Raw genomic sequence first — 144,179 nt, forward strand, 5'->3', positions numbered from 1 at the left:
TGTTGGAGGTAGGAGTAGTTTATGACAAATTTTAAAGCATAGTCATTTAAACTGGGAACCCTGGCATGTGTTTGTTTTATAATACTGACAGATGGGCATTTCCTCTTAAAGAAAGCAGTCACCATCTGTAATCTGAGAGGTCAAAGAGAAGCAATTAGAAATCTCACATTAGTAACAAAACTTTAAAGTGCCTGAAACATGCAAGAGTTTAACATCTTAAATCACTGATGGCCTTGAACATCTTAATTCAGAGCATTCAGCCCCTCATTCTTTGAAGATTTTAGGACCAGGCTCATTATCACTCTCTTCAAGGCTACTCACTACTCCAACACCACTGTCACGTCTGCAGATAATTCTTTGCAAGATATAGATATAGATATAGATATAGATATAGATATAGATATAGATATAGACATAGATATCTTTCAAATCCTTACTGCCTCTCAGTTCCTTGACCATCTCTCTTGGAACGATCTTTGCCCTCTGCTATCTCAGCTACCCACTCTTATGGTCATTCCCTACACCTTGACATTACTGACATTACTTCTAATTTTAATTTCAAGCCTACTACTCTCCAACCCATCTCTTCTCTTTTCAGGTCATTCTCTGTGGTACCTAAACTCCAACAATTCTTCAACCTGATCAGAATCACCATTCCATTCACTCTCCCATCTTTTCACAGTTTCCCACCCCTCTCAAAGCCTTATTTCTTACCACATCTGAAATTATAATGCTTCCTTTGCATCTACCCTCAACTACCCTTTGCCAATCTCTCCCCATCCTACTTGCCCAGCCAAATCTCAGTCCTGGGTAATCCAAAACTGCCTACTCAGTGCTTGCGCATCGCATGAGCAACTAAATCTGTCTGGAGAAAAATGCACAACCATACTGACTGGTCTCACTATAAATTCATGGCCACTCACTCAGGTGCGTCCTTATTAGTGCCTGGAAACCTTACCATGTTCCCCTCATCAATTCCCTCTCCCACACTGACAGACTAGTATTTCATCTCTCTTCCCCTCTCCCTCCCCCGCTAACTACCCCCTCATTACTTTCAGTTAATAACTTCATGAGCCACAGTAGGCTAAACTGCTATAACAAACAAAAATGTTATGGCTCCCACTCAATAGAAATTTATACCTTGCTCACAAAATAATCCAGAGTGTGTGTTCCAGGTCAATGGGCAGCTCTCCTTCATCCCTGCACGTTCTTTCTTGTGGTTCTGCCAACCTCAGGGACTAGTAGTCATCTGCATAATCCAGCTGGCAGGAAGGAAAAACGCATGAAGGAGGCACACTGGCCTGGCAGTGGCCGACATCATCTCTGCTCACATTCCAGTAGCAATAACTTCACCTTTGACCATACCCAACTGAAAGAAAGGCTGAGAAAAATAGTCTCTGTGGTCAGGAAGAAAGAAAGAATACATTGTGATGGACAATTAGCAGTCTCCCAAAATGATCTTGTTTCTTATTTCACTGAGAAAATAGAAGCAACTAGAAAGGAACTTCTATTTTGTCCCACTATCAAATCCACAAGCCTACTTTGATATGTCCCATATATGTGGGGACTGGAGGGATTATATTTCTAGGCTGTCCCCAGTCACAAAGTGGCAGTTTCCAAGCTTTCAGTTAGAACAACATGGTCATAATGACCACACCACCTAATCACAAAGTTCAAACATACCTTCTTTCCTTGCACTTTTCGACCTCTGTGGTTTTGGATATTGTGATCAACCCTCCTTCCTGCCCCTGTCTTTGTGAAACTCCAATGTATCTTGCTTTAGTGATTCTGCATTTCTCTGGTTCTCCTCCCACTTCCTCCTCTCTTTCTTTGCTGGCTTCTCTATCTAGATTAGATCCCTTCTTTATTTATTGGCTTTTCTCATCTAGGTCTGAGCTTCTTAAACTTTAATGTGATACAAATCACTTGGGGTTCTTGTTAAACTGAAGACCTGATTCAGCAGGTCTGGGGTGGGGAGGGCTGAGATTCCACCTTTCCAACAAACTGCCTGGTGATGCTGGGCCAGTGTGGCTGGGCCATTGACCATGCTTTGAGTAGCAAGGTTCTAAAGAAGATGTTCTCCAAGATTTTGCCCTTTGTTTTCTTCTTTTCTCTCACAGTGATATCACCGCTAGGCTGATAACTTCCCAATCTATCTTCTAGTTCAACCCTCTTACCCTTACTTCAAAACCTTTACATCTAACTTCTCAGTGTCAACCTCTATCTGGCTGTCTCAACAATCTTTCAAACCCTTAAAATGTCCAAGTCTAAATTGATATCTCAAGAAGCAGTTCCTATTCCTATCTCTAATTGTCTTTTTTCTATCTTCTATAATTATCTCCAAACTCAAAACCTCCATTACCTTTTATTTTTCTCTTCCTCCTTCATGTATGTTCTCAAGCAATCCCCTCTTACTGGAAAAACCAATTAATCAAATGCCAAATTCTGTAGATTCTGCTTCCACATCATCTTTTAGCCAAGCTCTTTTAAATTCCTCCTGCCTTACCTTTAGTTCAGATTTATCATTACCTTTTACCTGGCCTATCGCAAGTCTATCTGACCATTTTCCCACCTCTGATTTCTGTATCCATTCACAGAGAGATCAAAGAAAAGCAAGGTTTTTAAACCCCCAAACTTTTAAACCACAAAAACTAAGCAATGATTTGAATACAAATTCTTCCACTTGGCATCCCAGGCCCCATTCTCCTCTGTGTCTGCCACTTCTCAACATGCCCTAGAGCCTTACCATTTTCTTTTCCTGAACACAACTTCCATTGATTCACCTTCATATATGTTCTCATGCTGTCTCTTCTTGCTGTAAAGCCATCCTCGTCTCCTTCAAGGTCAATCCCAAATGCCTTCTCCTCCTTACTGCCTTTCTTTCCTGATTCCCCAGACAGGTCTGAGCAGTTCCCTGATATTCTGCAGTACTCTGTATTTTTCACATGGCATCTGTCATGGTTTGTCTTTTAACTGTTTTATCCTTGTTTTATTTCTTATTTTGAAGGCAAGGATAACAGCTTTAACTCCCCTCTGTAACCCTGCAGCATCTTACCTATGGGGGCGTCTACTATTAGCTGAAACAAAGTGATTCAGGAAGATAACGTGACGCAACGGTAAGCAGCACAGAATTTGAAGTCAGGACAGGTGTGTTCCGGCTGTGCCGTTTATTAGATGTGAGGCTTTGGGTAAGTCACTTAACTTGGCTTGTAAAATGAGAATCCTAGTACCTGATGGAGCACCAAGGGAGGTAACGTGAAAGTGCTGTAACTCTACAGAGAACTGGGCAATGTTCATTATTTTCCTTACAGAGAACTGATGCAGTGTTTCTATTCAAATCTTGTTTGCAGGACCAACCCTACTCCACTAACTGGAGGTCGAGCCCGGAGGGGCTGGGAATTCGGGCCCCCACGTTCCACTGGCCCTTTTCCACTGCAGGGCTAACTGCTCTCCGCGATGCAGGTGAAGCCGCCGAACTGCAGGGGTATAGCCTGGAGTCCTACTATTCTCTCGGGAGGCCTCCGTCCTTCCACCTACTCCGGGAAAGCCCTTCTCTTCCCGGTAACCCCGAAGACCGCGCCGCCGCCGCCTACGTGAGACGTTTGGACCCTGCCCGGCCCCCGTAGCTCCCCTTCTCCAGCAGGTGGGTCTGGTCCTTTCCCCCAACTCCGGGCGCTCACGTCACCCGCGAACCCCTACCCACGCGACAGCGCCGCAACCAACCTGGAAAATAAACAAACCCCCGCGCGCGGCGGCGGGCGCGCCAGGCCCCTCCCCCGCTCCGCCCCGCGGCTCTCACACCGCCCCCTCCGCCGGGACTTCCCTCCCGCCCTCGGCTCGCGGCCGCGTTTTCCCCGCCCCTCACCGCAGCCTGCAGCCGCGCTCCCTACAGCGGTCCGCCCGGCCCGGCGCCCCGGGGCCCGTTAGTGCTCCGTGCCCGCTTGCGGGGCCGCCGTGCGACCCCCGCCCGGCGCGAACCCGCCCCTGCCCCCCGACACTTGACCCAGCGCAGTCCCAACGCCCAGTGCGGCCGCCCCAGGAGCCGCGGAGCGGCGGCGGCGGGGGGAGGAGGGAGAGGAGGGCCGTGCCGGCGGCCGGGGAGGCCCGGTGAGTACGCGGAGGGCGGACCGCCTCGCGGGGGTCCGCTCCGGGGCCCCTGAGGCGGTGGTGGCGGCTCGGCCGCGCCGCTCCATGCGCCCCCGTCTCGGCAGTTGGGGACTCGGCCTGAGGCGATGGGCCCCGCTATCCGGAGGCTTTGGGCAGAGTGCGCGGGAGGGCCGCTCCTTGGGAAGGGCCGCGGCCCCGACGCTCGGCGCTGGTCTCGGGGGCGGCGGAGAGAGACCCGCGCCGACCTCAGGCCCAGGCGCCCGGGCGGTGCCTGCGGCTCCCGAGACCCCGCGGGGGCCGGGGCCGGGGGCCACCGCTGTCGCGGGCCCGTCGAGTGACAGGTGCCGCCGCCCCCTCCCCGCCGCGGGCATCGCGCTCCCGCCCGGGGAGCCAGGCGCTCGGAAATTTCTGGAGCTTCGAACTGACTCGCTGTTTTCTCCCTTTCAGGTTTTGAAGCCGCTTCTCTGCCCGAGTTAGGTCTCGCCCAGCTCTGTTTCCTTCTCTATGTACTTTGCGCGAATAAGTTTTGGAGCCTCGGTTAACAGCCTGTGGGTGAAATTTGGCTTTCATTCGTGAATGAGGTATAGTGAATTACTTTTTGAGTAAAGTGCTCCTCCTCCTCTCCGCTAACTATTGAAAAGTAAAAGGGAGAAGGGTTTTGAATTTTGTTTGTTTTTTTGTAGTTATTGTTTGGAACAAGCAGTCTTCCAGAATTTTTGTCATCTCTAGCACTTAGGGTGCTTGGTAGGTATTGAACAATGATAAAAAATGACTTATTAAATTGTCTTTTCTCTCCGCCTTGTTTTAGATTTTTCATTCTTACCTTAGCTAGATTCTACAATTGAGTAGGTGCTATGGCTTTCATTAGAAGCACTAAGGAAAAATCGTCTTTCCTCTACTGAAAAGCCAGTGACATTTTCTCTGCACCGTTTAGTACTATTTCTTTACGTAGTAAACGTGCTTGTGATTGTAACCTGAATCATCAGTTTAATAAATTTGACTTGCAGCCATAAGAATATTGAACTTTGTGGCAATTAAAATTTTTTTAAATCTTTAATCTGTGGAAACGTAGTTTTTTTTTTTTCTCAACAGGTTCATAACACTTAAGTTCTCACCAGTCAAATCCTAATTAATGGAAGATATTGTCATAAATGGTTACAACAAACTTATCTATAAGATAATCAGTCAGGTGGCTTCACTCTTTAAGAGTGAAGAACCCAGAAGTTGACCGAGAGATCACTGGGGCAATTGAAAATACATGTGCTTTATTCATGGGCGAATCCCTTAGGTCCTCAACCGGTACCTGCTTGTACTTTTTGCCTAGGTTTTTCAACCCACAGAAATTAGGTGATGCGGATTGGAGAGGGGAGGCAGTATTTAACTATGAAGAAAAAAAAATGGAATTTAGGATATACCCATTAAGTTTATATGGTTTGTTTGCACTAAGTTTGTTGCGAGCAAAGTTTTGGTATGCTCTTGGCACTTACTGGTTGTGAACCTTACTTTATAAGAAGCCAAAGTGAAAGATATTGTGTAGTTGTGTTATTTGAGGAACAGAACTTAAAATAATACGATAAAAAAATTTCACCAGGTATTAAGTCACTCATACTCAATACCATTTCATTTTATGGTTTTTGTTTTTTTTTAATCTAAGCTACATTTCAGTGAGACCACACTAGTTGGTATCTACATGGTATTCACTTCTTTTTTCATTCGGCTTACTGGTCGATAGTGTTAATGGAAGATGACTGTCATTCCATTTTATAAAAGGGATATATTTGGTCTTGATTGAGGAGCTTATACATATACCAGTTTTGAAGTGCCCTAATTGTGGTTCCCTGGACTGAGGTATGGCTACTCCTACCATCTTTCTTGACCTTAGAGAGATCATAGTCTAAAGGGATTACATCATAGTGGCACTGGTCCTCAGAACCTTAGTAGAGGAGCCCAAGAGGATCAGCTGTTTATAAATCCTTCTGCTTGCAGTTTAGGCTATTCATTTTAAAAAGTAGTTTACTTAAGCTCCTCATGTATCCTAGTTCTTTTTTTTTTTTTTTTTTTTTTTTTTTTTTTAAATTTTTTTTTTTTTTTTTTTTTAATGAGGATCTTGAATCAGATGCGTATGTTTGATTGATTGATTGATTGATTGATTGATTTTGGCTGTGTTGGGTCTTCGTTTCTGTGCGAGGGCTTTCTCCAGTTGTGGCAAGCGGGGGCCACTCTTCATCGCGATGCGCGGGCCTCTCTCGTTGCGGAGCACAGGCTCCAGACGCGCAGGCTCAGCAGTTGTGGCTCACGGGCCCAGCCGCTCTGCGGCATGTGGGATCTTCCCAGGCCAGGGCTCGAACCCGTGTCCCCTGCATTAGCAGGCAGATTCTCAACCACTGCGCCACCAGGGAAGCCCTATCCTAGTTCTTTTTAATCAATACTTTGAAACCAGTTGTGTTTCCTAAACAAATATGCTAATAATCACTGTTAACTCACATTTGCATTCTGGGAATTGGGGATTATCTCTAGCGCACTTTGCATTTTCTTTTGCTCCATTCTATTTTAGAGCATGTCTTTGAATGCATAGATAGCTGTGTACTTGGGGAATGTAAATATTTTTTAAAAAACCAAATTCAATAAATGTATCTTCTGTGTGCCAGGTCCTGTGGTTTTGTTAGGGGTGGAAAGAAGAAGCTCTTGCCTTTCAGGATGTTGAAATCAGGATTATAAGGGGCTAGGCACAACAGTAAACAGATAATTTTAAATAAATTTATTCAGTAATAAAAGTAAATATAAACTACAGAAATATTACAAAGGAGGGAATGATTAAACAGGCAGGTCAGAGAAAGCTTTATAGAGATCCTAGCATCTGAGCAGGATTTTAAGGAACAAATACAAGTTGTAAGTGGAAGAGATGGAGGGCATTTTAGGCAAAAGGCACAGCAAAAAGATTTGAACAAGTAAAACTAAATGTGTGGTCAGGAAATTTTAAGTAGTTTATTTTGCTGGAGTACAAAATCTGAGGAAGGACAGTTGCTATAGAAAGCCCTAACATATGCTCTAATATTTAATAAGTGGCTTTTCTAGTATTGAGTATATATAAAGTGGAGACTTCACTATAATTTGATTTTGCTGTGATTTTAAGTATAGAGGAATTAATAGTTTTTACTAATGGATTCACTAAGAAATTATAGAATGTTGCACTTATATGTGATGAGCTGCCTGCATATTTATATTTGTAAACTTACTTGTTTCTTGTGCATTTGACCTGAAACATTTGTTTTCAAATTATCTTTCAAATTTTCTTTTGTCTTCCTTCAACTACTTAAATTAGCCTTTAAATTATTTTTTAAAAGGAGACTCAGGATTTCCCTGGTGGTCCAGTGGTTAAGACTCTGCAGGTTTGATCCCTGGTCAGGGAACTAAGATCCCATATGCTGCGGGGCGTGGCAAAATAAATAAATAAATAAATAAATAAAAGGAGACTCAAAGGGAAGAGGAAGAAACATAGGAAATAATCATTAAATTTCTGGACTAAAAACCTAATTTGTGTAGTATTTTAGTAATTTTTAACTATTTAACATAGAGCACTAGCCACTGCATTCATAGACTGACCAATGTAGGTAGCTTAGTGGATGCCCACTGTATTTTTGTTTTGTGTACCTTAATTATGTCCTTGTTATTTAAGTGTATGTTTATAGATGAGCATTTATATATACTCAAGTATCTGGATTTTAAAGACCATGTGATGGAGAAAGAAAGGGAAGATAACAGGGGGAGGGAGAAGAACTCTGAATCTTGTTTATCCAGGTATCTCTTAGATATGACCATAGGTGGAGATGCAGAAGTTTAGGACACAAGATCTCTAACCCTAGCCTCACAAGAATACTAACCCTAGTCTTTCCCTGAAATAGTATCTTTAAAAGTCTAATGTTTTTGTGGTCTGCTTATTTATCTCTTTTTCTCTTCAAGGTTTTAAAGCAGTTTCAAATGAATTCCTGGATTGTACAACATGATTATCTTTTTGCAAATTCTGAAAAATTTGTTAATGAAGGCAATGTTTTCTTAAAAACATGAACCATAATCAGTCTTTGACAATTGCTTTGTGTCATTTATCTTCTCAATCACTAACATAAAAGAACCTGAGGCATGTCATTGTTAATTCTGACCTGTAGTTGCCCTTTTTAAGTTTTGACACAGGGCAGAAAAATCAATATTGCATTGATTACATTATGTTTTTCTTTTTTGAATTTGGGTATAGATGACCTTTTTTCCTTTTCACGATGAGAGTTTTTGCTTATAGAAGGAACATGGTCGTTACAGAATATTTGGGGAAATAGTGAAAACTATAGAAAGGAAAAGGAGTAGTCCCATGCATTTCCTTCTTTTGGTATGTAAATAAATAGTACACATATTTACACAAATTGGGGATTATTTTTATATTTTTATTCCCTTCTTTCATTTAAAATTTACATTTCCCCCCTCTTCCACCTCTGAAGTACTGGTTAGTGTATGGTATATAGATTTTTGACGTAGTATACAGATTTCTCTCATGGCTAATGAGGTAGTTGATGTGTTGGCTGTTTATCACTTTTTTTTTTTAAGTACAGCATGAGTACAGATGATGAGCCCTTCCAGTTGTCCCATCTCCTTACTCCCTCAGCTGCTGAGTAGAGCTATTTTTGGCCTTTAATATTTACTATTATGTAGAGTATAGTGCAGGTGGCTACCACTCTCCTATTCTCCCACCTGTACCCCTTACCAAACAAGGGATCATTGGAGGTGAGCATTGCCCCTTTCCATTTACCCTTTCATTAGTTAGAGAAAGTATTTTAACACATGGGTTGCTAAGATGTAGCATAGGTAGCTGCCTCAGGAAAATAATTATTTTGAGTGTTTATCACTGATTCTTTTGTCAGTTAACAGTATTTGTTCTAATGCTTTCTTTTCACTTTGTCTTTCTTTTATTCTTTTCATTCATTCAGGAAACATTTATTGCTTGTTGTGTGTGTCCACTGTATAAGACATAGTCTCTACTGTGATTCTTGGGTTTCAGATAGATTGGTGTTTTCCTTATGCATTATGCTAGGTATAATCTTTAGGTCTCTGACTCTTCAGTGGCCGACTGCTCAACCACAAATTCTCAATGCCTAAAAACTTTTTTCTTTTCATTTCAAAGAAAAAAAATTTCTGTGAGCTTTGGCGAGATATTTAGAACACCTGTGAACATTTCACTCATGCAGAACAATCCAAATATGAAATTCACAGTTTTGATATCAGTCCTGAAATGGAGAGGAAATGTATTTGTGTAAGCTATCAGTGATGATAAGGTTAGATTATATTGCAGTAACAACATGAAAACCTCAGCAGCTTAAAGCAGCAAAGTTGCTTTCTTGCTCAAGCTACATATCCATTACAGGTTAGTAAGGAGATTTTGTTCATTGTAGTTTTAGACTCCATCAGACTTGACTGTAGGAGGCTTCATCTCAGCATACACTTCCACAATAACAGAAGCAGAGTAAAGAGAACACGGTGAACCATGTTCTGGCTTTTAAAGCTTTTTAAAGCTTATATTTCACTGGTAGTCACATGGCCAGCCTGCATTCAACATGAGAGTGATACGTAATTCTCTTTCAGGGAGGGGCAGTGAATATTTGTGAACAGCTATCATATGCAATTTATAGTTGCGACAGTTAAAATTAAATACAGTAGTTGTAGAACAACTGTGTAGGATTAGTGTACCTAAAGTGGTCAAAGCTACTAAAACTTACAGGATTTTAACATGGCATGTTGAAGTTGAAGCAGAATTAATGTTTTCCATAATATTTTTGAGTCTGGAATTTCCTTTTCATTTTGTAATATTTTCTTCCTTATAGTAACTTACAAAGCCTTAATTCTCATGTCTGTGGGAAAGATTTAAGCCTAAAAATACGTCATAATTTTAATGGTGTGATGTCATCTCTGTATGTTGTGGTATTGTATCTTAATCCGTATGCTTCTGAGCATAGGAGCAATAGGTATTAACGTGGTATTGTAATAAAAATACTTTGATTTCATAACTATTAGATGACATCTTCAAATCTCAGTTCTTCTTTTGATTTTTTTTCATTGTTTAACAAAAAATTGAAAGATTTCCAAATAATTTTCTAGATTCTTAGGTTAAGATGGAAGATTGAACGTATGCTTCTCATTTTTGTTCCCTCCTGAAAACATGCAAACTGTAGTGTGTGGTTAGCTTTCAAAATGGACCTCAGTGATCCTCACCTCTTAGTATTCACACTTTTACACAGTCCCTTCCCACAATGAATAGGGTGGACCTGTGTAAACAGTAGGATATTGTGGAAATAACAGTAGCTAGTTCAGATATGAGCACTGTGGCTCGAGACAGACATGATAAAACTATAAAGAAAAACAAAGGAATAAGTAACACAAATCAGGATAATAATTATCTCTGGACAGAGTGGGAGTTGGGGGGTTGCTATTGGGGAGAGGCATGGGGTGGGTTAACATTTTGTCAATCTTAGTGCTAGGTACTTGGAGTGTTCCTTTTTTAAAAAAATCTTAATAGTTTATTCAGTTATGTACTCAATACATTTCAAAATAAAAATAAACAAATTTCTCAGTTTCACAATTTATTAAGAGAATCTGTTTCTTTTGAATTGAGAGAGTACTTGGTCTTCTAGTAGTTACAAGGCTTCTTACTTAGAAATGGCAGAGTAAGGTTCAGCAAATCTAGTTTCAGGTCCTGACTTTGCCAGTAACTTGCAGAATGACCTAACCAGTCTAAGTACCAGTTGCCTCATCTGTAAAAAAGGATTTGGGTTAGATATTACTAGAGGACCTTTTTTGTAAAAAAATTTTTTTAATTGGTGTATAGTTGATTTACAATGTTGTGTTAGTTTCTGGTGTACAGCAAAGTGATTCAGTTTTTTATATATATATGTTTTACTAGAGGACCTTTGCTATCCTGTCTTAAGTTTAAGAGGCTCTTAAAAAGCTGAAAGGTACCAACAAGGGATTAATTTCCAAAATATACAAACAGCTCATATAGCTTAACATCAAAAAAAAACCCAATCAAAAAATAGGCAGAAGACCTAAATAGACATTTCTTCAAAGAAGACATACAGATGGCCAACAGGCGCATGAAAGATGCTCAATATTGCTAACTATTAGTGGAATGCAAATCTAAACTACAGTGAGGTATCACCTCACACCAGTCAGAATGGCCATCATTAAAAAGTACAAATGATAAATGCTGGGGAGGCTGTGGAGAAAAGGGAACCCTCCTGCACTGTTGGTGGGAACGTAAATTGGGGCAGCCGCTATGGAGAACAGTATGGAGGCTCCTGAAAAAACTAAAAATAGAGTTGCCATATGATTCAGCAATCCCACTCCTAGGCATATATCTGGAGAAAACTCTAATTCAAAAAGATACATGCAACCCAGTGTTCATAGCAGCACTATTTGCAATAGCCAAAACATGGAAGCAACCTAAATGTCCATCGACAGATGAATGGTTAAAGAAGATGTATATACATACAATGGAATATTACTCAGCCATAAAAAGAATGAAATAATGCCATTTGCAGCAACATGGATGGACCTACATATGATCATATTAAGTGAAGTAAGTCAGAGAAACTCAAATATCATATGATATCTCTTATATGTGGAATCTAAAAAAATGATACAAATAAACTTATTTACAAAACAGAAATAGATTCACAGACGTAGAAAACAAACTTACACTTACCAAGGGGGGATAGTGGGGGGAGATAAATTAGGAGTTTGGGATTAACATATACACATTACTATATATAAAATAGGTAAACAACAAGCACCTGCTGTATAGCAGAGGGAACTATAGTCACTGTCTTGTAATAACCTATGATGGAAAAGAATCTGAAAAAGAATATATATGTATATATATGTATATAAATAACTGAATCACTTTGCTGTACACTTGAAACTAACACAACATTGTAAATTAACTACAATGAAAGAAAAAAAAGCTAAGAGAGGTAGGGGGCACTGAAACTAGTGAACTAAAAGATAATGGTGGAAGGTGATTTTGAAAAGTTTCCTTTGGTTGAGAGAATTTAAGTTCTCTATTTTGCTGTCACTTCTCTAGAATCAAACTTAAGGCAGAATTTGTATACGGTAAGAATGTTCTTTGTTTCCTACTCCTTTTTTCTTGTCTTGGAAGTTGGGGGTAAGCATGTAGTTGGACCAGTGGTCTCTGTGTGTGGTGAAAAATGATATTCTTACTCTTCCATTGTAAACCATATTGATTTAGGATGTTCTCCATAAATACGTATATATTAATCAGATTTAAGATGTTCTTCATAAATATGTATATATTAGGATATTCTCCATGAATATGTAAATATATAGCAGTGTATTTAAAAGAAAGAGGAAAAACATTAATTTTTGGAAACTGTATATGGAAAAATGAATACATTGTATTGGTATTCTTGTAATAATTGTGAAATCTCAGTATATCATTTTTCTGTTTTATACAGTCTTATGTTGTTTACTTAAGTTTAAAAAGTATGTTATTGCCAATAGAACTGTGTGTATGAATCCAACTGTTACTAAATTCAGTGTCAGGAGAAGTGTATGTGTGTGTGTGTGTGTGTGTGTGTGTGTGTATATATATATATATATATATATATATATATATATATTTGTTCTAAAATCTGAGACAAATTTTACTGTGTTTATTCATCTGCCTCCTTTCTCCCTTCCCACAGGAATTATTCTTGACAGAAGTATTTTAAAAGAAAAATCTTTACAATGGCCTCAGCAGTACTTAGTTCTGTTCCCACTACTGCTTCTCGTTTTGCCTTGTTGCAAGTGGATAGTGGCAGTGGTTCTGATTCTGAGCCTGGAAAAGGCAAAGGTCGGAATACTGGAAAGTCTCAAACAAATAAATCAACTACAAATGAGAAAAAAAGAGAGAAAAGAAGAAAAAAGAAGGAACAGCAACAGAGTGAAGCAAATGAGGTAGCAATTATAATTATTCATGTCTGCTTTCCCAGTAGGTTGTATGCGTCATGAGGGCAGATACTATCTTGTTGACCTATGTATCCACAGTCCTGGTCCATAGGTACTTGGTAAATATGACTTGAATGAATGGATATAAATTTGTGTGTATTTGAAGTCAGATGTGATGAACATATTTTAAATTGCCTTTTTTTCTTTTGTCTGTGGAAGCTTATGTGCTCATTCCAAAAAGTTTCTGAAAAACAAGAAAGTCTTAAAAGGAAACAAAGGTCATTTGTAAATATAACTAGAGATATAACAAATTAATATTTTGGTATGTGTTTTCTGTATACATATATAAGTTTACTTGAATATATAGATACATTCATATTTTACTTAAATGAAAATGAGACTATATAATAGACTTTCATAACTGGCTTTTTTAAAATTAGCATGAGCAGTTTTCCATATGAGTAAATAAAGATCTACATTATTTTAAATGACTCCACATTATTTAAAATTATGTGGCTTTGTCATAGTTTACTTAATCAGATTGTTGTGATAAACATTTAGGTTGTTTCCCCTTTTTTCTTTTTCTTTTTTTTTTTTTTTACTGTTATAGACAATAAGCCTATGACTAGACAGTAAGCCTATGACTAGCCTTGAACATACATTTTTATGCATTTGATGGTCATCTGTTTCTTAAGGGTAGCAAACAGGCCCTTCTCCCCTAGACATGCCTAGCATGAGTTACATGACCAACATTTAATGCGCCCATTTATTTTTAAAAGAAACGTTGAAAAACAACTCTAGCCTGTGTCTGTTTGTCTTTTAACAGAAGAAGCAGTCAGGTATTAAGGACTTTTCTCAATATCACTTAATGAGAGAAGTAGTAAAAGTGTTTTTTTCCCCCCTATATTCATTTTATAATATCCCAAGACTTAGAAAAAGCCTTTCCAATTTGTTTATTTCCATCACCATTGCTTTCTAAGTATCTCTTTAAAATGCTGCCACACAGTCAGTCACTTTAAAAGACATTTTTCTCACCATACAACCTTTCAGAAGTCCAGTCTTACAGAACTTTTTTTTTTTTTTTTTTTTTAGAGAGAAATTTTTTTTTTTTTTTTTTAAGAAATTCACGTTCTTTTTATTTATTTATTTATGACTGTGTTGAGTCTTCGTTTCTGTGCGAGGGCTTTCTCCAGTTGCGGCGAGTGGGGACCACTCTTCATCGCGGTGTGCGGGCCTCTCACTGTCGCGGCCTCTCTTGTTGCTGAGCACAGGCTCCAGACGCGCAGGCTCAGTAATTGTGGCTCACGGGCCCAGTTGCTCCGCGGCATGTGGGATCTTCCCAGACCGGGGCACGAACCCGTGTCTCCTGCATTGGCAGGCAGATTCTCAACCACTGCGCCACCAGGGAAGCCCCTTACAGAACTTTTGATTGCCCACCATTTTCTTTTTGGTATTAGATGTGGGGAACAGAAAATAAGGTAATAGTGGAGTTTACATTACATTGCTGAGAATGAGCCTGAGGATCCTCCCTTCCCACTTCCACAGCTATAGTTCTGTCAGTCTACTTTCTGTAATAAATCAGTAGTGTACCTGCCATGGCTTTGTCTCTAGCAGCATCCCCTCTACTCTGTCTTTTCCACAGCAGAAAGCAGCTGCTTAAAGCGATGTTTGTATCTCATCACTCCCTCTTGCAGAACAGTCTACTGATTAAAAGTTAAATTGTTGATCCTTGATTTAAAACCTCTTCATTGGTTTCCTAGGGCTGCTGTAACAAAGTACCACAAACCAGGTGGCTTGAAACAACAGAAATTTATTCTCTTAACAGTTCTAGAGGCTGGAAGTTCTAACCATGGCGTCAGCAGGGCCAGGCGCTCTCTGAGACTGAGTAGAATCCCTCCTTGCCTCTTCCTAGTTTCTTATGGTAGCTGTCAGTCCTTGACATTCCTTGGCTAGTGGCTGCATCTTTCCAGTCTGCCTCTTTTGTTACATGGTGTTCTCTTTGTGTATCTTTGTCTATACCCTTCATTGGATTAGGGCCCACCCTAATTCAGTATAACCTTAATCTTAACTTGATTATATTTGCAGAGATCCTATTTCCAAATAAGGTCACATTCACAGACAGCAAGGGTTAGGCCTACAACATATTTTTTGAGAGAATACAATTTAATCCATAGTAGCCTCTCAGTATTTTTCTCCCTGTTTCAACCTCTGTGACTAAGATTTTTCTTATTGTTGGGAGTGGCTTGGCCAGTACAGTTTTAGTTCATTATGTTACTTTGTGGACTAGGCCCTGTATTTTTAAGGACTAGCAGAGTAGTTGTTAGAGTTCCTTAAGCTATCTTCTCTCACTATTTAAACTTTTAAATTTATAAGCTATTAAATTTTAATCTTATTGAACCCTATTGTTTTGTATTTTAAAAGCATACTTGTTATCCTGTTCTCTACTCCTATAAACTTCCCTTTAGTAAAGCAGACTCATTAAAATGGTGGTGTAATAGAGTATAATCCATTCTCACTTATTAATCATTTCATCTAGAAATCCACCAAAATTATCTCAAATGCTGGTGAAATTAGCATTCTACAAAAGACTACAAAAAATTCAAATAGTGACTTTGTGAGTTAGCATAATGAGTATTTAGAAGTATAAAAATATTGATTTCTTAACTTCCAAAAAAATCATTTGTATCCCAGGATTGGTAAACTGAATTTAATTTTTTGTTTGTTTGTTTCATAGCTCAGGAATCTTGCTTTTAAGAAAATTCCCCAGAAATCCTCCCATGCCATTTGTAATGCTCAGCATGAGCTATCATTACCAAACCCGGTACAGAAGGATTCACGGGAAGAAAATTGGCAAGAGTGGAGACAAAGAGATGAGCAGGTACAGCTAAGTAAATCAAATTGTTTTGCTTTGGTTTTCAGTGAATTTTTGCATTTTTAAGATAGCAGTGCATCTGACCATGACACCACTGTTCTGAGGAGCATTTTATATTGGATTAACTCACATGTGTTTGCTACTTTTTATAAGAGGTTCTGGTTTTTATCTACTAGGAAAGCAGATTGACACATTTATTATATTTGTTAGTTTTGGCAATTTCAAGCAGTTATTTTCTGAGTTTTAAATTCATCTGCCTTTTTACAAATGAGGGAGATATAGGGAAGGGAGAAAAAGAGGATTAAATTATTTCAAGTAAAAAAATCACATTTGTAAGACCAGAGGTCTCTTATTAAAAATACTCAGTGAAATCATTAGAGAAGTGCAAATCAAAACTACAGTGAGGTATCACCTCACACCAGTCAGAATGGTCATCATCAAAAAATCTACAAACAATAAATGCTGGAGAGAGTGTGGAGAAAAGGGAACCCTCTTGCAGTGTTGGTGGGAATGTAAATTGATACAGCCACTATGGAGAACAGTATGGAGGTTCCTTAAAAACTAAAAATAGAACTGCCGTACGACCCAGTAATCCCACTACTGGGCATATACTCTGAGAAAACCATAATTCAAAAGGAGTCATGTACCACAATGTTCATTGCAGCTCTATTTCCAATAGCCAGGACGTGGAAGCAACCTAAGTGTCCATCAACTGATGAATGGACAGAGAAGATGTGGCACATATATACAATGGAATATTACTCAGCCATAAAAAAAAATTGAGTTATTTGTAGTGAGGTGAATGTACCTAGAGACTCACACAGAGTGAAGTAAGTCAGAAGGAGAAAAACAAATACCGTATGCTCACACATATATATGGAATCTAAAAAAAAAAAAAAATGGTTCTGAAGAACCTAGGGGCAGGACAGGAATAAAGACGCCAACGTAGAGAATAGACTTGAGGACACGGGAAGGGGGAGGGGTAAGCTGGGATGAAGTGAGAGAGTGGCATGGACAGATATACACTACCAAATGTAAAATAGATAGCTAGTGGGAAGCAGCTGCATAGCACAGGGAGATCAGCTTGGTGCTTTGTGTCCACCTAGAGGGGTGGGATAGGGAGGGTGGGAGGGAGGAGATATGGGGATATATGTATATGTATAGCTGATTCACTTTGTTATAAAGCAGAAACTAACACAGCATTGTAAAGCAATTATACTCCAATAAAGATGTTAAAAAAAAATACTCAGTGACAGTTTTACTTAAAGAAAAGACTTTGAGGGGAAACTTTTCCTTTTCAACCTTGTTGTAAAATAGTTTATGACATTTGTTTGTTTTTTTTAACCTATTTACACGATGTTTTGTTCTTTTATGCCTCTATTAAATAAATATCATTAATAACCAAATCAAAGAGATAATTTAATAAAACCAATCAATTTCTTTTTGTGTGTGTGGTATCCAGGAAAATAACACACTAAGCCTGGAATGTACTCTAGGAGGTGCTGTATGTATGGGAAATTAATAGTTATTTTCTTATCTGTTAAACTGCCATTTGATCTGTTGGGAATAGGTATTGTTTTAGCAGATGTTTGGCTTAATGGAGTGGCTATACCTATCATGCTTGGGTTACCAGTTTTAAAAGAATTAGACTAGGGACTTCCCTGGTGGTGCAGTGGTTAAGACTGCCTGCCAATGCAGGAGACACGGGTTCGATCCCTGGTCCAGGAAGATCCCACATGCCGTGGAGCAACTAAGCCCGTGTGCCACAACTACTGAGCCTGTGCTCTAGAGCCCACGAGCCACAACTCCTGAGTCTGCGTGCCACAACTACTGAAGCCCACGCGCCTAGAGCCCGTGCTCCACAACAAGAGGAGCCACTGCAATAAGAAGCCCGTGCACTGCAATGAAGAGTAGCCCCTGCTCGCCACAACTCGAGAAAGTCCGTTTGCAGCAACAGAGACCCAACGCAGCCAATAAATAAATAAATAAATAAATGTATGTTCCTGTAAAAAAAAAAAAAAAAAAGAATTAGACTATACTGAACCTACGCTCTTAACATAAACTATGTTAATTATAACATTTTCTATAGAATTTTGTAGTGCCTCAGGCTCATCTTTACGAGCATCAGTTATTACACTAGGGCTGTGCAAAAATGATATATCTGAGCATTGGTAAACTGGATAAATCATCTTGTATTTTTCTAGAGGGGTTATTTGATTCTTTTTCCCTTCTACAGCATTCATTATGACATTTTTTCTGGTTTACATGTATTATTAACGTAATGATCTACTTGTTTAGACAGTAATAGAATTTGCTAGTGTCTTCACCAGAGAGAATTTCTCCCAGTGGCCCAAGAGGCACTGGAAAATTAATAAAGGAAAACTACTCAATTTTGCACCACAATAAATGCCACGTAATAGGGGAACTTAAGCACATATTTGATTGCCCTTCTTCCTGCCGCCATTGATTGCTGCCAAAATGACCAGGTAATTATGAGAAGGAAATAGTCAACTTAGCCCCAACCCTATATAAAAATATCATCCAAGGCTGAGGAACTTTGAGGAATTTCTGCTGGATATACTATTGATGGGTCACTTAGGAAAACCTGGTACCTTATTTGGAAGTCTCACTTGTAGGAAAATAATCAAGGTCATGAGAAGTAAAGTAGTTCTTGGGATAATTACAGTAACAAGTGAAGAAGAGATAAGGGCAAGCTTTGGGACTGATGGACAGTATACTACCTGGAATCTATTTTACTGTGTGGAATAATAGATTTTAAAAGTAGGGACCAGACAGTGACTGTACTAGGCAGAAGGTATTCAGTTGTGGTGGGTGTTCTCCCTCACACAGGGAAACAGCGCTATGAGAAGCTCCACGTGTTGAGGGCTGAGCCAGTCAAAAAGCGGGATATAGAAATCCTGTCTGTTATGTGGCTGCTTATTTTAAACACAAAAGAGAAATGCTGAGACAAAGTTTACTACTAAATTATCAAAGCGATAATGTAAATTTACATTGGCTAAGCCTCAGCATAAAATCTGAGAGCTGGCATTAAACAGCAACAAGATAGACAGTAAAGAAACATCCACTCCACTTACTTAGAAGCAAACACTGCATCTTAGTTGATCTCATGTCAGCTGAAGAAAAGTTTCTGCCACATAAAAGGAGAAGAACATTGTACTTAATGTCCAAAGTGAAAGTGTACTTTGAAAAAGATTTGCTACAGGGAACAGAGAAATTGATTTTAGACAGCACCTATTTTTTGCTTTAATAAAAACCAAGGAGCTAGAACATTTTGTAAAAGTCAAGGTGATGGTAATGTTATATAAAAAGGTGAAATAATAGACTGAGATGAAAAATCGGGTAAGAGAAATTGAAAGGGAGATGAGCAGAATACAAAATTTCTTTGCAGAGATGTATACATCAAAGGAGGAATACGTTTCACACTTGAAGTCGGTAGATTTTATGTGATATGTGATACATAAAATATGTGAATTATATCTCAGTAAAGCTGTTTAAAAAAAAGGATAGGCCATGACTTTGATTTGATTGTATTCAGAATTTTTACCATTTCTTTTTAATATTGAATCAAGATCAAGAGCCATATTGTTCACCATCACTTGTTGCCTGGGAATAAATCTCAGTGTAGATGTTGTTCAGGTATAACCTCTTATATTTGTGGTAGTGCATTGATAATACTGATTCCAGTATTACCTTTTAAAAATTTTACATCATGGCTCAAAAATAATGAATGAATAGAAAAATCTCTTCTCATGGATATTCAGTGATAAATAGATCAAATTTTATTGTGTATTTCTTACTATTGTTGTATTGATTCAGACTCCACATATCACTGGTTTTGTCCAACTCTGAAGTTGAATATCTGCTAGCATGTGCATAGTTAATTGTTTTTTCACATTGTAGCCTCTAGTACATCTATCTGATAAAGGCATTTTGCCAATAGTTTGTTCTGTTTTTTGTTTGTTTGTGAGTGTGATATTTCTCATTAACCTTGTGGCTGGTATAATAAGTCTATTGTTGATAGTTTGACTTGCACCTGGTTTTTCTATAAGCAGTGCTCTTTGTTTTTTTGGCTTTTTCTTTAGCAACAAAATTCATCACTTTTGTTCTGGAAAGCATTACTTAGTACTTGTTCTGTTCTGGAAAGACTCATACAGGTCATTGTGCTTTGGAAGTGAAACAAAAACTATAGTGTCTTTAGGCCACTGGTCTGACCATGTTTCATAGCAGGAAGCTAGGAACAAATAGATTGATGACTCAATAAATTGAAATTTCAAATATTTACTATGTTAATTTTCTATTTATAATTTTCCTTTTCATTTGCTTATGTGACAATCACTCTTGTGCTAAAACATACAGATTTATATTCTGTATTCACTGTATTAGAGTCCTGTTCATTTTAAAATTTATGTTTTTTATAAGTTGCATTATTTACTATTTTCATTACTACTTTTAATCCTTTAGTGAATCGTTGAACCATTTTTATTACTTTGAGATATAATTAAAGCATACAACTTAATATATGTAAACAGCACTCAAAAGATATGAAGATGCATTAATTGAGATGAACCGAACCTGATCATTAGTATGAACACGTAGATACAGTTTTTGTAGAATATTTACAACCTTTAAAATCATAATGTTCAATAAGACTACTGGAAGATTTCTGGGAAATGATTCTGCTTTCCAAATTAGTGAAGGTATATGTTCCACACTTTGAAAAATCACTGAGTTAGAGGACCAGAAGGCACTACTGCTACTGTGGCTAAACACTTGGCTGCAAGTGTTAGATGTCCTCAGAATGTTGTTGTGTGTTGTGTTACAATAACCCTGTTCCCCTGAGAAATGAAGATTAATTCTTCATTTGGGATTTGTTTTGCTTGGATTCAAAGTGGGTAAAATTTTTATGGTACTTCAATTTACAAATTTTTAAAAATCTAGTTACAACATATTTACTGTCCTTCTCATTTTTCATTGGTTCTTCATACTCTTTAACTGATCATAAACCCTTGAGCTATAGGTTTATTTATTTAAATAGAAAAAAAATGTTTTACTACTAGATGGGGATAGGAGGCAATGAAGGAAGCCAGGAGGAAGGGGATCTGAAGTACTCCATCTTGGGCACATGTAAGTATCTTCTCCAATCCTGTAGGCATTTTAGTGCCTACTATTTCCTCTTTTTCTTCCTTTCCTCCTCCTCCCATAAGTACAAAGAAAATGATGAGGAATTCTAAATTTGCATACTTAACATATAAGATACTTTTTAAAAATCATGGTTTTATTTGCATTTTCATGTCCAGTGCCTGTCTTTCAGGCCCAGACTTTTTTTTTCCCTCCCAGTTCTACCTCTACATGTACTGATTAATTACATTGACATCAGTCTTATGATTAACTAATTCTCTAATTAAGGCATGTTTAGGGAATTTGGAATCATGTTTTCTTTCTCTTTCTTGGTATTGTAGTCTTGTGTTACCTTTCTCCCTGTTATCTGGAGTAAAAAATCTTATCTTTGAATCATTCTTCTTTCATTCTTCATATTTAATCAGTGTTCCAAAACTTGGTCATTCTTTGCTGAGAAATAGCCTTCTTTGTTTCCTGCATTGCTATTTTCAGGTCCAGGTTCCTGTATGCTGAGACTACAGTGGTTTAGCCAGACCCATTGATTCTAAGTTCTCATTCTTCTAATATGACAGTTTATTTCTTTAAAATTACTCTTATCAGAGTTCCTCTTTCATCTATCCTGAATCCATAATTTTTAGGGAGTGTCTGGAACCTAATTTTACCCTACCTAAGCAATCATATTTTCTACTATTCTCCAACATAGAGAAGGGGAATTCTAATTTATTGTGTGTAACTCTTGTGCCAGGTAGGCACTGTGCTAGGTACTTTACATATATTATAGCTTTAAATTTTCAAAACTACACTGCAAGGTTGATATTTCTGTTTCCTTTTTATTTATGAAGAAACTGAGATTCACAGAAGTTACATAACTTGCCCCGGATCACAGCTAGAATGCGTGGAATAGAAATATAAATTATCCACCTGTGTGATATCCCAAAGTGTGGGTTTTTCCCACATCTCTCTTGTATTGCATAGTATTTATCTTTTATCATGTATCCCATAATATATATATTCTTAATATCATACTTTTTGTTCACGTGACTCTTTCCTCCTAAAATTCTTCCATTCATTTTGCTACCTATCCAAATTATATCTCTCCTTTAAGGACCAACGTATTTTCTTTTCTGTATGCTTCTTTGAATTCTGTTTCTTGTTTACCTTTTTTCTGTCAACTTTTGTAGCACTTTTAATATCTTATTCTATTTTCTGTATGTCATGTGTGTTAGTTTTTTATTCCCAACTGGAGTAGAAATTCTTTGAGGGCAAAAGCCAAATTTTTGCTGCTACTTTAAAGGACTAGAGGCAAAGCACATAGAGGGTTCTCTGTGAATCCTTATAGGCTGAACCATACAGTGACATTTGGGAAGTTTTTCCTAGTTTTCAAAGAGTTAAACTGAAATTTAAACCATTTTTGCCTAATTGTATTTCCTTGTATACTAGTTTTTGTTAATAATTAAAAGGTAAATGTAAGCTTTAAACTGCTATATTTAGAATCAAATGCTGGGGAGAGCCGTATTTTTCACTTTTAAAAGTTCCATTTCATTCAGTTTTTATCCTTTTCTTAGAATCAGCTGTCTTAATATCTAAGTTACTTGAGATAGTTTGAAAAAAAAAATAATGACATCTTGCAAGACTCCCAAATTCGTCTCCTCTTCTCCTGCCCACTAATTTATTTTTGGAATATCAGTCAGAATATGTGACATATTGGAAATAATCTTAAATGTGTTTTCTGTAAATGTTAAATGTCATTAATATGGATTAAAAGCTTAGTGGTAAATTTAACCAACTTTTCTCAGAATAAACTTAAGTAAGTTTGTTACTTTTTCTATGTTTGGATGACTGCTATGCTCTAATTATGTTGAATTATTTTGTACTCAGTTTGCTTTGAGTTTAGGTGGAGAAATTGATGTAAACTTCCTTTTTTGTGTAACACTAACATGAATCCACTTCCTTTTTACCTTTTAACTGTATATTGTTTTTTAATATACATTTATATAATAAAGTATTTAAAAGGTTAACCTTTTAAAAAAGGTTACTTTTTCCTGATTATTATTAATTTGGATTGAATTAATTCTTCAGTTCTTTTCAGTTACTCCGTAGAAAAAGTATGTACAGTTTACTTGGGGCTTAACCAGAATTTCTAGTGCTATATGCCCTTATTTACCATTTTAATTCTAACTATTTTTCTCTGAGTTAGATTAATTTTTTTCTGTGATAAACCTATTTTTTCCCCCTCTTTTTGTTGTCTTAGTATAGGATTGGATGAAATGCTTTGATTAGAAGTAAAAGATTTATTAGTTCATGGTGTCCAGTGTTAACATTTTTCCACTTTTTAAGGTGTCCCTTTGAAACAGATGACTTCTTTTTGGAATTGGTTTCTGTTTTAGTTTAGTGTTTTTTTTAAATCATTAAACAACAGAAACAATTCTGAATAACTTTGGCAAAAAATAATTTGACAAAAGGATACTGAGTGATTCACAGATTTGAATTAAAAACTAAACAATGAGACCTTGGGAAAGATGGAAATTAAGGAATTCTGGGGTGCTCAGAGGCATGAACTAGTACACTCACTTTTAGAGGCTATCATCAGCTGATTGAACCCCACTTACTTTGTGTTTGTTCTCAAATTTTAGTTCCTAGGAGAACAAAAAAGAGTTAGGTCCTTTGCTCCCATCCTGTTGTTGGTGATACCATACACATATTTGTGTGGGTATGGTAGTGGGTGGTATATAGAATTAGGTGATTGGCTGTCTTGCTGGAATCCTAGGACACTGGATTGAATTGTAGTTATTCAAAGGAATAAAGGAAGGGATTATGGACAGACAAAAACAAGCAATGTCCACTAAATTTATGCTTTTATTATACAGTATGCATAGGTCGACACATACATGTAAACAAATCCAAGATGTTTACATGTGGCAGCTATCCTATTCAGCTGCAGATATACCTTATCCCCAAAGGCAGATAACCCAAAGTCCCGTCCAGCCACTGTACCAATTCTGTTTGGCAATTAGGAAAAATAATTCTTAGAGAGTAATTTGTTTGGAGGGTGGCAGAAGCTAGTTATAAGAAGTTAAGGTGAGATTGAGCGGTGAGAAAGAGGTACCAAAAGATACAGATCACAAAGAATCATTAAAGGTAGGGAAGTCATACAAAAGGACTAAAAAGATAGCAGTAAAAAGATGCACTACAATTTTTCTGTAACATCAGGCATATACCAGGACAATTGGTCCCTTATTTAAAGGTTCTATACCTGAATTAGTCTGTATTAAGTAGATGGTATGTTTTATAATGCTTATTGAGTTTTCAGTATTCTTATATTTTTGAGTAATAATCACTGTTATATTTTCTGTGTCCAAAACTAGATACCATCTTTAACATCTATTACAGTGTCAATTCCTTTGTGAGATTTTTTTTTATTACAGTAAAAAGATTATTATACAACAGATAATTGACAATGAGGAAATAAAAATATCAAAATAGTAAGTTTTTGCTTTGGTATCTTCTATGAAACACAGAGTTCTCTACTTTGGCATGGATAGATAACTTTGGAGAACCTAGACTGTTTATTGAAGTACTTGTTTTCTTATCCTGTATATATTGTCGTGTTGTATAATGCTATTATCTGTTTATCGTTAAACTTTCTTTTTATTTTTAGCTGACATCTGAAATGTTTGAAGCAGATCTTGAGAAGGCATTGTTGCTAAGTAAATTAGAATATGAAGAACACAAAAAGGTATTTACACATTTATGGATTTAGATATTTTAGGTTTAAGTGGTCAAAAGTTAGAACCACCCTTCCTGAATTTTGTATAAAAGTTCTTTAAAGTTTGTCCTAAAAATTTATCCTTGTAACAAAGTAATTAACATAAAGTTTTCATGAGATTTCTCCTCAAGTTCTGAGAGATAACAGAAACACGAGCACTAAGCTTTGTCTGGTGATTTGGAATGTTCAGTTAAGAAATTTCTCCAACCAAGATGAAGGGGAGAGAGGAAATGAGGCTAATAGCAGATGATTTATTTTAACTTATTTTAAATGAACATAGAAAATAGTTAAATTTTAAAAATTTAAGTAACTGTGAGTACCGGGGCATCCATTAAGAGACCCTCTGCTAGAGATACACTACTAATTAACTGAAGTAAATAGAAGGACATTTCTGATAATTTGGCCTTGTAAATTCAGCATTTATCACTAAGCTCTGATATTGGGCTGTGTGTTGAAATGCATTCTACAGCTTGTAACTGTAGGGACATTTACGCAAAAAGTAGTGTTTGTTTCCCTTTTCTATGTTTAAATTGAGCATTTATATCATCTCCATATTATTTAACATTGTAGTCCTTTACATATTTTGGGAATTTTTTTTGGTCTGTAAAGTTTATTCAACTTGTGATTACTCAGTGGTTGATCATAAATGGCCTCTGGTCATGCTTAAGGGCCTTTATACTATGTCATTGTACACTAGCTTCTTCACTCAAGAGGAAGGGAGGAGAGGAATTAACATTTACAGTAGATGATTTTGCTATTTATTTATAGCTCAAGGGAAGAGGATGAAGGTTGCCGTTAGACTGGACTTGGTACGCTATATGTGTTAGTTTCATTTTCCATGTCCCTATTCCTGTTATCCAGAATAATCAAGAATAACTATAATCCTTGTTGTTACTTGTCCGTTTAGACACAAAACTGGCAATTACAAAAGTGGATACAGCTAGCTTTACTATGATTTAATCATTTAAATGGACTTTCACATTACACTGGAAAAATCCTTCTGACTTGCCCAGTTTGAAGATAAAATTTATCAAAAAGAATATTATCATACAATGATGATTTGTTGTTGTTAGATATATGTCTACATTCTAAAGCTAAAAGGATTAGCTGTACCTATGGAGAAGGAGTAGAGTAGATGGTATTGGTAAAATATGCTCCCAGCCAGTTTTCTTGGCGCATAGGCCTGGTACCTAAAAGCATAGGTTTTATCAGGCTATAATGACTCTCAGAGAATGGAGAAACTCCTTTTGTATGTGATGGCTAGTTTGATATGATTACATTGATGTAGCCATTGAGTTTTAAGTCAATATTCCAATAAAATAACTATAATTATTTTAGCCTAAGGATTTTTATAATAGCTAAGGTGTGGGATGGCATTTTCTATCCTGTCACTCATTCACCAGTTATTTTTTTGACTAGCTAAAATTTGCTAGGCATACAGTCCAAAGATAAAGACATGGTCCAAGCTATTGAGTTCAGTGGAAGGAGACACACCCATAATTGTAGTGTATAGTATTGAGAGATTTTATGTTTTCAGTGCAGTGGGAATTCAGGAAGATAGAAGAATTTTCTGTGCTTTTGATGGGGGTGGGTTTTAGGAAAGGATTCTTTTTTTTTATTTGATAAATTTGAATGTTACAATTTGTAAATTTAAGGTGTACAGTGTGTTACTTTGATACATTTATATATTTTAATATGATTGCCAGTGAAGCAATATTTATCATATTACAGCATTGTAGTATAGTATTATTGACTATATTCATTATATTTTGCATTGGATCTCTATGGTTTATTTATTACTCATTATAAGTTTGTATACTTAAACACCATACCCCCATCCCCATCCCCTGGTAACCACCATTTTACTCATTTTATTTTAACAGGTTTGACTTTTTTTTTTTTAATAGATTCCACATATAAGTGATATCATACAGTACTTGTCTTCCTCTGTCTAACTTATCTCGCTTAGCATAATGTGCTCAAGGTCTATCCATGTTGTCACAGATGGCAGGATACCTTAGGAAAGCGTTCTTAAAGAGGAGTCTGTACTCAATGTATTAGAAGTTCAGCAGTAGGCAAGAGAAAGTAGGCATTCTCAGGGAAGGAGTGACAAGTATATAAGACATGTACACATGAAAAAGTAGCATTTTGAAAAACTATAATTTACGGGCCTAGAGTTGCTGGAGATACTGCCACCAGAATAGAATATAAATAACCTCATGTACAGGCTAAGGAGATTGAGTTTTATACATTTGTTGGCAGAGAGCTATTGAATATTTTTAACTTTCAGATTGATTACAGGTTTTCATTTTAGAAACTTATGCCGTAACAGTGTAGAAGATGAATGGAGGGGCTAAAATTAGAGAGTGTTGCAGTGTCAAGCTAGAGAAGACAGGGGAAGTGACAGAAGGTATGAATAAATGAGAATAGATTTAAGAGATCTTTAGGAGATAAACTCAACAAGACCTAGGGACTAATTTGCATATGAAGTGTATAGGAAGAATAAGCAAGGATGACTGAAGTTTCTAGCCTAGACAGTTGTGTAGATGATGGTGGCATTAAGCCAGGTACTTACTAGAAGATCAAGTAGGGAAGGCAGGGTGAACATATTTAGTTTGCAGATGTTTATTGAACATTCTATTTGAGTACATACACAAGTCATCAGGTAGAACTTTAAATTTTGAGTTTGAGGAACAACAGATATAAAGCATAAGAAGAATAGGTTAAGAATGGAATAATGGTAAACAGCGGCTGCATTTTTAAGAATATAGTTGGGGAAAGAGAAACCAGTGAAGGAGACTTAAGAATAGTGAGAAGTGTATTGAGAAAACCAAGAGATGCTTGAAAAAATAATGTCTTTGGGTTTGGCATTGAAGAGGAGGTTGACTTTAATTTTAGTGTCAGAGACTAGCAGAATCCAGATTTCAGTGTGGTTAAGAAAGGAAATTGAGGGGCTTCCCTGGTAGTGCAGTGGTTGAGAATCTGCCTGCCAATGCAGGGGACATGGGTTCGAGCCCTGGTCTGGGAAGATCCCACATGCCGCGGAGCAACTAGGCCCGTGAGCCACAACTACTGAGCCTGCGCGTCTGGAGCCTGTGCTCCGCAACAAGAGAGGCCGCGATAGTGAGAGGCCTGCGCACCGCAATGAAGAGTAGCCCCCGCTTGCCGCAACTAGAGAAAGCCCTCGCACAGAAATGAAGACCCAACACAGCCAAAAATAAATATAAAAATAAATAAATTAATTAAAAAAAAAAAAGAAAAAAAAGAAAGGAAATTGACTGTAGATTATTGTGTTAAGTTTGGTCCTGAAATGAAGAAGAAGAGGGTGGCAACTAGGAGTTACAGACCAAGGAATAGCTTTTTATTTTTATTTTAGTGTTTAAGAGGGAAGAGATTGAGTGTATAAATAAACAGGTGTCTTTTTATACGGTTTGGCTAGCCTATGTTTTGATTTTCTTATTTGCCTCTTATCTTTAAAAAATAAAACTTTAAGAAACATATTGCCCATTGGTTAGTTGATTTTACTAGTGTTAAACCGAGCTTAATTATTGTTGGTAATTTTTTTTAGGAATATGAAAATGCTGAAAATGCATCAACTCAGTCAAGGGTTATGAATAAAAAAGACAAAAGAAAGACTCATCAGGGAAAAGACAAACCTCTCACAATATCACTAAAAGAGTTTCAATCTGAAGGTAATATACGTATGAAATCTATTACACTAGAGAAGCTATTCTTAGTCCTTGTATAATTTCATTTTCAGTACCTCTCTAATTTTTAAAATAAGTAAAGATTGTTTTATTAATATGTTACTTAGAATGTAAAAAATGTAAACCTGCTTGAAAATAAACTATTTGGGGGTTAAAGTAATTTAAAATCAGTCATTAAAACCTCATAAAATTTCAATAAGAATTTATCTTTATGTATTTCTGAATTTGTTCCTTTTCTAAAACTCACTGAAAATAAAAATTGGTATTTGTAGTTTTTGAGTCATCTTGAAACATATTATTGTCCTTATACATAAATTGATTTGGCTTACACTAGACCAGGAATAGTATTTTCAGATTTCATCCATTATTGGTCAACCTCTTCAAGTTATCTGGAACTATATCTTAGAAAATTAAAACGTAAATTTTTAGAATGAGACTTATTACCAGAAATCTCTTTATAACATCATTTGTATTGGTTTTATTGAACAAAGAAGACAGAAGGAAATTATACCATCCACTGAACTTTTGAAGACAGAGCACAAAGCACATTATTTTTGAAATGGGAAATGGTGAAAACTCTTAAGTCTGTGCTGTATAATATGGTAACTACTATTCATGTGTGGCAATTTAAAGATCAGTTAATTAAAATGAACTAAAATTTAAAATTCCTTAGTTGCATTAGCCACATTTGGTGCTCAGTAGCCACATGTAACTAGTAGCTTCAATGTTAGACAGCACAGGTATAGAACATCACTGTCATCACAGAAAATTTTGATGAAGAGTGCTGTGCTATACCAATCAGAATAGTTGCTAACCGGATAAACAACAAGGTCCTACTGTATAGCGCAAGGAACTGTATTCAAAAAGAAAAAAGAATAGTTGCTGACCAAATGAACAGCTGTTTCTTCATTGACCAAGAAGTCAGTTTGACTCATATGAATTTAAGCTTAATACATTGGGCATTTGTTCCATGAGGATTAATAAGACCATAGCAATAATCTAAGAAAAACCAAAACCCCAAAGTACTTTACTGTTTTCAGAAACAAGCCTACCTGTGAAGTTAGGAATAAATTTAAAGAATCATACTGTTTTCATTTAAGGATGAGAAAACTTTTCCCTATAGTCTGCTTCTCTTAAGTTGCTTTGTTTCGGGGTTAAAAAGAACAGATACATGTTAAATTTCCAACTTTAGTAAGAAAGATTTTAATATAAGAATTATGTCATTAAAAACTAGGCAGAGACATGAAAAGAATGCTTTTTAAAACTTCTTTATTTTTCATATGTTTAAGTACTATGTAAATTTATTAGATGCATTGAGAAAGACATTAGTGTGATACTGTTAAAGGGAAGCTGTACAACTATTTCAAAACATGATTAACACAGTCATAGTTCTTCCTTGGGTTTCTGGCATCACATTGTATACTAGGTAGAACATGCTAGAAGAATGACTGGATAACCCACCAGGATTTGGTAGTTTGACCTGAGACATGTGATTTTGACATTTACTGGACTCTATTCTGATCAACAGATGCTTTAGAGAACTGGACCAGCTTTTAGATTCTCAAATAGATTTCTCATAAGAAGCTATGCTATTAAATTATTTTTAGTCCTTGAGAATGGAAAATTTCTGCTGTGCACGAGAAGCATTGTTAAATATTAGATATCCTGATCATCTCCAATTTAAGAACACTTGCTACCTATTTGTACTTTAGTTCAACCTTATATCTGTGTGGATTCCCTATGTCTTCCTTGTAATCACTTCCCAGAAATACTGTGTTGTTACTAAGTCAATGATTTGTTTAATTTGGATATAGTTATGCCATCTTTTTTGTATTCACTTATAAACATACATTAATTTTTAGGATTTTTTTCACAGTATTATCAAATCACTATGATATGTATTTTTAAAATTTAAAAAAAACTAGGTAATAGTTTTGAAGGACACAAATTACTATTCTACCTTTTATTTTATTCCACAAAGGCAGTGATCTGTACAATTTTTACAGTAACAGTACCCTGTGATTGATTTTAGACATACTTACCCCCCTGCAAGTTCTTCCTCCGCAAAATTATGTGAGACCACAAATCTAAAATATATGGGATTCAAATGTTTAAAATTTAATAATACCCCTTGGTATGGGTGGCATTTACTGGGATATAAGTCTTTTAAGCTGAGCAAATTAGTAATTATATGGTAAATTTTAACATCATATCCCTAGAAAAGTAAATTCTGATGTGAGTCCCAGACAACCCCCAAATGTCTTCTGTAACTCTTATTATAATTTTGAAATTCTTTTCAATAACTTTGTTTAAATATTTTTTACATACTGAAATATTTTATATGTTTACGTCCTTCAGTGAAGTCTCACCATTTTTTTTTTTCATTTACAGATCACATTAGTAAAAAGACTGAGGTAAGTATTATTATAACCATCTTTATTCTAGAAAACACTTGATGGTTTTTTTGGTTTGTTTTTTATTTATTTATTTATTTATTTTTGGCTGCATTGGGTCTTTGCTGCTGCGTGCGGGCTTTCTCTAGTTGCAGTGAGCGGAGGCTACTCTTCGTTGCAGTGTGCAGGCTTCTCATTGTGGTGGCTTATCTTGTTGCAGAGCACGGGCTGTAGGCACACGGGCTTCAGTAGTTGTGGCTCGCGGGCTCTAGAGCGCAGGCTCAGTAGTTGTGGCGCACGGGCTTAGTTGCTCCGTGGCATGTGGGATCTTCCCGGACCAGGGCTCGAACCCGTGTCCCCTGCGTTGGCAGGAGGATTCTTAACCACTGTGCCACCAGGGAAACCCACTTGATGGTTTTAAGAATGATACTTTAGTGTTTAGCAGTAAGTCTGTTTTGAGACATAGCTATTTAACCCATTAGCTTGTCATGAATGAATTCAATCCTGTCTCTGGCAATTAAAAGGATATAAAGTACATTACAGTAGAATAAAAATACTATTTGCATGCAGTATAATATCGTTTGACTTTAGCATCCTAATTGTTGTGTGTCTGAAGGTTACCACATGTAAGCTTAAAATTTTAGGGAAAAGTGGTGTAACGCTTCAATCTTTACTAAAAAACATCCTGAAACCATGACTCAGGATATTTTGGAATTATGGAAGTTGTGAGGTAAGCTGTGATTTTATAGTTTATATCTGTGGATAAGATAACCTGATCATATATTTCTCTTACCATTCACCATTAGAGGGTAGTGCAGCCTACACATAATTTCCTAGTGTTATTGATTACTTTTTTTCTTTTAAGACTCTAATACAGCCTCTATAAACCTTTTAGAATTGGAAGATACTACTATAAAATCTCTTCTAATATTGAGGAAGTTACTAATAAAATGTTAGAGTTCTTTTGACTTCTTTAGGTAATAATTGAAAGTTTCATTATTCTTCTGTTACATATTATTCTTGTTAGTAATTCCATTAATTGATTTTTTTAATGGTCACATGTTCCTTGATTTCACTTTAGAACGCATACATGGTTTTGAGCATTTTTTGTTGTTGTTGTTTTAGGTGTTTTCTTGAAAGGTCAGGGAAATGAAATCCATCTCTGAGAAAACCACATCTAAGTAACTCTGACTATATTAATAATATAGTCCTCAACTATGCACACAAGCACAAAATTGATTTGTTGTTAGACAGATGATAGAAATTCTTTTAAAGTTATTTACAAACCACTGTCACTGTTTTTAGATTAAAATTTAAATGACTGCAAATATAGACTGAGTATTAATTATATGTTTGAAAGTGGAAAACATGTACTTTTGGACTGATTTCAATTTTTTTTTACCCATTGATTTATTTGGAGGATAGTTTTATGCAAATGAGAAAGCAGATACAAATGGTACACCCTGTTCTTAAGATACTACCAGCAACTGGTAGTGGAGGGAAAAATAATTTTTATAAACTATTCATGCTTGCTTTTTCTTCTTCACTGATTTGAAAGAAAAAAATGCAGACTGACAGGATCTCATCTATTTAATATATTTAACCCAAGTTGTATTTAAACAAGCATAGGTATGTGACATAGCATATGTTTTGTCTCTCATTATAGTTTTAGAGCTGTCTATTGTTAAATAATTTGATGTGTAATAAAATTCACTTTGAGTAATCCTGATGATTAAGACATTTTAAACATTTGTAAATGCATTCTAATTATAATTTATTTCCTACATAACTATTTTAAGAAATTGGTCAAAAGAATATGTAATTCACATTATCCTATGACACTTGTTAAAAATATACCAAAGTTATGTTGTATTTCTGTTAGTATTATTATTCATTTTCTCGGGACTTGGATATTTAAATGTGCAGTGGTTATGCCATTGTTCTAGGAATTTAGAAAAACTTTTTTCTGGAGAGTTAAAAAAATAAGTCTGAAAAAAATTATCATTTCAACTCTAAAATGAGATATGTTTTCTACTCCTAAAAATGTACTAATTTTTGTTACCTTGTATGCTCAATAATTGACTTAATTCTTTCCATATTTAATATGTCACTTATGCCAAGAGATTTTTTCCCATGGGTACTCTAAAATTCCCAACCTCTGTCGAGAGCAAAGGCATGGTATCTTAGCCATCCCCTTTTAAGTCAGGAGTTTACTGGGTAAAATTCAAAAAAGAAGAGATGTTTACTTTATTGCTTGGTGAGGATGAGTACTTGAACTGCCTGTATATTTCTGTAGCTGCTAGCTAAATGTGTTCTCAGGTTAATTTCGTCATTCTCCCTTTTCTTTCTCCATCCATCTTGGTTAAGTGTTATTAATCTCAGTGTTTTCTTTTCAGTCCCAGTTCTTTTTAATCTCTCTCACCCTAAAACAATTGGAATAAAAATGACACTTGTAGGAGTAGAAGGTGGGAACAATTAAATTTTCTTCTTTGGATGTCCAGGAGATGTTACACTGTTATATCAGTACCCTCCCCATTATTCGCTGCAATAGTCAAGAAGATCCCAAGAGAATTCTAGACAAGCAGAGTGAATAATAGAATAGGTGCTCTTAAAAACCTCAAATAATCATGCCTTTAAGGAATATTACTTGATCCTTAAAGTTTTTTTGTTTTTAATTTTAACTTGTTGCCTTTTTAAGTGTCAGTGCTTCTGGATAGAGTATCACATAGCTACTCCTTTCTCTTTAGTCCCACTTTTATCAGGCCTTCCCAACTCCAGTCCTTCTAATGCCACTGAATAACTTTAAAAATTTTAGTGATCATCATATGTCTTGCAGTCTAAAAGGTCAAGTCTTCAATAAGCCTAAATAGACTACCTCTAGAAGAGAATGCAAGAAGTTGTAACAGTGGTTGCCAAAGGGTGGGGAAGAAGGGGTTCCTGGGACAGGGATAGGAGAAAGGCTTACTTTTCACAATATAAGCTGTTGAATTTTCTATCTAGTCTATGTACTACCTATTAAAATTTTATATTAAAAAGAAAAAGCACTGGGTGAGAGAAAGAACCGGGGAAGAACCCCAGTCCTGTGTGGCTCCACAGCCTGTTTCTTTTTTATTGGGCTGTGCTTTCAGCATGTCTGCCTTGGATATATGAGCTTGTATAAATAATTTATTCATTTTAGATCCTAATTATATTAGCTAAAAAGTAAGATGTGGGATCTGTTGATTTCTAAAATGATGATAAGTGGTCAGTGTGTGATTGAAATAAATATTATATGCTAAAAAATGAACCCTGTAGTTAATACTACCAAAACACAGGAGAATAGCAATAATAGATCATTAAATTCTAAAAACAAATTCTCCCTAGCTTTAAAAAATCTCACCTAAAATCTGACTTTACCTAAGCAATTCAGCCTATATCCTACCCCTCTCAATGTCCTGAATCCATTTTTCTTCCCATGCCTTTCCTTATTCATGTTTATTATATTTGTTAGCTCTCTTGGTTATAAGTAACAGAAGCTGAACTCAACTGAGCATAAGCAAGAAAGGAGACACTTACTTGGTTCATATAGCCAAACCATGGAAGAATAGGGAAAGAACTGGCCTCATAGTTACTGGAGCCATGGATTTTATATAGCCTTAGGATAGTTCATTTTTCTCCCAAGTCTCAGTTGCCATTTATGGCCTCACCTCATGGCAGTTCACATGGTTACTGGGGGACCTCAGGGTTATATCATTATAGGATTTCCTATAAACTATTAATTAGCTCTTGAGGCTTGATAGAGTGAAGTTCAGGTGTTTTTTGTTGTTGTTTGTTTTTTGGAGAAGAAGGGAGCAAAAGTATTTCCTGGGTGGTGTGTCACACTTCCTGTCATCTCAGCATCAGGGGGCATATAATGTCTGGTTATTGTTATGTTAAAATTGATGAGTGGTTCTATCATTCTCCAGTAAAAGGAATCACAATTTCTTGGAGAAATGGCTCTGCTTCTAGGGCTGCAACAGGGTATATAGAAGATGAGTCCGGAGCATCTTGTAGTGCCAGAAAATAAGGAAGTGCTCAAAAAAACAAAAGGATAGGCTTGGGGCATATCAGAGGGACATAGGAACCAACCTGGAATACTTTGCAATGGCCAGAGCTGGGACAATATGAGAAACAAAATAAAATCCCTGAGTTGATACTAATATAAATAAGTTATTTGAATAAATGAGAGACAAGAGACAAATCTCCCATATAGAAAATTTGCAGTAACTTATATGATTTATTCCCCCCCCAGGAGAGGGAGCTTAACTCCCTCCGCTCCCCTTGAGTGTGGCCTGTATTTAGTAACTTGCTTCTAAAGATAAAGTACAGAAAGGGAGGGAAAATAACTACACTGGAGAAACCTGGCAAACACAGCCTTGACCAGGTGATCAATGTTATATTATTAGTGATAAATCATGTTGATAGCATGTACCCTTGATACGATGTGAAGAGAATGGCCTATTCCTCTGTGGGTTTCCCCCTAAAAACACATGTCTAATCATGAGAAAAACATCAAACAAACCCATGTCAAGGGATGTTCTACAAAATACCTGACCAGTATACCAGTATGACTTGAAAATATCAAGGTCATCTAAAACAAAGTCTGAGAAAATGTCATGGGTCAGAGAAGGCTAAGGAGACAGGGTAACTAAATGTAATATATCCTGGATGGGATCTTGGAACAGAAAAAAGACATTAGGGAAGAACTGCTTCTAGGGAAATCCAGATAAAGTGTGGAGTCTAATTATAGTAATATACCAATGTTGGTTCCTTAGTTGTAACAAATGTACCATAATAATGTAAGAAGTTATCAACCGGGGAAACTGGGTGAGAGATATATGGAAACTTTGTACTATGTGAAACTTTTCTGTAAATCTAAGACTATTCTGCAATTAAAAGTTTATTTTAAAAATTGATTAGTGGGTTCAGGTTTGTGAGCCAATATAAAGTTTCCCATCTGACTTTCACATGATGCTTTTAGTAGCTATTAATGATTTTTTGCTTGATCATAATTATTTCTTTAGAGCTTGTTCTTCATTAAATTTAAATTTATTGCTTCAGGAATACATGCATACAGTAATAATTGAATGATAAAGTTTATGAAACCAGTAGTATCCCAGCTATTGTCATTCCCTTACTACATTTTAAAGTCCTTCTCATATTTCAAGATTGACTCTGTGTCAAGCCATGCAAGAGTATTTAGAGTTCTTCTGAACGTGCTGTGTTTTTTCATACTACCTTGTCTCCCATGTATTCTTCCCTTCCATCTTTCTCAGTGGTGTCTTGTCCGTGGATAGTTGTTAGTTCTTGTGAGGAGCAGTGAAATCAGGAACAACCTATGTCACCATCTTGATGATGTCACACCCTTTCCATCTTTTTTTATTTGGCTAACTGTGCATCAGAACTTGGCCGAAGAGTCACTTTTTCCTGGAAAGGTTCACTAATCATGGTCTTATTTAGATGCCCAAACATCCTGTGTATTCTTAATATCACTCAACACCCTGTTTTATCATTGTTTTGTTTCTTCACTAGAATTTGAGTTCTTGGAAGTCTACGACCATATCTTAGTGCTTTAATTTCTTTAGTAGTCCTAACTCCTTTCACATAGTAGGTAATGTAAATGAATGTTGGTTGATGAGTGAATGTTCTGCTTTCCTTCTAAAACTTTCTCTAGCCTTTTTTGGTCTGCTGCTTCTGTGTATTTTTATCACACTATAACAGAAGCATATAGGTTTTAATTCCTCTGCCAGTTCAAGCACATTGTTAGGGGCTTCATGGAGTTCTGCATTAAGAAGAATTTTAAGACTGCATCCTTGCTCAGCAAGAAAAAGTGCCACACTATCAGTTAATTATGTTTGCCATTTATAAAAGAGGAAGAAGTGGCTGCATGCTTTACAGGTATTTGCCATCCCTGATGTGTATAGAAGAGTGCTTAATTATTGTGTTTATTATTATATCATGTGTTGGTTTTTGTCTTTCACAGTAAATTGTGAGTTCCATGAGAGTAGCTGATATGTAGCATAGTACTAATTGCATAGTAAGGGTTTAACAAATAATTATTTCAAGTCAAATTCAAGACTTGAGTTCATCAGGGTCTGTTGTAGGGGAAAGAAGAAAGTAGACTTATCCTATATATACTGTCATCTTTAATACTATGCTTATATAAAGAACACCATTATTTTGATTTCCTTCTGGAATAAATTCAAAGCAGTCAAGTGTGGCAAAAGAGGAATAACATACAGATGGAACATTTTGAGGTTTACATGTTACTGTATATTAAGGTATCTTAAAACTATTTTGGGGGGTTTTTTCTTTGTTTCTTTTAACTGTAAAGATGGGAGGCTATTCTTCTAAGAGTTGGCTTGGAGCCCTTAGAAATATGAAAAGAATTGTTAATCAGTGCATTTATACTTGTCAGTTTACTCTATAAATGATGTGTTCTTCAGATAGGAAACAGGTACTCAGTGGGAAGCTAGGTTTGTTTACTAATTGAACTATAATTTGCACACAATAGAAAGTACCAGTCTTAAGTGTGCAGTTTGATGAGGTTTGACAGATACATAAAGTTATATGACGTACATTTCTATCAAGATAAAGAACATTTTCATTACATTACAAAAAATTCCCTTCGGCCCCATCGCAGTCATTCTCTCATGCCCTCCCCTGCCCCCCACAGGCAACCACTTTTGTGATTTCTACCATCATAGATTAGTCTTGCCTCTTTATTTAAAATAAAGCATACAGTATGTTATTCTTTGGTCTGGCTCTTACCCTCAGCAAAATGTTTGAAGATTCATCCCTGTTGTTGTGTAGGAGTGGCTTTTTCCTTTTCATTGTTAAATTATATTCTGTGGTGTAAATGTATCACAGTGTGTTTGTTTATTCATCTTGTTGATGAACATTTAGTTTGTTTCCATTTTTTGACAGTTACGAATAAGGCTGCTATGACATTTTCAAAAACAGCTTTATCAAGGTATAATTTATGGATACTATAAAAGCTATCCATTTTAAGTGTACTATTCAGTGGATTTTAGTATATTTACAGAGATGTATAGCCATTACCATAATCTAATTTTGGATTATTTCCATCATCCCCAAAAGAAACCTCGTGCCCGTTACCTATACCCCTTTTGCCCTATCCTCCCCTCTCACCTGGCCTAGGCAACCACTAATCTATGTTCTGTTTCTATATATTTGCCTATTCTGGACATTTTGTATGAATGGAGTCATAAAATATGTAGTCTTTTGTGACTTCTTACACTTAGCATGATGGTTTTTAAGTTCATCCATGTTGTAGCATGTATCAGGACATGCTACAGTTCCTTTATATTGTTAATAGCATTCCATTGTATTTAATTTTATTTCTGTATTCATGAGTTGGACATCTGGGTTGTTTCCACTTTTTTGGTTATTGTGAATAATGCTGCTATGAACATTTGTGTACAGGTTCTTTTATGAACATGTGTTCAATTCCTCTTAGGTAAAAACCTAAGAATGAAATTGCTGTGTCATGGGGTAGATGTAACTGTAAGAAACTACTAAAGAGTTTTCCAAAATGGCTGTGCCATTTTGCACTTGTGGACGTATAGGTGGGAGTTTGTGAAATAAAGAAAGTTATTTTTGCATTCCTTGCAGGGAGGCTGACAAAAGGTTTTTTATGATGCTAGTCTTAGTTCCTTGCACTAAACTTTAAATGAAAAACATTTTCAATAATTATTTGTATTCCTCTGTGCCAGTAACAGCAGAAAGTGTAATTTAAAAGCAAAATGCGGGACTTAACCTGGTGGTACAGTGGTTAAGCCTCTGCGCGCCCGCTGCAGGGGGCCCGGGGTCAATCCCTGGTCAGGGAACTAGATCCCGCATGCTGCAACTAAAGAGCCCGCATGCCACAACTAAGATCCTGCACGGGACAACAAAGATCCCATGTGCCACAACTGAGACCCAGTGCAGCAAAATAAATGAATAAATAAATACTTTTTTAAAAAGCAAAATGCTTTTTACAATAATAGATTATAATAATACTTAGACATAAATCTAATAAATGATCTGTGAGACCTATATTGGGAAAATTATAAAACTTTATTGAAAGATAGTAAAGACTTAAATGGAGACACATACCATGTTCATGGATTGGCAAACTTATTATAAAGGGGTCACTTTTCCTGAAGTTAATCTATAAAATCAGTGTAATCCCAATCAAAATCACAATTTAGTTTTTAAAATAAAAATGAAATCACTTCTAAAAATTAATGTGAAAGTGCAAAGGACCAAAAATAGCCAAAATGCTCTTGAGGAAGAAAAAGGTAGGAGGACTTGAGCAATCACATATCCAAGATTTTTTTTTATAAAACTAATAATTAATACTGTAAGGATTTGGCACAGTGATAGACAAATAGACCATTAGAACAAAATGGCCATAAACAGACCAACCATGTGTGTACCCTTGATTTATAACAGAATGATGTGGAGTATTACTGGGAAAAGGATGTACTTTTTAGAATAAGTGGGTTTTGGGGGGCCAGCTGAATATATTTATGGAAAAAAGGGATTGGATTATTCACATCATACACAAAAATTCATCCACAGTGGATCAAAGACCTAAAAGTCAAAGGCAGTGTTCTAATTCTTTTAGGTGCAAATATAAGAAGAATATGATTTTAGGGTAAGGAAGACACAAAACCCACTAGATTTAAATTTATACATTGAATCAAGGACTTCTTTTCATCAAAGTATATTAGAAAAGTGAAAGGATGATCTCCAGAGTAGGAAAAGATTTTTTTCCAAAGAAGAACTCAATTGAAGAATGGGTGGAAAAACAAGTACTCACAAAAGAGGATATTTACCTGTCCTTAAAAACATACAAAAAGATGTTCACCATCTTTTGTGATCAGGGAAATGCAAATTAAAACCACAGTGAGACAATTATTTATCCTCCATGTTGGCAAAAATCAGAGTCTGATGATTTGAAGTGTTGCTGAGGATACAGCATAATGAATAGTATGCTGCTTATGAAGAGGTAACCTGTTATAAACAGTTTGGTCCAACATAGTATTGGATGTCCTAGTCAGGGCAATTAGTCAAGAAGAAGAAATAAAAGGCATCCAAATTGGAAAGGAATTCATAAAACTGTCATTGTTCACAGATGACATGATATTACAGTTGACCCTTGACCAATGCAGGGGTCAGGGGTGACAATCCTCCGCTTAGTCAAAAATCCATGTATAGGGACTTCCCTGGTGGCGCAGTGGTTAAGAATCCGCCTGCCAATGCAGGGGACATGGGTTCGAGCCCTGGTTCGGGAAGATCCCACATGCCGCGAAGCAACTAAGCCCGTGCGCCACAACTACTGAGCCTGCACTCTAGAGCCCGCGAGCCACAACTACTGAAGCCTGTGTGCCACAACTACTGAAGCCCGCGCGCCTAGAGCCTGTGCTCTGCAACAAGAGAAGCCACCACAATGAGAAGCCTGCGTCCCGCAACAAAGAGTAGCCCCCACTCACTGCAACTAGAGAAAGCCCGCGTGCAGCAGCGAAGACCCAATGCAGCCACAAATTAAATAAATGAATAAATAAATTTATAAAACAAAAACAAAAAACAAACAGACAAAAATCCATGTATAATATATAGTTGGCCCTCTCTATACACAGTTCCTCCATATTAGAGGTTCCTCTGTGTTTGGAGTTCTGCATTCACAGATTCAGCCAACAGTAAATCATGTAGTACTATAGTATCTACTGTTGAAAAAAAATTCACGTATAAGTGGACCCATGTGATTCAAACTCGGATTGTTCAAGGGTCAACTGTAATATAGAAAACCATAAAGACTTCACCAAAAAACTGTTAGAACTAATAAATGAACTTTGCAGGGTACAAAACCAAGATACAGAAATGTTTTTCATTTCTATGCCCTAATAACGAGCTATCAGAAAAATTAAGAAAACAATCCCATTTGCAATTGTATCAGAAAAATAAAATACCGAGGAATAAATTTAACCAAGGAGGTGAAAGACCTGTACACTGAAAACTACAGGAGTACCCTAGGAGATACTGCTGGTTTGGTTCCAGACCACCACAATAAAGCAAATGCTGCAGTAAAATGAGTCACACGAATTTTTGGTTTCCCAGTGCATATAATTATGTTTACACTATACTGTAGTCTGTTAAGTATGCAATAGCTTTATGTCTTTTAAAATGTTCATACATTAATTAAAAAATATTTTACTGATAGAAAATGCTAACCATCATCTGACAATACAGGATTGCTATAAACTTTCAGTTTGTCAAAAACGCAGTATCTGTGAAGCGCAATAAAGCAAAGCACAATAAAATGAGGTATACCTGTATTCTATTACACGGGTCCATTTATTCCTGTGCTAATATTGCAATGTGCTCATCACATCATAATGTCTTATATATGAAAGAGCAAGGGACAGTTGTTAGTCATTAGAAAAATCAAATTGGATCTCTACCTTCCATCATACATTAAAATCTGTTCCACACAGATTAAATACTTGTATATGAAATACAAATTATACCACCCTTAGAACTATAAAATATAGGGGAATATGTTTCTGACCTGGGGGTAGGGGAAAACTTAACAAAAACACTATAAAATGAAAGATTGTTAAATTGGGTGCTGTTCAAAATAAGTAACTTATTTTCCACAAAAATACTAAAAAGAATTTAAAAGACAAGGCACAAATTGAGAGAAGCTATTTTCGAAACATGGAACTGATCTCTATCTCTATTAGTGTCCAGGTACATAACAACTGTCACATGGTTAAAAAAGAGATTGTTGTCTTGTTTTCTTACTGTCTCATAGGATAAAAATTTTTTAAAATAGGTAAGAGACATCAGGCATTTTACAAAACAGGGAAAAATTAATAGCAAAAAACATGAAAAAAATGTCCAACTTTGCTACTGTTGGAGAAATGCACATTAAGACCACACTGAGATACCATTTTTTTCCCCACTCAGCAGGTAGGCAAAAATTTTGAAGTTTGGAAATACCGAGATTCAGAGGTTATAAATCAAGGGAGTTATGGATCAGTTTACATTGGTGGAAGTGTAAATTAGTACAAATATTTTGTATAAGTTTGGTGTTCTTGGAAATTTGGATATACATTATAACCCCGGAGTCAATAAACTTCTGTAAAGGGACAGGTAGCAAATATTTTAGGCTTTGGGGCATATCAAATCTTTTTCACAACTACTGAACTCTGCTACTGTAGTGTAAAAGCAGCCATAGGCAATACATAAATGAGCATGGATGTGTTCCAATAAAATTTTATTTACAGAAAACTGCAACAGGCCCCTTTTGGGCCATAGTGTGCTGACCACTGATAAGACTTACCAGTTCTCATATAGGTATACATACCCTAGAGAAACCTTCCCATGTGTCCTGGGAACTGTACTTGAATGTTTATAAATGTGTAATAGCCCAGCCAAAAAAAAAAAAAAAAAAACATGGAAAGATCCAAATGTTAATCTTCAGTAGAATGAATAAATTTTAAATATAATCACACAATGGTTTATGCAGTAGTGAAAATTAATGTATAGCTCTAGGCAACAAAATGGATGAATCCAAAAGAGAATGTTAAGTGAAAATGTCTTAGAACTATGTCAAAGTGATACCAATTTTATAAAATGTAAAATCAAGCAAAACTAAACACTCTTGCCAAAATTGTTTAAGCTATATATAAATCAAGCCTGAAGATCTGACTTCCATTTTACAGGAAATATAGGGATTAGATGTACAGGTTAACTGATACCTAATGGAAGCAATCAGGCAAATCTAGAAGATGGACATTTTGTAGGACAACTGGCCTGGTCTCTTCAGCAAGAAAGTATTATGGAGAAGAAAAGGTGGGCTGTGGAGAGGAGAGGTTCTGGATTAAAGGAGATTTAAGAATGACCAAATGTAATGTTTAGACCCAAATTAGATTAGCAATAGAAGACATTTTTATACAATTGAATAAATTTAAATATGAAGTAGGTATTAAGGAGTATTTTTGTTAGGTGTGATGACATTATGGTTAAATTAGAAAATTTATTTTTTGTAGCTAGCTGCATGTGAATTTTAAGATGAAATGTCATGATGTCAATACTTTACTGTAAAATACCTAAGCAAAAAAGGGGGTGGGATAAATTGTTAAGGAAGATCTTAACAATTGTTAAAACTAGGTGTAGAGTATATGGGTGAAAAATTTCATAATAAAAAGTAAAACAAGCAAAATGAAAATATATTCTTTCCTGTTACATCTATAAGACAACAATAAAAGATGGAAATGATAAACACTAAATTTGTTACTCTTTTGGAGGGCACATGGTATGGGTAATAGTCTAGTTTTTAAGTAAAATAGTGGAATAATGGGTGTCCTTTTTTAAAAAAAAAGCTTTACTGAGTTATAGTTTACGTACTATAAGATTCACCCATCGTTAAGTATATAATTCAATAATTTATAATAAATTTAAAGAACTGTGCAACCATAACTATAGTCTAAATTTAGAACATTTCTATCATCCCCCCAAATTCCCTTATATCCATTTGTAGTCAATTTCTACTCCACCTTCAGCTCCTGGCAACTGCTGATCTACTTTGTGTCCCTATAGATTTGCCTATTCTGGTATCTAATGTGAATGGACTCATACAACATGTATTCTTTCATATCTGGCTTTCACTTAGCATAATGTTTTTGAGGTTTGTCTATGTTATGTGTCAGTAATTCATCTCACTTTATTGTTGAATAGCATTCCATTGTATACATGTTATTTATTCCCCAGTTGATGGACATTTGCTATCAACATTTGATACATGTCTTTGTGTGGAGGTGTTTTCATTTCTCTTAGGTGGATACTTAGGAGTAAAATTGCTGGGTTGTAGGTAATTTATGTTTAACTTTTATTTAAGTATCTTTTCAAGCTGTTTTCCAAAGTGGCTGTACTAGTTATCATTCCCAACAATATATATGAGGGTTCTTCCAGTTTCTCCACATCCTTCTCAACACTTGATACTGTCTCTTGTTTTGATTATAGCCACACTAGTGGCTATGTGAGTGGCTGTCTCATTTTAACTTGCAATTCCGTAATGACTAGAGATTTTGAACATCTTTTTATTTACTCATCAGCTATTCTTACATCTTATTTGGGGAAATGTCTATTCATACCTTCTGCCCATTTTTATGTGTGTTGTCTTATTATTATTTTGTAAAATTCTGGATACAGGACCTCTATCAAATATATGACTTGCAAATATTCTCTCCCAGACTGTGACTTGCCTTCTTACTTTCTTAATGGTGTCTTTTGAAACAGAAAATTTTTTGATGTTGATGAAGTCTAGTTTATCAATTTTTTCTTTTATGGGTCATGATTTTGGTGTTCATTTAATAACTCTTTGTCTAACCCAAGGCCACAATGATTTATTCCAGAAGTTTTATGGTTTTAATTCTTCCTTTAAAGTCTATGATCCATTTTTTTCTTTTTTTCATTGTGGTAAAATGCATGTAAAATTTACCATTTTAACCATTTTTAAGTGTACAGTTCAGCGGTAATAAGTACATTCACATTGTGCTGCCATCACCACCATTCATCCCAATAACTCTTTTCATCTTGTAAAAGTGAAAATCTGTACCTATTAAACAATAACTCATTCTCCCCTCTGCCCCAACCCCTGGAAACCACCATTCTACTTTCTATGCCTTTGAGTACTTTTAAGTACCTAATATAAGTGGAATCATACATAAATATTTGTCTTATTGCGACTGACTTATTTCACTTACCATAATGTCCTTAAGTTTCATCTGTGTTATAACATATTGCAGAATTTACTTTGTTTTTAAGGCTAATAGTCCATTTTTTGTATATACCACATTTTGCTTATTCATTCATCCGTTGTTGGTCACTTGGGTTGCTTCCATGTTTTAGCTGTTGGGAATAATGCTGTGAACGTGGGTGTACAAATACCTCTTTGATACCCTGCTTTCAGTTCCTTTGGGAATATACCCAGAAGTAGAATTGCTGGATCATATGGTAATTCTATTTAAAATTTTTGAGGTACCCCATACTATTTTATACAGCAGCTATACCATTTTACATTCCCACCAACAGTGTGCAAGGGCTCCAGTTTTTCCACATCCTTGCAAACACTTGTTTTTTTTTTTTTTTTTTTTTTTACAGTACCCATCCTAAAGGGTCTGAGGTAGCATCTCATTGTAATTTGATTTGCATTTCCCTAATGATTAGTGATGTTGATCATCTTTTCATGTGCTTATTGGCCATTCGTATATCTTCTTTGGAGAACTGTCTCTTCAAGTCCTTTGTCCATTTTTTAATTTGGTTGTTTGGTTGTTGTTGTTACTGAGTTTTAGAAGTCTCTATATATTCTGGATATTAATCCCTTATCAGATATGTGATTCAAAGATATTTTTTTCCCATTCTGTGGGTTGACTTGGTCAAGTGTGTAATTTTTTCAGTATGCTGCTGAATCCTGTTTCCTAGTATTTTGTTGAGGATTTTTGCATTGATGTTCATAAGGGATATTAGTCCGTAGTTTTCTTGTAGTGTCTTTGTCTAGCTTGGATATCAGGGTTATGCTGGCCTCATAAAGTGAGTTAGGAAGTGTTTCTCCTCTCCAGTTTTTTAGATGAGTTTGAGAAGGATTGATTTTAGTTCTTAAAATGTTTGGTAGGATTCACCAGTGACACCATCAGGTCCAGGGCTTTTCTTTGCTGTGAGATTTTTCATTACTGATTCAATCTCCGTACTAGTTTTAGGTCTATTTAGATTTTCTGTTATTTGTGATTTAGTCTTGGTAGGTTTTGTGTTTCTAGGAACTTGTCTATTTCATCTAGGTTATCCAATTTTTTTGGTGTATACCTGTTTATAATACTCTCTTATAATGCTCACTTCTGTAGAATCAGTAGTAATGTCCACATTTTCATTTCTGATTTTAGTAATTCAAGTCTTCTTTCTTTTTTTCATAGCTCATCTGGATGAAGATTTGTCAATTTTTAAAAATCTTTTTGAAGAACCAACTTTTGGTTTCATTGATTTTTCTCTATTATTTTTCTGTTCTCTGCTTTATCTCTATCATTTCCTTCCTTCTGCTAGCTTTGAATTTAGTTTGTTCTTTTTCTAGTTCCTTAGGTTGTAAAGTTAAGTTCTTGATTTGAGATCTTTCTTTTTTTTTAAGGTAAGCATTTATAGCTATAAATTTCTCCTCTAGCACCATTTTCACTGTGTCCCGTAAGTTTTGGTATGTTGTGTTTTGGTTTTCACTTGTCTCTACATGATTGTCCTTGTGGTTTCTTCCTTGATCTTTTGGTTGGATAAAATTGTGTTGTTTAATTTCCACCTTTTGTGAACTTTCCACTTTTCTCTATGTTGTTGATTTCTAACTTCATCCAACTGTGGTCAGAGAAAATACTTTGTATGATATCTGTCTTTTAAAATCTATGGAGACTTAATTTGTGACCTAATGTGGGCTATCCTGGAAAATCTGTGTGCACTTAGAATGTGTATACTGTTGTTGGTTAGAGTGTTCTGCATGTATCTGTCAGATCGAATTGGTTTATTGTGTTAACTCCTCTATTTCCTTACCTGTGTCTGGTTGTTCTGTTCATTATTGTGAGTGGTGTATTGAAATCCCAAACTGTTATTGGAGAACTGTCTATTTCTCCCTTCAAACCTGTCAGTTTTTGCTTAATATATTTTTATGGTCTGTAGTTAGGTGTGTAAATGTTTATAATTATATTTTCTTGCTGTATTAAACCTTTTATTAATATATCCAGTCCTTCTTTATCTCTTGAAACTTTTTTTGATGTAAAGTCTGTTTTGTCTGATACTAGTATAGCCGCTCTTGCTCTCTTTTGGTTATTATTTTCACATAGTGTATTTTTTCATCCCTCACTTTCAACCTGTTTGTGTCTTTGGATCTCAAGTGAGTCCCTTGGAGAGAGCATATACTTGGATCATGTATCTTTATACATTCTACCAATCTCTGTCTTTTGATTGGAGAGCTTAATCATTTTCATTCGATGTTATTACTGATAAGGAGGTACTTCTTTTTTTTTAGTTATAATTAACATAAAATATGTTAAGTTTCTCAGATTTAACATAGTGATTTGATATTTTTATGCGTTGTGAAATGATCACTGCGATAAAACCAGTTACCTCCATTATCACACAAAGTTGTTTTTACAGTATTTTTTTAAAATTTATTTATTTATTTATTTTTGGCTGTGTTGGGTCTTCGTTGCTGCGCGCGGGCTTTCTCTAATTGCAGCAAGTGGGGGCTACTCTTCGTTGTGGTGTGTGGGCTTCTTGTTGCAGTGGCTTCTCTTGTTGCGGAGCACAGGCTCTAGGCATGTGGGCTTCAGTAGTTGTGGCACGTGGGCTCAGTAGTTGTGGCTCACGGGCTCTAGAGCGCAGGCTCAGAAATTGTGGGGCATGGGCTTAGTTGCTCTGTGGCATGTGGGATCTTCCCAGACCAGGGCTCGAACCCATGTCCCCCGCATTGGGAGGTGGATTCTTAACCGCTGTGCCACCAGGGAAGTCCCCTGTTTTTACAGCATTATTGACTACATTCCCCATGTGTATGTTACATCCCTGTGACTTGTTTATCTTACAGTTAGAAGTTTGTTCATCTTAATTCATTTAGCCTATTTCATCCATCCCCCTCCCCTAATCTGGCAACTGCCACTTTGTTCTCTGTATCTATAAGTATGTTTGTTTTGTTTTTTAGATTCCACTTATAAGTGAAATCATATGGTACTTGTTTTTCTCTGTCAGACTCATTTCACTTAGCATGATACAAGGAGGGACTTCTGTCATTGTGCTATTTATTTTTTATATGCCTTATAGGTTTTTTGTCTCTCATTTCCTGCATTACTGTTTTCTTTTGTGTTTAGTTGATTTTTTGTAGTGAAATATTTTAAATTCCTTTCCTGTTTCCTTTTGTGTATATTCTCTAGCTATGTTCTTTGTGATTACCTTGGGAATTACATTTAACATTCTAAAGTTATAACACTAATTTGAATTTATAGCAGCTTAACTTCAGTAACATACAAAAATTATTCCTTTACACTGCTGTCCCCACCCCTTTCAGTTTCTTTTAATTGAAGTATAGTTGATTTACAATGTTTCAGGTGTATAGCAAACTGATTCAGTTATATGTGTATATACATACACACACATATATTTCAGATTCTTTTCCATTATAGGTTATTACAAGATACTGAATATAGTTCCCTGTGCTATACAGTAGATCCTTACTGTTTTTTCTGTTTTATGTATAGTAGTGTGTATCTGTTAATCCCAAATCCCTAATTTATCCCTTTCCCCCTTTCCCCTTTGGTAGCCTTACGTTTGTTTTCTATGTGAGTCTATGTCTATTTTGTAACTTCCTTTATATCATTTTTTTAAGATTCCACATATAAGTGATATCATTTGTCTTTCTCTGTCTGACTTACTTCACTTAGTATGATAATCTCTGGGTCCATCCATGTTGTTGCAAATGGCATTATCTCATTGTTCTTTTATGGCTGAGTAATTTTCCTGTGTATGTGTGTATGTGTGTATCTTCTTTATCCATTCATCCGAAGATGGACATTTAGGTTGCTTCCATGTCTTGGCTATTGTAAATAGTACTGCTCTGAACGTTGGGGTGCATGTATGTATTCAAACTAGAGTTTTCATCTTTTCTGGATATATGCCTAGGAATGGGCTTGCTGGATCATATGATAACTCTATTTTTTGTTTTTTAAGGAACCTTCATACTGTTCTCCATAGTGGCTGCACCAGTTTACATTCCCACCATCAGTGTAGGAGGATTCCCTTTTCTCCATACCCTCTCCAGCATTTATTTGTAGACTTTTTTTTTTTTTTTTTTTTTGTAGACTTTTTGATGATGGCCATTCTGAACAGCATGAGGTGATAACTTATTGTAGTTTTGACTTGCATTTCTCTAATAATTAGTGGTGTTCAGCATCTTTTCGTGTGCCTGTTGGCCATCTCTATGTCTTCTTTGGAGAAATGTTTATTTAGGTCTTCTGCCCATTTTTTGAATTTTTTTTTTAATTGAGCTGTTTTTATATTTTAGAAATTAATACCTTTGTTGGTTACATCATTTGCAAATATTTTTACCCAGTCCATAGGTTGTCTTTTTGTTTTGTTTATGGTTTCCTTTGCTGTGCAAAGCTTATAAGTTTAATTAGGTCCCATTTGTTTATTTTTGTTTTTATTTCCATTACTGTAAGAGACGGATCCAAAAAGATATTGCTGTGATTTATGTCAAAGAGTGTTCTGCCTATGTTTTCCTCTAGGAGTTTTATAGTATCTGGTCTTTAATCATTTTGAGTTTATTTTTGTGTATTGTGTTAGAGAATGTTCTAATTTCATTCTTTTATATGTAGGTGTCCAGCTTTTCCAGCATGACTTATTGAAGAGACTGTCTTTTCTCCATTGTATATTCTTGCCTTCTTTGTCATAGATTAATTGACCATAGCTGTGTGGGTTTATTTCTGTGCTTTCTGTCCTGTTCCACTGATCTATATTTCTGTTTCTGTGCTAGTACTATACTGTTTTGATTACAGGAGCTTTGTAATATAGTTTGAAGTCAGGGAGCCTGATTCCTCCCCATCTCCATTTTTCTTTCTCAAGATTGCTTTAATTATCCTGGGTCTTTCATGTTTCCATAAAAAGTAAAAAAATTTTTGTTCCAGTCTGTAAAAAATGCCATTGGTAATTTTTTTTTTTTTTTTTTTTAACTTCGGGTTTATTTATTTATTTATGGCTGTGTTGGGTCTTCGTTTTTGTGCGAGGGCTTTCTCTAGTTGCGGCAAGTGGGGGCCACTCTTCATCGCGGTGCGCAGGCCTCTCACTGTCGCGGCCTCTCTTGTTGTGGAGCACAGGCTCCAGACGTGCAGGCTCAGTAATTGTGGCTCACGGGCCTAGTTGCTCCGCGGCATGTGGGATCTTCCCAGACCAGGGCTCGAACCCATGTCCCCTGCATTGGCAGGCAGATTCTTAACCATCATGCCACCAGGGAAGCCCCGCCATTGGTAATTTGATAGGAATTGAATTGAATCTGTAGGTTGCCTTGGGTAGTATAATCATTTTGACAATATTGATTCTTCCAATCCAAAAACACAGTATATCTTTCCATTTGTTTGTGTCATCTTTGATTTCTTTCATCAGCGTCTTATAGTTTCTGGAGTACAGGTCTTTTGCCTCCATAAGTAGGTTTATTTCTAGGTATTTTATTCATTTTGATAGTGGTAAACGAGATTGTTTCCTTAATTTCTGTTTCTCACCTCTTGTTGTTAGTGTATAGAAATACAACAGATTTCTGTGTATTAATTTTGCATCCTGAAACTTTACTGAATTCATTGATGAGTTCTGGTCATATTTTGGTGGCATCTTTAGGATTTTCTATGTATAGTATCATGTCATCTGCAAACAATGACAGTTTAACTTCTTCTTTTCCCATTTGGATACCTTTTATTTCTTTTTTTCCTCTGATTGTTGTGGCTAGGACTTCCAAAATTATGTTGAATAAAAGTGGCGAGAGTGGACATCTTTGTCTTGTTTCTGATCTTAGAGGAAATGCTTTCAGCTTTTCACTGTTGAGTATGATGTTAGCTGTGTGTTTGTCATATATGGCCTTTATTATGTTGAAGTGTGTTCCCATTGTGCCTACTTTCTGGAGAGTTTTTAATCATAAATGGATGTTGAATTTTATCAGAAGCTTTTTCTGCATCTATTGAGATGATCATATGGTTTTTATTCTTCAAGTTGTTAATGTGGTGCATCAAACTGATTGATTTGTGGATACTGAAAAATCATTGCATCCCTGTGATAAATCCCACCTGATCATGGTGTATGACCCTTTAATGTGTTGTTGGATTCAGTTTACTAGTATTTTGTTGAGGATTTTTGTGTCTACGTTCGTCAGTGATATTGGTCTGTAATTTTCTTTTTTTGTGATATCTTTGTCTGATTTTGGTATCAGGGTGATGGTGACCTCATAGAATGAGTTTGAAAGTGTTCCTTCCTCTGCAGTTTTTTGGAATAGTTTCAGAAGAATAGGTTTTAACTCTTCTCTATATGTTTGATAGAATTCGTCTGTGAAGCCATCTGGTCCTGGACTTTTTTTGTTGAGGGTTTTAAAATCAGTTTCCATTTCAGTACTTGTGACTGGTCTGTTCATATTTTCTATTTCTTCCTGTTTCAGTCTTGAAGATTGTATAACACCTTTCTAAGAATTTGTCCATTTCTTCTAGGGTGTCCATTTTTATTGGCATGTAGTTGCTTGTAGTAGTCTGTCATGGTCCTTTCTATTTCTGTGGTGTTGGTTGTAACTTCTCCTTTTTCTTTCTGGTTTTATTGATTTGGGCCCTCTCCCTTTTTTGCTTGATGAGTCTAGCTAAAGGTTTATCAATTTCATTTATCTTTTCAAAGAACCAGTTTTAGTTTTGTTGATCTTTTTTACTGTTTTTTCAGTCTCTGTTTCATTTATTTCTGCTCTGATTTTTATGATTCCTTTCCTTCTACTTACTTTGGGCTTTGTTTGCTCTTCTTTCTGAAGTTGCTTTAGATGTAATGTTAGATTATTTATTTGAGATTTTTCTTGTTTTCTGAGATAAGCTTGTATAGCTATAAATTTCCCTCTTAGAACTGCTTTTGCTGCATCCCATAGGTTTTGGATCGTGTGTTTTTGTATGTGTGTGGTTTTTTTAAAATTTTATTTTAATTAATTAATTTAGGCTGTGTTGGGTCTTCATTGCTATGCTCAGGCTTTCTCTAGTTGCGGAGAGCAGGGGCTGCTCTTTGTTGCGGAGCATGGGCTTCTCATTGCGGTGGCTTCTCTTGTTGCGGAGCACGGGATCTAGGCGCGCGGGCTTCAGTAGTTGTGGCTCGCGGGCTCTAGAGCACAGGGTCAGTAGTGTGGCGCACAGACTTAGTTGCTCTGAGGCATGTAGGATCTTCCTGAACCAGGGCTCGAACCCGTGTCCCCTGCATTGGCAGGCGGATTCTTAACCACTGCACCACCAAGGAAGTCCCTGGATCGTGTTTTCATTGTCATTTGTCTCTAGGTATTTTTTGATTTCCTCTGTGACTTCTTCTGTGATCCATTGGTTGTTTAGTATCATATTGTTTAGCCTCCAAGTGTTTGTGTTTTTTGCAGTTTTTTCTTATAGTTGATTTCTAATCTCATAGCATTGTGGTTAGAAAACACACTTGATGGGCTTCCCTGGTGGCGCAGTGGTTGAGAGTCTGCCTGCCAATGCAGGGGACACGGGTTCGAGCCCTGGTCCAGGAAGATCCCACATGCTGCAGAGCAACTAAGCCCGTGAGCCACAATTACTGAGCCTGCGCATCTGGAGCCTGTGCTCTGCAACAAGAGAGGCTGCGATAGTGAGAGGCCCCGCGCACCGCGATGAAGAGTGGTCCCCACTTGCCGCAACTAGAGAAAGCCCTCGCACAGAAACGAAGACCTAACACAGCCATAAATAAATTAATTAATTAATTAAAAAAAAAGAAAAAAAAAAAAAAGAAAACACACTTGATGCTATTTCAGTTTTCTTAAAGGCTTGCTTTGTGGCCCAGCATGCGATCTATCCTGGAGAATGTTCTATGTGCACGTGAAAAGAATGTGTTTTCTGCTGCCTTTGGATGGAATGCTCTATAAATATCAATTAAGTCCATTTGGTCTAAGGTATCATTTAAGGCCTATGTATTGTCATTGATTTTCTCTCTGGATGATCTATTGATGTAAGTGAGGTGTTAAAGCCCCCCCACTATTATTGTGTTACTGTTAATTTCTTCTTTTATTCCTGTTAACATTTGCCTTGTATATGGAGGTGCTCCTATGTTGGATGCATATATTTACAATTGTTGTATATTCTTCTTGGATTGATCCCTCGATCATTATGTATTGTCTTTCTCTGTCTCTTGTAACAGTCTTTATTTTCTTTTATTTATTTTTTAACATGTTGATTGGAGTATAATTGCTTTACAATGTTGTGTTAGTTTCTGCTGTATAACAAAGTGAATCAGCTATCCATATACACATATCCCCATATCTCTTCTCTTTTGCGTCTCCTTCCCACCCTCCCTATGCCACCCCTCTAGGTGGTCACAAAGCACCAAGCTGGTCTCCCTGTGCTATGCAGCTGCTTCCCACTAGCTATCTGTTTTACATTTGGTAGTGTATATATGTCAGTGCTACTCTCTCACTTCGTCTCAGCTTACCTTTCCCCATCCCTGTGTCCTCAAGTCCATTCTCTACATCTGCGTCTTTATTCCTGTCCTGCCCCTAGGTTCATTAGAACCATTTTTCTTTTTAGATTCCATATATATGTGTTAGCTTATGGTATTCGTTTTTCTCTTTCTGACTTACTTCACTCTGTATGACAGACTCTAGGTCCATCCACCTCACTACAAATACCTCAATTTCGTTTCTTTTTATGGCTGAGTAATATTCCACTATATACGTGCCACATCTTCTTTATGCATTCTTCCGTCGATGGACACTTAGGTTACTTCCATGTCCTGGCTCTTGTAAATAGTGCTGCAGTGAACATTGTGGTACATGACTCTTTTGGAATTATGGTTTTCTCAGGGTGTATGCCCAGTAGTGGGATTGTTGGGTCATATGGTAGTTCTATTTTTAGTTTTTTAAGGAACCTCCATACTGTTCTCCATAGTGGCTGTATTAATTTACATTGCCACCAACAGTGCAAGAGGGTTCCCTTTTCTCCACACTCTCTCTAGCATTTATTGTTTGTAGATATTTTGATGATGGCCATTCTGACTGGTGTGAGGTGATACCTCATTGTAGTTTTGATTTGCATTTCTCTAATGATTAGTGATGTTGAGCATCCTTTCGTGCGTTTGTTGGAAATCTGTATATCTTCTTTGGAGAAATGTCTATTTAGATCTTCCACCCATTTTTGGATTGGGTTGTTTGTTTTTTTGATGTTGAACTGCATGAGCTGCTTGTATATTTTGGAGATATACAAGCAACTTTGTCAGTTGCTTTGTTTGCAAATATTTTCTGCCATCCTGAGGGTTGTCTTTTCGTCTGTTTATGGTTTCCTTTACTGTGCAAAAGCTTTTAAGTTTTATTAGGTCCCATTTGTTTATTTTTGTTTTTATTTCCATTTCTCTAGGAGGTGGGTCAAAAAGGATCTTGCTGTGATTTATGTCATAGAGTGTTCTTCCTATGTTTTCCTCTAAGAGTTTTATAGTGTCTGGACTTACATTTAGCTCTTTAATACATTTTGAGTTTATTTTTGTGTATAGTGTTAGGAAGTGTTCTAATTTCATTCTTTTACATGTAGGTGTCCAGTTCTCCCAGCACCACTTATTGAAGAGGCTGTCTTTTCTCCATTGTATATTCTTGCCACCTTTATCAAAGATAAGGTGACCATATGTGCATGAGTTTATCTCTGGGCTTTCTGTGCTGTTCCATTGATCTATATTTCTGTTTTTGTGCCAGTACCATATTGTTTTGATTACTGTAGCTTTGTAGTATAGTCTGAAGTCAGGGAGCCTAATTCCTCCAGCTCCGTTTTTCTTTCTCAAGATTGCTTTGGCTATTCGGGGTCTTTTGTGTTTCCATACAAATTGTGAAATTTTTTGTTCTAGTTCTGTGAAAAATGCCATTGGTCGTTTGATAGGGATTGCATTGAATCTGTAGATTGCTTTGGGTAGTAGAGTCATTTTCACAGTGTTGATTATTCCAATCCAAGAACATGGTCTATCTCTCCATCTGTTTGTATCATCTTTAATTTCTTTCATCAGTGTCTTATAGTTTTTCTGCATACAAGTCTTTTGTCTCCTTTGGTAGGTTTATTCCTAGGTGTTTTATTCTTCTTGTTGCAATAGTAAATGGGAATGTTTCCGTATTTTCTGTCTCAGATTTTTCATCATTAGTGTATAGGAATGCAAGAGATTTCTGTGCATTAATGTTATATCCTGCTGCTTCATTAAATTAATTGATTAGCTCTAGTAGTTTTCTGGTAGAGTCTTTAGGATTCTCTATGTATAGTATGTCATCGGCAAACAGTGACAGTTTTACTTCTTCTTTTCTGATTTAGATTCCATTTATTTTTCTTTTGTGATTGCTGTGGCTAAAACTTCCAAAACTATGTTGAATAATAGTGGTGAGAGTGGGCAGCCTTCTCTTGTTCTTGATCTTAGCAGAAAGGGTTTCAGTTTTTCACCATTGAGAACGAAGTTGGCTGTGGGTTTGTCATATATGGCCTTTATTATATTGAGGTAGGTTCCCTCTATGCCTACCTTCTGGAGAGTCTTTCTCATAAATGGGTGTTGAATTTTGTCAAAAGCTTTTTCTGCATCTGTTGAGATTTTCATATGGTTTTTATACTTCAATTTGTTAATATGGTGTATCACATTGATTGATTTGTGTATATTGAAGAATCCTTGCAGTCCTGGGATAAACCCCAGTTGATCATGGTGTATGACCCTTTTAATGTGCTGTTGGATTCTGTTTGCTAGTATCTTGTTGAGGATTTTTGCATCTGTGTTCATCAGTGATATTGGCCTGTAGTTTTCTTTTTTTGTGACATCTTTGTCTGGTTTTAGTGTCAGTGTGATGGTGGCCTCATAGAATGAGTTTGGGAGTGTTTCTCCCTCTGCTGTATTCTGGGAAGAGTATGAGAAGGATAGGTGTTAGCTGTTCTCTAAATGTTTGGTAGAATTCACCTGTGAAGCCATCTGGTCCTGGGCTTTTGTTTGTTGGGAGAGTTTTAATCACAGTTTCAGTTTCAGTGCTTGTGATTGGTCTGTTCATATTTTCTGTTTTTTCTGGTTCAGTCTTGGAAGGTTGTGCTTTTCTAAGAATTTGTCCATTTCTTCCAGGTTGTCCGTTTTATTGGCATAGAGTTGCTTGTAGTAATCTCATGATCCTTTGTATTTCTGCAGTGTCAGTTGTTACTTCTCCTTTTTCATTTCTAATTCTGTTGATTTGAGTCTTCTCCCTTTTTTTTTCTTGATGATTCTGGCTAATGGTTTATCAATTTTGTTTATCTTCTCAAAGAACCAGCTTTTATTTTTATTGATCTTTGCTGTTGTTTCCTTCATTTCCTTTTCATTTATTTCTGACCTGATGTTTATGATTTCTTTTCTTCTGCTAACTTTGGGTTTTTTTTTTTTCCTTCTTTCTCTGATTGCTTCAGGTGTAAGGTTAGGTTGTTTATTTGAGATTTTTCTTGTTTCTTGCAGTAGGATTGTATTGCTATAAACTTCCCTCTTAGAACTGCTTTGCTGCATCTCATAGGTTTTGGGTCATTATGTTTTCATTGTCATTTGTTTCTAGGTATTTTTGGATTTCCTCTTTGATTTCTTCAGTGATCTCTTGGTTATTTAGTAGTCTGTTGTTTAGCCTCCACGTGTTGGTATTTTTTACAGTTTTTTTCCTGTAATTGAAACCTAGTCTCATAGCGTTGTGGTCGGAAAAGATTCTTGATACGATTTCAGTTTTCTTAAATTTACAAAGGCTTGATTTGTGACCGAAGATATGGTCTATCCTGGAGAATGTTCCATGAGCTCTGGAGAAGTAAGTGTATTCTGTTGTTTTTGGATGGAATGTCCTATAAATATCAATTAAGTCTTTCTCGTCTAATGTATCATTTAAAGCTTGTGTTTCCTTATTTATTTTCATTTTGGATGATGTGTCCATTGGTGAAAGTGGGGTGTTAAAGTCCCTACTATGATTGTGTTACTGTCGATTTCCCCTTTTATGGCAGTTAGCATTTGCCTTATGTATTGAGGTCCTCCTATGTTAGGTGAATAAATGTTTACAATTGTTATATCTTCTCTTGGATTGATCCCTTGATCATTATATGGTGTCCTTCTTTGTCTCTTGTAACAGTCTTTACTTTAAAGTCTATTTTGTCTGATATATTGTTATTCCAACTTTCTTTTGATTTGCATTAGCATGGAGTACCTTTTTCCATTCCCTCACTTTCAGTCTGTATGTGTCTCGATATCTGAAGTGTGTCTCTTATAGACAGCATATATATGGGTCTTGTTTTTGTATCTATTCAGGAAGTCTATGTCTTTTGGTTGGAACATTTTATCCGTTTACATTTAAGGTAATTATCAATATGTATGTTCTTATTGCCATTTTGTTAATTGTTTTGGATTTGTTTTGGTAGGTATTTCCCCCCTTTCTTCTTTTGTTCCCTTCTCTTGTGATTTGATGACTTTATATTTAGTATTGTATTTGTATTCCTTTTTCTTATTTGTGTGTATATCTGTTATAGATTTTTGGTTGGTGTTTACGGCAAGGTTTTTGTATAGCAGTGTATGTATATACGTGATTGTTTCAAGTAGCTTAACCCTTAATTTCAAATGCCTTTTAAATACCTTGCATTTGTATTCTACTCCCCTCATGATTACTGTTTTTTATATCATATTTTATGTCTAATTGTTTTGTGCATTCCTTAACTGCTTATTGTGGATACAGATGATTTTACTACTTTTGTCTTTAAATCTCCCTACAAGCTTGGTGTATGGATGATTTCTTACCTTTACCGTATGTTTGCCTTTACCGGTGAGCCTTTTCATTCTGTAATATTCTTGTTGCTAGTTGTGGCCTTTTCATTTTTGCCTAGATAAGTTCCTTTAACGTTTGTTGTAAAGCTGGTTTGGTGGTGCGGAATTCCTTCAGTTTTTGTTTGTCTGTAAAGCCTTTGATTTCTCTGTCAAATCTGAATGAGAGCCTTGCTGGGTAGAGTATTTTGGTTTTAGGTTTTTCCTTTTCATCACCTTAAATATATCATGCTACTCCCTTGGGTTCTGCAGAGTTTCTGCTGAAAAATCAGCTGATAACCATATGGGAGTTCACTTGTATGTTATTTTTCGCTTTTCCCTTGCTGCTGTTAGTATACTCTCTTTATCTTTAATTTTTGTCATTTTAATTACAGTTTATCTTGGTGTATTCCTCTTTGGGTTAATCTTGTATGGGACTCTCTGTGCTTCCTGGTCTTGGGTGACTGTTTACTTTTCAAGGGAGTTTTTTAGCTATTATCTCTTCAAATATTTTCTTGGGCCCTTTCTCTCTTCTTCTTCTGGGACCCCTGTAATGTGAATATTAGTGCTTTTGATGTTGTCCAGGAGGTCTCTTAAACTGTCTTCACTTCTTTTCATTCTTTTTTCTTTTTTATTGTTCAGTGGCAGTGATTTCACTGATCCATTCTTCTGAAGTATTTAGTTTACTATTGAGTCCTTCTAGTGTATTTTTCATTTCAGTTATTGTATTCTTCATCTCTGTTTGGTGTCTCTTTATGGTTTTGTAGCTGTTTGTTAAAAACTTCCGACTTCTTGCTCTGTGCATCCATTCTCCTCCCGAGTTCTTGGATCTTCTTTATGATCATTACTTTGAACTCTTTCTTGGGTAGATTACCTATCTCCAGTTCACTTAGTTCTTCTGGGGTTTTATTTTGTTCCTTTGTCTGGAACATATTCCTCTGCTGCCTCATTTTGTCTACGTTGCTATTCATATCTCTGTGTATGTGATAGGTCAGCTCTGATTCTTGACCTAGGAGAAGTGGCCTTCTGTAGGAAGCATCCTGTGTGTCCCCACTGTGCACTCCCCTCTTGGCACCCAAGCTGTGTGCTCTAGGGCTTCCCACTAAGAGAGCTGTGTGGTCCTTCTTTTGCAGCAGGCTCACTACGTGAGCAGTCTGGTAGCCTTGATTGGCCCCTAGTCTGCTTAGTTGCTAGGCCCTGCCTTGTGCAGATGCTGTTGGCTGCTGTTTAGCAGGGCCTGGTCATAAAGTGGCTGGATTGGATGAAGAGTCCTAGGGAGCCCTGGGGCTAATACTGGCTTACTGGTGGGCAGAGTCAGGGTCCTAAAGACTCTGTGGCTGTTGCCAGTCCACCGTTGCCAGATCCTGTGGTTAGTGCTGGAATACTGGCAGGCAGAGCTTGTCCTAGAGTCTGGCTGTAGGGCCCAGGGATCTCAGAGCTCGTTTCAGATTGTTTGGGGGAGGCAATTCCTGATACAGTTTTTGGGTCCAGGGTGTCCCAGAGGTTGCTTTGGCCAGCTAGTGGGCAGGGTCAGGGCCTGGCTGGTCCCAGGGTTGGGTCTGGCCTGCATTGCAGGATCGTAGTTTTCTTACTTCTGGTGTTTGCCTGCAGTGGGTGAGGCTAATCTAGAGCTTGTGCAGGCTTGCTGGTGGGAGGGGCCGATGCCTGGCCATTGGTGAGTGGAGCTGGGTCTTGGCCCTCTGGCGGGCAGGGCCGTATCTAGGGGCATATTTAGAGGCAGCTGTGGGCTCAGGAAGTCTTCAGGCAGCCTGTTTGTTGATGCCTGGGGCTGTGTCCCTGCCCAGTTAGTTGTTTGGCCTGAGGTGTCCTAGCACTGTAGCCTGCAGGCTGTTGGGTGGTGCCAGGTCTTGGAGCTAATGAGCCCAGATGTCAGCCCCCATAGCAGCAGTGTTCACACAGCTGAATGTTCCCCAGTATGTCTGTCACCAGTGTCTGTGTCCCCAGGGTGAACTGCATCCACCCCCCACCTTTCCAGGAGACTCTCCAAGACCAGCAGGTAGATGTACTCCTGTCAAATTACTGCTTTTGCCCTGGGCCCCGGTGTGCATGAGATTTTGTGTGTAACCTTTAAGAGTGAAGTCTCTATCACCCCCAGTCCTGTGGGGCTCCTGCAGTTAAGCCCCACTGACCTTCAAAGCCGAATGCTCTGGGGGCTTGTCTTCACAGTGCTGGACCCCTGGGCTGGGGGGCCTGACATGGGGCTCAGAATTCTCATTCCTGTGGGAGAACCTTTGCAGTATAGTTATTCTCCAGTTTTTGGGTTGCCCACCTGGAGGGTATGGGATTTGACTATGTCACGAGTCCACCCCTCCCACCCATCTCATTATGTCTTTAGTTGTAGAAGATCTTTTCTGTAGAAGATCTTTCCTGGTTCTAGTCTTCTTCATCAGTGATTGTTCTGCAGATAGTTGTGAAGTTGGTGTGCTTGTGAGAGGAGGTAAGCTCTTGGTCTCTGTACTCTGCCGTCTTGACCACTCTTCCCTTTCAGTTGCTGATGTCACAAAATTACATCTTTATGCATTGCATGCCCCAAGACATAAACTGATGATTATTTTAAGTGCGTTAGTCTTTCAAGGTATGTAGAAAACAAGATTTGGAGTTAGAAATCAAAGTTATGTTAATGTTAGCATTTACACTAATAATTGTTTTTGTTTCTTTAAACATATTAGTCTCTTAAATCATGTAGAAAACAAAAAGTACAGTCACATGCCATTGTTACAGTAATACTTGCTTTCATAATTACCCTTTATTGAGATGTTTATTTCCCCATGTGGCTTTGAGTTACTGTCTAATGTTCTTTCTTTTTACCTTCCCAGCACTACCGTGAGTATTTCTTGCAGGGCAGGTCTAGTGGTCACAAACTCCCTCAGATTTTGTTTTTCTGGGAATGTCTTGATTTCTCACTTTTGAAGGAGTGTTTTGCCACATATAACGTTCTTGGTTGAAAGGTTTTTTTTCTTTTAGTATTTTTAATATTTCAGCCCATTGTCTTCTGGCCTTCAAAGTTTCTGATGAGAAAACTGCTTATGATCTTATTGAGGATCCCTTGTATATGATGATTTGCTTCCTTTTGCTGCTTTTATGACTTTATTTTGTCATTGTCTTTTTTTTTTTTTTAATTGGCTGCATCAGGTCTTTGTTGCAGTGCGCGGGCTTCTCTCTAGTTGTGGCATGCGGGTTTTTTCTCTCTAGTTGTGGCAAGTGGGCTTCAGAGCACGTTGGCTCTGTAGTTGTGGTGTGCGGGCTCCAGAGCATGTGGGCTCTGTATTTTGTGGCACGTGGACTCTCTCTAGTTGAGGTGCGTGGGCTCAGTAGTTGTGGCACATGGGCTTAGTTGCCCCATGGCATGTGGTATCTTAGTTCCCCCAACCAGGGATTGAACCTGTGTCCCCTGCAGTGGAAGGGGGATTCTTTACCACTGGACCACCAGGGAAGTCCCTTGTCATTGTCTTTTGAAAATTTATTATAATGTGACTTGCTGTGGGTCTTTTTTTGAGTCCATCTTACTTGGAGTTCTTTAAGCTTCTTGGATGTTTATAGTCATGTCTTTCATCAGAGTTGGGAAGTTTTTAGCCATTATTTCTTCAGATATTCTCTCTGCCCCTTTCTATCTCTTTTCTTCTTCTAAGACTCCCACAGTTTGTATGTTGGCCTGCTTGATGGTGTCCCACAGGTCCCTTAGGCTCTGTTTGCTTTTCTTCAATCTTTTTTCTTTCTGTTCCTCAGCCTAGATAATTTCTGTTGTCCTATCTTTAAGTTTACTGATTCTTTCTTCTGCCTGCTCAACTCTGCCTTTCAGTCACTCTAGTGAATGTGTTGTTTCAGTTATTGTACTTTTTAGCTCCAGAATTTCCTTTTGGCATCTCTTTAGGTTTCTTTTTTTAATCCCTAATTACATTTCCATTTTGTCCACACATTGTTTTCTTGATTTTTTCCACATCTTCCTTTAAATCTTTGAGCATCTTTAAGACAGTTGAGTTGTTTTAAAGTCTTTGTCTAATACAACTGCCATAAATAAGTCTTCTTCAGGAACAGTTTCTATAGATTTCTTTTTACTTTCAATGGGTTATACTTTCCTGTTTCTTTGTATGCCTTGTGATTTTTTGTTGAATATGAGACATTTGAGTCTAGTAATATGGTAACTCTGGAAATCAGATTCTCCTCCTTCCTCAGGGATTGGTGTTTTTTATTACTGTTTTGGGGTTTTTTGTTTTTTTGTTTTTTTTGATTGTTGTAAACTTAATGTCTTAGGTCTTTTCATAGCCTTTCCTTGGGCATTCATAGTCACTTTCTAATTTTCCCCTTACAGGCAGTTGTTTTTGAATGGCCTATTTTTTTTTAATAAGCTGGTCTTTATTGTATTTTTTCAAACATTAATATATATTTTTAATTTGTTATTTATTTTATTTTTGGCTGCGTTGGGTCTTTGTTGCCACGTGCAGGCTTTCTCTAGTTGTGGCAAGTGGGGCTACTCTTTGTTGAGGTGTACAGGCTTCTCACTGCAGTGGCTTCTCTTGTTGCGGAGCATGGGCTCTAGATGTGCGGGCTTCAGTAGTTGTGGCCTGCAGGCTCGGTAGTTGTGGCTCGCAGGCTCTAGAACGCAGGCTCAGTAGTTGTGGCTTACAGGCTTAGTTGCTCCATGGCATGTGGGATCTTCCCGGACCAGGGCTCAAACCTGTGTCTCCTGCATTGGCAGGCGGATTCTTAACCACTGTGCCACCAGGGAAGCCCATGAATGACCTATTTTTTAAAGTCTGGCTCTCAAAAGTGGAAAAGCAAAATATGAGGGGGGAGGGGAAGGGCACTAGCTCTTTAAATCCACTGGAAGTCACTTCAGCTAGAGGGGGAGGGGCTTGCAACAATGAGGGGAGGTGCAGCAACAACGGCTGTCTGCCTCTTTGTCTCTTGGTCTGCACCTCTGTAATCAGAAGTGACGATTAGTGACCAGAACACAGATCCCCATTATTTGGAGGAGAGGCTCCTTGCTGCCCACCCTGGCTCCCATAAGCTGTGTACAAGCTGCTCCAGGAACATGTACACAGCTGCCTGCCACATCACTGAGGGTGGTGGATGGGTAGTTGCTACTGTGCTAAGAGCTGAAATTGACCAAAATTTACTGCAGTTTACCATCCCAGAGTTCCCCTGGAAGTTGCAAGCCTTCAACAGACTTCAGAATTCCAAAATAGTTGTTCCAAAATCAGACAGATTCTGCCAGTGCAGTTATTGACTGTGTGAGGACACAGGTTCCTGGTGCTTGCTACTCTGCCATCTTCACAGAATCTTCTCCATGATCTAATTTTGAGTTAATTTTTGTGCGTAGTTGTGAAGAAAGAGTTCAAATACACTTTTGGCATGTTTATATCCAGTTCTCCCAGCACCATTTGTTGAAAACAATATTGTTTCTTTAATGAAGTAACTTGACACCTTCATAAAAAATAAATTGACCATAAATGTGAAGGCTTATGTCCAGTCTCCTAATTATGTTCCAGTGATCTATAAGGCTATACTTACACAAACACCTTACTGTCTTTTTCATTATATTCTTGGCACATAATAGGTGCTCAGAATTTTAGTTAAATTGAAATTGAATTGGCTAGACTTATTAAAGAATCTGTGTTCTTAACACTTGCTGCATTTGTGTCTTTTTTCTGTTGAGGTGTGTGTGTTGGGGGAGGGGGGCGTTGTTGGTTCATTTTTGTTTCATTTCTCTGTAGTTTCCTGTCAAGGTATCTTTTGAAAACTTCTGTCCTTCGGCTGAAGAGAAATTTTATGCCTCGCTAAAGAAAAAATATCAAGGACAGAGTACCCTTTGGGATAGGCATGCTGGTAATGGTAGCAGCTATCAAAAAACAGAGGACATTAGTTGGAACTGCACTATTTAAAGTAGTGAAATCCAGAGGCTGATTAGTTGCCATCATCATGCTATACCTTCCATAGAAGCTCAGCAGTGTTTTAAGCATTGTTGTATTCATTGCTTTAAAATGAAGTCTTACCAGAATGGAAGTATTTTATGAAGCAGTAGACTTTGAGTTATAGCTGTACCACTTGGCAGTAGAATCACTCATGAGCAAGTTATTTAACTTTCCTGTGACTATGATTACTTTGTGGGGAAATTATTCTTGCTCTATCAGTTTCTTACAGTGTTAATGAGATTCAACTAAAGGGATGTTTCTGTAAGTGCTTTGCAAAATATAAAGTGCTCTACAAAAATTTTAAATATTATTTGTATATTAAGCACTGATACTTTTTTTTTCTTTCAAACACTTTCTAAGATAAGGTGAAAGGAAAAGGATGAACAGTCATTGAACTGTTGGGTCATTTGCTGACAAATACAGTTGAAATGGGTAAAATTGGGAATATTAAAGCTCAAGAATGTGGGACATAGGGAAAACCTATAAGAGTGATAGGAATATTTTCTTCAGTCTCTGTCTTACAACAGGAAGTTGGAAAGGAAATGATACTTTTCTTGGAGAACATATAAAATCTCTGACTTTACATAATTGAGTAGATTGTGATACAGTCTTAGCTCCTTATCATTTGTGTGTAGAATTTATGTAAAAATTGTTTTTAAATATACTGTAAAAGTTTGAGCAATATAAGGCTAGAGTAGTTAAGGCAGTGTGGTATGGCATAAGGGTAGACATATAGGTTGAAAGAATAAAATTAAGAGTCCAGAAAGAAGCCTTTATACTTATGTTCAATTGATTTTGGACAAGGGTGCCAAGACAATTCAGTGGGAAAAGAATAATCTTTTAACAAATGATGCTGGATAGCCACATGCAAAAGAATGAATTTGGACCCCTTCTCACACCATACGCAAAAAATAACTCAAAATGGATTATAAACTTAAATGTAAGAACTAAAACTATAAAGCTCTTAGAAGAAAATATAGGAGTAAATCTTGATGACCCTGAGTTAGGCAGTGATTTCTTGGATAAATTGGACTTTGTCAGGATTAAAACTTTTGTGATACTAAGGATACTGTCAAGAATGTGAAAAGACAACCCACAGAATGGGCGAAAATATTTGCAAATCATGTATTTGATAAGAGACTTGTTTCTAGAATTTATAAAGAACTACAACTCAAAAATAAAAAGTAACCTAATTAAAAATTGGGCAAAGTGGACTTCCCTGGCGGTCCAGTGGTTAAGACTCCACGCTTCCAATGCAGGGGGTACAGGTTCGATCCCTGGTTGGGGAACTAAGATTGCATGTGCTGTGTGGTGCAGCCCCCCAAAATTTTTTTTAATAATAAATTCACATGTAGTTTAAAAAACAAAAAAATTGGGCAAGCTATCTGAATAAACGTTTTTTCACAAAGATATACAAATGTCCAATAAGCACATGAAAAGATGCTTAGCACCATTAGCCATCAGGTAAATGCAATTCAAAACCACAATGAATTTCATTCACACCCACTTCACACCCACTAGGGTGTTTATAATTTGAAAAGATGTATAATAACAAGTGTTGGTGAGAATGTGGAGAAATCAGAAGCCTCATACACTGAATACATTGACAGGTTGTAAAATAGTATGGTCATTTTGGAAAACTGTTTGGCAATTTTTCAAAAGGTTACACATAGAGTTACCATATGTCCCAGCAATTCTACTTCCAGGTATATACCCAAGAGAACTGAAAACATGTCCACACAAAAACTTGTTGCATGAATGTTTACCGGAGCATTATTCATAATAACCAAAAGGTAGAAACAGCTCAAATGTCCATCAACTGATGAATTGAGAAATAAAATATGGTATATCCATCAGTGGGATATTATTTGGCAATAAGGAATGAAGTGCTGATAGATGCTATAATATGGATGAATCTTGAAAACATTTTGCAAAGTGAAAGGAGCCAGTCACAAAAGACCTTATACAGTATGATTCCATTTATATCAGATGTCGAGAATAGCCAAATCTATACAGACAAAGTAGATTAGTGTTGCCTAGGGAACAGCTGAGGGGAGGGATTAGGAGGGAATGGGAAATGATGCTAATAAGTTCTGGGTTTCTTTTTGGGCTGATGTAACTTTATAAATGGGTTATGGTTGTACAACTCTGTGAATATATTAAAAACCATTTAAATGTGCAAATTAAATGGGTAAATTGTATGGTATATGGATAAAAAATAATTTAAAAATCAATACCCAACTCAAAAAATATGAAATAAAGGACATTTGCAAATGTATCTCTACTGGTTATCTTCTGGAGATAGAGAAGAATCAGATGGTTGATTGTCTCTATGTTATTTTTTTTTCATTCTCTATCCTTCTAGTGGCTGACCAGGTTTATTAAATGCATGCACTTTTGTGTTGATTGATAGTAAATCTTAATTCATTTTTGACAGGAATTGAGTTCTTCTCAGACTTTATCACATGATGGAGGATTCTTCAATAGACTGGAAGATGATGTTCATAAAATTCTTATTAGAGAAAAAAGAAGAGAACAGCTTACAGAATATAATGGAACAGATAATTGCACAGCTCATGAACACAACCAGGCATGTAAAATAGAAAATTCTCTTAAAATCACAGTGAAATTATTTTTCTTTTTTAAAAAACCTAAGCAGTGGAACCCAATTTTGATTGTATAAATTTACAGTTTTAGGATATTATCTTAGTCATTATTACACATAGATACTTATATTAAAAAGTATGAAGTACTTCTTTAGTTGATGAATATTTATTGAGCATGTGCTATAATGCTAGGTATTGTTAGGCACCAATGTAGGGGAGTGGGAATATCAAGATGGATAAGACCATCCATGCCTTAGACAGAGTAGTGGGGATAGGAGGAGGGAGACTGTAAAAATATCATTCAGCATGATGAAGGCTTTAAGAGAGATATGAACAATAAAAAAGAGGTTTTTGAATAGGAAAGGTAATAGATCACTCCTTGGGTGAATTGGGAAAGGTATATAAAGAAGTGACATTCGGGATGGATTTTGAATGGTGAATAACTGTATAAACTGAGAAATGGAGAAAACCTAAGGGAGCTGCAAGAACAATGGCCCAGAGCTATGAAAAGCCTTAGACTGAATATTCAGGAAACTGAAAAATTCTGCATCTAAGAAGTATAGACTTAAGTGAGTGTGGGATAACATGACTAGAGAAATATATTGGATTTAGATTATAAAGGTCTTTTTATGTGAAACTAAGAAGTTAGAATTTTATCCTGCAGACCAGGGGTTGCAAACTATGGCTGGTCAGCAGTCTGTTTTTGTAAAGCTCACAAGCTAAGAATGGTATTCACATTTTAAAATATTGTTTGGAGAAATACAGAAAGAAAGAAAAGATCTTATCCTATAGAGACCTCTAAGTCTGCATTTATTTTTCTCACCACAACCACGAGTCTTCTCTTTTACTTCCTCTTAAACTGTGAATCTGTTCTTTACCTTATATTGACCTCCAATACTTAATGGTTAGTCATTCAACAAATTAAACACTTGCTGTGTTGTGTTATATAGGACACAAAAGAAGCCAGACTCTTAAGAACTTGTCACTCCAATGCAGCAATAATATTGCTTTATAAAAACAGTATACCACATGAAAATCTATTTTCAACTTAGTACGGGAAATCCTTGCCTGCCCTGAGGTACTTGTGAGCTTCTTCCTCTCTGGCATTGAGTTAAATTTTGTGTTTTCCTGTCTTGTCTTGACTGTCAAATTTTATGTACAGTGCAAGCAACTGTGTTAACATTTATAGTTAGCATATTTGTTTCCTCTTTTTACATTGATTATGATTTTCCCCGTTGTGGTTTGTATCTTCTTATTTTTCTAAGCCATCTCAGATCATTGTTAGATAGTAAGAATGATATTAATATACTTGAGCAAATAATTAGATGTTTCATATCTTCTGTAGGGCAAAGTTGGGTACACATAAGTTTAATTAAATTATTAAGTAATGTTAATGATATTTTAAAACCGAAGTGACAGTGCAGTATAGTAGAAAGAGAACGGTCTTTGAAATCAAACCTAATAACACAAAATATAGCACTGCAGCTTACCAGCTGTGTTACATTGGAATTAAATTACCTGCCTTTCATGCACTGTTGTTATGAAAATTAGCGATTATGATGTAAAATGTTTAGCAGAGCATGTTGTACACAGCATGCACTTGATAATTGTTTTTGTACAAGGTGGAAAGTGGTAGATCCAAAAAAGGTAATTTATAGGAATGGAGATGAGAGATGGCTTTCTTAGGAGAAAATATCTTTTGGTTTTTGTGGGGTTTTTTAAAAATACTTATTTATTTATCTGGCTGTGCCAGGTCTTAGTTGTGGCATGTGGGATCTTAGTTGCAGCATGCAGGATCTATTTCCCTGACCAGGGGTCGAACCTGGGCCCCCCTGCATTGGGAGTGCGGAGTCTTAACCACTGGACCACCAGGAAAGTCGGAAAATAGCTTTTGAATTGGAATTTAAGGGACAGTAGAATTTGAACATGAAGAATTGAGGGAGAAGAAACTGGAATGTCAGAGTAAAAGAATGGAGGCAGTGAAGAATAAACCAGTTTAATTAAGACAAAATTCAAAGAGGAGCATAGTATAAGTTTGGCACAGTGGGTTTGGAGGGATTGTGGAGGACTTAAAAGCCTGATTTATGATTTAGTCAGGAGATAATAAAGAATTTTTTAAAGTTTTTGAGCAGAAGACAAAGTTCTATATGGTAATACTAATTTCACTGCAGTGCCTAGGAAAAACTGAAGGAAGGTGAAGACTAGTGATAGGAATCAGACAATATGCCATATGGTAAGGTTGTAGAACAACAGTGACAAATTACTAGTGGTAATGTAATTTGGTATGACCATTTTGGAGAACAATTTGGCTTTAACTTTTAAAGTTGAAGATGATGGGGAGACTATGTTTTAGAAATTCTACGTTAGATTAAACCCTGAAGACATCTTCAACAAGAATGATTCAAACTCAGTTGTTTGTGACAACAAAATCAGTAGGAGAAATGAATGAGCTACAGCAATACATAGCAACATGGATGAATATCAAAAACATAATCTTGGGCTTCCCCGGTGGCACAGTGGTTGAGAATCTGCCTGCCAATGCAGGGGACACGGGTTCGAGCCCTGGTCTGGGAAGATCCCACATGCCGTGGAGCAACTAGGCCCGTGAGCCACAACTACTGAGCCTGCGCGTCTGGAGCCTGTGCTCCACAACAAAAGAGGCCGCGATAGTGAGAGGCCCGTGCACCGCGATGAAGGGTGGCCCCCGCTTGCTGCAACTAGAGAAAGCCCTTGCACAGAAACGAAGACCCAACACCGCCAAAAAGAAAATAAAATAATTAATTAATTAATTATTTTAAAAAACAAAAAACAAAAAAAACCCCAACATAATCTTTAATGAAAAAAGCAAGTCACCAAATAGTAATAGTTTGATGCCATTTATATAAATTTCAAAATATAGAAAATTTAATATATTACTCAGGGATATTGTTCTAAAAGACTAACAAAGGAAGAGAATAACAAACACAAAATTCATAATAGTGGATATTTTCGGGGGGGGAAGGGATGTATTGGGGAGAGGCACATAGGGGATGCCAAAATACTGGTAATGTTCACACAATCTGCATATTGTTTTATTTTTCTTTTTACCTTGTGTCATTCCTTTATATATTATTTTGCACGTGCAAAACTTTTCATCATTAAAAATATTAGGATTTTTGTCATGTCATTGAGTATAGAGGGGAAAAAAGAAAGATTGAGGCCATTAAAAATATCTTTTTATCTACCTCCTTCCTCTCCCCCTTGCACTCCTTTTTCAGAGAAAGAAAGCCCTTCTTTTTGCAAAGGTTAAAATTCTTTTAAACTGTACATTAATGTACCAGAAATTTTTAAAGGTGAAAAATAAATCCATCCTAGTTCAACCAGTCTTAACATTTGGTTTCATTTTTGAATAGTACTTTTCTAGGAAAATGCCACATGTATAGGTATTTAAAAAATAACTAATGATAAGGACTATAGTTTTTGGTAGCCCCTTATGTAAACCATGGTTATAGTCTGTCAAATCAACATGCTGTAGTTTGTTTAAGGTCATTACCCTAATATTGAACATTTAGGTTGTTTAGAATTGGTCACTTGATATTCATTGAATATATTCATATATTTAATTTTTTGCTGAATTTCTCCTTGGAGTACATTCTTAAAAATAGTAATTGCATCAAAGCATGTAAACATCTGTGTTGCTCTTGATGTACCAACATTGTCTTCTAGCAGCAGGATATGAGTTTACTAACTTTTCCACAGCTTCACTGGCATTCCCTCTAATGGCCTTCGGGGCTCTGTTTTATCAGTTGTCTTTGTGGCATATTTCACTCTCTTGTTCTGTGAATACCTTATACTCACTATGTCCAAACTCGAGGTCATCATTTACTCTCCAAACCAAGCATTTGGCTTGACTTCATCATTTCTGTTTTTGGTTTTATCATTTTATCCAGATATTCAGACTCTGAACCTCCTGTTTCACTTTTCTGTTTTTCAAGGTTTGGGAGTTTTTAATCTTTGAAATAGTTCTCAGATCTATCTTCTCTTCCATTCTTATTAACATTTCTCTAGTTTAGGCTCTCATTATCTTTTACTGGTATTATTTCAGTAACCTAGTAAGTCTTTCTGCATCCTGCCTTCTAATTCTAGGTAATTTATCTTATACATTGCTAACAGATGACTTTTTAAAAAAAGTTTTTGGCCGCACCACACGGCACGTGGGATCTTAATTCCCTGACCAGGGATCGAACCTGTGCCCCCTGCAGTGGAAGTGCGGAGTCTTAACCACTGGACCACCAGGGAAGTCCCAACAGATGACTTTTTGAAAAGCAAGACTTCCATCCTGCCACACCATGTCCCTAAGCTTCAGTGTCTGTTGAATCAAGTGGAAATGTCCTTGACCTGACATTTAAAGCCCTCAAGCTTTTCAGACTGAGAGTCCCAACCCATTTAACCAGTCCTGAAATCAATTTAGTAGATTGCTACCAGCACTAATCAAAAAAAAAAGTTGTCAGCGTATATGACATCTGTTCGTATTTTATGAAATTTGTTTCTGTGTATATATATATAACATACAAATATACATACATACACTGACATGTATGTGCATTCTGGGTCATGATATAAAACTTTCCTTAACATGGGTCACTGTCAAGTAAGTTTGAAAGCATTGTTCTACAGTGTAGCTTCGGCCTAAGTAACTTCAGCTGTACTCTTTGCAGTTTTTTCTCCTAGCTAGAGCAGAGCACTCCTATCACAGCGCTGGATCCTTCCCAGCTTTGCTCAAGGTTCATTTCACATGCCATCTCCTCCCTGAAGCTCTCTCATTGCCCTATCCCAATCCCAAACACAGAAAACCTGGATATGATCTTTCCTTCTTTTTCTATACCCCATAGCATTTTGTTTTTCTTATGGCACATTTCACACAGCACATTATTTGTTACTATTTTTTTTTTTTTTTTTTTTAATTTATGGCTGTGTTGGGTCTTCGTTTCTGTGCGAGGGCTTTCTCTAATTGCGGCAAGCGGGGGCCACTCTTCATCGCGTTGCGCGGGCCTCTCACTGTCGCGGCCTCCCCTGCTGCGGAGCACAGGCTCCAGATGCGCAGGCTCAGCAATTGTGGCTCACGGGCCCAGGCGCTCCGCGGCCTGTGGGATCTTCCCAGACCAGGGCTCGAACCCGTGTCCCCTGCATTGGCAGGCAGATTCTCAACCACTGCGCCACCAGGGAAGCCCTGTTACTATTCTTAATAGATTACAAATCCCTTGTGGACATAGACTTATACACCCTTTTATCTTCATTTTAGTATAATGTCTTCTACTTAGAAGATAAGTTTAAAATTTATTTAATGAAATATAGGACTTCATAAAAATGGGTATACATTAAAACAATATGATTTTCTGTTTTAAAAAGTGATGTTTGTTGTAGAAATTCTGGAAATAACTGATAAGTGAAGAAATTTTAATGATGGCAAGAATATTTGAGGGCTTAGTATATATTTGCCAGATATTCTATTAAGTACTTAAAATGATTATTTCATTCAGTTCTCACAGTTAACTGTGAAGTTGATAGGCATCTTTATGATCCCCAATTTGCAGATGCAGTGGAAAAAAACTGACCCTAATCTCATTCACTTGGAGAAAACTACCATTGATACTTTGTTGTGGTCCTACTTTTCTGTGGATTTACACTTTTTCCCCAATCATGTAGAAACTTACATGGACCACTTTTCAGTTAAATACAGAGATGGTGAGCAATTCAGATCATTAAGTAATACATTGACCCTTGAACAACACAGGTTTGAACTGCTTGGGTTTACTTATACATGGATTTTTTTCAGTCGAGGTTGGTTGAATCTGCAGATGCAGAGGAACTGCATATACAGAAGGCTGACTATATACGACTATGAGTATTTTTTGATTTCTCAGAGGGTTGGTGTCCCTAACCCCAACATTGTCCAAGGGTCAACTGTAATGTTTTTACATTAAATAATAATGTTTATAGCTAAATTGCTTTCAGTTACCCACACTGAGGAAAAAATTTAAATATACCAGTTTGATATAACATTGCTTACTACTGAGGTTGTACACTTTTTGATTTTTTATTGGTCATATGCCTGCATATAGGTGCAACTGTTTTTTCTAGTTTTTTTCATTTACCTTTTGATTTTGTTTCAGTGTTTCTGGAGATTTTTCATCAAGTTAAATCTATCAATCTTTTCCTTTTTGTTTTCTCCCTTTCATACTATGTTCAGAAGAGCTTTCCTATTCAAAGATGTTAGCTAGTAATATTATAAAGAGTTTATTTTAATACTTAAGTGGTTTTATTTTTTTTAATTAAAATACTATTTTATATTATTCAATGATATATACTCAGTATAAAACAATTTTGATGAAAGGAAATTTTTAAACAGTAAAGTGAAATCTTCCATAATAATTCTAAGAGAGTTATTAAAATGTTGGTGTATGTCCTTCCAGGATTTTTTCTTTGTATATAGTATTACAGTTTTGGGATCATACAGATGTGTTTTATGGTTCTGTATCATCATTTTTAGTGATTTCAGAGTTTTCAGTTTTGTAAATTTGTCATATATTTAGCCTATATCCTTATTGTTGGGCATTTAAATTGATGTCCAATTTTTTGTTTTAACTGCAGTGAACACTTTCATAGTTACTCCCCCCTCACTTATCTATTTAAGATAAATTCCTGGAGATTTTGGGGCCATTATAATAGTATGTATATTTCTAATTTTGATCTAAATTTTTTCTTCCGAAATCATCTTATACTATCATCTTCTTCACTAAGCTCCAACCATGCTTGCCTCTTTACTATCCTTCAAATTCTCTAGGCTCTTTTCTGCCTCAGGGCCTTTATACATACTGTTCTTTCTACCTGGAAAGCTCTTATCTCCCTCCACTTTTTACTTAGCCAATTCCTACCCAATCACTCAAGGTTCATCTTAAGGGTCATGGCCTCAGAGCTTCCCTGATCCACCAAGGAATAATCCACATTATTCCCTTTATAGCCCTGTGTTTCTTTTCGTCACTGCTTAAACCTTGGTTTCTAATTGCAGCATTTCTTTATGTAATATCTGCCTCCTCCACCAGACAAGTCCCATGAGGGCAAGAATCTTTTCAGTTCTGTTCACCATTGTACACCCAGCACCCAGCATAGGTGCTCAGTGAGTATTTTTGGAATAAAATTGTTGCCACATTACTCATTAGATAAAGAGAGCCAATATATATTCTTATGAAAAGTATGACTTTGGGTTGATCTTTTTGCATTTAAATTTATTTATTTTGGTGTATGTTACACGATGGCAGGCATTTAACTTGATTTTTCCAGTTAGCCATTTGTCCCATATACTACCATTATTCTGTAATTCAGCCTTTTCTCACTTCTTTAAAATACCATAGTTATATTATAATAAATTCTTGTGTTTTAAATCTCTTTCTGGACTTTCTTTTCTGTTACATTGCTGTGTCAACATAGGTGCCATGACATGCTGTTTTAATTATTTTCGCTGTATAATATATAATTATCTGGTAGGCAAATTCTACTGCATTAACTTTTTATTTCTATCCTGTATTCTCCCAGGTGAAGTTTTGACTATCTCGCTAAGTTCCAAAGAACAAAAACTCTATTGAAATTTCTATTGAAATCTTATTGAATGTACAAATTAATATTTAGTAATACTTAGTTTTCCTATCTAAAAACATGCTTTGTTCTGTCCTTTTCAGTATTTTATCATTTATTGATCCTGAAAATTACTGAATTTTATTCTTAGGGATATTTTTTATTGCTGTCCGGAGAAAATGTTTTTTCTAGTTATATCTTCTATGTGTTAATTGCTAATATAGAGAAAAGCTATTTTTGGTTTTTTGTATTATTTATTTTGTATTTTTCTCATAAGTTTTCAATTCTTTTAGGTTTTTTTTTTTTAATTAATTAATTAATTAATTAATTTATGGCTGTGTTGGGTCTTCGTTTCTGTGTGAGGGCTTGCTCTAGTTGTGGCAAGCGGGGGCCACTCTTCATCGCGGTGCGCGGGCTTCTCACTATTGCGGCCTCTCTTGTTGCGGAGCACAGGCTCCAGACGCGCAGGCTCAGTAATTGTGGCTCACGGGCCTAGCTGCTCCGCGGCATGTGGGATCTTCCCAGACCAGGGCTCGAACCCGTGTCTCCTGCATTGGCAGGCAGATTCTCAACCACTGCGCCACCAGGGAAGCCCTTCTTTTAGGTTTTTAAGGTAGACTAATAACAACTTGTCAGAGACCACTTTAGTATGTTTATTCCAGGATGGAAATATCATTTCAAAGCCCTGATATTGTTCTAGGTTATGTTTGTAGTTTGAGATTAGGCATAAATATCTTATTTGCTTGTACTGTACATAATTACATTTATAAAATTGAGTACAAGTGGAAATGTAGTCAACAGTTTAGGTTGCTTTAGAAAATGAATTAAAATTGGGACTTTTTTTTCCTCTTAAACCTTTCAAAAAGGATATTGTAAATCAGAATTGGCAGAACTGTCTTAGTTCTAAAATGGTGTTTTCCCCCTTTAGGAAGTAGTTCTAAAAGATGGAAGAATTGAAAGACTAAAGTTGGAACTTGAAAGAAAAGATGCTGAAATCCAGAAGCTGAAAAATGTGATCACTCAGTGGGAGGTTTGTATATACTTACTGTTGTAAACTAATTCTATAATTGTAAACTAAACTATAATTCTATAAATTTGTACATTTTCTGTTTTTATTATATTGAAATATGTTTAATATTTGATTGATAGAAATAATATTTCTGCTATTTAGGTTTTTTAACTCATTAATTATATATAATCTGAATGATAGTATATTTTTATTATAGTAAAATACATATAACATTAAATTTGCCATTTTAACCATTTTTAAATGTACAATTCAGTGGCATTAAGTACTTTCTCAGTGTGTGTAACCATCACCACTGTCTATTTCCAGAACTTTTTCATCATCCCAAACAGACACTCTGTACCCATTAAACTCCCTATTTCCCCTTCTACTGCAATCCTTGATAACCTCTAATCTCTGTGAATTTGCCTATTCTAGGTAATTCCTATAAGTGGAATCATATGATATTTGTCCTTTTGTGTCTGCCTTATTTCACTCGGCATGTTTTCAGCATGCATATCCATGTTGTAGCACGTATCAGAACTTAATTCCTTTTTATGGCTGAATAATACTCCACTGTATGTATATACCATATTTTTTTGTTTATTCATCTGTTGATGGACACTTGCACTGTTTCCACCTTTTGGCTATTGTGAATAATACAGCTATGAACAGTGGTGTAAAAGTATCTGAGTCCCTGCTTTCAATTCTTTTGGTATATACCTAAGAGTGGAATTTCTGGATCATATGGTAATTCTATGTTTAACTTTTTAAGGAACCATCAAACTGTTTTCCATAGCAGCTGCAGCATGTTACATTTCCACCAGCAATGAACAAGGGTACCAATTTCTTCACATCCTTGCCAACACTTGTCATTTATACAATTTTTTTTAAACCACAAACCTATTACTCTCCTCCTTTCTTAGGCTTTTAAAAAAATCTCTTATTCATCTCAAGTATCATTCTCTTTTTGAACTAATATTTATTCACTCAACAATTATTTGTTGAATGCCTGTAATAGGCCAGGTGCTTTTCTGGACCCTGTGTATGTAATAGTGAAAAAAAGTCAAGTTCCAGCCCTGCTGGTTCTTACATTTCCCTTCCTTGTCTACTCATGCCTTTAAGAATTATCCCTGTTAAAAACCTTTTTGAACTGCACCCAATTCTGCCTTAGCTTTTTCTTTGTCATTTATATTTTCTTTTGCTTTTTTTGAGCACTTACCATGTGTTAGGCACAGTGAATACAAAGATGAGTTAGTAAGAAGCTCATAGTCTAATGGAGAAGATAATCATATAAGTAATTGCAGTACAATGTAGAATTTGTGATTGAGATCTGACAGAGTGCTCCAGAAGCCCAGAAACAGGAATGAATCCGTTGCTGCTATTGAAAATTGGTAAAGGTTTCACCAAAAAAAAGATAGTTTTTCCAGATAGAACAGTGCATACAAGGCACGAGAATGGTAGGAAATGCATTGTTACTGACGTTTAGAGAAATGCAAAGTTGTAGAAGGTGAGATTGGGGGTGTTAGTTGAGGTCAGTATTTGAAGGCATTTGCATTTTAGACAAGGAGAGGGCAGTGAAGGTTTTAGAAGGGAAGTGACATGAGAATTGTTTTGTGGAAGATAATGCACATAGCTGAGGCCTGGAGTGAAGACTGTCTGGTAACAAAATTAACAGGTACTGAGTGTAAGAGGAAGAACACATTTTGAACTGGTTTGGGGAAACGGAACTAATAGATCTCGTTTTGGACATGTTGAGTTTGAAATGGCTGTGGATGCAGGCATAGATGTTCAGGATGTTGAACATCTGTGTTGGACACATTGGAGTCACACCATATGTGCGTTGAACTTTGTGTTCTCTTTTTCATGAAGTTAAAAATATATTGAGGGCACTGTATATTTCATATGTTCTTTATTATAAATTGCACAGTACTAGGATTTTATAGTCTTATGTTTTCATAGATACATTTACTGTTCAGTATTGTAAATGCAAAACTATATATGTTATTTTTATCGCAGTATAAAGAATATTCAGGGGTAATTTTGTTCATTTGCAATTTTTGCCTTATGAGCTGGCTTTAGATCTTGAAGACTAACTAAAGACATGCTTCCATATACACTGATCTGAACCTTGGAGAAAAGGCTTGAGCTAAAGATAGAGTTTGATGAGATATTAACATTGACTGAAACCCTGAGAGTGAGAATTTCATAGTGGATACAGTTTTATATTCCCAGTAGATATATTTCTATATTCATAGTGAGTATAGTTGTAGTTGACTGTATTTATTTTTCCCCTTCATATTTTTATGTTTCCATCTGACTTATCTCCCTCTTTCATTACTTAGCTTCTCAAAAGTACTACTCCCTTTTATGTTTACTTCTTCCATTCAGTGTATTGTCTTCAGTATTACTCAGTAACATTATTGATTTATCCTCAACAATTTACTGGACAGAGTATTTAGTAAAAGTCATCTATTGGACTTAATTTAAAATACATCAAATTTGTTTTACAAGAAAGATTTTTGAATCTGGTAACTTCTGTACATATCTGTGTACATGTTGAGAGTAGAAATGACAAGTTTCTTATATTTATCTGTTTTCTTTCCCTGACCTCTTGTATTTCTATAGTTACTAAATATATTGTTTTCTCTAATGTACTAATATATTAAATATTTATAAATACTTCAGTGTGTGCTATAAGACACGTTGAATAAGAGTAGTGTAGGGGAAAAATTCCCTGGAATATGGATGTTAATGTGGGAACACAATTCCAAAATTGTTTATAATGTATAATTGTGTCATTCATGTAGTTTGAAAAGAAGCTAAGCCATTTTTTTAAAGTTGAAAAATAATTGAAAGATATTTCAGTAAATTACTAATTCATTTCAGCCAAAATGTAAGTAAAGTAATTCAAAAATTACTTTAAAAATATTTAGTTAATGAAATAACAAAGGATTAGTAAAGCCTTAACTGAGCAAATATAAAACTGTGCTGTACAGTAACTACTACACGTGGTGTAAAATTAATACACTACATGGGTTTTAAATACATAAAAGTAAAATTCTTAATTTTTATATATAAAAATTAAATAAAATAAAAATTGTAATTAAATAAAACTAAAGACAGTTGAAAGTCATTTTCTCAGTAACACTGACCACGTTTCCAGTAGTTAGTAGCCACATATTGGACAGTGGCAGATGAAGAACAGATACAGAGAGTTCTAGTATAGTACTGGTATAGAACTATGAATCATTTTTCTTTTTGTTTTCATATAATTATTTTGAATTGTGTAAGGATTTTATTTGAGGAAGAAAAGAGAAAGACTCTTCAGGAAAATTTAGTTTTATTCTGAGTTTTCTCCACTTTTATTCTACTCTTCTTAAATACAGTCATCTATAATATTGATTTGTATTATTATACGAGGGATTTAATTAAGTAGTAGACAGTTGTGAATACATTTTCCTCCATCTTTTTTCTTTCAGAAGTAATTTATGTCTTTGAGCAAGCCTAGAATTCATAGCTCCATAAATTGGTAGTAAATCATTAATTATATCATTTACTTTTTAAAAATTAAATCTTTTTTCCTTGATTATTAGGCAAAGTATAAAGAAGTAAAGGCAAGAAATGCACAGTTATTGAAAATGCTTCAGGAAGGTGAAAGTAAGTGATTTCTGTGTTTTTAGAATTAAAAGTTAATCTTAAAAATATTTGAAGATAACTTTTCAAGATATATGATTTATTAATTCAACAAAATAAAAACGTTTCCCAAAAGGATACAAACTGGATTATTGTTGATAATTTTATTATTACAGTTTCTTTTGCAGCACCTTAGTATTACACAAGTTTACAACTATTCAGCTAAGAAACTCTTGAAATTTCAATTCTTATAAATTATTGGAGTATATTTAGAGGGAAAACAAGAAAACATTTGCTTAAGATTCTGTTTATTAATTATTAGAGGAGAAGGCCTGTCATGATTTTAGGTTTTCCTTCTACCCCTCCCACCCCCCACCCCGACTCTTCATACTTCTGCTGCCACTCTAAACTTTTGGCAGTAGATTACCAGCAGGAAGCCAAGGAAATCAATCAAAAAAGGTTAGAGATAATAACATTAGTAAAGTTGATGTTATATGAAACCCCCCAAATCAGTTGCATTCCTGAATGTGAATACCTAGTGATGCTAACCTTGAAAGCTCTCTGAAAATTTTCCATTAATAACAGAAAGGGAAGCGTGTATTAAATTTGCAAAAGAAAATGAACCATAAAAGAGGCATAGAGAAAGACATGAATAGATGAGAAAGTCTTCTGAATAGACAAAATTAAGTGTAATAAACAATTTCCCTTGTTAACAAATGTTAATGAAATCCCAAATATAGCTCCTGTGAGTACTGTACAGCACTTGAGAAGTTATGAAGCTCACCTTAAAGGATAAGTAAACAAGATACCCCAAATTGTTTCAAATATGAAGATACTGGGAGCGGAATTGTCCAACCAAATATTTAAACTATTAAATAACAGTTATCAAAAACCAGAAATCATGTCCAGCTGAACAGAATATATAGTCTTGAAGTAGAGTCAAACATTTTTTATAATTTTACGATTTTTATAATATAACTTAACTGTTACAAGCTTAACTGTGATAAAATAGAAGTTAAATAATAATGGGAAAAGGCATTATTTGAACAATTAGATATCAATATCCTGAGGTTAATTTAGATATGCATGTCACTGAGCTCCATGTGGATCATTTAATGAATAAAATTATGAAAATAATTGTTTACAAGATATATTTCTAATTGAAGAAAGTAAGGGTATCATTGAACATTGGGTGTATGATTTTTAAATACCTAAAAATAAAGTAATATTCCTTAAGGAAACATTTGTGAAAAGTGAGAAAATTAACTGATAAAAACTTACTCTCAAAAATAGATTAAAGGGACTTAGGGCTTCCCTGGTGGCGCAGTGGTTGAGAATCTGCCTGCTAATGCAGGGGACACGGGTTCGAGCCCTGGTCTGGGAAGATCCCACATGCCACGGAGCAGCTGGGCCCGTGAGCCACAATTGCTGAGCCTGCGCGTCTGGAGCCTGTGCCCCGTGACGGGAGGGGCCGCGATAGAGAAAGGCCCGCGCACCGCGATGAAGAGCGGTCCCCGCACCGCAATGAAGAGTGGCCCCCGCTTGCAGCAACTGGAGAAAGCCCTCGCACGAACCGAAGACCCAACACAGCCAAAAATAAATAAATAAATAAATAAATAAATAAGAAAATCCTTTAAAAAAAAAAAAAATAGATTAAAGGGACTTACCTGGTGGCACAATGGTTAAGAATCCGCCTGCCAATGCAGGGGACACAGGTTCGATCCCTGGTCCAGGAAAATCCCACATGCCATGGAGCAACTAATCCCGTGCACCACAATTACTGAGCCTGTGGTCTAGAGCCCACGAGCCACAACTGCTGAGCCCGGGTGCGATAACTACTGAAGCCCGTGTGCCTAGAGCCCGTGCTCTGCAACAGAGAAGCCACTGCAGTGAGAAGCCCGCGCACCGCAACGAAGAGTAGCCCCCGCTCGCCGCAACTAGAGAAAGCCCGCGCGCAGCAACGAAGACCCAACACAGCCAAAAATAAATAAATAAAGTAAATAAGTTTTTAAAAATAGATTAAAAATGGCTACCAGTAAATAATATCAGTGTCCATACTCCGTACTATAAGTAGTCCAAGTAGAACAATTTTATAGAGGACCATGACATGAAAAATACAGTACGTTAGAGTTTACAAACTCTAACATTTATAATATAAATGCAAATACAGTCAGTTATGTTACAGTACAACATGTGTTCCTAAAAATCACTAATCTCTATAAAATCATACAGTTAAAACCACAAAGTTTATGGGGAAAATGGAGTTAGGAGCATACAATACTCAAAAATTTCATCAGTGACACATTAAAAAAAAAGGAACCTAATAAAAACAGTAACAGTTTTATACATGTTAAAATGGTTGAACACATAAATACTGTAATAAATATGGCACTTTACTTTGAAGACAACCTAAAGTTTGCTGTAGAAGTAGGTTTCAGAAGGGTTGCAGCTTGTGTGTGTTACTGTTAAGTGATGGAAGGATGCAAAGTTGGTGTGGTTCTTGACACAGTGCGCTGAAATAGCGGGTAGATATTTGAGGTGTGTGCGTGGGTGCGGTTTTATTTGTTCATGAAATTGTGCTTAAGCATTAAGTACACAATTCATGTTATGTTCATGTTGTTCCCCGATGTATCAATCTCTTTGAAACACGAAACAGCATTATAGGAAAATTGACTGTAGTTAAAATATTACATAATTGTTAAAAATCACTAATTCTCAGTGAGTGCGTTTAATTCTGAGGATGGAGGAGTAGAAAGTATAATTTGTAAAAGTTCCCAAGTTGATTCTTAAGGGACTGTGATTTGTTTCTTGACACAGCATCTGACCTTAGTGCATATCATATTAAACTATGAAAAATAAATTTGAATGACAGAGTTATATTGGTGGAGCTGTGGTGATATCAGTACTCGTATATTTGAACATTTCCTCCTTTACTCATTTTATTAGTTTTACCTCTTCAGTCTCTCCTAGCTTTTCAAAGTTGAAGAATTAGTTTTTCATGCATTAGCCTTTACCATAGATTAAGTAAATTGTCAGCCATGTGGAAATTTTTAAAGCTTAGGGAACACAGAGGCCAAAGAACAGATCTCTTGCTTCCCCAAAGAGGGAAAAACCTCTAGACAAATGAACAGTTCTGATACCACAGATGTTATATGATTAACTGTGCTCATATGAGCTAACACTTATTTGATAGTGCTTTAATGGTATGAAAGGTCATATAAAAATAATTCTTGTGGGCCTTATAATATGCACACCTTGACAATTTAACAAAACAAAACAAACAAAAACACTCTACATTGTTTTTAAAATCTTGCTTTAAGATTAGTTGAGGCATTTTAAAGTTTTTTTCCCTATGTGAAATATTTTATTTTCTCTGTCCTTGTCCTTTTTAGTATAAATGGAAAAAATTAATCTTTTGTCATATCTGTACAATTAATATTTTAACACCACAGAAATGTAGAATTTCCAATAGAAGCTGCTGTGGTGATAATAATGATCAGAATTTACCAGTGAAAATAAAGAGGTATATATAGGGTCAAGGAATACATTAAGTATGAGGACAATTCATCTTTGCCTGACTGCATTGCTGTCTTGGTTCACTAAAAGTATTGTTAAAGTATTTGAGTGATTGAAAAGATTATACTGCTGTTTTTCCTTTTTGTCAGTGAAAGATAAAGCAGAAATACTTCTGCAAGTTGATGAATCACAAAGTATCAAGAATGAGCTAACGATACAGGTAAGAAAAACTATATATAGGACTGGTTATATTAAGCTGTTCTTTAGTCCTGAATTATGAAACTTGACTAAACAAAAACACAGCCCATCAATACTGCAAACCATACTTCATTATTATTATGTAATAACAAATGATTGAAAATTCTGTTTACTGAACTGAGGGAGGTATGTATGTCCTAAAGAATAGGGGAAGATAAGGTTGTATTTTAGTTGATGTGGGCTGAATATAGAGATAGAAAGGACAGACAGAACTTATCCTGTTCATGGACTTGATTTTCTCCCCTTCCCATCCTTAGTCTTTGGTCTTGTCTTAGAACAGTGAGCTTGCCCTACGTATCTTTAATATACAGCTGAATAAAATGCCTAATTGAAATTGTTTGTGAGGATAGAGGTTCTCTTCTAATGCTCATTAATCTCATAGTCAAAAATCATCATTGTGAATAACAATTAAGAATATTTACCAAAAAAGACCAAAAAAAGTCTTTTTTTATTGAATATTTGGTTATAGGTAACTTCACTTCATGCTGCGTTAGAACAAGAAAGATCTAAAGTGAAAGTATTACAAGCAGAATTAGCCAAATATCAGGTATGCTTTTATAATTATGAAAGTGTTTTCATCACAAATAATACATTTGGAATAGGTATATACATGTGAGAATAAATGTACTATTTTATTCTTAGTCCAAAATTTATTCACCAAACATATTGATAATTTTGTTATTATTGGTTATATAATTTACATCGTAGAAAATGTTAAGTTTATTCTAGATATTGGTATATACAGCAATAACTAAAGTAACTCAAAAAGACCTTCAGTACTACATAGATGATGTGAGATATGTGCCAGTGAATCATATCGAGGGAAGGTACATAATGACATTTATCCCATTATATAATAAGTTTGATCACTTGGGTACAGCAATCTCTCCTAGATATCTTCATTGTAAAGATATCTTTCCCCCTTTGTAATTAATAAATAATATGTGAAGTTATAGTTTGAGATTGTGTGAATATCCTTTTTACCCAATGATTTTAGCATCCAGATTAATGATATTTGTATCAGTTATTATTTTGGTAGTTGCAAAATAGTGATTTTTCTAATTCTATCATTTCTTCTGCATTTACAAGATGGCATTTGGCATTTTTTTCTGGGTGAAGCAGTAAACAATATCAGGGCTTTGTTTCAATATATGTGTATATGTATATGTGTGAATATACACAAACACACATATATTTGTATATGCATATGTATGTGTGTCTATGTCATGATATAAAATGAGTTAATTGATGTGGGGTCATAGTTTAAAAGTTTGAAAGCCACCACTGGTGGCCTAGAGAACATAAAAGTTGTTTAGCTCCAGCTTTGACATGTCATCAATCCAGGAAGGAAGATTCCCTTTGCCTGGGAAGCTTTGAAAAGGATCTTTGAATTATTATTATTTTTTTAAAACTCTTGTTTAGAAGAAAGGTAAGAGTTTTAAGCTATATAACATTGGTACCTCTGTATAGTGGGTATCTACCATGTAGAAAGTTTTTTAGTAAATTTTTTATTTCCCTGCTATCAGGAAATACATCTTATTTTTAACACCTGTCATTATACATCTCAAGTTTCATATAACCTGTTCATACTTTTTTTTCTCTGAATGAATCTTTGAAAAACTTTTATTTGGTCAGGACTGAATTAACAGCATTCTCATACTTGATTTTTTTTTTTTTTTTAAAGAAGGTTGGTTGTGGACATGTTTTTGAACACCAAGAGGGAGGTTATGGGCAGAAAAAGGGTGAAACAAACAAAGAGAAGCTGCCAACATTATTAAATGGGTCTGGGTCCCATGTGCCCTTGATATAACCACCACTCTAAAAAATGTGCTTTCACAGACAGGTAGTTCCCAAACTTGGCTGATCATCAGAATTTCTTGTGAACTGTTTGATTGTTCAGCCCACTACTAATTATCATAAGTAAATAGGCTGGGACAAAGTCTAGACATCAGAATTTTTAAAATATTACTACTTAGATGATTCTAGTAATTAACCAAGTTTGAGTATCATTGCCATAGTTTATAAAAATGTAGAAAAATTATAAAAGTATTATAAATACATCAAACCATTATTTATGGTTAAAATGGAGGGTAGAATAGTTATGGCTGATTAAATTTTTTTGTACCTTTGTGCTTTCCATATTTTTTAAATGATTATTTGCTTTTTGAATCAGAGTAAGGTAGAAAATGTTGTTAAAAGTAATTAATGAACAATACTTCCTGTCTTTTAAGCCACCTTTCTCTTTCTTTGGCTCAAGTCAAATACCATTGATTACATTTCATTTGGAGGAAATTAAATACAGATTTATATATGTCACTGAGCAAATATGAAAAGTATAATCTTCTTTTCAACCCACTGATGAACAAAATCAGATTTCTAATGCTGTCTTATATGAACAAAACTATATAGAACTTGAATTAGAAATTGAATTACCCAAAAGGGTAATGAAGTGAATCACCAAATTTGCTGATCATATGGAGCAAATTGTCTATTTTGATCAATTTTTTTTTTTTTTTTGGCTGCATTGGGTCTTTGTTGCTCCGCGTGGGCTTTCTCTAGTTGCAGCGAGCAGGGGCTACTCTTCATTGTGGTGCACAGACTTCTCATTGCAGTGGCTTCTCTTGTTGTGGAGCATGGGTTCTAGTCGCGCGGGCTTCAGTAGTTGCAGCACGAAGGCTCAGTAGTTGTGGCACACAGGCCCTTGAGCATGCGGGCTTCAGTAGTTGTGGCGTGTGGGCTCAGTAGTTGCGGCGCACGGGCTCTAAGGCACTGAGGCTTCAGTAGTTGTGGCGTGCCGGCTCAGTGGTGTGGCTCGCAGGCTCTAGAGCACAGGTTCAGAAGTTGTGGCTCACGGGCTTAGTTGCTCTGCAGCACGTGGGATCTTCCCAGACCAGGGATCGAACCCTGCATTGGCAGGCGGATTCTTAACCACTGCGCCACCAGGGAAGTCCTGATCAAAATTTTTATTTAAAAAAAAAATCTGGGACAGTGCAAATGAGCTCTAAAAAATAAGATACTGGTGATCAGACTAAGTCCAGACTAGTTCAAATAGATAACTGTTTTCTACAACCTACTTTAACCGTTTGTAAAAATAACAACGGTTATTGCTATTTAAAATATGTATAAATAATTTAGTGGTATGTTCATTCCAATTTGCAACAAACTCAGAAAAGAAGTTCCTTCCTTTTCATAGTCAAAAATGCCTTTGATCTCATTTATTCTTGAAAAGAAAATGCCCCCAAAATGTTATTTCCTAAATAATTGACCCTATTTTTCTTTACAGGGTGGCAGAAAAGGGAAAAGAAACTCTGAATCCGACCAGTGTAGGTGATTCCATTAGCCTTTGAGGTCAACACAAAAATTAAAACTTTCAGGGTTTTGCAAAAATGTATATATTTAATGCTGTGCAACTGCTGAACTATGCAGTTTTTGTTGAAGAAACTTAAAATGATTAGCTCACTAATGGTTTATAATCTTATGTCCTTTTGGCTTAAAGTGAAAAGAAGAAAAATAGAATTCCAGCACAACTCAATGATTATTGTTTACTATTCGTACTTCTTATCACTTTAGTTTTTCATCAGTCAATAAAATTAATTTACTCTTCCATTAATGTTTGATTTTTTTTAAACTTCAGAAACAGTGTGAAAGTATTGTTTTTGCTTATAGCACAATCAATTTAACTGGATTTAAGCTCAGTGAATATTTACGCAGCACTTTGTGCATGCTAAACCCTGTAGAACATACAAGATATCCTCAAATGGCTTATGCTCAGGGGAAATAGAAGGTGGGGGTGGGTAATGACAACAGCAACAAAAAATTACCATACATATTAGAGTGTGATATCACATTGTTTGGAAATTGAGAAAACTTGCATGAGATATTGGGTTGGCCAAAAAGTGCCTTCGGTTTTTAAGTAAAAATAAAAGACACATTTTTCATTTTCACCAAGAACTTTATTGAACAACGTATTCACCCTTTTGTTATACTATCTTCTGCCATTTTTCAGGCAACTTCATAATTCCGTCTTCCCAAAACTTTTTTATCTTTTTGAGCAAAGAACTGTTCCAGGTGCCTTTTACAGTCTTCCAGGGAATTGAATTTTTTTCCATTAAGAATTTTGTAAAGACCTAAATAAATGGAAATCCAAAGGTGCAATGTCTGGTGAATACGGCGGATGAATCAGAGCTTTCCAGCTAAGCTGTAACAGTTTTTGCCTGGTCATCAAAGAAACATGCGGTCTTGCGTTAGCCTAATGGAAGATTATGCATTTTCTGTTGACTAATTCTGGATGCTTTTTGTCGAGTGCTGCTTTCATTTGGTCTAATTGGGAGCAGTACTTGTTGGAATTAATCGCTGGGTTTTCCGGAAGGAGCTTATAATAGAGGACTATTATGTGTCCCTTCCAATCCCACCATATACACAACATCACCTTCTTTGGATTGAAGACGGGCCTTTGGTGTGGTTGGTGGTGGTTCATTTCACTTGCCCCATGATGTCTTCTGTGCCACATTATTGTACAGTATCCACTTTTCATCACTCATCACAATTTGTTTTAAAAACGGAACGTTTTCATTACGTTTAAGTAGAGAATCGCATGCGGAAATAAGGTCGGGAAGGTTTTTTTCGCTAAACTTACGTAGAACCCAAACATCAAAGTGATTAACATAACCAAGCTGGTGCAAATGATTTTCAGCGCTTGATTTGGATATTTTTCAGTATGTCGGCTATCTCCTGCGTGGCATAAAGTTGCTTGTTCTCAGTTAATGTCTCGATTTGAGCACTATCAACTTCAACTGGTCTACCCAACCATGGAGCATTGTCCAGCGAGAAATCTCAGGCACGAAACTTTGCAAACCACTTTTGACACGTTCAGTCAGTCACAGCACCTTCTCCATACACTACACAAATCTTTTTTTGCATTTCGGTTGCGTTTTTACCTTTCTTGAAATAATACAGCATAATATGCTGAAAAAGTTGCTTTTTTCTTCTGTCTTCAATATTAAAATGGCTACACAAAAATCCACCAATTTTGATGTCTTTCTTAAAATGTACACTGATATGACAGCTGTCACGTACAATCTAACAAAATTGTTTTGAATGAAGTTAAAGACAACTAAGTGCTACTAGAGCCATCTTACGGAAAAAACCGAACGAACCTTTTGGCCAACCCAGTAGTTGTTTGGAAGGTGGATACCTTTTCTGTAAATTTTTTGAGACGCATCCTAGGCAGAAGGAGCAAACTCTGGGCTGAAATATTTATTTAAAGGACAATCTGGCTTGAGGACAGAAGTGTGACACACTGAGTGTTGATGTGGGGAAGGAATGAAGATAGATTTTTTTTTATTCATATAATCAATTAGCAGTTTATGGGATTGATTTTTTTTTTTTAGTGTTGTCAGTGAAATACAAATATGATTCATTAAAATACAGAGAGTTTTTTTGTTTTATAACAAAGGTAAACACATAAATACTGGTATTGGCCTCCAAAACCAGCATTATATGAAAGACTCCACTTCATGACAGTCTTTAATAAGAAAAACTACTTAATGTCATCATTGTTTATATGTCTGGCTTCTTCCGTGCGGTTACATGAACCTTGCAAAGAATTGTGGCTTATTATTCTCAACACTTAGTTCTCTATATAGCACAGAGTAGATGTTAAATAATTATTTGTTTAATTAATTGATAAAGTGGTACAGCTTTTTAAGATAGTTTTCCCCTAATTTTACCTTTGATTAAGAATAGGTACCATCAGAACCTAGTTAATTACTTAAATACATTTGGTAATCCATGGTACCATATTTTTCAATCCAGTGATGAACAAAATCAAATTTCTAATGTTGTCTTATAGGAACAAGCCAGACAGAACTTGAATAGTTTCAATTATAATTGAATTACCCAGGTAGTTAATGAACTGAATTACCAACGCCTATCACATTATCATCTGCTTTTGATTATTTACCTATACACTATCCATTTGGTACATTATCTAACATCTAACACAGTGCCTGGCACATGGTAGACACTCAACAGATACGCCATTTTCTACTAGTGTATATATGGTTTAAAATCACCTGAGCACATAGAAAACTTCATTGATTATCCTGTTTTGTGTTGGGTATTCTCTGGAGTACTGCACTCATGACTTTGTTTTTCCCGCTGATTTTTTTTCATTGATTGATGTATCCAGTTCTGTGGGCTTAATCTATCACTTCTAGGCCAATGTCTCAATTTCAACAGAGAAAGCTTTATCTATTAAGTGATAGAAAAGACAATCAGTGATCAGTTGATTTCTTCTGTTAGATTGATTTCTCAGCCATCCCCTTTTAATAAATATCATTACTCAGATTCTTTTCTGCTTCCTGAATGTGCAATGAAATTATTGATAGCTTATTATGTGCTAGGCATTGTGCTAAGTCCTAGAGATGCAAATAACCACAATCAATTGGAAGAACATAGAAATGTAAAGAAATATTCATAAAATATTCCAATAAATAGTAATACTGATGTATTCAAATTGCTATTGGGGTACAGAAGAAAATACATCTTACTATTTTAAACATTTTAGACATCTTCTTTGGGATTTCTGACATTTTCTATAGTGTGTTAGTAAAGCCAACACTCTTGAACTAGAGCTTTGTTCAAGTTCTGTTACTTATTAGTTGTATGGCCTTGGCTCATAATAAATATTCAATAAATGATTGAACAGCATGAAATTTGGTATCTAATGAGAATAGTCAGTGAAAGTACTGGGTAAAAATTACGTAAGATGCCATTTTTACCTGCAAATTATTTTCAGTCTAATATGAATAAACAAGCATAGCACATAAGTAAATGAAATTCAAGATAGAATACAGTGGATTCCATAACAATTTTATGGAAGGAAGAGAGTATATTTGTTCAGGGAAGTCCAGTGTTACTTATTAAAAAGCTAATGTTTTAATTGATAAGTAGCTTTCCCAAAAAGTTTTAAAGGGCAGAGGTTGTTTGACAAGAAAGGAAAATTTAAAAAGAGGGGTGAAGAAAAAGCAACATATGTGTTCAGGGAATAGAAAGATAACAAGGCATGTGTTGAGGAGCATATCAAGCTAATATAATAATACTTAATTTTTGAGTTTTTGAAAAAAAAATTTATGGACACAGCAGTGATGCAAAGTTGTCCTTTAAGAAGATTGAAATGGTAATGATGTAATAAAAAATTATAGAAGAATCAGTTTGGAAATATCAAGGAAGCTTTTATAATAGTAGAAACAGGATGTAAAAAGAATCTGAACTAGGGAGGTGGCAGTGGGATTCAGAATACAGAATAAAAAAAATTCCCAGGGTGGAATTTAACAAATTTATGTAGAGTGAGGAAAAGAACAAGGGCGTTAGACATGAAAATCAAGATCTCTAGCCTAAATGAGAGTGAGGATGATAGTGCCATTAGTAAGGTACACTGATGGAGGAATTGATGTGGGGGAGATGGACAGAATTAACTTCTGACTTTTTAAACTGGATTTGCCTACAGAGCATCTGAAAATAGTCCAAGAAGCTGGAAATACAGATCTGGTCCTTTGAGGGAAGGATGGATTTGGGATCCATCTACAGTTAAGTTGTATAAATAGTTGACATACCCAAAGGAAAAAGTTTTTGAAGAGGAATACTGCTGAGGACAGACTTTGGAAATGGTAGGAAACAAGAGAGATTGGTGAGAAAGGTGGGAGGCATGGTTATGAATGTTGCATAGAGGTCTCAAGTTATGAGCCTGAGGAAAAACTACTGGTTTTAACAGAGAAAGAACACATTAATGACTTTCAAAATAGCTTTTTCAATGGCACAGAGCAAGGCACTGAGGAAAAAGTTAAACTGTAACACTTTTGGCAGTTATAAGAAAGGGCCCCCAAGGTGCTTTGAAGGGACTACATGGTTGAGTGAGGGTTGGTTTGTTTAAATTTAGGACTCAGTAGACCTTTACTATGTTAATGAACAAAAAGGAGCCAGTTAAGAAAACAATGAGACATTTTTAGCAGAGGGGGCGGAGTCAAGATGGCGGAGTAAGAGGATGCAGAGTCCGTGTCTCCTCACAACTAGGGCACCTACCAGACACTGGTGGGGGACCTTGACACCCAAGGGGACAGGAGGAACCCCTGAATGACTGGATAGGACATGGGGGAGAGCAACGGGGTAGGATAAGTGGAGGTGGGATGGGAGCAGCGCCCCTGAGGGGCGGCTGGGGCAGGGGAGAGGTGCCGACGCCTGGAGAGGCCCACTCACTGCAAGGGGATCAACAGGGATGGGGAGAGACCCTTGGGGGGGATTGGAGGGGAATGTGGCTGGCATTTCCCCTGCCCATTTGGGCCCCAGGGATCCTGCTCTGGTCCCCAGGCCTGGCCCTCTGCCTTCTGAGGTGCCCTCTGGCTGCATAGGTCCTGGGGACATAGGAGGGAGGGTAAAGGAAGAGTAGAGGCCAACAGGGTGGGACCCTTGGGAATTGGAGGGTCAGAGGAGGGGAATGTGGCTAGTGTTTCCCCTGCCCACTCGGCCCCTGGCGAGCCTGCTGAGGTCTCAGGCCTCATCCACCACACTCCGAGGCCAAAGGCACTCCAGGGACCCGTCCCACCACGCTGAGCCTAAGCCCCGCTCCCAACCCCCCCAGGGCCTTTACTGGCCGCATGATTCTGGAGCCTAGACCCTGCTCCCCACCTAAACCCTGGCCCCCTAAGCCCCACCCCCATCTAAGCTCCTCCCCCCCACAGCCAAGGACTTTTCTGGCCCTTTATTTTTTTGTGGGGGGGCTATTGTGGTTCTGTTTTACTTTCTGATTGTTTCATTTATATTTTTATTTTTTCTAATGTATCTTTTCTAATTTTCTTTTTTACTTTTTGTTATTGTTCTGCTTTTTTTTTTTTCTTTTTGCCACACTGTGTGACTTGCGGGATCTTGGTTCATGGGTCGGGGGGCTGGCCTGAACTCCTGTGGTGGGAGCACTGAGTCCGAACGACTGGACTAACAGAGAACCTCAAACCCCAGGGAATATTAATCAGAGTAAGGTCTCCTAGAGGTACTCATCTTGGTACCAAGATCCGGATCTACCCAACTGCCTGCAAACCCCGGTGCTGGAAGCTTCAGGCCAAACAACCAGTAAGACAGGAAACAGTACCACCCATCAAAAAAAGTGAGATGATGAAAAAATATGTTAAACACGAAGAAGCAAGGTAAAAACCTACAAGACAAATACATGAAGAGGAAATAGGCAACCTACCAGAAAAAGAATTCAGAGTAATGGTAGTAAAGATGATCCAAAATCTTGGAAATAGAATAGAGGCACAGATCACGAAAATACAAGAAATGTTTAACAAAGTCCTAGAAGAACTAAAGAACAAACAAAGAGATGAACAACACAATAACTGAAATGAAAAATACATCAGTAGCAGAATAACTGAGGCAGAACGAATAAGTGAGCTGGAACTTAGAATGGTGGAAATAACTGCTGAGGAGCAGAATGAAGAAAAAAGAATGAAAAGAATTGAGGACAGTCTCAGAGACTTCTGGGACAACACTAAGTGCACCAACATTCGAATTATAGGGGTCCCAGAAGAAGAAGAGAAAAAGAAAGGTTCTGAGGAAATATTCAAACAGATAATAGTCGAAAGCTTCCCTAACATGGGAAAGGAAATAGCCACCCAAGTCCAGGAAGCACAGAGAGTCCCATACAGGATAATCCCTAGGAGAAACACACCAAGACACATATTAATCAAACTAACAAAAATTAAATTCAAAGAAAAAATACTAAAAGCAGCAAGGGAAAAGCAAAAAATAACATACAAGAGAATCTCCCCATAAGGTTATCAGCTGATTTTTCAGCAGAAAATCTGCAGGACAGAAGGGAGTGGCAGGATATATTTAAAGTGATGAAAGGGAAAAACCTACAACCAAGATTACTCAGCAAGGATCTCATTCATGTTTGATGGAGAAATCAAAAGCTTTACAGACAAACAAAAGCTAAGAGAATTCAGCAACACCACACCAGCTTTACAACAAATGCTAAAGGAACATCTCTAGGTGGGAAATGCAAGAGAAGAAAAAGACCCACAAAAACAAACCCAAAACAATTAAGAAAATGCATATCAATAATTACCTTAAATGTAAATGGATTAAATGCTCCCACCAAAAGACACAGACTGACTGAATGGATACAAAAACAAGACCCATATATATGCTGTCTACAAGAGACCCACTTCAGACTTAAGGATACATACAGACTGAAAGTGAGGGTATGGAAAAAGATATTCCATGCAAATGGAAATCAAAAGAAAGCTGGAGAAGCAATACTCATATCAGATAAAATAGACTTTAAAATAAAGGCTGTTACAAGAGATAAGGAGGGACACTACATAATGATCAAGGGATCAATCCAAGAAGAAGATATAACAATTATAAATATTTATGCACCCAACATAAGAGCACCTCAATACATAGGGAAAATGCTAATAGCCATAAAAGGGGAAATTGACAGTAACACAATAATAGTGGGGGACTTTTTAACACCCCACTTACACCAATGGACAGATCATCCAAACAGAAAATAAATAAGGAAACACAATCTTTAAATGACACAATAGACCAGATAGATTTAATTGATATTTATAGGACATTCTACCCAGAAGTGGCAGAATACAATTTCTTCTCAAGTGCACATGGAACATTCTCCAGGATAGATCACATCTTGGGTCACAAATCAAGCCTTGGAAAATTTCAGAACATTGAAATTGTATCAAGCATCTTTTCTGACCACAATGCTATGAGACTGGAAATCAATTACAGGAAAAAAACTGTAAAAACCACAAATACATGGAGGCTAAACAGTGTACTACTAAATAACCAAGAGATCACTGAAGAAATCAAAGAGGAAATAAAAAATTACATAGAAACAAATGACAATAAAAACACAATGACCCAAAACCTATGGGACACAGCAAAAGCAGTTCTAAAAGGGAAGTTTATAGCAATTCAATCTTACCTCAAGAAACAAGAAAAGTCTCAAACAATCTAACCTTACACCTAAAGCAACTAGAGAAAGAAGAACAAAGAAAACCCAGGCAGTAGAAGGAGAGAAATCATAAAGATCAGAGCAGAAATAAATGAAAGAGAAATGAAGGAAACAATAGCAAAGATCAATAAAACTAAAAGTTGGTTCTTTGAAAAGATAAAATTGATAAACCTTTAGCCAGATTCATCAAGAAAAAAAGGAAGAGGATGCAAATCAATAAAATTAGAAATGAAAAAGGAGAAATCACAACTGCCACTGCACAAATACAAAGGATTATAAGAGACTATGACAAACAACTATATGCCAATAAAATGGACAACCTCAAAGAAATGGATAAATTCTGGCAAAGGTACAATTTTCCAAGACTGAACCAGGAAGAATTAGAAACTATAAACAGACCTATCACAGGTAATGAAATTGAAACTGTAATTAAAAATCTTCCAACAAACAAAGGTCCAGGACCAGATGGTTTCACAGGCGAATTCTATCAAACATATACAGAAGAGCTAACACCTATCCTTCTCAACTCTCAAAAAATTGCAGAGGGGGGAACACTCCCAAATTTGTTCTACGAGGCCACCATCACCCTGATACCAAAACCAGACAAAGATACCACAAAAAAGAAAACTGATTTTGAGAGATTGGTTCAAGATGGCAGAGCAGAAGGACATGCTCTCACTCCCTCTTGCGACAGCACCAGAATCACAACTAACTGCTGAACAATCATCGACAGGAAGACACTGGAACTCGCCAAAAAAGATACCCCACATCCAAAGACAAAGGAGAAGCCACAATGAGATGGTAGGAGGGGTGCAATCACAATAAAATCAAATCCCGTAACTGCTAGGTGGGTGACTCACAAACTGGAGAACACTCATACCACAGAAATCCACCCACTGGAGTGAAGGTTCTGAGCCCCACGTCAGGCTTCCCAACCTGGGGGTCCGGAAGTGGGAGGAGGAATTCCTAGAGAATCAGACTTTGAAAGCTAGCGGGATTTGATTGCAGGACTTTGACAGGACTGGGGTAAACAGACTCCACTCTTGGAGGGCACACACAGAGTAGTGTGCACATCGGGACCCAGGGGAAGGAGCAGTGACCCCATAGAAGACTGAACCAGACTTACCTGCTACTGTTAGAGGGTCTCCTGCAGAGGCAGGGGGTGGCTGTGCCTCACCGTGAGGACAAGGACACTGGCAGCAGAAGTTCTGGGAAGTACTCCTTGGTGTGAGCCCTCCCAGAGTCCTCCATTAGCCCCATCAAACAGCTGGGTAGGCTCCAATGTTGGGTCACCACAGGCCAAACAACCAACAGTGAGGGAACCAAGCCCCACCCATCAGCAGACAAGCAGATTAAAGTTTTACTGAGCTCTGCCCACCAGAGAAACACCCAGCTCTACCCACCACCAGTCCCTCCCATCAAGAAACTTGCAAAAGCCTCTTAGATAGCCTCATCCACCAGAGAGCAGACAGCAGAAGCAAGAAGAACTACAATCCTGCAGCCTGTGGAACAAAAACCACATTCACAGAAAGACGAGATGAAAAGGCAGAGGGCTATGTACCAGATGAATGAACAAGATAAAACTCCAGAAAAACAACTAAATGAAGTGGAGATAGGCAACCTTCCAGAAAAAGAATTCAGAATAATGATAGTGAAGATGATCCAGGACCTCGGGAAAAGACTGGAGGCAAAGATCGAGAAGATTCAAGAAATGTTCAACAAAGACCTAGAAGAATTAAAGAACAAACACCTAGAAGAATTAAAGAACAAACAGAGATGAACAATACAATAACTGAAATGAAGAATACACTAGAAGGAATCAATAGCAGAATAACTGAGGCAGAAGAACGGATAAGTGACCTGGAAGACAGAATGGTGGAATTCACTGCTGCGGAACAGAATAAAGAAAAAAGAATGAAAAGAAATAAAGACAACCTAAGAGACGTCTGGGACAACATTATACGCACCAACATTTGCATTATGGGGGTCTCAGAAGGAGAAGCAAGAGAGAAAGGACCCGAGAAAATATTTGAAGAGATTATAGTCGAAAACTTCCGTAATATGGGAAAGGAAATAGCCACCCAAGTCCAGGAAGCGCAGCGAGTCCCATACAGGATAAACCCAAGGAGAAACATGTGGAGACACATAGTAATCAAACTGACAAAAATTAAAGACAAAAAAAATTATTGAAAGCAACAAGGGAAAAATGACAAATAACATAAAAAGGAACTCCCATGAAGTTAACAGCTGATTTCTCAGCAGAAACTCTACAAGCCAGAAGGGAGTGGCATGATATATTTAAAGTGATGAAAGGGAAGAACCTACAACCGAGATTACTCTACCCGGCAAGGATCTCATTCAGATTCGACGGAGAAATCAAAAGCTTTACAGACAAGCAAAAGCTAAGAGAATTCAGCGCCACCAAACCAGCTCTACAACAAATGCTAAAGGAACTTCCCTAAGTGGGAAACACAAGAGAAGAAAAGGACCTACAAAATCAAGCCCATAACAATTAAGAAAATGGTTATAGGAACATACATATTGATAATTACCTTAAACGTGAATGGATTAAATGCTCCAACCAAAAGACACAGGCTCGCTGAATAGATAGAAAAACAAGACCCATATATATGCTGTCTACAAGAGACCCACTTCAGACCTAGGGACACATACAGACTGAAAGTGAGGGTATGGAAAAAGATATTCCATGCAAATGGAAATCAAAAGAAAGCTGGAGTAGCAATACTCATATCAGATAAAATAGGCTTTAAAATAAAGAATGTTACAAGAGACAAGGAAGGACACTACATAGTAATCAAGGGATCAATCCAAGAAGAAGATATAACAGTTATAACTATATATGCACCCAACATAGGAGCACCTCAATACATAAGGCAACTGGGAACAGCTATAAAAGAGGAAATTGACAGTAACACAAAAATAGTGGGGGACTTTAACTCCTCACTTACATCAATGGACAGATCATCCAAACAGAAAATAAATAAGGAAACACAATCTTTAAATGGCACAATAGACCAGATAGATTTAATTGATATTTATAGGACATTCCATCCAGAAACAGCAGATTACACTTTCTTCTCAAGTGCTCACTGCCGCAGACCGGCTGCAGAAAGCTAGAAGTTCCTGGCGGTGAGGGGTAAGGAACTGAAAAGCACCAGTATGGGGTCAGAAGGGCCAAGACAACTGATGGTTGCAAGGCAAGTTTATTCAAAGAGCATGAATGTATATATAGGTTTAGTACGGAACGAATATCAGACAATACATCAGTAAACCTTGTATTTCCGCATAATTCTGTCGCCACTATCTATGCGCCACTATCTATGCACCACTATCTATGCACCACTATCTATGCGTCAGCATGCCTTATGGGCCATTCTTTGGAGATACAGACTTCCCCCTCAGGGCAGCACGTCCTTCTTCTGGGGAACAACCAGGGGCTCTTAGATGCAGAGCAGGCACCTGGAGCGAAACTGGCCGCAAGCCATTTTCCTTTTTTACGCTCAATACCGCAGCGTCAGGAGTGCATACCAAGAGAGAGACAAGCAGTTCTCCGGAAAGCAGAAAGCTGAATAAGCTTACAGCTTGGGGGCCACCACATTTCCCCCTTTTTTATTATTTTTTAAAGCTTGATAATGTAGCTTTAAGCCATGAACATCCTGACGCAAGACAGTGAAGCGCCCCATTACAAATCTAACAACACAAGGTAATAAACCGATCACCAATAAAAGTAGTACACCAATTGATATCAGGCCTGAGAGCCCTCCATGAATCCATTGTATCGGGTTTAGCCCTTGTAGTTGATCTAATAATCCTTGAATCAAATTCTGGGGTCCATCTTCGTCCAGGTGGGCCTCTTGAATAGCTTGTATTTCGGCATTTAACTTTTGAATATCAAGGCTAATGTGTCCATCAGTCCATACACTTAATATATGCATTTTTACTTTTTCCCAATCCCATTGTGAATCATTATATAAATGTTGAGTTACACAAATCCAGGTATATTTGGCATGACAAATCAAACGCATTTTTAATTTTAAAGCCATAACTTGATCCCCTATTCCTATTGGAACATTTTTTAATTCATCTACTTCCGTTTTTAGTTGGGTATCAATATGACTTTGTAGGGCTAATGCTACACTAGTATTTTTAGATAACTGATTAACATAATGAGCCTGGTGAATAGTTTGTGAAAGAGCAATCCCAGCAGTGGCCGCAGTAGCAGTTAAAGCTGCTAAGGCTAGGATTGCACATATTAGAACACCTATAAATCTCTTTGGTCGTTTTAATGCTTCAGTCAATTCCAGCCAGGCTTGCGTGCCAGTGTTATGATACCATGGTTCAGACAAATTAACAGGTAACATTATATAAGAAGGTTGCTTCATAATCATAACAGATGCAGATCCTTTAACGGGCAAAACACAACTACTAAAGATACAATTAACACAAGTAATATTATAACCTATAGGATTCATAGTGTTTTCTACAATTAAATCTCCAATCAATAAAGCATAAGGAGGAGCGACGCAAGTAATCACCGGTCTATAAGAAAAGGATAAGGCAAGTTTCCAGAATTCCCATTGCTTGTAAAAAACAAGGCTGTTATTATTAACGGGGACCGAAGAAGCTAGTATGGTGCCATTATCATAATCTAAAGTCCACCAGACAGAGGCTTTAGTCCATGTATCATTACAAACAGGAAACTCAGACTGCGGGAATTCAGAAGCCATAAAAGCAGGAAATTGTAGTCCTGTGACAGTCTTTACGACCGTAATTTGATGTCCAGCTAATAACGTCCCTTGATTACCTATGGTAGTTTCAATACACAAATAATGTCCAGTATCTTCAATCCTCAAGCGATATATGCATAGAGAATGATCCAACGAAGTATTAGAAGCAAGCTTAGTTACTCTAGCATTCATGTGAATGGGAACGTTATCCTTATACCAAAATACAAAGGTGGATAAATCTTCTCGTCTAGAAACAGTCTGTTTGCAAGGAAGACAAATATTAGATCCCACAGCTTTATAATTTTTACGTAAATGAGTAAGAAATTGAGAATTTACAGTGGTTTGGTAAGAAATAGCATGTTCTAAAGCAACAGCCTTAACACAACCAGAATTGGTACTCATAGGACTTAAACAAACAGGGGGAGTATTAAACCAATTAGAGTAATTAACAGAAGTATTAGTAATAGGCAAATTTCCTAGCACTCTTCCAAAAGTAGAATCATTATAGAAAATTGGAAGGTCAGCTTCAGACCATGTAACAGGTTGTAATAAAGGAGGATCGGGTACATAAGCCCAATAAGATTTAGCCTCTATAGGTGGGGCTGCCAATACAGCTATCATGGCTAAAAAAAGGTAAGAGGAGAGCGAGGATGAGCACTCTCCTCCATAATCTTACGTGCTTGAAATACTAAACATTGCAATTGATACCAAGTAATTTGATTTCGAATCTCCCCTCGCCTCCCTGACAAGTTGTCTCCTACTCCGTCGCCGCATTCTTCTCGTCCGCCGGGGGAACCGGTTGGGGTGTGCTGTGGTCGATTGCGAGAGCCTCAGGCGACGCATTCTTTGAGTCAGGGTGTTTATTGGTGATGGCATGATAATGTCGAACCAAGCGCTCCGGGAGCCACCGAGGAGAGTCTGCCTCCCTAGGGAAAACACAAACATGGCCTCGGCCCCATACTAAAACAGGGTCTGGTCCATGCCAAAGGTTAGTCATGGGATCTTTCCATTTAACAAGCGCTTTTTCAGGAGGGGTTCCAGAAAGACCTGTAAACAATCGTTCATAAGGCGTGTGACTAAATGCATCTAAAGTTAAAAAATTTAAAATAAATAAAGCATGATTAAGCATAATCTGAGGAGATCTATCATATTCCCCCTTTTTTATTTTTTGTAATGTAATTTTTAATTGTTGGTTGGCACGTTCTACAATACCTTGACCCTGAGGATTGTAGGGAATGCCTGTTTTATGTGAAATATGGAAAGTTGCACAAAAATTGGCAAAAGCTTTACTCGTATATCCTGGAGCATTATCTGTTTTTAAAGCTTTAGGAATTCCCATAGATGCAAAACAATGAAATAAATGAGTAATTACATATTTAGTAGATTCCCCAGCCAAAGGCGTAGCACATATAAAATTAGAGTAAGTATCAACAGTTACATGAACAAATTGTAATTTACCAAAAAAGGGAATATGAGTAACATCCATTTGCCAAAGATGATGAGGGAGTAAACCCCGAGGATTGACTCCAAATTGTGGAACAGGAAGGTGGGGTAAACATTTAGAGCAGGACTTAACAATGTATCGGGCTGTTTCTCTAGAAATAGAGAATTGTTTTTGAAGCATAGCAGCAGATTGATGATGTAAATTATGTGATTGAGTAGCAAGATCCTGAGGTTGAGATAAACTTAAGGCTATAATCTTTGTATTTTCGTCAGCCAATTGATTTCCCAAAGACAATGGGCCAGGGAGACCTGAATGGGCTCGAATATGTAATATGGCTACAGGAAAGTCATGCTGACGAATAATCTTTTGTAGTTGAAAGAAAGTCTGAAACAATTGAGAATCAACAGTATTGCCAATTATAGCAGTTTCTATGTTACGCAAAATAGTAACCAAATAATGGCTATCCGTATAGAGATTAAAAGAACAGTGTGAAAAGATTTGAAAAGCCAAGGAAATCGCATGTAATTCAACTCGTTGGGCAGAGGTATGATCTGTTTGTTCTTTATGAAGTAAGTCATCAGAAATAACCACAGCGATGCCATTGGCAGAACCATCAGTAAAAACATTTGGGGCATTGAGAATAGGAGTTGAACAGATAGTTTTAGGAAAAATAAATAGATGTTGAGTAGCAAAATGAAGGAGCTTATTAGAAGGATAATGATTATCAATAATTCCTGAATATCCAGCAAAAGCAAGAGCCCAAATATCAGAGACAAATAATAGCCAAGAATATTGATAAGTAGTATAAGGTATAATAATAGAATTTGGTTCATATCCTACCAACTGAATATTTCTTCTACGACCCAATTGAACAAGGGTTGCTATTAACTCATAATAAGGTGTAATGACTTTATTAGGCGTATTTTTCATATGAATCCATTCAAGAATTCCTGTTTCTTGCCATAATAAGGCGGTAGGGGTATGTGACGTAGCACAGATTATTAATAGTATAGGTAAAGAAGGCTCAATTCTAGTTAGCTGAGCAGATTGTATTGCTTTGTTTACAAGCTTGAGTGCTTGTTGAGCTTCAGAAGTTAAAATACGAGGGGAAGAAGGATCAGGACTTCCCTTTAGGATATTAAAAAGAGGCTGTAACTGACCCGTAGTTAACTTTAAAGAAGGTCGCAGCCAATTAATATCTCCTAATAACTTTTGAAAATCATTTAAAGTTTTAAGAACGTCAGTCCGTATCTCTATCTTCTGAGGTGTAATATTATAATTTGTGATATACTTACCAAGATATGAGAAAGGTGGGTTCATCTGTACTTTGTCAGCAGCAATGACTAGTCCTGATCGTGACAAATGACTTTGAAGGGAATTATAAGCCTTAAGTAAAATATATTTATCAGAATAAGCAAGTAATAAGTCATCCATATAATGAATAAAATATATCTGAGGGAACTGTTTACGAACAGGGGCAATAACTTGAGCTACAAACTGTTGACATAAAGTAGGACTATTAGCCATACCCTGAGGCAGCATTTTCCATTGATAACGTTGCATAGGTTCTATAAAATTTAAAGAGGGTAAGCTAAAAGCAAATCGCAACTTATCAGCCGGAAATAGAGGAATAGTAAAAAAGCAATCCTTAAGATCAATAATAATAATCATATAATTTTTAGGTATGGCTGCAGGAGAAGGCAAACCTGGTTGCAGAGCTCCCATAATTACCATAGTTTGATTAACAGCACGTAAATCTTGCAATAAACGATATTTTCCCGATTTTTTCTTTATAACAAATATAGGAGTATTCCAAGGGCTATTAGACTTTTCTAGTCTGCCCAAAGCAAGCTGTTCATTAATTATATTATGGGCCGCCATTAATTTCTCCTTAGAAAGGGGCCATTGGTCCACCCAGACAGGATTATCAGAAATCCAAGTTATAGGGTCAGCATGTGGTGGAGGAGAATCCAAGGCCCCTAGAAAAAACCCAAGCCTGTTTTATCCCGTGTATTCTCAGTCTGTAAGGGTAATTTATTTCCCTGTTGATTTTTTCCCAAACCATTCCTAGGACCATACCCTTGATTTAACAACATATTAGTTACAGTAGGGTTGGGACTAAGCAATAGGATTCCCATTTGTTGTAATATATCTCTTCCCCAAAGGTTAATTGGCAATCCGGGCAATACGTAGGGTTTGAATATTCCTTGATTACCTTCAGCATCCTGCCAATGTAGGTATTGCGAACTTTGTTGTGGAGAATTAGATTGGCCAATACCTTGCAACTGTGTAATGGTTTGGTGCACGGGCCAATTTTTTGGCCAATGTATAAACGAAATAACAGAAACATCAGCACCAGTATCTAATAACCCAGAAAAAGGCCTTCCATTTATGTTTAATACCAATTGTGGTCTTTCCCTACCAATTTGTTGAATCCAATAAACTGCATCAGAGGAACCGAAAGCCCCAGTTCCTCTTTTGTTATGTTGTAAAATTTTTCCTTCTGGTATATATGGAATTAATAGAAGCTGAGCTATTCGCATACCGGGCGTGATAAGAAAAGATCCTTTTGATGTTTGAACCATAACCTTTAATTCCCCTTCATAATCAGCATCAATCACCCCAGGAATAATAGTTAAGCCTTTCATACACATACTACTTCTTCCAAGGATTATACCAACCGTTCCCTGGGGTAAAGGCCCAAAAGTTCCCGTAGGAAGGGCTTGGGGTCCCATATCCGAGGTTAATAAGAATTGGGTGGAGGCACAGAGGTCCAGTCCTGCACTATTTGGCGTGGCCCTTTGAAGGGAGGAGATTCCATTCCCTGAGGAACAAAGGTCTGAGCTGGAGGTGGTGGAGCAGGTTGTGGGGGGATTATTGACATTGCTCCAATTGTTTGATGGGGCCGGAGCAGGCCCCTCCGGAAGTTTCCCGACAAGGGAGTTCCATCTTTATGAGTCACTGATCGACATTCTTTAGCCCAATGCCGTCCTCTTTGGCATCGGGGACAAATTGTGGGAGGAGGAGATTTACCTTGAGGCACAGAATTTACGACAGGCATATTAGGAGTATCAACAGTACAATTTTTTGCAAAATGACCTGGCTTCCCACATTTAAAACAGTTTTTACTTTTAGCATTTGGCCCAAATCCTGCCTTAGTTAGGGCTGCAGCTATAGCTGCTCCCTGTAAGTAAGATGATCCAATATCAGAACAAACTCGAATATAATCCTCTAAATTTCCTTTCCTTTTCCATGGATGTATAGCTGCTTGACAAATATTATTAGCATTTTCAAAAGCCAATTTGACAATAATTTCTCCAGAAGGACCATCAGAAATAATTCTATTAACAGCCTGTAATAATCTAGCCACAAAATCAGCATAAGGTTCATCTGCCCCCTGCCTTATTTTAGCAAGGTCTTCAGTCCTAGTGGAGGCAGGTAAATGTTTCCATGCATGTAGAGCTATATGATTGATCTGAGCATAAGCCACAAAAGGGAAAGCTAATTGATCCTGTAATAACTGATGTTGTCCTTCCCCAATCAACATCTCATAATTTACTAGCACATTATGTGCAGTATTTCTTTCAGCTTGTTCAGCAGCCTTTTCATAATATTCTGATTTCCAAAGTAAATAGTCGCCACCAGTGAGACAAGCACGAGCAATAGATTTCCAGTCTGCTGGAGGCAATGCTTCTGTTGCAATAGTATCCAACATAGTAATAGTGAAAGGGGCTATAGGCCCATATTGTGCACAGGCTGCTTTTAAATCTTTCAAAACCTTAAAGGAGAGAGGCTGATATTCCCGATTATTTTGTTGTGGATTTTGAGGATTAGGTCGTTCCACCACCGGGCAGCAGAATAAAGGATCCTCCCCTCTATTAAGAGCTTCCCGTACTGCTTGTTGTAAAGGACTAAGCTTAGGAGGGATAGGGACAGAGACATGTAATTGCTGTAACCGCGGAAGAATATCTCCATCAGGATATTTTTCAGCCTCATATTTGGCTTCTTCACCCGCTAAATCAAAAGAAAAGTCATCATCATCAAGTGAATTAACACTCTTTATCCTCGGTGGCAACGGAGGAGCAGTAGCTACTGCAGCAATATGTTCTATAGATTTAGCTGTTAATTTTGGAACTGAATCATAAATTGGATTAAAACAATCTCTTATTAAATTCCACAAGCTAAAAATGGAATCTGAAACAGAAGATGGTCCATGTACTTCATGATATTTAGATAACTCATCTCCTACACGAGTCCAAATTGCTAAGTCCACTGATCCTCCTTCAGGGAACCAAGGACAAGCATCATATACTAATTGCAAAAATTCCAGAAGTTGTGAGGTAGTTACCTTAGTTCCACGGGCTTTTAACATTGAAAGCAAAACCTGAGCAAATAAATCACGCTCTTTAGAGCCCTTTTGTCCCATATTATTTTACTTCTGACTCTTTCTCGAGTTACCGTCCTAAAAACGAAATTATTTCTTGTGGCCACACTATCTCACTCGAGAGTTCTACTTACCTGAAATCTTCCGAAATGCCTCACGCACTCAGGTCCCTGTTCGGGCGCCACTTGCCGCAGACCGGCTGCAGAAAGCTAGAAGTTCCTGGCGGTGAGGGGTAAGGAACTGAAAAGCACCAGTATGGGGTCAGAAGGGCCAAGACAACTGATGGTTGCAAGGCAAGTTTATTCAAAGAGCATGAATGTATATATAGGTTTAGTACGGAACGAATATCAGACAATACATCAGTAAACCTTGTATTTCCGCATAATTCTGTCGCCACTATCTATGAGCCACTATCTATGCACCACTATCTATGCACCACTATCTATGCACCACTATCTATGCGTCAGCATGCCTTATGGGCCATTCTTTGGAGATACAGACTTCCCCCTCAGGGCAGCACGTCCTTCTTCTGGGGAACAACCAGGGGCTCTTAGATGCAGAGCAGGCACCTGGAGCGAAACTGGCCGCAAGCCATTTTCCTTTTTTACGCTCAATACCGCAGCGTCAGGAGTGCATACCAAGAGAGAGACAAGCAGTTCTCCAGAAAGCAGAAAGCTGAATAAGCTTACAGCTTGGGGGCCACCACAGCTCACAGAACATTTTCCAGGATAGATCACATCTTGGGTCACAAATCAAGCCTCAGTAAATTTAAGAAAATTGAAATCATATCAAGCATCTTTTCCAACCACAACGCTATGAGATTAGAAATGAATTACAGGGAAAAAAACGTAAAAAACAAACACATGGAGGTTAAACAATACATTACTAAATAACCAAGAGATCACTGAAGAAATCAAAGAGGAAATCAAAAAATACCTAGAGACAAATGAGAATGAAAACACGACAATCCAAAACCTATGGGATGCAGCAAAAGCAGTTCTAAGAGGGAAGTTTATAGCAATACAATCCTACCTCAAGAAACAAGAAAAATCTCAAATAAAAAATGTAAGTTTACCCCTAAAGGAAATAGAGCAAGAAGGACAAACCAAACCCAAAGTTAGCAGAAGGAAAGAAATCATAAAGATCAGAGCAGAAATAAATGAAATAGAAACAAAGAAAACAATAGCAAAGATCAATAAAACTAAAAGCTGATTCTTTGAGAAGATAAACAAAATTGATAAACCTTTAGCCACTCTCACCAAGAAAAAGAGGGAGAGGACTGAAATCAATAAAATTAGAATTGGAAAAGCAGAAGTTCCAATGGACACTGAAAAATACAAAGCATCATAAGAGACTACTACAAGCAACTCTATTCCAATAAAATGGACAACCTGGAAGGAATGGACAAACTCTTAGAAAGGTATAACCTTCCAATACTGAACCAGGAAGAAATAGAAAATATGAACAGACCAATCACAAGCACTTAAATTGAAACTGTGATTAAAAATCTTCCAACAAACAAAAGTCCAGGACCAGATGGCTTCACAGGTGAATTCTATCAAACATTTAGAGAAGAGCTAACACCCATCCTTCTCAAACTTCCAAAAAATTGCAGAGGAAGGAACACTCCCAAACTCATTCTATGAGGCCACCATCACCCTGATACCAAAACCAGACAAAGATACTGCAAAAAAAGAAAATTACAGACCAATATCACTGATGAATATAGATGCAAAAATCCTCAACAAAATACTAGCAAACAGACTCCAACAACACATTAAAAGGATCATACACCATGAACAAGTGGGATTTATCCCAGGGATGCAAGGATTCTTCAATATACACAAATCAATCAATGTGATACACCATATTAACAAATTGAAGAATAAAAACCATATGATCATCTCAGTAGATGCAGAAAAAGCTTTTGACAAAATTCAACACCCATTTATGATAAAAACTCTCCAGGAAGTGGGCATAGAGGGAACCTACATCAACATAATAAAGGCCATACACGACAAACCCACAGCAAACATCATTCTCAATAGTGAAAAAATGAAAGCATTCCCTCTAAGATCAGGAAGAAGACAAGGATGTCCACTCTCACCACTGTTATTCAACATAGTTTTGGAAGTCCTAGCCATGGCAATCAGAGAAGGAAAAGAAATAAAAAGAATACAAATTGGAAAAGAAGTAAAACTGTCACTGTTTGCAGATGACATGATACTATACATAGAGAATCCTAAAGATGCCACCAGAAAACCACTAGAGCTAATCAATGAATTTGGTAAAGTTGCAGGATACAAAATTAGTGCACAGAAATCTCTTGCATTCCTATATACTAATGATGAAAAATCTGAAAGAGAAATTAAGGAAACACTCCCATTTACCACTGCAACAAAACAAATAAAATACCAAGGAATAAACCTACCTAGGGAGACAAAAGACCTGTATGCAGAAAACTATAAGACACCGATGACAGAAATTAAAGATGATACCAACAGTTGGAGAGATATACCATGTTCTTGGATTAGAAGAATGAATATTGTGAAAATGACTATACTACCCAAAGCAATCTACAAATTCAGTACAATCCCTATCAAATTACCAATGGCATTTTTTTTACAGAACTAGAACAAAAAATCTTAAAATTTGTATGGAGACACAAAAGACCCCGAATAGCCAAAGCAGTCTTTAGGGAAAAAAAACGGAGCTGGAAGAATCAGACTCCCTGACTTCAAGCTATACTACAAAGCTACAGTAATCAAGACAGTATGGTACTGGCACAAAAACAGAAATATAGATCAATGGAACAGGATAGAAAGCCCAGAGATAAACTCACGCACCTATTGTCAACTAAACTGTGACAAAGGAGGCAAGGATATACAATGGAGAAAAGACAGTCTCTTCAATAAGTGGTGCTGGGAAAACTGGACAGCTACATGTAAAAGAATGAAATTAGAACACTCCCTAACACCATACACAAAAATAAACTCAAAATGGATTAGAGACCTAAATGTAAGACTGGACGCTAAAAAACTCTTAGAGGGGGCTTCCCTGGTGGCGCAGCGGTTGAGAATCTGCCTGCCAATGCAGGGGACACGGGTTCGAGCCCTGGTCTGGGAAGATCCCACATGCCGCGGAGCAACTAGGCCCGTGAGCCACAACTACTGAGCCTGCGCGTCTGGAGCCTGTGCTCCGCAACAAGAGAGGCCGCGATAATGAGAGGCCCACGCACCGCGATGAAGAGTGGTCCCCGCTTGCCGCAACTAGAGAAAGCCCTCGCACAGAAACGAAGACCCAACACAGCCAAAAATAAATAAATAAATAAATAAATAAAAATTTAAAAAAAAAAAAAAAAAAAAAAACTCTTAGAGGAAAACATAGGAAGAACACTCTTTGACATAAATCACAGCAAGATATTTTTTGATCCGCCTCCTAGAGTAATGGAAATAAAAACAAAAATCAACAAATGGGACCTAATGAAATTTAAAAGCTTTTGCAAAGCAAAGGAAACTACAAACCAGAGAAAAAGACAACCCTCAGAATGGGAGAAAATATTTGCAAACGAACCAACGGACAAAGGATTAATCTCCAAAATATATAAACAGCTCATGCAGCTCAATATTAAAAAAACAAACAACCCAATCCAAAAATGAGCAGAAGACCTAAATAGACATTTCTCCAAAGAAGACATACAGATGGCCAAGAAGCACATGAAAAGCTGCTCAACATCACTAATTATTAGAGAAATGCAAAGCAAAACTACAGTGAGGTATCACCTCACACCAGTTAAAATGGGCATCATCAGAAAATCTACAAACAACAAATGCTGGAGAGGGTGTGGAGAAAAGGGAACCCTCTTGCACTGTTGGTGGTAGTGTAAATTGATACAGCCACTATGGAGAACAGTATGGAGGTTCCTTAAAAACTAAAAATAGAATTCCCATATGACCCAGCAATCCCACTACTGGGCATATTCCCAGAGAAAACCATAATTCAAAAAGACACATGCACCCCAATGTTCATTGCAGCACTATTTACAATAACCAGGTCATGGAAGCAACCTAAATGCCCATCGATAGACAAATGGATAAAGAAGTTGTGGTACATATATACAATGAAATATTACTCAGCCATAAAAAGGAACGAAATTGGGTCATTTGTAGAGACGTTGATGGATCTAGAGACTGTCATACACAGTGAAGTACGTCAGAAGGAGAAGAACAAATATCGTATATTAACACATATATGTGGAACCTAGAAAAATGGTACAGATGAACCGGTTTGCAGGGCAGAAATAGAGACACAGATGTAGAGAATGGACATGTGGACATGGAGGGGAAGGGGAGGGTGGGACGAATTGGGAGATTAGGATTGACATATAGACACTACCATTGTAAAATAGATAGCTAATAGGTACCTGCTATAAAGCACAGGAAGCTCAGCTCAGCTCAGTTCTCTGTGATGACCTAGATGGGTGTGATGCCGGGTCATGGGAGGTCCAAGAGGGAGGGGATATATGTACACATATTATCTGATTCTCTTCATTGTACAGCAGAAACTAACACAACATTGTAAAGCAATTATACCCCAATTAAAGAAAAAACAATGAGATTGGGGGAATGGGGGTGAGGAATTGACTTCAGAGCCCACCAATTAGGTATTTACTTGCCATTATGTAATTTGGTTTCCATGTCAACCCTCTCCCATTCATAGTTCAATTCTAAGTTAAGCTGCTCTCTGTTAATGGAATTATGTACTTTCCTTATAACGGTTTAAGTATGTTTAAGCAGAACTTAAGGATTTAAAAAAGAAATATAAAATAATTTCATAATCAGACATTAGTAAACTTACATGAAGGAATAATTCCTGAAGCAACAGACAAGATGGTAAGTGAAAGATGCTCCAAAGTATGTAAATCATTGACGGATTGTCCTGGGGTAAATTTTTAATTGAATTTAAAATGTTATTTACTTAAAGTTAACAGCCACTGCTAGTATGGTTGTTTTGAAGTGGATACCCATATGTACTATTAGCAATCTTGTACTTTGATTTCTGCCTTTTGGAAAAGCACTGTGGTAATATATTTCAAGAGCCAGAAAAATGTTTATACCCACTCATTCCCAATATTGGATAATTTATCCTAAGGAAACAGTTTGAGAGAAGAATAAACTTTAAAAGATCTATACAGGTATAACAGTAAGTGTAAAAGGGAACCATGGAGTAACCCAAACGTTTAGCTTCAGTGTCTAACACAAATACCCAACTCGAATGACTAATTAACACATCAGTGGGAATTAGTATTTATGCAGCCTTTAAGAAAAGTATAATTAGAACAACTCTGTAAAAACTTGGAATATATTGAACAAAGTTTAAATATAAAAACTTGTACACTCATTACAGGTAAAGTGAAAATCTATATGCATATGGACAAACTGGAAAGTAGTAATTCCAAAATAACACTGCTTGTGTTGGGATGGGGGATAATGGAGAATTATGGGTTGTTTTTCCCCCCAAATTTTATCTAATACACCATTTTTTATAATTCAAAAAAAAGAAAAATTACTACTGCTTGGATTTGTGTTAAGTAATTTCCTGTTACAGAAGTAGGTTGTAGTAACTTATGTATTGACATGTTCAACTGAATTGTGTTAATTAATATAGAACATCTCCTGGACATGGAAGTTTTGCTTTTTAATCCAGAACCCTTCACTATAATAGAACTGAACCAGGGAAGGTAGCTTTGTGAATCAAAATGACTGTGTGGCTGCAAGAAAACTTGTAAAATTGTAGTCAACCAGGTTGATGTTTCCCTTGTTTTATTTCTCATTCAAAAATATTTCAGAACTTTAGAAGTTTTACTATCATTAACCATATTATACTGTTCTGGTGACATCTATTCAAAAATTAGTTTTTTGATTTTCATATTACAAACTAAAATGTGAATGATTTTATTGTATAACTTATATAGTATGCTCCCAATTCTGAATTTGTTAAGGAAGAGAGAATTTTCTTTTTGATACCTCAATATACATAATGGGTACTGACTGTACCATTTTATATAAAATTAATTTTTTATAACACAACTTTATTGAGATATAATTGGCATACAACTGCACATGTTATATGGGATAAGTAAACATATTCTGTGATTTCAGTACTTTGAAATTTGTTAAGATTTGCTTCATGCCCCAATATGTGATCTAACTAGTATATGTTATGTGTGGGCTTAAAAAGAATATGTGTTATGCAGTTGTTGGATGCAGTATTCAGTATTCTATACATGTCCGATTAGATTGAGTTTCTTCAAATCTAATATATCCTTAATTATTTTTTGTCCTCTTTTCTATCAGTTACTGAGCAAGAGAGAGAGATGTTCAAATCTGACAGTGATTGTGGATTTGTCTACTTTTTAAAAATGTGTGTGTGTGTATATATATATTTTATATATATAAAATGGAATATTAGCCATAAAGAATGAAATCTTGCCATTTGGACAACATAGATGGACCTAGAGGGTATTATGATAAGTGAAATAAGTCAGACAAAGACAAATATTGTATAATTTCACTTATATGTGGAATCCAAAAGATGAGTCATACTGGAATAGAGCGGGCCCTTAATCCAATGACTGATACTTTTATGAGAGAAAAGAGAGGAAAACTTGTACATACAAACATAGGGAAGAAGGCCATGTGGCAATAGAGGCAGAGATTGGAATGATGGCAGGTATATAAGCCAAGGAACACTAAGGATTGCCAGGAACAAACCAGAAGCTGAGAGAGGCAAAGAAGGATTCTTCCCAAGAGCCTTCAGTGGAAGCATGACTCGGCCAACACTTTGATTTCAGACTTCTAGCCTCCAGAACTGTGAGAGAATATATTTATGTTCTTTTAAGCCACCAATTTATAGCGATTTGTTATGACAGCATTTCTGACCTCTAAATATTGTGGTGCTCCATGACTTAGTTCTGGGATGTCTGCTTTTCTCACTCTACTCTATCACCCTAGGTGAGTTCATCCATTACCATGCTTTAAATACTAGCAGTATGTTGATATCTCTCAAATTTATATTTCCATACCTGATTTCCCCCTTAAAGACAGGCTGGATATAAATAGATAACATATCCAACTACTTTATCCTCACTTGGATATTTAAGAGACATATCAAACTTATTTTATTCCCTCCCCTCCCAACTTTTCCTCTCTCAATAAATGATACTAATATCCATGCATATACTTAAGTCAAAAATTATCATCATTGATCTCTCCCTCTCCATCATCCCATCTCTTAGCAAGTCCTCTCAAGTTTTCCTCCATATATATCTCAAATTTGCCCATATCTCTCCAGCTCCATTGCCAACACCCTATTCCAAGTCATTGTTATCTCTACGTTGGACTAGTGCTAGCCTTCTAATTGGTCTTCCTGCCTTTGCTCACACACCCACACCGTTCACATACAATCATGTCAATTTTTAAAAAAATGTAAATCAGGCCATGCCACTCTTTGCAGAAAGTCACTAACTGGCTTTGCATTGCATGGAAAATAATATTCAAACCTACCTCTGTGGCACACAAGACCCTGTAAGTATGGGCTGCCCTCTACTTCTCCCGTCTTCTTGGACTATAATGCTCCAGACACACTGGACTCCTTTTTGATCCTTGAACACACTAAGTTGTTCCCTACTTCAGGCAGGCCTTTGCACTTTACCATGGACTGAATATTTGTGTCCCTCACTCCCTAAATTCATATACTGAAACCTAATCCCCAATGTGATGGTATTTGGAGGTGGGACTTTTGGACAGTGATTAAGTCATGAGGTTGGAGCCCTCATGAATAGAATTAGTGCCCTTATAAGAGTCATAAGAGAGTTTGCTTCCCCTCTGTGCTGCTGCGTAGGACACAGTGTGAAAGCCGTCTATGAACCAGAAAGTGGGTCTTCACCAGACGCTGAATCTACCAGTACCTTAATCTTGGACTTCTTAGTCTCCAGTACTATAAGAAATAAATTTCTGTTGTTTAAGCCACGCAGGCTATGGTGTTTTTCTTATAGCAGCCAGAACGGACTAAAACACACTTGATGCTCTCTCTCTCTCCTTATGGTGCTCTTTTCTCAATTCTCAATATCTAGCTCCTTCTCATACTTCAGGTTTCAGTTCAAATGTCATCTCAGAGAGGCCTTTCCTGACTATTCTGTTTGAAGTAACTCTTACTAGTTACTCTCTGTTACATCTTAACACTAAAAAAATTTTGGCACTTAATATCTAAAATTATCTTATTTTTATAGTTTTTTTTTTTGTTTGTTTTTACTAGAATGTAAGTTCTATGAGAGCTAAGGTCATGTCTTTTGGTAATACTGTATCCACAGTACTTTGTGTGTGGTGTGTCATGGATTCCTTTTTTTTTTTTTTTTTTTAATTTTATTTATTTATGGCTGTGTTGGGTCTTCGTTTCTGTGCGAGGGCTTTCTCTAGTTGCGGCAAGTGGGGGCCACTCTTCATCGCTGTGCGCGGGCCTCTCACTATCGCGGCCTCTCTTGTTGCAGAGCACAGGCTCCAGACGCGCAGGCTCAGTAATTGTGGCTCACGGGCCTAGTTGCTCCGCGGCATGTGGGACCTTCCCAGACCAGGGCTCGAACCCGTGTCCTCTGCATTGGCAGGCAGACTCTCAACCACTGCGCCACCAGGGAAGCCCGTGTCATGGATTTTTAATACAAATATCTTAATGAACAATGAATGAACCCAGCAAGTCTTCAGGTCATGAAACATTCTAGATATTTACAATGAGATATGAGTAATTATTTGAGGCTAATTTAAAATCTTTGTCATATAAAAAAGAAACCACCATAGCCAAGTCTTCATAATCTAGCAACCACTAGAACCAGAGACTACTAAAGGTTGAATAAATCTTAAGAACATATGCAACCTACTCAATTTACAGATGAGGAAACTGAGACCCAGAGTTACAGCACGTGTATTGGTAGAAATATACAGAATATTCCCCCTTTGGAGAACCTCTTTCTGCACAAACAAATGCCACTTTTAACAAAGACTATCTCTCCCTTTGCTCACTATGTTAGCCCATAAAAGGCTATAAGCTTTAGTAATTTAATAAGCAAGGTGATACAAATTGCTTACATTACAGTGGTTTGAATTCAGAAAAACATGCTGTTAGATACATAAAAGTTTGAGTGGCTTAACTGCACAGGGAGAGTCAAGCCCATAAATATAGTGGCTCTCACTATGAGCTACTAGTACGTCCAGTTAGCCTGAAATAGAGGGTTCTATGGCCCTCTTCTGGGCAAATTGAATGAACAAAGCCACATACCTTGGTATGTATTAAACATGCTCTAACTCAGTGATTAAATGTCCCTCCCTGACTTCCTTAGATGCTCCTCCCTCACCTCTAGGTTGATGGTATGATACCTTTCCTCCAGCTCTTCCCACCATCCAAGTATACTGTATCTGCCTGGAGTGATGAGAGCTTTCCTTCCCTTTACCCTGAGCTAGAGATCTTCATCTTGACTCCCCACTGAGAAGACAGAAGACAAGATTATGGATAAGTTTATATTCTCTATGAAATGGCTCACTAGAAGAATGAAAAGGATCTGCTCTCACCTGTGGAACCAGGATATTACTAGTTTTTAATTAGAATAAACAGTGACTTACATAAGATCTCTCAGTGACTAAATAATGGAGCCAGGTACTAGAATTCTGGATGCAGTTCCATTCTACTATATCTGTTTCTCAAACTGGTTTGCAGATCAAATGCATTAGACTTAACTGGTGGCACTTGTTAAAAAACATGTAATTTTGGAGGTGGGTCTGGGTGTCTAAAGTTTTAATGAACTTCCCAAGAAATGCTTACGCATGTTAAAATCTGATAATCACTATACTACCACTGCTTTTTCTGATATGTATATTAAAGTAGTCATTTCCATTTGAGCTTTCAAAGTACTTCTTAAGTATCATTAAGTTCACAAAACTTCAATTTCACCTATAAAATTCATCTTGATTTCTTTATCTGTAAATTAAAAGTTTTATTAGATAATCTCTAAAATCCTTTTAAGGTATAAAAGTAAATGTTCTTCACAGAACTCTTGAAACTACAGAATGCACATTTAGTATTTAAACAGTGACTATCAAGATATACTGATACCAAATGATTAAAAATTACCATCATGAAGTGATGGAAAAGCACTTCAAAGTTTAAAGAATAAGTTATTTGCAAAAGTTACCAGCTGTCTACAGATGTGTCAGATGTATAACACTCTTTTGGATGAAGCAAATAGTATTGTTTGTTATAACATCTCTTAAGTAATGAACTTTATGTACAATAGAAGCCTATTTTAAAGGAGTCTCATTTGAGCTAGAACTGCTTTCAGTGGGGCATTGTGAATAAGGTGAACTCCAACTGAAGAACCACATTCCTGATATACAAAGGGGAAGAAAGATTTAAAACTATAGAAAGAAAATATTTAAAAAATAAGTTACCACAAATACTTTCTTGTAAAAACTGACTTTTTTTTTGCTTTCAGCAACTGACCTATTGTACCGTGTGTAAAAAATGTCAAGTATCTCTAGTGTGACTTTTAAAAAATTTTTGACCTCTTATTTTAAATTTTGTTCATTTATTTTTCTTTTTGGCCACACTGTGCAGCATGCAGGATCTTAGTACCCCAACCAGGGATCGAACCCACACCCCCACCATGGAAGCCTGGAATCTTATAGCTACTTTATTTATTTATTTCTTTATTTTTGGCTGTGTTGGGTCTTCAGTTCGTGCGAGGGCTTTCTCCAGTTACGGCAAGTGGGGGCCACTCTTCATCGTGGTGCGCGGGCCTCTCACTATCGCGGCCCCTCCCGTTGCGGGGCACAGGCTCCAGACGCGCAGGCTCAGTAGTTGTGGCTCACGGGCCCAGCCGCTCCGCGGCACGTGGGATCTTCCCAGACCAGGGCTCGAACCCGTGTCCCCTGCATTAGCAGGCAGATTCTCAACCACTGCGCCACCAGGGAAGCCCGGAAGCCTGGAATCTTAACCACTGGACCACCAGGGTAGTCCCTAGTCTGAAATTTTTTTTTGGTTGCACTGGGTCTTAGTTGCGTCACATGGGTTCCTTAGTTGTGGCAGGTGGGCTCCTTAGTTGTGGTTCGAGGGCTCCTTAGTTGCGACTCGCCAGCTCCTTAGTTGCCACACGTGGGCTCCTTAGTTGTGGCACACGGGCTCCTTAGTTGTGGCATGTGAACTCTTAGTTGTGGCATGCATGTGGGATCTAGTTCCCTGATCAGGAATCGAACCCAGGCCCCCTGCATTGGGAGCGCAGAGTCTTAACCACTGTGCCACCAGGGAAGTCCCTAGTCTGACTTCTTAAATGTGATATTTATCACCTAAAAATGAAGCACTTTACTAATGTCACCAAGATTTATCTGAGAGAACATCAGGTACCAAATTTGCAGCAGTCAAGGCAACTCAAAACAGAAAAGTGTGGTTGATCCAGATCAAAAGAGCAAAATGAAATCCAAGTGCAGGAGTAATCATACTAATTTTCAAGCAATTTTAACCTCCTACAGCAAGGAGAACAAGGCTGGATATAACGTGTCAGTTCTTCTAAATGTCCTACAAATCTGTCAATTTACAGACTAGGAAAATTTTTTCTTCTCACTTCTAAGTAATAGTTGGAATTCAAAACTTATCTGCACTAATCAGCATTTACAATATCCAACATCCAATAAAAAAATCACTAGTCATGTTTAGGAAGCAGCAAAATGTTACACATAATTAAAAGGAAAATCAGTCAATAGAAACAGATTCAGAATGGCAGAGATAATGGAACTGGCAACAAGGATGTTAAAACAGCTATGATAAATATGTTTATTCAAAGAAAAACATGAACATAAGGAGAGAAATTGAAAACATAAAAAAAAGAACCAAATAGAATTTCTAGAGATGAAAAGTATAATATCTGAAAAAAAATTTTAATTGACTGTATGGGATTAATGCAGATTAGACACTGCTAAAGAAAGTATTAGGATTTCTCTGATGGCGCAGTGGTTAAGAATCCACCTGCCAATGCAGGGGACACAGGTTCGGTCCCTAGTCCGGGAAGATCCCACATGCCGTGGAGTAACTAAGCCCATGCACCACAACTACTGAGCCTGCACTCTAGAACCCCCCGAGCCACAACTACTGAGCCCTCATGCCACCACTACTGAAGCCCATGTGCCTAGAGCCTGTGCTCCGCAACAAGAGAAGCCACCACAATGAGAAGCCTGTGCAACACGACGAAGAGTAGCCCTCACTCACCACAACTAGAGAAAGCCCGCGTGCAGCAACGAAGACCCAAAGCAGCCATAAATAAATAAACAAACAGGGACATCCCTGGTGGCGCAATGATTAAGAATCTGCCTGCCAATTCAGGGGACATGGGTTTGAGCCCTGGTCTGGAAGATCCCACATGTCACGGAGCAACTAAGCCCATGCGCCACAAGTACTGAGCCTGCGCTCTAGAGCCCACGAGCCACAACTGCTGAGCCCACATGCAACAACCACTGAAGCCCACGCGCTCTAGAGCCTGTGCTTTGCAACAAGAGAAGCCACTGCAATGAGAAGTACGCGCACTGCAATGAAGAGTAGCCCCAGCTCGCTGCAACTAGAGAAAGCCTGCATGCAGCAATGAAGACCCAATGCAGCCAAAAATAAATGAATAAAATAAATTTATAAAAAATAAAAATAAACAAGTCTATAAAATAAAAAAAAGAATTTATACAGACATCTTGTCAGAAATATACAAGCCAGAAGACAATAGAATGACATCTTTGAAATGTGAAAGGAAAAAGGAAACTGTCAATCCAGAATTCTATAACCAGTGAAAATATTATTCAAAAATAGGTGAAACACATGAACAAAAGCTCAGGTAATTCATTGCCAGCAGGTATGCACTACAAAGAAATGTGAAAGAAATCCTCTCTGCAGAAAGATAATACTACCAGATAGAAACCTAGAGCTACACAAAGGAATGAAGAGCAGCAGCAAAATGGAAATGTTGGGTAAATATAAAAAATATTTTTCCTCATGTTCTGATTTCTTAAAAAGATAACTAAGTATAAATCTAAGAAAGCATTGTAGGGCTTATTACATATATGATATAGAACAACATTATCTTGCACAAAGGACAGGAGAGGGGAATGAAGTATACACTCCAAGATTCCTACGTTATATGTGAAGTGGCATATTATTTGAAGTTAAACTGTGATGACTTCAAATTCAGGGTTTCTTAATCTCAGCACTACTGACTTCTGGGACTGGATAATTCTTTGTTGTTGGGGGAGGGGCACTATCCTGTGCATGACAGGTGGTTTAGCAGCATCCCTGGTCTCTACCTATTAGATGCTAACAGAAGCCCTACCCCCACCCCAGTTGTAACAACCAAAAATATCTTTGGACATTGCCCAAATGTCCCTCGAGGGGCAAAATCACCCCTGGTTGAGAAACAATGCCTTAGAGCAATCACAAAAAGGGGGGAAAAATTATACATATATGAAGCCAGTGGTGGAGATCAAATAGATACTCAAAAATTCTCTAAAAGAGGGCAGGTAACGAGGATAAAAGCAACAAAGAACAGACGAAACAAACAGAAAACAATAATAAGATGTCAGATTTAAAACCTAACTATATTGACAAGTGCATTAAATGCAAGTGATTAAACAAACACTCCAACTGACAGGCGGAGACTGTCAGACTAGATTTTAAAAAAGTAATAGCCAATGAATGACATGCTAGCTACAAGAAATCTCACTTATAAATTGAAAGGATAGAGTAAGATATACTATGTTAAAAACACTCATCCTAATAAAGCTTCATCACCTAATAGCAAAATATACTTACTATATGATCCAGTCACATCCATTCATTCCATCTACTCCTAGGTAGAAAAACATATGCCCACACAAAGATGTGTACATGAGTTCATAGCAGTTTTATTCAGAATAACCCCAAACTGGAAACTACATAAATGTCCATCAAGAGGTGAATGGAAACACAAACTGAGGTATATCCATACAATGGAATACTAAAAGAACCACTGATTTACACAATATGGATGACTCGTAAAATAATTTTCCTGAATAAAGCAAACCAGACACAAAAGATTACATACTGATTCAATTTATATGAACTCTAGAGAAGACTAATCTTATAATGACAGTCAAGACTTCAGTATTTTCCTGGAGCCATGGTTGAGGGTAAGGATTAACTGGGAAAGGACAAAAGGGAATTTTTCCCTTCCCTTTTCATGAAGAACCTAGGGGCAAGACGGGAATAAAGACGTAGACCTACTAGAAAATGGACTTGAGGACACGGGGAGGGGGAAGGGTAAGCTGGGACAAAGTGAGAGAGTGTAGTGTATATATGGACATATATACACTACCAAATGTAAGATAGATAGCTAGTGCAGTCGCATAGCACAGGGAGATCAGCTCGGTGCTTTGTGACCACCTAGAGGGGTGGGATAGGGAGGGTGGGAGGGAGGGAGATGCAAGAGGGAAGGGATATGGGAACATATGTATATGTATAACTGATTCACTTTGTTATAAAGTAGAAACTAACACACCATTGTAAAGCAATTATACTACAATAAAAACGTTTAAAAAAAAAGGAATTTTTCAGACTGATAGAAATGTTTTATATCTTGATTGTGGTAGTGGTTACATAGATGAATGCTTTATTAAGGTTCATGGAACCATGCACTTAAAATTGAGTGTGCTTTATGTGTGTAAATTATATCTCCAAAAAGTAGATTTTAAAAATTCTTGCCATACATGTTCCAGGTTAAAAAAAGATTGAGACAAGAAAAGAAAACAACAAAAAGTCATCTTTAGTCAAACACACACAAAACTATTTGTATATTATTCCTTTTTTTTTTAATGTCTGAAACATTTATATTAACATATTTCCATACATATTTCCATACAAATACAAATATAAGATTTTTAGAAATTTCATATAATGTCTGAAACATTTATATTAACATATTTCCATACAAATAACCGAATGAAAGTTTAGTATTAGTTGTTTTGTTTGTTTGTTTGTTTGTTTATACTGCAGGTTCTTATTAGGCATCAATTTTATACACATCAGTGTATACATGTCAATCCCAATTGCCCAATTCAGTACACCACCATCCCCACCCCACCGCAGTTTTCCCCCCTTGGTGTCCATATGTCCATTCTCTACATCTGTGTCTCAACTTCTGCCCTGCAAACCGGCTCATCTGTACCATTTTTCTAGGTTCCACATACATGCATTAATATATGATATTTGTTTTTCTCTTTCTGACTTACTTCACTCTGTATGACAGTCTCTAGATCCATCCACGTCTCAACAAATGACTCAATTTCGTTCCTTTTTATGGCTGAGTAATATTCCATTGTATATATGTACCACATCTTCTTTATCCATTCGTCTGTTGATGGGCATTTAGGTTGTGTATATTATTCCTATATATCCCATTAAATAATTAAAAATTAAAAAAAATTAAAGATATCATTTAAAATAACATAAAAATGTATAGCACTAATCCCAAAACAGGTGTGCAATACTGTTAACAGAAAAGTATAAAAGTTTATTGAGAGACAATAACAATCTAAATAAATAGATATACAATGTTCCTGGATTAGAAGGTCTAATGTTTTAAAGATTTTAATTCTCTCCAAATGGATTTATAGATTTAAAGCAACCTCAATCATTCTCAACAGAATATTTGCTTTGTTTTGTGGTACTTGACTAGCTGAAGGAAAGGGCCAAGAAAAGCCAAGACACTCTTGAAGATGAAAAATCATTTTGGAGGATTTGTTCTACCAGCTACCAAGAATTCTTACAACATTACATTAACTACGCCTATGACATTGCCTCAGAAGTAGACAAATAAACTGGTGGAATAGAGAGCTTATTTAGAGCACATTTGTATCAATACTTGTTTGAGGAGAAGAGTGTCACTGCAGACCAGTTGGGAAAACACTGTCTTTTCAATATGTTGTCCTGGTACAACTGGACAAAAAATGTTTACCTCATACCATACCAAAAAATTAATCATGGATAGATTGAAGAGCTATTTGTGAATGGCAAAACCCTAAAGCTTTTAGGAGATAATTGTCATGGGTTGCATAGTGGCCCCTCCTTAAAAGATATGTTCATCTGGAACCCCACAATGTAAACTTATTTTGGAAAAGAGTCTTTGCAGATGCTTTTAAAATAAGGATCTCAAGACGCGATTATCTTGGATTAGGGTGGGCCCTAAATCCAATAATGAGTGTCTTTATAACAGAAAGAAAATAAGACACACAGGAGAAACACAAGGGAAAAGGCCACGTGAATAGAGGCAGAGATTGGAATTATGCAACTACAAGGCAAAGAAGGTGAGGAGTTGCTGGCAGCCAGCAGAACTCTCACCAGGAGAGAGGCATAGAACAGGTTCTCTCTTCAGAGCCTCCAGAAGGAACCAACACTACTGATACCTCTATTTCAGACTTCTGGCCTCCAGAACTGTACCAGAATAAATTTGTTGTTTTAAGCCACCAGGTTTGTGGTAATTTGTTATGGCAGCTCTAGGAACTAATAAAATAACATAGGCGAATATCTTCATGACCTCAGGGTATCGAAAGTACAAAAAAAGCGCTAACTATAAAGGAAAGGAGTAACTATCTTAAATTAAAACTAAAGAACCTCTTTTCATGAACAGATACGATGAAAGAATAAAAAGGCAATCAACACAGTGGGGAAAGCTATTTGCAATATATATAACTGGCAAAATAACAGTCGCAAAATGGGCAAAAACCTTGAACAGACACTTCGCAAAAGAGGAAATCCAAATGGCTAGTAAACATATAAAAAGGTGATCAGCTTTATTAATAAAGGAAATAAAAATTAAAACCAAAGTGAAATACCATTACATACCCAGCAGACTGTTAAAACCAAACAGAAAAAAATATGCCCCCTGTATCAGGCTCTTTACATAAAGAGAAATCCAAATGGTCCAAAAAAATAGGAAAATGTGTTCAGCCTCATTTAAATTCAAACCACAGTGAGAAACTATTTATACCTCTAACCAAAATGACAAAAATTTAAAGGTCTGATAATACCAAAAGTTTGTAAAATTTGGAGTTAATCAAAATTCTCATACAGAGCTGATGGGGTGTAAATTGTTACAACTGTTTTGGAAAATATTTTGGCATTATCTTGAAAAGCTGAAGACCCACAGACCCCATAACCCAGCAATTCCACTCATAAGTATATATACTCTTATGCTTTATGTGTATAAGAATATTCGTAAAAGGGTTGTTTGTAAAAGGGAAAAACTGAGGGAAAAAATCCATCTGAAATGGATTAAGCCCCACTCATACAAAACACCATGATGGATGGATATCCCAAATGTAATACTAAGTGAAAGAAGAAAGACAGAAAGGGATACAAATAGTGTGATTTTATACATACGAAATTTGAAAACAGACAAAATTAACTTAATTGCATTGATTATCCTGGAAGTCATTTTATTGTTTATCTCTAGCAGATCATAGAGGATTATGATAGGAAGAGACACAGTTAGGGGGTCTACTGGGATGCTGGGAATGTTCTATTTCTTGACCCTGGATATAGTTATATCTATATATAAAAATGGTTTTTAAAATGTATATATAATGCACTTTCTATATGTAACTGTGTATTACATATCACAAAATTAACTAGTATAAAAGGGGAACTGTTTGCAAGTATCTCTTGTTTTAATATTTCCCGCAGGGCGATTCCATGCTACGTTAGAAAATGAAAAGGATCCTAGGATACCAGCCACTTAAATAAAAATAACTATTTAAATTCTTCTAGGGGGACTTCCCTGGTGCTCCAGTGGTTAAGACTCCACGCTCCCAATGCAGGGGGCCCGGGTTCCATCCCTGGTCAGGTAAATAGATCCCCCATGCCACAACTAAAGATCCTGCGTGTGGCAACGAAGATCCTGCGTGCTGCAACTAAGACCTGGCACAGCCAAATAAATAAATAAATAAATAAATATTTTAAAAATAAATAAATACATTCTTCTAGGAAGAAACTAGGCACTTTCCTCTTAATGACTTATGTATATGTCAAGGATTCTAGAAGATTCTAAATGTCCATTTTGCATTTTTGTGATTTAAAAAATATTATCAGGGAATTTTTTAACACCATGTAAGTTTTAACGGTGCACTTTAAAAAATATAGATACCAAAAACAAGAATACTATATGTTGGGTAGTAATCTATGACTTAAGATCTCAGTGATGTGTTGGTCATGACTTTTACTGGTTCCTGAGAGTTGACTGTGTGCATCTCTTCCAACTCCGCAATCAATGATATCACTTCACATTGATAGCCTAAAATTGGTTATATTAGTGGGAATATTTACACCTTGGAAATTGGTAACGGATAAATGCCACAAATCAGCACCCCTACCTTCACCCCAACTGGTTTATCAGCACACTACTGCTTAAAGACTAAGAGTTCTGAATATAAATTTAAACTTTTCTTCATTAGCTTTCTTATCTTTAGAGAAGCTTAACATGTTTAACAAACAATTCTATCAAGACAGTGAGGTACTTCCTAAGCCTTAAATAAGAAAGCTGCTCAAACAAGAGAACTTAAAACTGATATAAAACTTAGAAAATAAAAAATTGAAGAGTAGAAAAAAACGGAAGAATAGACAAAACTTGGCATGCATTAGACCGAGAACTTGACATTTTCTAATAGTGTTGTTAACAGGAAAAAGAAAAATCATTGACACAGTCCCCTTCTGTTTAGGTACTTTGCTCAACAGTTGTTGTCTACTTCCAACTGCTCCATTCAGGAGAGAATAAAACTGTTCTGTTTCTTGGAAAACATGGATGCAATTTTCCTGTTTGGTATATCATTATATTTGGGGCTAATGTCTTCAGTATTTAATGTAAATCATTTCTCTTTGTCCTGGTTCCCTCAAGCTGTTTAATAAAGCCCCCTACAGTTTATTGCTCTTGTATTAATCAGAGATTGAGAAGTATCAATTATTCAGTCTTTCCACTAGATGGAAAACATAGTAACTTTTCTGAGGTGAGATGTAGATACTGGTGAAATGCAGTACACTTTAGTGAGTAAGGCACACTTGAGAACTCAGAAAACCCAAACTGTGCATTTCGTCTGTGTTGACCATTTACCTGATAATAGTTATTTAGATGTTCATTGCCTTAGTCTCTCCTTTCTAAGTCTTAGGTTTTAAATACTGATCATATAATTCATAAGGGTTTGCATTTATCCTTTAGAGCATTTTGGAATAAAGGCAATGCTGAGGAATAAAGTGGTAAAATAGATTTAATCCTCCAACTGTAAACAAAAAAAATACCTTTTGCATTTCAGTGAAGCCTATATTCTCTTCCCATTTACTGCAATGTGACCTGTTTCTTTTCTTATGTGTGGTTAGTACACTAAATCCAATAGATTCAGTTACTACTTTGAGGAGAAGCTACTCCTTTTGAAATACTTGGTGTTTCCCCAAGTGACCAGTAGCCGACAAAGCATGATTCCCCTCTGCCTCCCCCATCTCTCTTTCTCCTTCCATCTCCATCTCTTCCTCTTTCTCTCACTTTACCTCTCCTTCTTCCTCTTCCTCTCGCTCTCTGTAATCCTTCCTGCTTCCTTGTACTTGCTTGTTTTAAAGGTGATTTTACTTTATTTTTTCATTCTTTCACATTTTAATTTTTTTAACATCTTCATTGGAGTATAACTGCTTTACAATGTTGTGTTAGTTTCTGCTGTATAACAAAGTGAATCAGCTATATGTATACATATATCCCCATATCCCCTCCCTCTTGCATCTCCCTCCCACCCTCCCTATCCCACCCCTCTAAGTGGTCACAAAGCACCAAACTGATCTCCCTGTGCTATTCGGCTGCTTCCCACTAGCTATCTATTTTACATTTGGTAGTGTATATATGTCAATGCTACTCTCTCACTTTGTCCCATCTGACCCTTCCCCCTCCCCGTGTCCTCAAGTCCATTCTTTATGTCTGTGTCTTTATTCCTGTCCCACCCCTAGGTGCACTGGAACCATTTTTTTTTGGATTCCAATACATGTGTTAGCATACGGTATTTATTATTCTCTTTCTGACTTACTGCACTCTGTTTGACAGATTCTAAGTCTATCCACCTCACTACAAATAACTCAATTTTGTTTCTTTTTATGGCTAATATTCCACTGTATATATGTGCCACATCTTCTTTATCCATTCACCTGTCAATGGACACTTAGGTTGCTTCCATATCCTGGCTATTGTAAATAGTGCTGCAATGAACATTGTGGTATATGACTCTTTTTGAATTATGGTTTTCTCAGGGTATATGCCCAGTATTGGGATTGCTGGGTCATATGGTAGTTCTATTTTTAGTTTTTTAAGGAACCTCCATACTGTTCTCCATAGTGGCTGTATCAGTTTACATTCCCACCAACACTGCAAGAGGGTTCCATTTTCTCCACACCCTCTCCAGCATTTATTGCTTGTAGATTTTTTGATGATGGCCATTCTGACTGATATGAGGTGATACCTCATTGTACTTTTGATTTGCAGTTCTCTAATGATTAGTGATGCTGAGCATCCTTTCATGGTTTGTTGGAAATCTGTATACCTTCTTTGGAGAAATGTCTATTTAGGTCCTCTGCCCATTTTTGGATTGGGTTGTTTGTTTTTTTGATATTGAGCTGCATGAGCTGCTTGTATATTTTGGAGATTAATCCTTTGTCAGCTGCTTCTTTGCAAATATTTTCTCCCATTCTGAGGGTTGTCTTTTCATCTTGTTCATGGTTTCCTTTACTGTGCAAAACCTTTTAAGTTTCATTAGGTGCCATTTGTTTATTTTTGTTTTTATTTCCATTTCTCTAGGAGGTGGATCAAAAAGGATCTTGTGATCTAGTGATTTATGTCAGAGTGTTCTTCCTATGTTTTCCTCTAAGAGTTTTATAGTGTCTGGCCTTACATTTAGGTCTTTAATCCATTTTGAGTTTAGTTTTGTGTATGGTGTTAGGAATTGTTCTAATTTCATTCTTTTCCATGTAGCTGTCCAGTTTTCCCAGCACCACTTATTGAAGAGGCTGTCTTTTCTCCATTGTATATCCTTGCCGCCTTTATCAAAGATAAGGTGACCATATGTATATGGGTTTATCTCTGGGCTTTCTGTGCTGTTCCATTGATCTATATTTCTGTTTTTGTGCCAGTACCATATGGTCTTGATTACTGTAGCTTTGTAGTATAGTCTGAAGTCAGGGAGCCTGATTCCTCCAGGCCTGTTTTTCTTTCTCAAGATTGCTTTGGCTATTCAGGGTCTTTTGTGTTTCCATACAAATTGTGAAAGTTTTTGTCCTAGTTCTGTGAAAAATGCCACTGGTAGTTTGATAGGGATTGCACTGAATCTGTGGATTGTTTTGGGTAATAAAGTCATTTTCACAATGTTGATTCTTCCAACCCAAGAACATGGTATATCTTTCCATCTGTTTGTATCATCTTTAATATCTTTCATTAGTGTCTTATAGTTTTCTGCATACAGTTCTTTTGTCTCCTTAAGTAGGTTTATTCCTAGTTATTTTATTCTTTTTGTTGCAGTGGTAAATGGGAGTGTTTCCTTAGTTTCTTTCAGATTTTTCATTAGTGTATAGGAATGCAAGAGATTTCTGTGCATTAATTTTATATCCTGCTACTCTATGAAATTCATTGATTAGCTCTAGTAGTTTTCTGGTAGAGTCTTTAGGATTCTTTATGTGTAGTATCATGTCATCTGCATAGTATTATGTTATCTTCAAACAGTGACAGTTTTACTTCTTCTTTTCTGATTTGGATTCCTTTTATTTCTTTTTCTTCTCTGATTGCTATGGCTAAAAATTCCAAAACTATGTTGAATAATAGTGGTGAGAGTGGGCAACCTTGTCTTGTTCCTGATCTTATAGGAAATGGTTTCAGTTTTTCAACATTGAGAACGATGTTGGCTGTGGGTTTGTCATATATGGCCTTTATTATGTTGAGGTAGGTTCCCTCTATGCCTACTTTCTGGAGAGTTTTTACCATAAATGGGTGTTGAATTTTGTCAAAAGCTTTTTCTGCATCTATTGAGATGATCATATGGTTTTTCTCCTTCAATTTGTTAATATGGTGTATCACAGTGATTGATTTGCATATATTGAAGAATCCTTGCATTCCTGGGGTAAACCCCACTTGCTCATGGTGTATGATCCTTTTAATGTGCTGTTGGATTCTGTTTGCTAGTATTCTGTTGAGGATTTTTGCATCTATATTCATCAGTGATATTGGTCTGTAATATTCTTTTCTTGTAGTATCTCTGTCTGGTTTTGGTATCAGGGTGATGGTGGCCTTGTAGAATGTGTTTGGGAATGTTCCTCTTCTGCAATTTTTGGAAGAGTTTGAGAAGGATGGGTGTTAGCTCTTCTCTAAATGTTTGATAGAATTCACCTGTGAAGCCCATCTGGTCCCGGGCTTTTGTTTGTTGGGAGAGTTTTAATCACAGTTTCAATTTCAGTGCTTGTGATTGGTCTGTTTATATTTTCTATTTCTTCCTGGTTCAGTCTCGGAATGTTGTGCTTTTTGCTTGTAGTAATTTCATTGGCATATAGTTGCTTATAGTAATCTCTCATGATCCTTTGTATTTCTGCAGTGTCAGCTGTTACTTCTCCTTTTTCATTTCTAATTCTGTTGATTTGAGTCTTCTCTTTTTCTTTTGATGAGTCTGGCTAATGGTTTATCAATTTTATCTTCTCAAAGAACAAGCTTTTAGTTTTATTGATCTTTGCTATTGTTTCCTTCATTTCTTTTTCATTTATTTCTGATCTGATCTTTATGATTTCTTTCCTTCTGCTAACTTTGGGGGTTTTTTTTTGTTGTTGTTCTTCTTTCCCCAGTTGCTTTCAGTGTAAGGTTAGGTTGTTTATTTGAGATTTTTCTTGTTTCTTGAGGTAGGATTGTATTGCTATAAACTTCCCTCTTAGAACTGCTTTTGCTGTATCCCATAGGTTTTGGGTCATCATGTTTTCATTGTCATTTGTTTCTAGGTATTTTTGGATTTCCTCTTTGATTTTTTCAGTAATCTCTTGGTTATTTAGTAGTCTATTGTTTAGCCTCCAAGTGTTTGTAATTTTTACATTGTTTTTCCTGTAATTGATATCTACTCTCATAGTGTTGTGGTCAGAAAAGATACTTGATACGGTTTCAATTTTCTTAAATTTACGAAGGCTTGATTTGTGACCCAAGATATGATCTATCCTGGAGAATTCCATGAGCACTTGAGAAGAAAGTGTATTCTGTTGTTTTTGGATGGAATGTCCTATAAATATCAATTATGTCCATCTTTTTTAATGTGTCATTTAAAGCTTGTGTTTCCTTATTTATTTTCATTTTGGATGATCTGTCCATTGGTGAAAGTGGGTTGTTAAAGTCCCCTACTATTATTGTGTTACTGTCAATTTCCCCTCTTATGGCTGTTAACATTTGCCTTATGTATTGAGGTGCTCCTATGTTGGGTGCATAAATATTTACAATTGCTTTATCTTCTTGGATTGATCCCTTGATCATTATGTAGTGTCCTTCTTTGTCTCTTTTAGTAGTCTTTATTTTAAAGTCTATTTTGTCTGATATGAGAATTGCTACTTCAGCTTTCTTTTGATTTCCATTTGCATGGAATATCTTTTTCCATCCCCTCACTTTCAGTCTGTATGTGTCCCTAGGTCTGAAGTGGGTCTCTTGTAGACAGCATATGTATGGGTCTTTCTTTGTATCCATTCAACCAGTCTATGTCTTTTGGTTGGAGCATTTAATCCATTTACATTTAAGTTAATTATCGATATGTATGTTCCTATTACCATTTTCTTAATTTTGGGGGGTTTGTTATTGTAGGTCTTTTCTTTCTCTTGTGTTTCCTGCCTAGACAAGTTCCTTTAGCATTTGTTGTAAAGCTGGTTTGGTGGTGCTGAATTCTCTTAGCTTTTGCTTGTCTGTAAAGGTTTTAATTTCTCCATCAAATATGAATAAGTTCCTTCTGGAGAATTTTTAATTTCATTTATTGTGTTGTTCATCATTGTTTGTTTGCTCGTTAGTTCTTCTAGGTCCTTGTTAAATGTTTCTTGTATTTTCTCCATTCTCTTTCCAAGATTTTGGAGCATCTTTACTATCATTACTCTGAATTCTTTTTTGTATAGACTGCCTATTTCCTCTTCATTTGTTTGGTCTGGTGGGTTTTTACCTTGCTCCTTCATCTGCTGCATATTTCTCTGTCTTCTCATTTTGTTTAACTTACTGTGTTTGCGGTCTCCTTTTCGCAGGCTGCAGGTTTATAGTTCCCATTGTTTTTGGTGTCTGCCCCCAGTGGGTAAGGTTGGTTCAGTGGGTTGTGTAGGCTTGCTGGTTGAGCGGCCTGGTGCCTGTGTTCTGGTGGGTGGGGCTGAATCTTGTCTTTCTGGTGGGCAGGGCCACATCCAGTGGTGTGTTTTGGTGTGTCTGTGAACTTAGTATGATTTTAGGCAGCCTCTCTGTTAATGGGTGGGGTTGTGTTCCTGTCTTGCTAGTTGTTTGGCATGGGGCATCCAGCACTGGAGCTTGCTGGCCATTGGGTGGAGCTGGGTCTTAGCATTGAGACAGAGATTTCTGGGAGAGCTCTCACCGATTGATATTACGTGGGGCTACGATGTCTCTGGTGGCCCAATGTCCTGAACTCAGCTCTCCCACCTCAGAGGCTCAGGCCTGACTCAAGGCTGGAGCACCAAGACCCTGTCAGCCACACAGCTCAGAAGAAAAGGGAGAAAAGAAAGAAAGGAAAAAATAATAATAAATTAAAAAAAATATTTTTAATTATTAAAATAAAAAAATTTAAAAAAATAATAAAAAAAGAGAGCAAGCAAACCAATAAACAAATCCACCAATGAGAACAAGTGCTAAAAACTATACTAAGATAAACATAAAAATCAGAAACAAGTCAGTCGCAGACAGCAAACCCCAAGTCTACAGTTGCTCCCAAATTCCACCACCTCAATTTTGGGATGATTCGTTGTCTATTTAGATATTCCACAGGTGCAGGGTACATCAAGTTCATTGTGGGGATTTAATCCGCTGCTCCTGAGGCTGCACGGAGAAAATTTCCCTTTCTCTTCTTTGTTCGCACAGCTCCTGGGGTTCAGCTTTGGTTTTGGCCCCACCTCTGCGTGTAGGTCACCCTCAGGCCTCTGTTTCTGCCCAGACAGGAAGGGGTTAAAGCAGCGGCTGTTTAGGGGGCTCTGGCTGACTCACGCTGGGAGGAGGGAGGGGAACGCTAGTTATAATTGGAATGCGGGTCAAGCCTGCGGGCGGCAGAAGCCAGCATGACATTGCAACAGCCTGAGGTGCACCATGTGTTCTCCCCGGGAAGTTGTCCCTGGATCATGGGACTCTGGCAGTGGCGGGCTGCACAGGCTCCCGGGGGATGGGAGGGGGTTGGGGGGGAGGTGTGGATAGTGCCCTGTGCTTGCACACAGGATTGTTGGTTGCTGCAGCAGCAGCGTTAGCATTTCATACCTGTCTCTGGGGTCTGAGCTGATAGCCGCGGCTCACGCCCGTCTCTGGAGTTTGTTTAGGTGGTGCTCTGCCTGTTGTAGGTAGACGGGGAAGGAATCCCCTGTCCTTGCACACCCCAAAACAATGGTCTCTTGCCTCTTAGGCAGTTCCAGACTTTATCCCAGACTCCCTCCTGACTAGATGTGGTGCACTAGCCCCCTTCAGGCTGTGTTCCTGAAGCCAACCCGAGTCCTCTCCCTGGGATCTGACCTCCGAAGCCGGAGCCTCAGCTCCCAGACCCCGCCCATCCCAGCAGGTGAGCAGACAAGCCTCTCGGGCTGGTGAGTGATGGTTGGCACCGATCCCCTGTGCGGGAATCTCTCCGCTTTGCCCTCTGCACCCTTCTTGCTGTGCTCTCCTCCATGGCTCCGAAGCTTCCCCCCCACCCACACCCTGTCTCTGCCAGTGAAGGGGCTTCCTAGTGTGTGGAAACATTTCCTCCTTCACAGCTCCCTCCCAGAGGTGCAGGTCCCATCCCTATTGTTTTGTCTCTGTTTTTTCTTTTTTCTTTTGCCCTACGCAGGTACGTGGGGAGTTTCTTGCCTTTTTGGGAAGTCTGAGGTCTTCTGCCAGCATTCAGTAGGTGTTCTGTAGGAGTTTTCCACATGTAGTTGTATTTCTAATGTATTTGTGGGGAGGAAGGTGATTTCCACGTCTTACTCCTCTGCCATCTTGAAGACACCCCCCACCCCCGTTTAGGTGATTTTAAAGTTATACCATTCTAGGCCATCATTACAAAATCTACAAATAACAAATGCTGGAGAGGGTGTGGAGAAAAGGGAAACCTCCTACATTGTTGGTGGGAATGTAAATTGCTGCAGCCACTATGGAAAACAGTATGGAGGCTCCTCAAAAAACTAAAAATAGAGTTGCCATATGATCCAGGAATCCCATTCCTGGGTCTATATCTGGACAAAACTTTAATTCAAAAAGATACATGCATCCCTATGTTCATAGCAGCACTACTCACAATAGCCAAGACATGGAGACAACCTAAATGTCCATCAGCAGATGAATGGATAAAAAGATGTGGCACATATATACAATGGAATATTACTCAGCCGTAAAAAAGAATGAAATAATGCCATTTGCAGCAATATGGATGGACCTAGAGATTATCATACTAAGTGAAGTAAGTCAGAAAGAGAAAGACAAATACCACTTGATATAACTTATATGTAGAATCTAAAATATGACACAAATGAACTTATCTACAAAACAGAAATAGACTCACAGAGAACCAACTTGTGGTTGCCAGTGGGGAGGTGGGTGTGGGAAAGAAGGATTGGGAGTTTGGGATTAGCAGATGCAAACTATTATATATAGGATAGATAAACAACAAGGTTCTACTGTACAGCACAGGGAACTATATTCAATATCCTGTGATAAACCATAATGGAAAAGAATATGAAAAAGAATGTACATATATGTATAACTGACTCACTTTGCTATACAGCAGAAATTAACACATTGTAAATCAACTATACTTCAATAAAATAAATTAAAAAATAAAGTTACAGCATTCTAAAAAACAGCTAGTTGTTACATAAGATATTTTATAGAATCTAAACTCCTACAAAAATAGGTCTAGACTCAATCTACCTATCCTGTATAGTTTTCATTTAATTATCAGTTCAGCTTGTAATTAGATAAAAATCTAATTACCCTGTTCCCTTATATGCATTTTTAAAAATAAATTTATTTTATTTTATTTATTTATTTTTGGCTGCATTGGGTCTTCCTTGCTGCATGGGCTTTTCTCTGGTTGTGGCGAGTGGGGCCTTCTCTTGTTGCAGAGCACGGGCTCTAGGTGCACGGGCTTCAGTAGTTGTGGCTCGCGGGCTCTAGAGCGCAGGCTCAGTAGTTGTGGCGCACCAGCTTAGTTGCTCCGCAGCATGTGGGATCTTCCCAGACCAGGGCTCGAACCCCTGTCCCCTGCATTGGCAGGCGGATTCTTAACCACTGTGCCACCAGGGAAGCCCTATATGCTTTTTTTTATACTGTCTTTCTTTTTTTTTAATTCACAAATACTTCCAGATAGTAGGAATAGATACTACACAGATACAAGGGCACGTCTCAGCATCTTTGGAAGTTGAAAAACAATATTTGGGCTGAAAATTCCTAGCTGTTTTTACCTCCACTGAATATTAAAGCAAGAAGTATATTGGTGATTACCCGGCCCAGCCAATGCAAGAATCCTTCTGTAACATCTATGGTACCAGATTTTCATTTGGCTTCTACATGAACATTCACAAGTCAATTTTGGTCAATTGTAAGCACCTCTAATCATTAAAGACTCTTCTTTTAGAATGTACTGAATCCGCCTCCTTTTCATTTCCCCTCACTGGTCTTAATTCTGTTCTCAGGGACCACATGACTACTTAACATCTATTTGAAAACAACTACCATGTTCACAATGAAACTGTTTTCTCATCTAAGTGGAACTTTCCTACTACTTTTTCAAGGTAGTGCAGTAGAGTGGTTAAAAACACAGGCTTTAAAATCAGAACAGTTCTGGGGCTTCCCTGGTGGTGCAGTGGTTGAGAATCTGCCTGCCAATGCAGGGGACACGGGTTCGAGCCCTGGTCTGGGAAGATCCCACATGCCGCGGAGCAACTAAGCCCGTGAGGCACAACTACTGAGCCTGCGCGTCTGGAGCCTGTGCTCCGCAACAAGAGAGGCCGCGATAGTGAGAGGCCCGCGCACCGCGATGAAGTGGCCCCTGCTTGCCACAACTAGAGAAAGCCCTCGCACAGAAACGAAGACTCAACACAGCCATAAATAAATAAATTAATTTAAAAAAAATCAGAACAGTTCTGGCTCATATCCTACATCCACCATTTACCAGCCATGTGACTTGACGAAAGATACCTAACCTCTTTAAGCCTCAATTTTCTTACCTGTAAAATAGGCATAACAAAGCCCTCATAGAGTAAGCACTGAAAAACTAGCTGTTTATACTCATCTGTCTTTCATGTGATTTACAGATCTTTCACTGAAATCACTTTCCTCTAGGTACACTCTGGTTGTCATTGTCCCTTTCAATAAGTAACTCCCAGAACTTAATGTGGTCCTTTTAATGTGGTCTGAATAAGTTCATAGTACAAAAAACTCTCGTTATAGACAATAAACCTCTTTTAATGCAGCCTAAGCTTAAATTATTTTTTGGCAGTGAGGCTACTTAAGTTTGTGGTCATCTGAAACTTACAGGTGTTTTTTCATTTGAACTGCTATTAAGCCAGGTCTTCCTTGGATTGTGTTTGTTAGTTTTATATACCTAAGTGAAGGGTTTTTATACATGTATCTATTATATATTTTAAAACTTTCTTCAGCCTGTCATTGCAGAGATTTTTTAATGATTCTGCCATCCACTATATTAGCTAGTCTCCTAAGTATTACTTTCTGTACCTTTGATAAAGATGACTCATATCTTCCATGTTGACAAAAGTGTTGACCAGAATAGGACCAAGTACAAAGTCCTGTGGCATGCTGCTGGAAACTTTCTTTCAGGCTGACATTTTTTTAAAAAAGAGGCATTATGTTGGTGTAAATATTGAACCAGCTTTGAAGCTGCCTAACTTTCCTATTTTCCATCACACATTTCCCCCTTTTATTTACAGAGACATTGTATAAGGTTTTTGCCAAATACCTTGCTGAAATCAGGGTTACTATGCCTGATTATCAGCCCAGTAGAGCTATCAAAACCTATCAATAAAGTTACTCTGGCACAATATTCTCACCAAACCCATTCTGTCTTCTAGTGCACATTACTTAATTTTGTTTAATGTTAATGATTAAAAAAATTTTGGAGGGAAAAATTACAACCTTACAGAAAATCTATACGTACAAAAAACTTTCTTTTCCCCTGATCATTTGAGAATAAGTTGCCAACCTGATAGTCCAGAATACTTTCTCTGTTTTGTAAAAACAAGGACAGTCTCTTACGTGACTGCAATATAACCATCAAAATAAGGATATTAACACTGTTACATTACAACAGCTCGATTCTTAGCCCCCATTCAAGTTTCTCAAACTGATGGAACAACGTCCTTTACAGCAAAAGCACCCAGCTCAGAACCACATGTTGCATTTGGTTGGCCTGTCTTCTTCTTTGTCTCCAGTGTGGAACAGTTTCATAGTTTTCCTTGATTTTCATAATTTTGACACATTTGAGGATTACAAGCCATTTCTTTAATAAAATATCTCTCAGTTTGGTTTGTATATTTCGTCATGATTAAATTATGCATTTTAGGCTGGAAAATCACAGAAGTGATGCTGTGTTCCTCTCATGGTATCCTATTAAGTGATGCATGATACAGGTCTGTCCCATTCCTGAGGCTGTTTGCTTTGATTGCTTGATTGATATAGTCTACCAGGTTTCCCCGGTATAAAGTTACTCTTCTCCCCTCTGTAATTAATAATTTGTGTGTGTGTGTGCTTTAAATTATGTAAATGTACTAATCTTCATCAAATTTTCAATTTATTCATTCATTCATTTATATCTTATGGACTTGTGCCTTCCTATTCTATTCAATGAGTTCTAATCCATTATTTTGTTCTCAAATTGTCCCCAATTTGGTCATTGGGAGCCTCCTCAGGCTGACTTTTGTGTACTTTTGACACGTCCCATTGTTTTCTTAGCACGTTTTTTTGCTTTCTGGGACAAAAAAGATGTACTTTTCCTACTGCAGCCCTGTGAGTCAGGTATTTTCCAGGGAACTCTGGGTCCTTTTGTAAGCAGGGAAAGAGCCAAGATCTGTGTGCTTGGTGTGCTTATTGCTCCTAGGCCTCTCAGTGGACAGAGTCAGGAATACACACATGCACACACACACTCATGGATACACATATTTCCATTCATAGTCATATCTATATTGAAAACTACGAGTTCAACAGATTCCAATCCCAACATTATAAAATTCATTCTAGTTTTCTCCTTACCACATTTGTAATTCCCTTCTCTGACAGGAAGAAACCTGGCTTCCATTATCCTTAATATATTTACAGTTGAATCTCATGATTTGAGGTAGTTTGTTCTATAATGTCACTGCAAACACTGAATCATTGCTCCTAGGGGAAATACAGAGTTAGGTCCCTGTGAGCCTCTCATTAACATTTTTATCAACTGATCAGTATATAACCTTGTTTTATGTGTTTCTGTTTAAGGACATTTTATTAATATATATTATTGATTCATTAACATTGAACTTATGGTTAACAGCAATATAACTCATGCTGGAACAAACCTCATTTAACACACGTATTTTCTCTGTAAGGCACATTACAGGGTTCTTGCCCTTAGGAGCACTAGACTGCACTTCAGCACTACGATTGGGACCATTTTAAATAGTGAAATCACTAACAAAAAGCCCCAAATGTTAAAAAACAAAAAATTAGACTGTGGAAAGGACACTTGTTTATAATGTGGAAGCTGAAACAAAGGCAGAGTGTCACTTGTCTGACCTCAGCTGGGAACATGTGCATCAAGTAACTCAAATTTTTTGCCACTCTGTGCATGTCTACAAATGATTGTGAAAGCATCACAAGTACTGATTTTGAGGTTACAAATGAATTTTTGCAAGTAAGTGAATTCGCATATAATGAGGATCTGTATTCATTTGATCAATTTCCCTGTTTATAACCAATCTCCCATGGGTATTGCCATCCCCTCCACGTGGGAATGCCCTTGTCACCTTGCTCAGGCTCTGATGCCCAGCTCCAGGCTATAATGCCTACCTACCACCTAGCCTCTTCTCCCCTATTCTCGCACTCACCTAATGATTTTAGGACTCTTTCAGGAAGAGAAAGAGGAAGGAGACTACTTCGTTTTGAAGGGTTTGAAAAGAATCTCTCCAAATTAATGAGATATTTCAGAGGTACAAAAGATTAGATAAAGATGCAACAAACATTTGTGTATCGATGTGCTTAAAGAATAAAACAATACAGAGAAAACAAAGCACCCACACACACACACATATCCGTCCCCAATTATCATTCCTTTCCCTCCATCCCAGAGGTAATGCCTATCCACATTGGGGAAGGCCATCTGCGTTATTTATTTATTTTTTTAAATTTATTTAAAAAATTTTTGGCTGCTTTGGTCTTCATTGCTGCGCGCACGGGCTTTCTCTAGTTGCGGCGAGCGGGGGCTACTCTTTGTTGCGGTGCGTGGGCCTATCATTGAGGTGGCTTCTCTTGTTGCAGAGCACGGGCTCTAGGCACACGGGCTTCAGTAGTTGCAGCGCATGGGCTCAGTAGTTGTGGCTCGCAGGCTCTAGAACACAGGCTCAGTAGCTGTGGCACACGGGCTCAGTTGCTCCACGGCATGTGGGATCTTCCCGGACCAGGGATCGAACCCGTGTCCCCCTGCATTGGCAGGTGGATTCTTAACTACTGTGCCATCAGGGAAGTCCCCATCTGAGGACTTGAGTCTACTGATTCAAATGCTAATCTCATCCAGAAACATCCTCATAGATACACCCAGAAATAATGTTTAATCTGGGCACCATATGTCCCAGTCAAGCTGACACAGAAATTTAACCATCACATCACAATTAGCATTTAATTTAAATGCATCACAATTAGCATTTTTGTAAGCCTCGGTACTTAAGTGGTTTTATTTTTCTGCAACTGTAAATTCTCCCAACTTGGGGAATAGGTACTTAGAAAGAAACAGATGAAAAACGTTGCCCTCTCCTAATTGAATTCATGCCAATTTATGAGAATCTTATTCTTTAAAGCAGTATGGACCAAATCTGGCCTGCTGCTCATTTTTCTACCTATTTTTCTACAGCCTGAGAGTTAATAACTGTTTTTACATTTTTAATGGTTAAAAATCAAAAGGGGAATAATATTTCATGACCCATAAAATTACATAAAATTAAAATTTCAATGTCTGTAAGTGAAGTTGTAACACTTGATTGACTGATTATTGTCTATGGCTGCTTAGTGCTACAACAGCAGTGTAGTTGCAATAGAGATTCCATGGCATGCAAAGTTTATAATCTTTACTACCTGGCCCTTTATAGAAAAAGTTTTTTGACCTCTGTCTGATAGTCTTTTCTCAGATATGTCTCTAAGGATGGGGAGGGCTAGAATAAATATAGTCTCAAGAACTTTCCGACGCTAGAGAGTTTCAGGCAAATATAAATTGTTATGAGACTATGTTGGAAGACAATTCCCCATTGGTCTGTTGCATTTCTGCATGTCTGGTGAGAAAAGGCACTGACCCCTTTTAGCTTTTCAATGATGCTTATACAGTGAACAGCAGCCTTGGAAGATATTGTGTCTGGCTCCTTTTGGAGCAAAGGGCAGATGTGCTTACAGCCTTGGACCATAGTGTTCCCCTCCAGGGCAAAGAGCAGCCCAGTTTACTGCCTATTACGAAAGATTTGGGTTCTCTAAGCTCAGAGAACCCTCGCTTGTGACACAAGAGCAAGTACAGATGACACTGGTCCTCTTTGCCTTGCCCTGTGGGAACTGGGCCCTGGGGAAATGGTGCATGACAATGCGGCTGCTCTGCCTACTGCTGTTGCTGCAAGTAATAAAGTCCTTTGTCTATGACATAGGAGCCTTGTGTCTTCTGTCCACATCCACGAAACTGTGGCAGACTAATCCATTAGCTTGCAAGTAGGGCAAGTAGAGGCTGATACTAGATCAGCCTCAGGTCTACCCCACTGTAACAACTAGGACTAAGTTTTGCCCTCTTTCAGACAACAGTGACAGAGACATGCACTACAGTGAACATAAGAGGGAAATTTGCAACTGCTATGGCAGAAACCAGGCAAATTTTTAGAACTCTGGCTGGTTGGCTAGGGAGTGGGCATACAATGCTTGTAAACTGTTCTTTAGCTCATCCCTTCCTTGAAGTCTATCACGCTAATCTTAGATCTATCCAGAGATGACAGTAAAGGTTTTTTTTGTTTTTGTTTTTTTTTTAACCGCACATCCAAACTGCTAAAAGAAGCTTTGGCCCTCTCAGAGAGATTTTCCTCAGGCAGACTAATTCCTGTGGGAAACCATCAATGAGGCATTTAGATTAAGGCTCTTACTGCCCCAGATTGGTTTACAATGCTGATGAAGTAACCCAATGAAGATTGAGAAACAGACCCTAAGAAATATAGATAACTTCTTGCAATCAGCCCTGATATCATGGAAAACTCCCCCTAGCACTTACATTTAACTTAAGATATCTTATTTTGATAATGAGGCAACAGATGGCTCAGATTAAGGTGGACTCCTCCAAGAAAGTTGTCAGCTGAAGGACACAAACTCTTGCCATAGCTGCAAAACGCGGCTGCAGCTGCCACAGAGCCGAAGGCTGAAATAATGTGGCCAAATAATGACTTTGGGTGGACTGAAACATTGGAATTTTGTTTGGTTAAGCTGAGGTCAGCCACTGCACTGCTTAAAACAAAGTCAATGCACCTTGTTTTCCACACACGGTCACTCTCTCCTTCCATGCCTCTTACTCCCTCCCTTCTCCTCTACCCCAATCTCAGCTACTTTAAGGGAAAGATGATTAGGGGAGGGGCCAAGGTTTCTGTGTCAACATGTGGGACCCGAGGTCTATGTATGCACCTGGCAAGTATGCTGGGAAACTTCAGGGAGGGGAAGAAGTCGAACTTGTATGGCTCTGCTGGATACAGGCGCCCAAGTCACCATTCTACCAGACCCATAGGGGAACTGGCTCCTGGATTCAGCTTAATGGGGTTCAGGCAGGGCTCACCTGGGGAAGGAGAGCTGACATGACCTTGTGGGTGGGGCCCTCCAAGCCAATTCAACGTACTGTTGCTGTTACTTTTACATCTAAATGTACAGTAGGAATCAATGCGTTATATACTTGTGTTTCCTCATACCATAAATGCCAGAGGAGATCCTCCTGATTGGGAAGAGCTGCACATAGAGAAATGTTAGTACTTTTTTTTTTTAAGTAAGAAAACAATTTTATTTACAATAGCATCAAAAAGCATAAAATACTTAGGAATAAATTTAATCAAGGAGGCGAAAGACATACACTGAAAACTACACAATGTTGTTGAAGGAAATTAAAGAAGACACAAACGGAAAGACATCTTGTGTTCACAAATTGGAAGACTCAATATTGTCAAGATGTCAACACCACTGAAAGCAATCCACAGATTCAATGCAACACCCACCAAAAGTCCAGGGGCACTTTTTGCAGAAATATGCAAATTTATCCCACAATGTATTATGGAATTTCAAAGAACCCCGAATAGCCAAAACAATCCTGAAAAAGAAAAGCAAAGTTGGAGGTCTCGCACTTCCTGAGAAATGTTAGTACTTTTGAGGCTCCACGATTTCAGCTACAAGTCTACAGGACTGATGATTTTGCCCACTGGAGCCTCTGACAATGGCAACCTCCATTTGTAGGTGCCCCTGGGGTTTTCACTCATAGCTTTCCTAACAAACAGGGCTGCCACATATGCCCCTTTTGAAAAGCAGCTATTAGCTTGCTACTGAGCTCTTGTTGAAACTGAACACCTGACTGATAAAGGCTTTGCAACTCATGCTAATACTCCCATTTTCGGGTGGGTCAACTTGGACTGAAAGACACCAAGGTGAGAAGGGATCAGTAAGTCTCACTTGTCAATGGAAATATGTTCAAGAATACCACTGTTCTGGCCCCAGTGGCATCTTGGTTTTATACGAAAAAGTGGTAGCTATCCCCCAGGAGAAAAGTTATCCTTCACTTTCTCCTCCCTCTGGCTTTTCTGCTTGAAGCAAAGCCACCGGCTCAATGGGATCCCCAATTCACAGTTTCCCCTAAATGCCTGGGTCTGATTCACAGATGGTTTGGCTACACCGAGACCTGATAGGAGTTCTTGGACCTGTTGCAGCAGTTCAATCCCAGTGTTAACATGTAGAACCTAAAGTGGACAAGGTCACTATACTCAGTGGGCAGAATTCAAGGCCACTCTCTTATCTCTTACCAACAGTCCTCTTGATGAACCTTGTTATATTTGTACTGACTCTTAGGCTGTTGCCAATGGCCTAGCTCTTTGGTCTGTACTTTGAAAACTACAGACTGGCAGATTAAAAACACTCGTCTTCTGTGGAGATGTGAACTGTGGAAACAAACCACAGCTGCTGACCCAACCACTTGGGTCTCTCATATAGATATATATGGGAGGAGCCGTTCTGATGAGACTAACTGGAGTCAAGCTGCTGACAGAGCTTTGCACTGCCTTTATTGCCACTACTGCTGCCTGTGTCCATCATTGTACTGGACATGACCCACACCCATCAGAGTAGAGGAGTCTATGTTTCTGATGCAAAGGCTACCACTGCATGTCAGACCTGGACTGCTGACAAAAGGTGACGCATTTGTCTCACAGAGAATAAGGCCACGTTGCATGAGTGTGGCCCCCACCCACTCCTGGCATTTTGAATACATTGGACTTTAGACCCTTGTCTCAGGGCTACTGGTGGTACCTCACTGCTCTTGACCTTTTTCAGCTTGGGTGTTATTGGTCTAGTCCAATCAACTGACTGTAACCACACCATTGTGGCCCTTGAAACTAATGTGTCATGTTTTTGGCTTTCTGGAGCATTTACAGTCTGACAATGGTATACTTTTTATTGCAAAAGCCACTCAACAATGGGCTACTGGCCAAGGTACTTAGAGGACTTTCCATGCTCTCTATTATCCACAGACATCTGGTATAGTTGAGTGTTGGAACAGTCACCTCAAAAATCGACTCAAAAAGATCTCTTACTCTATATCCCTCATCCCCTCCTAGTTCACATGCTTCAGTACTAGGTATTTTGGTCACTGAATGGGGCTGTCTCCAGATAGGGATCATCTCCTCTTGCCCACTTCCTAGGTAATGAAAAGGACAAAAGGGGTAGGGTAGGGGTGTATAAACCTACTTTGAAAATCCAGAATTCTACCCTGGGCGTGACACTTCTTTCTTTCCCCTACTGACAACTGCAGGCTGGCCTGGTTGGTACACCCTCTTGGTGGCAGCCCAGCCAAATGGAGCCTATGGGATTTAAACATAAATCTGTTTCAGCTACTTGAATTCTACTGTTGGATGGATATGGTCCTAGCTTATAAGGATAATGACTACATAGTTGAATACCTTGCTCCTTGAGTCCCCCTAACATGTTCCATAAGGGCCAAAATGGGAGACATAATGGGTCCCTATATGTTTTATAAAAATGTTTTTATGCCTTTTGCACCTACCCTTCTGGATAAAAGGTCTGGCTGTGAGTAGGGGGTGACTGGGAAAAGGTGAAGTTATAGTTACTGGAATGGGACACACTGATTTTTGGTGGGGGAGGTAAACAATCCCAGCACTAGGAGAAGGAACATCTTGGACCTTGGGAGGCACAGGAAAAGGAGAGACATCAATGATCTTCCGTCTTTCAGAGCTATCCCTGGGTCTTTCCTCATGAAGAAAAACACTTAGGTGAGGCTCTCCTAAACTAGCAAACACTAAATTTAACTCACTGCTGGGTCTGCCATAGCTCACAGGATAGCTCTGACCACAATTGCCATTCTCCTTAACCTTAGTAAGAAGCCAATTGAAAATGACAAGGAATGGCCTGGCCCCTGCACCTCGCATGCAAAACATGTGTCAGTACCTCTGGATATCTTTCCCACTCCCATTCCTGTAGCCTTCACTAGTCATTCTGTGGGGTGGATAAATGCCACCTGGCGGGCAGCAAGGATAAACAGGACAGTTTGGACTGCCTGCCTCCATAAACAAGGACTAGACTCAATTATTCAAACTGAACTAGGAACCCTAAGACCTATCAACCAGCTGCTGATCACATTTAGGGGGTTCCAATAATTATAAACATTTTCTTTCAAGGTACACCACGTGTACCCCCAGGACTGTACGTCTTGTGTGGAAGTTAGGCATTAACTTGCCTTCTCTTAAAAACACAGTGGCTTGTGCTTTAGGGGAGGTCATATGAGACCTTTAAGAAACACCGTCAGTAGCTCACAGAGCCCTCAGATTACTGGGAGGACTATCCGAAATGAAGTTGCTCTTGATAACTTGGGGGAGTTTCTCAGAGGGATTACTTACTTACTTGCTATCTATATGCAACCAGTGGGCAGTTATTCCTACAATGAGAACCATTGAATTAGAAGAGGTAGGACAAAATTAGTCCTGACTTCAGCTGAAGATGGATGACATCACATTGGCCCTAGAAGGCATTCAAGCCAGCCTCAGTTCACTGCTCAGAGCTGTTATGATTGATATAATTGCCCTAGATTTCTTCCTTGCAGGCCATGGCAAAATACGTGCAATTGCTAAGACATCCTGCTGTAACTAGATTAATGCTTTGGGCCAAGGGGAAAAGTCAATACAGAAACAATACCTAGGAAGCAGCCAAAGTAGATTCTGATGGTTTATGGGATTTGTTCAGCTGATTGGGTCTGAACCTCTGGGAAGCACAGTAATTAATACTGCAGGTTGGCCTCATCCTGCTATTTGGAGTCTATTGATGGTACCCTTATTAAATGTTATATGAAACAAATTTAATGGATTTGGTCCCAGCCTCTGATGGTAAGATTAATCAGAATGACAAACAGAGTGGCATACTGATGGGAAAGTTTGCCAGAAGTCAAGAAACTGTAGAAACAAGGAGTGGATATTATTGAGAGAAAATTCTTTATGGGTCTCTCATAATTCTGCACATCTTATAAATACAGGCACTGACTGTCTCTGGTGGGCGGAATAATGGCCCCCCAAAGATGTCCATATCCTAATCCCCAGAAACTATGAATCTGTCACCTTACATGCCAAAGGGACTCTGCAGATGTGATTAAGGATCCTAAAATGGAGAGATTATCCTGGATTATCTGGGAGGGCCCAACATCATCTCTATGAGGTCTTTATAAGTGAAAGAGGGAGGCAGGAAAGTCAGAGGAAATCGACAATGAAGCAGATGTTCAAGTGATCTGGCCACAAGCCAAGGAATGAGGACAGTCTTTAGAAGCTGGAAAAAGCAAGGAATGGATTCTCCCCTAGAGTCTCCAGAAAGAACACAGCCTTTCATTTTTAGCCCTTTAAGATCCATTTTGGATTTCTGACCTCCAGAGTTGTAAGAAAAATGTGTGCTGATTTAAGCGACTAAATTTATGGTTGTTATAGCAGCAATAGGAAATTAACACACTGCCTTTGTTCTGGACTATTTTTTCAAGGATATTTGTACAGTGGTTTTTGAAAACATAATATCTCCCTCCAGAGCAAAGGGCTGGAGGCTTACTGCACATTTAAAGGACATGGGCTCAGGACTTCCCTGGTGGCACAGTGGTTAAGAATCCACCTGCCAATGCAGGGGACATGGGTTCGAGCCCTGGTCCAGGAAGATCCCACATGCTGTGGAGCAACTAAGCCCATGCACCACAACTACTGAGCCTGCGCACCACAACTACTGAAGCTGATGCACCTAAAGCCCGCGCTCTGCAACAAGAGAAGCCACCACAATGAGAAGCCCGCGAACTGCAACGAAGAGTAGCCCCTGCTCACCGCAACTGGAGAAAGCCTGTGCGCAGCAAATAAGACCTAACACAGCCAAAAATAAATAAATGAAATAAATATATTAAAAAATAAATAAATAAAAGACGTGGGCTCCCCACGCTCTTATAATGCAACCCATTGCATGTACAAGTGTCACCTGGCCCACTTTGCATCATTCTGCAGAAGTTAGGGATTGGGGAACAAGTGCAAGAAGATGCTGATTCACTGCCCACTGCTACTGCTGTAACAAAGTCCTTTGTTTCTAACGTAAGAGTCATGTGCCTTCTGCCAGTATTCCATGAAACTGTTAGCTTATAAGTAGGAAAAAATCTCAAACCCTTCACAATTCTTGTTAGATTATAGAACAACTCAGATAAGCTATGGTGTTGTCTTCACCTTTCGACTCATTTGAGAACGAAGATTTTAAGAATTATTTGGATGAAATGAAAGGATTGGATGAATAAATTTTTTAACACTTTTCATCTTCCTTTGTAAAATATCTCAATAAGTTGCCTTTTTTTTTTTTTTTTTTTTTTTTGACTGCGCTGTGCAGCTTGTGGGATCTTAGTTCCCCAACCAGGGATTGAACCCAGGCCCTCAGCATTGAGAGCGTGGAGTCCTAACCACCAGACTGCCAGGGAATTCCCTTTAAGTTGCCTTCTTGAGTGCTACAAAACTCCCCAGCATCCGGAAGCATTCTTTTTTTTCCCCAGAGGCATTATTATTCTCTGAAATTTCTAGATGATTTGCTTCATAGATTTTGTACTCTTTAACTTACTTCTCTCTGCCTTCAGAGAACACCTAAAATTTCTCCATGGCTCATTTGGTTAGTTTATACAACAAGGTGGCAAACTCTTCATATAAGGTAACCTCCTAAGGTCAGGAAACACATTCCAAATACATGTGTTTCAATAAATTTGTCCTCTGAAAAGAAATCATAAGGCTTGGAGTTTTACACAGAATAAAACCAAGCTTGAGTCTAATTACAAAAATATTTATCCCTGTATTTGTATGTTTCCAGGAGAACCAGTCTTACCACTTCTGTAAGATATTCAAGGCTTGCCCTAGGAACTGTGTCTCAGGTTATCAGTAGTATCCTATTTATAAGAGAGGTCAAAAGAGAATAGTCTATGAATATTTTGAGACATTTTCATAAGGCCTGAATAAATTCAGACTCCTAATAAGAGATGAGTAGGTGAAATGTAATAACATTAAAAGCAAGTTTACAATGGAATCCTGGCAATACTTACCAATACTGGAGAAAATCCAAAGTAAGGTTTATCATGAGTAATATAATCAATTCAGAATTAAAGAGACTGTAGTGAAA

The 144,179-nt window shown here is 37.4% G+C and overlaps 1 protein-coding gene across 3 annotated transcripts; it reads left to right on the forward strand.

The window, feature by feature from the left end:
* Positions 1–3,840: 3,840 nt before the first annotated feature.
* Positions 3,841–85,718, forward strand: GKAP1 (G kinase anchoring protein 1). 3 transcript variants are annotated; one of them, XM_057549392.1, is made up of 13 exons: positions 3,842–4,107; positions 4,555–4,688; positions 12,849–13,101; positions 15,827–15,970; positions 24,762–24,839; positions 28,438–28,561; positions 30,968–30,990; positions 65,917–66,073; positions 74,629–74,726; positions 78,299–78,362; positions 82,004–82,074; positions 82,582–82,659; positions 85,396–85,718. In XM_057549392.1, the coding sequence occupies exons 3-13, from the start codon at positions 12,892–12,894 to the stop codon at positions 85,441–85,443; spliced, it is 1,095 nt and encodes a 364-aa protein (XP_057405375.1). In that variant the 5' UTR covers positions 3,842–4,107; positions 4,555–4,688; positions 12,849–12,891; the 3' UTR covers positions 85,444–85,718. The 3 variants fall into 3 exon arrangements, with proteins under 3 accessions (XP_057405377.1, XP_057405375.1, XP_057405376.1); XM_057549393.1 differs by lacking the exon at positions 3,842–4,107 and adding an exon at positions 4,428–4,448; XM_057549394.1 differs by lacking the exon at positions 65,917–66,073 and having other exon boundaries at positions 3,841–4,107; positions 74,625–74,726.
* Positions 85,719–144,179: the final 58,461 nt, after the last annotated feature.

This window comes from Balaenoptera acutorostrata, chromosome 6, assembly GCF_949987535.1.
Source record: "Balaenoptera acutorostrata chromosome 6, mBalAcu1.1, whole genome shotgun sequence".
Lineage (NCBI taxonomy): Eukaryota > Metazoa > Chordata > Mammalia > Artiodactyla > Balaenopteridae > Balaenoptera > Balaenoptera acutorostrata.

Excerpts from the sequence above, each read along its gene's own strand:
- GKAP1 (XM_057549392.1), top strand. The coding sequence starts at position 12,892 with ATGGCCTCAGCAGTACTTAGTTCTGTTCCCACTACTGCTTCTCGTTTT. Across the intron at positions 13,102-15,826 it reads AACAGAGTGAAGCAAATGAG|CTCAGGAATCTTGCTTTTAA; the intron begins GTAGCAATTATA and ends TTTGTTTCATAG. Across the intron at positions 30,991-65,916 it reads ACATTAGTAAAAAGACTGAG|GAATTGAGTTCTTCTCAGAC; the intron begins GTAAGTATTATT and ends CATTTTTGACAG.